Below are 109,348 nucleotides of genomic sequence, written 5' to 3'. Positions count from 1 at the left end.
CAAGTCTGTGAAGTCCGTGAAATCCATGAAGACACTCAAGACTAAAAGGAAAAACTTGAAGAACAAGTTAATCTCAAAATATTCTTAGCATATTTACATTAAGTGTTTAGGAAAGTTAGTGTTAACATTATGTTAATGTTACCACTATATATATGCATATTGTATTCTCTTATCAAAGACAACACAATAATATATCTATTCTATTATACTTTATATGGTATCAGAATAAAGCAGACGATTCTTTGAGATCGAAATTAAAACTTCTGCATTACAATTTTTTTCAAGCTTTTGATAATGCTTATCATCGGATGTGTTGACGATGAAGGAGACGATGGTGCCGAAGACGATCCAGATGATGATGACGTGAAGCAACCTACGCTTGAAGTAATGATTGACGTGATCTCTAATTAAATTTAGGGTTTGGCTTAATTAATGTTAGTGGGCCTTGTTTTGGGTATGTACAATACGTGCTTTAATTTCTTCTTTTCCTTTTTAGTTTGGTTTTGGTGAGTGCTAGAATTACAGAGAGAGTTAATGGTGGTTAAGGGTTTATGGTTTACATGTGGGTTAATTTTGTCTGAGATTTATTCTATCGTTTAGAATATCTCAAAGTGCACTTTGTTTTCCATAGTTTGGAATTTTTGTTTTTTTGTTAGAGATTATTCTATAGTTTAGAATTTCTCAAGATGATTTGTGTTATATTCCATAGTTTGGGATACGTTGGTTATAGTTTAACCATTACGGGGAGTTTTAGTTATGCTCATGTTTTTAGGTCAATCTGTTTAGTCCACGTTAGAGACTGTCTGAGATAGGACGATTATTTTTGGAGCTGCAGTTGCGCCCACGGGATGTATTCCCATTGTCAAGACCAAAGAAGAGCTGAATTTTTCATCCCTCCTTGTCTAAAGTTGAAGTTTATTCTCGGAGGAACCTACTGATTTGTTTTCCTCGACATAGTGTCCACGACATACGTGGTCTGCTTTGATTGCAGTTTTGTGTGCTGCATCCCACGTTTGTCGTGCGGGGGAATATTAGAGATATATTGGACCGGAAGATATGTATCTTACGGACCAAGTCTGTGAAGTCTGTGAAACCCATGAAGACCCTCAAGACTAAAAGGAAAAACTTGAAGAACAAATTAATCTCAAAATATTCTTAGCATATTTACATTAAGTGTTTAGAAAAGTTAGCATTATCTAGTGTTAACATTATGTTAATGTTATCACTATATATATACATATTGTATTCTCTTATCAAAGTCAACACAATAATATATCTATTCTATTATATTTTACACTTCCCCATTCTCTGGGTGAGTCACGTCTGCGCCAAATATAATTGTCGGTATATCGCTTACCAGCGGAACCCTACCGCTTACGGCATCTGTTTTCCTTCCTCCCATCTGAACACAACATACAGAGATCATATCTGAGATTCATAATCGTAACATTTTCAATTCAGCTATTCACTCACCTTGACATTGATTCTAAGGGATACATTTGCCAGATACTGTTTACTAATCTTGAACACATATTTTGTGAGACAACACTGAGATATCTCAAACTAAACTCAGTTTCGCAGATTCTCTTAAGATCTCCTGAGATTACAAAAGGCATTTCTTTTTTTTTTCATTTTGTCAACATATTCAAAAAGACAAAAAGTGTTAAGTTTTTCCAACTTGCGTAAAACTTCGCTTTTTTTTCCGTTTGAGTTGACAATTACAGGCTTATATGCTATTTGAGAATGATGAGGAATACTTGTAATTTTTCAAGAAGCTTATGTATCTGCAATGCTTGTACCCTTCACAAGGATCCTTGGTAAGCTTTCTGCACAGAAGATGGAAACTATACTGTTTTGTATTTTCGCTCTTGAAAGGTTTTAGCTGGTGTTAGTTACCTTACAGGCTTACACGTAACTAACTCTACATTAACTTCTTGATTTCACATTTAACTTAAAGGCCCTGTTCGTTTGTACATCTGGAAGATGCATCCAGATGGTCCATCTGAGTGTCTTATTCAGATGCTTCATCTGGGTTTTGTTCGTTTTTTCATTTCGTTTATGCATCCAGATGAATCATCTGAATGCAACTATGTTCGTTTGCTTTTCATTTTTAACTTGCATCTGCATTTGGGTGGATTTGTTAATAAAATGACTAAAATATATATTTTTACGTTTCGGCGGAAAAATAGCATTTATACGGTATTGGCGAAAATATTTTTGCGGTTTTTGAGGAAAAATGTGTTTTTGAGGAAAAATGTGTTTTTGACGAAAAAGTGCATTTTTGTGGTTTTTGTGGAAAAATACGTTTTTGCGGGTTTGGCGGAAAATACGTTATTGCGGTTTTGGCGGGAAAAATGTATTTTTGGGGTTTTGGAGGAAAATGTGTTTTTGACGAAAAAGTTCGTTTTGCGGGTTTGAAGGGAAAATGCGTTTTTGCGGGTTTGACGGGATGCATTTTTGCGGGTTTGACGGGAATATGCGTTATTGCGGGTTTGACGGAAAAATGCTTTTTTTTTTTGCGGTTTTGGCAGGGAAATGAGTTCTACGGTTTTGGCGGGAAATTGTTTTTTCGGTTTTGGCGGGAAAATAAAATTTTGGCGGTTTTGGCGGGAAAATGCGTTTTTGCGGTTTTGGCGGGAAAATGCATTTTTTTGCAGTTTTGGCGGGAAAATGCGTTTTTGCGGTTTTGGCAGGAAAATGCATATTTGAGATTTTGCGTTTTTGGCGGAAAATGCGTTTTTACGGTTTTGACGGGACAATGTGTTTTTACCGTTTTGGCCGAAAATTGCGGGTTTACTGGTTTGGCCGGAAAGTGGTTTTTATGAGAAAAATGCATTTTTACTTTTTTGTGGAAAAACGCATTTTTGCGGTTTTGACGGAAAAATTTGTTTTTAAGTTTTGGCGGGAAAATGTATTTTTCGGTCTGGCAGAAAAATGTATATGTAAAAAATAGAATTTTTGGTTTGAAAATAATATTTTGATTTTAAAAGGCTATTTTTGTCATTTATCATTTTGGACTGAACTAGATGCATCTGCATCCAGATGCACCATCAAAACTCATCTTCATTTGGATGAAAATTTGAGATGAGATTTTAAAAATTCAACTGGGTGATCCATCTGGATGTAGCATTATGATGTATAAAACGAACATCGATTTGCATCTTCACCCAGATGGATCACTTGGGTGAGCAAACGAACAGCACCAAACTCGGCATTTGAGTAATCTTGTTCATTTTGCCTCTACAGATAAATCATTAGCACTAAAGGGCACATATTACCATTTATACCACAAATATCTAGCTGGAGAACATTGCTAATACTTAAGCGGATTTTGTCCACTAAATGCCACAAAAACAGAACAAGAAGAAAGGAGTAATAACGATGACGTAAGTCCCTGGAACCGAGCCTGGGACTCACAGTAACACTTATCCATAGTGACCGGTTTGATAAAGAGGTAAGTATTTAAATGTAAAAGATTGTTTCTTTCTTTCGATTAGATTCCTAACAAAAAAGTCAGCTTTCTTTTGTTTGGGTTTTTGTAGGGGGTTATGTCCAGGACTAACTCATGCTCAGAAATACGGTTTTTGTAGGGGGTTATGTCCAGGACTAACTCATGCTCAGAAATACGGTTTACGTGTAGATGTTAACCGAGCTAAACCGATAATAACGAGCCGCTCGGTTGTATTGGTCTGATGAAAGGATTTGCTTCTCAGTCTGAACCAATTATAAATATTTAGCAGCGACCAAACCGGTCAAGTTAACCTTGTTAGAGTCAGAAATCTATAATTAAAGATTATACTATTCTGACCTTCCTCTCATATATTTAGATGTTCCGAAAATAAAGATTACGATTTTGCGTTATTAAGAAATATCAGATTACAATTTTGCTTTGGTTCTTGATGTTTCGTTAGTTCTTTTAAATGAAAATAATCATCTTGCATAAAAAAAAATAGGGCAAATCTCCAAAATAGCACATTTCTAAGTTTATATCACAAAAATAGCACTCAAAAACTAAAATGACCAAAATAGCACCTTTCTAAGTTTATCCTTTGAAAATTTTAATTTTTTTTATTTTTAAAATTTGAAATCTTATTCCCAAAACCTCATTTCTCAACTCTAAACCCTAAACCCTAAACTCTAAACCCTAAACCATAAACCATAAACCCTAAACCCTAAACCCTAAAATCTAAACCCTAAACCCTAAAATCTAAACCCTAAACTCTAAACCCTAAACCCTAAATCCTAAACTCCACCCTTTAACTCTAAACTCTAAGTTTGTGACTTTTGATAAAACATCAAGTGTTATTTTTGTGACTTTTGACCTTGAATGTTAGTTTGGGAACATAAACTTGATTTAGTGCTATTTTTATCTTTTTCTCAGAAAAAATATACTGCGGTATTAATTGCATTAAAAAAATATACTGCGGTATTTGAATGTAAAACTATAAATTGTTAGAGCACCAAGGAAAGTCTCCTCAAGAACTCGAAATTCAAAGTACCTATACCATCTTTCGAAAAAAAAGCTCTGATTCCAAGTTTTGATAAATATTATTAGTTCCTTATTCATAAGTTTTAGATTATTTTAAGTGATAGTGGAGACAAAGGAGCACAGTTGAGTAGATTTACTTGTTGATTGTGTGGGGGACCAAAGTATCAGTAGAAATCAAATTACATACAAAAGATAATATAAACATTTACAAAGTCCCAAAAATTATTCTCACTGCTCGATTAAGATTTCTGATATTTGTTTAATCTTGTTCTGCCTCTCTCATTTGTGATTAAATATGTATAAATCAAGTTAAAAAGAAACTAGAATCCAAGGGCACTTGCTTACAAGCTGGCTATTTTTATATAATTTCTTCTATATATTAGCTCTGGTTTATAACTTCCTCTTTGTTGTGCTCATCTGCAAGTTAGGTTATAGCTTGATCCAATCAAAACCCATTAACAAGCTGTGGATTCTTCTGATTAGGGCGTAATCCTAATATAAAATGTTGGTTTTATGATCAGTGACATTTACTATGTTTGATAATGCATTTTTTTCAAAAAGTTATACACAAATCTAGCAAAAAGAAGAGAACCATAACACAAAAATGGTTTCTGTTACATAAAAAAAAGAAGCAAACATAATGTTCAGATTCAGAACTTTCAAATAGCACACAATTATGCTTAACACCGTTTAAGCCTCTCACTGGTACATTTGTTACCATCAGAATCAAGAACACCACAAGAAAGTGAATATTTTAACCGACAAGGTAAAGATTCACAGTTATGTTTATATGACATATCTTCCCCCGAAAACCCAAGCAAATTAGAGAAAACAGAAAAAAACTCTGTTTTTGAATCTTCTAGGGTTTTCTTAAACACCACAACCGAGACCTTTAGCTTCTGATCCTTTCATGATCCTTAGCCTCTTACAAGACGAAACAAACATCCTGTAACACAAACAAAAAACACCATTAATACATAAACACACACAAAAAAACACAGAAAGAACAATCTAAATGAATAAAATGTTTACTTACTCCCAAGGAACATCTCCAACAAGCATCCAGTCACCATCTTTGTCTTCATAAGTAGGCACAAACTCTGAGTCTTTATATCCTTCTCTCTCACAATATTTTCCCACAGAGAATTTAAACATGTTTTCAAGCGATTTCATCAATTCTGGATATTGCTTATACACCGTTAGATCTATCTTCCTCAGATAGGGAGCACCATCCATACTTACTTTCACATACATTCCTTGACCTTCAGATTCATTCTTCTTCGTCTGAATATTGTTCTTCCTGTAAGATCTTACAGGTGGCCATCCAACAATCTGAGCCCTGAAATGCAACAAAAATTGTAATAGATTAGATCAGATCAGATCTACAATCAGCAATACACCTTTTTCAGACAAAGTTTTCTAGAACACTTACTTTGGAGGAGAGGCTGTTTCAGCTTTTCCGGTAGATTCAATATCTTTCTCAGTTTCAGGAAAGGCTCTTTTGTTGCTTTTACAGCAAGAAACCTTTTGTCTCTCCTCTTCACCTCCATCTTCTGTTCCTGGTAATCCTAGTCTCAGCTCTGTTGCCTTTAGGTTAACAAACTCATCACAAACACCAACGTTTTCCATGTCTTAACTGGATTGGTCTTGAAAGAAAGAAACTCTGTTCTTGTGTGGTGTATAGAGAGAGAAAGAGTTATTTTGTAATATAAGGCTTTGTGAAGAAAGAGTGTTTTATAGTACATTGCAAGTCTTTTTGTAAATTTAGAAAAATAAAAATTATTTTTGAAAAAAAATGAAGGAAAGAACTTAAGTTAAGGACAAAGGCAAAAGCTAAAGCTGTCGGGTAGCAAACAGTAGCATCAACTTTGATGCAAAAGGTGTCCCATCATTTTGGGGACATTCGTGGGACACTTTCATCTATAGCCAAAAGACACTTTCTTTGATCTTAATGGACGGTCTATATACATTACCTATTTGCCTTGTTAACCCTAATTCGAGGAAGTGGGGTTAAAGTATGGTACACTCATGTGTAGAATACAAAAACCCTTTTCTTTGGTTGAGGGTTTTGGGTTTGTAGGGTAAGCACTAGATGTTGCCTGCCACATGCATATGTCACCTCTCTATCTTAAAACCAAGAACTTACTCTTTCTTATATATGTGGTTCTTGATAAATCAAGATTAGATCATTCTAGTCAACCGAATTCAAACCCTAGCTGTCTTAAGTCAAAACAAATTTGTAGTTTTTGTTGTTGTGTTCATTGACTTGCTTTTTTAACATTAAAGTAACTTTTGAGTTAAAATTCTGGTGATTGTTCCAGTGTCTATCTCTTGTTAAAGGAACAACACATAGGTACTTATTAAAGACTCATTGATTTCTTTACAAGTCATTTAACCACCCCACCCCCTCTCTCCTCCCTCCCAACTTGGTCTCTCTGTCTCTATGAAACTTATATGATCTTTCATAAATATGAATCTTGAAACAAACTGACAAGAAATCTACTCAGAAGGTTTTGTCTTGTGACAGTTCATCATCTATGTGGCCTTATAGTTTTTGGGTTTTGATTCTCTCTGTTCTTTGTTCATGTTACAGCTGTACAGCAAGACAGTTGCTGTACTAGTTTTGATTTAGTGGACCATACCAAACCAATGTAATTTTGGCAGGACCTGATCAGGACATTTTTGCATGTGCAAATGGTGCACTCAAAAGTTATCTACCTCTAAATAGTTGGAGACCGCGTTGAATATGATTTATGAGTTACGATATTTTGGAGATTTTCGGTATATATCAGAAGTTATTTCAGAAAGGGGAAATTTCAACGTAGTGTACACGCTAAACAACAAAACTTTGGGTTTGGTGTGAAATTTGTGAATCTGTGGGTTTCTTGTGTGGTGTTTAAGCTTTTAAGTTTATCATCACTACCTAGAAATTAAATACCGAAAATGAGATATATCTAGATTACACCGGTTGATGACATTCCCCACCACCCACCCCCACCTCCCCCCGGTTCGATTTCGTGGTCACAGTCGCGAACAACAATGTATATGGAATCTATAATTTTTTCAAAGGTTAGCCTATCAATCTATGATTAATGTTTGGTTGATCCACCGTTCGATTTAATTAGTGATACAAAACATATAGACATGATCGTCCGTTTATCTCATCATTATATGTTAGGTAGGGTAGGCAGTACGAAAGTTCCATAATGAAACTAATTATATTCGAACTCCATCACATGTACAATGCTCAAATGCTGTAACCGAACCCAACACTGCAACCAATTTCCAATATATATATATGTATCTTTTTGTGAATGAACCTATAATTTATTTTAAATTTCTCAAGAATGATTTGTGCTTTGCCGGAGTGGATATGTTATAAATCTTATCTGGTCGACAAATAAGTAACAAAATGATTTTTATGAAACATTAAATTAATTAATCAGATAAAAAGATATGGTTATTTAGCCCCTGTTTTTATGTCAGCGGCTAGCGACCAACTTTATAGCTGTGTTTTGTCCATGCGTGTGAAGAGTGACACCAACCGCGGTAGTTTTGCCCATGAAAAGTAATCGCAGCGATCATTCTAACTCGCTACTTTTTATAGCGACCGAACAACACCGGCAAACTTTACGAAAGTAATCGCAGCGACTCCTAATTTATTTTCCACCATATTTCTGTCTGTCTTGATCGTTGGTTTAGGAAGGGTTATTGGTCAGTGAATTTTCGTGAAGTTTGAAAATTTTAAGAATCTTTATTGGTTCTTGGATTTCGTAAATCTTAGGAGAATTTATTGTTATTGGTTTAAGAATTTTCAAAATCCATTCAAATCTCTTATTATTCAAAATATTTAGTTATTATTGATTTTATAATTTTAACTAAATCAAGTGTTACTTGAGATAAATTTTATTCATTTTTACTCATAAGATTCAACTTTCAAAATATCATATGTATCCATGTGATTTTCAAAATCCTTGTGATAAAAAACTAGAAAACAAAATAATTATTCTTATTAAATATCTATTGCACCTTAAATCTAAATTATATGTTCAAAACTATAATTCATTACATTTATATATTTTTACATTTTTGAATATATAATTATTTTTAAAATATTATATTTTTAATATAAATATTAATAATTACATTTACAAATCTTAATAATTTTAAAATATTTTGTTAAATAGTTTCAAAAAAAAAATTCGAATTTCAAAAAGAAAATTTGGAAATTTTTTTTTTTTTTGAAATAGGAAAATTATAAAAATTATAAAAATGTTCGAATTTGATAACATATAATTCGAAATTATATAAAACAACTATTTATATTTTATTTCTTATACATTTATACAGAAATAGGTAAAATAGTCTTTTACCTTTTACATGAAACTTTTTTTGGTCATTTTCTTTTTTAAATGTTTTTTTTGTGACAAAATCTTTTAAAATGACTATTTAAGAAAATTGTTCAATTTTGTATGTATCAGTATTATTTTCTTTTTAATTTGAAAGCAATAAATAAATAATCATACTATATGATTTAGAAAATAAATAGATTCTATATTTATTTTACAAAAAATATGATTGAAAAGAGGTAATAGAAATTCATGAAAATCTATATCAATCTAAGAAAATTATGATCAAATTTCATAAGTCAATGTATATAAATTTTTGCAATCCACGTAACTTTTTAAAATCTATCAATTTTCAAAATTCACAAACTCTACACAAATTCAGCTCCCAATAACCCCCCCTTATTGTCGCTGGAAGTGATCGCTGTAACAGAGTACCAAATAGGGCCTAACTAATTGGTGTATATAGTATACAATAAAAATCCAAAGCATGAGCGAAATAATTGTATACTAGATTTTGATCCGCGTTTAAAAGCGCGGGATATTTTTACTATGAAAAATTTCATCAATTTTCAAATGTTTTGTTAATTTGTAATTTTTTTGTCTATTTAAAATATTTTTGCATTTAAATTATCGATTTTAAATCTGAACCAGACCACCGGTCTAATGGGTATATAACTCGGTTTGGATTTTAAGAAATATCCATTATTTAAAAACCCGATAAAACCCACAAAAAATCGCTAAATTCTTAGGTTAGCCGGTTGAACCAATGAGTAACCGATATGAACCCAATATTGTAATAATATGTTCATATGGATATAATTAAACAAAAATCAAAATAGAATAACCGGTTATGTTTATTTTAAAAAGATTTTAAATTGAAAGGAGGTATAATTAATCTTTTTAATTTGTCTCACATTGATTATTGCTTATTTTAATATGTTATAATAAAAATGATCAACTATTTTTGTTCAATTTATTTTGTATTTCATAATTATTTTGTATGTCTCATAGAATAACCTACAAAAATTTTAACCTTTAAAAACATCAAGCATAATTTGTAATAATATAATCACATATTATAAATATTAGTTAGCTTTTAGTATTTTACTTTTCGTTAAATATTTTTGTATCCGAATAAAATTATATTGATTTTATTTTTATTTTTTTAAGTAAAGACTAGGTGGACCGCCTGCACGCATGTGCAGGCATTAACATTAATATTAAATTAATAATTACATATTTACAACTATATAATATTTATGTTATATGTATGTGGTTAATATGAAAGATTCGATGTTACATATTGATATTTATACTATTTTCATATGAACAAAGAATACATTAGAACGTTTAGATTAAAAATTTAAGTGTTTCGTATAAACAATATGAGTTATGAAAAATACAAAGTACCTTAAGTCCATAAAGTAGAGAAACCAGACCTTAAGACCAAAGCTTCGAGTTCTGTCTAGATTAAGTTAAAACCCACACATCATATAAGATCATATTTCCCATGTCTTGAGCGCCAGATCATCATGAAGAGTGCACTCGATTTTCTTAGCACCAACATCTTTCCAGTCTATTGAAAGCACTGTCCCATTAGATTCCACCTGTTGATTATGCAAAACTACAAAAGAGTCAATCAAAATGCCAAAAACATTGTAATCTCCATGAGAGAAGAAAGACTAAATAGGAATATAGATAGATAGATACTCACAAATGATTTGCTCTAGCACTCCTCATATCCTCATCAGAATTCAAATATATCTCATGGAAGAACTTGTTCAAAGCAGCGTCTCCTTCAAGCTTATCATCCTTCTATTCTTCTTCACTTCATCTTCAAGCTTGTCATAGTCCTTTACTTTCTTGGAAGAACGATAAGCCGGTCTCATTGAAACCTCTGCACAATTACACAAACAAATAATAAATTTTAAAATGTCAAGAATCTGTGATTCTAACTTCTCATTAGGTGAAACTAAATAAAAGAAAAAAGAAAGTAGAAAACATGTTTAAGAAATTCGGGTCCGGCAAAACTGCTGGTTGTTTTCCATGTTCAAGAGAGGCCCATGTGATTATCTCTGCTTTTAAAATACTTTTCTTAATTTTGGTTGATATTACTTCATATCTTCACTTCACTACTGCTATCTGAATACACACCGCAAGGAAAAAAAAGGGTCAATACAATGTGTACAACTCAGAAGATGGCATTGTGTGAGTTTAAAAGGACTGCTTGGTACTATCTAATAAAATGAATCATTTATATCTAATAAAATGTATCCTTTAGATACATAACTCTTTGAACTGCTTGTAGGTTAAGCATAATTATTCTGTTAGTTCAAAAAGTTAGAGTTCAAAAGGTTTAAAAGGACTGCTTGGTACTATCGAATAAAATGTATCTTTTAGATGTCAATTATCCAATTACATCTATAAACCAATTACCTTTCCCAACAATCTCAGTTTGAGATGATACGCTTTCTCTCTTGGAACATCAGTCGCAATACTCAGATGCAAAATCACTAACATAATTGACACAATTTACATAGAAGTGTTTATCATGGAGGTGTGTTCTGAGAATGCATTATGCTTCAAACGATCACATTTAACACTAATCTTAAAACATCAGAAAAATATAATCGATAAAAACCAAATATTTCACGCATAAACCACATAAAAAAATCAGTCATGAAATATAAAAGAGAGATTTGAATTACCTGAGATTTATTATCATTGGTTTCATTGTAACATCATAGATGATTTACGGTTTCCTTCCCTAAGCCTTGAGTAAGAAAAGAGGTAATTCTAATAAAAATATTTAAAGATGTAAACAATCCCCAAAAGATAACAAATTATATAATTGATAGGACAATGTCAATGAGTTTCAAAGTTTTTAAAAAGCTTTGAGATTACATTTGGCTCTCAGACGTACCGAAGAGGATCACGCACAATAAATAAATTGCACTTGATTAGCATACACATCTTATATTATATTCTTGATAAGTGATTTAACTTTATAAAAAAAAAATTACCTTTTTCGAAAGGGATGATCAGTTCCTGGATAAACAGAGTCGTCTCTTTTTGTTAGTTGAATCACTACTGATGCAAAAATATAGATAGAGATACAACATGGAGAGGAAGAGAACTAAAATAAACGGAGAAGAAGAATCTCCCATAAAATTACCAGTAACGATGTTCCCGTCTATGAGTTACTTATTGATTATCATACACCTGCGCAAGATCACAAAAGTAAAATTTAAATTAGAACGATCAAAAACATATGAAAACTTAAAAGATAGATGCGTGAAACTAATGGGGGTGGCGTGATATTTATATAGCAAATTAGTTTAAGTTTCTAAATGACCTAGTTTTCAAGAGAAGCTATGAGATAGAATATCCTCTAATAAATTTTAATTCAACTATGAGATAGAATATCTTATAATAAATTTTTAAAGATATTCTGTTTATAATATATACATAATTTTGGTAACTCAAATCTTACTATATATATATTTAAATATTAAATGCATGATATTAGGAAAGAAGATATCTCGTTAGTTGATTGCAACTAATTTTTGATAAAACAAATCCCAAGATAAGGATAATAAGGAAAGAATAAATAATTTTAACGTTAAAACCCCTCAACTAAGTTTGCTTTGTTTAATTTTCTCAAACTAAGTATTTAACAAAAAAACACCTAAACTAACTTTATTTAATGAATTAAACTCTAACAGGTCATAATTACCATTACTACCAGTAAATTTTTAGTTTAGGGGTTTCTACACTAAGTAAACATTGTTGAGGAATTTTACCATTAAAAATGAAAACATGAAAAATATTGTAATAGGAGGATAAATTTTCAAAATACATTTTATAAATTAATGTATAAGCTTCTATAAATGACTTAGAACCTCTTATAATAATTTAAAACATATGATAAGCCAATATAAATAATTTTATAAATGTATTTATAATTTTATAAATGATTTATAAAGCATGCATTGAATTATTAGAAATTAATAGTTACTTTATATACAAATATAATTCTTTCTATATGAATATAAAATCATTATATCAATTCAAATAAACATTTTTGTTTATTATTTTATGTAATTTATAAATATATAAAAAATTGATCGCATTATTACTCTTTCATTGTTTCAACAATTAGTTACCATAAATAATTATTTCTAATATTATGTAGATTATTTGGAAAGTGGTAATTGAACTATCCTTTCCTTTTAGATATAATTATAATAAATAAAATTAAAATTATCGATCAATCAAATTATAACAATTTGAAGAGTTAATTTATGATCAACACGTAATAAAAAAATCACTTATATGACTTCTCAATCAATATATATTAGAATTTATAATCAATATATAGTAGAATTTATATTTTTATAAATAATTTATAACATTATATAAATAATTTTAAAATTCTGATAAATTTATTCTGTAAACAACGATAAATAATTTAAAAATTATATTATTAAACATGTTTGGATTTTGTAATATTTAAAATAGTTATTATATAATTATATTTGAATACAATTCATCAAGTAGAGTATAAAACTATTGTAATTATCTTATATAAAAATTTGTTCATTATATTTTATAGTTTATAACTATTAAAAGTAATAAATAAAATATTATTAATCTTTCTATAATTTCGAGAATTAGTTGCCATAAATTGTTATTTGTAATATTCTTTAGATTATATGGCAAGTGATGTTAAATGTTTTTAGATTTATCTTAAATTTTTAGATCTAATTTAAATAAATAAAAATTAAAAACAATTGACCAATCAAAATATAACAATTTTTTTGAAACTTCACCTATGAGCGACACGTCACCAGACCTCACTAAATTAACTTCTCTTTTAATATATAGGGGGATAAACATTATTTGATAATAATCGCAGCATATCTTTTTATAATTTTATACTTGCCATAATAATATTAACTTGAATAGTTTTAGTAATCTTACATATTTCGAATAGATTTCATTGTCAAGATATACTCCATAATTAAAAATCACGTTTTGTCATGTAGGTTAGATGAATTTATTGTGCTTTCAGAAAATTTCCACAATTAGAGTAAAAAATAATATTAATAATAAACTTAAATATATGAATGGTATGAAATTGTAAATAAATCAAAAATCAGATAGGATTCTGCTTTAATAGTATAGATTAGTAAAAATATCATTTTAACATTAAATATAATATTATTTAATAAAAATATAGTATAAAATATGTAGCCAATGATTAAAGAATTCCGAATAATCTTTTAAAACATGAAGACTAAGTAAGAAGCACCTTAGCCTATTGGTTAAGGTTTAAAGGCTTCTACACCCAGGTCTGGGGTTCAAATCCCAGACTATGCAATTTCTTGCAGATTATAGGATGCGAAGCTTTCGGAGGTTCCAGAGTACTGTAAGCAGAGCAGAGTACTGTAAGCAGAGCCGTTCGTTGTGGTCGCCTGTTGTGGTGAGAGCCTGTCCATCGAAGATGTCGTACATGCAGAACCGTTTGTGGTTTCAAGTGTTTCGGGGAGAGCTTCATCGTGGAATCATTATTCGTGGAGCTATTCATCATTATCGCATATGTTGCAGGTAGTTGATCATCATATCTAATAGATTTAGAGATTATATGATGATGTAATGTGTTACCCAGCGTAAAAAAAAAAAAAAAGTAAGAAGCACAAACTTATAAGTTAAAATTCAAATACTTCTAGAAATATGAGATCAACATCATCCACTGGAACTAAAACACGATAGGCACCCTGGGTTGGATGAAAGAATCTTATCCATCTTCCTCCTCATTTTATCCTCATCTAGTCCTTCTCCACGGACGATAAGTATGCAATTTTCTAATGATACATCCCTAACTCCTAAAAAGGAGAAATTCGTTAGTATATATTTGTTTGGCTCAAACATACTACTAAATTGTGTTAGTGTACCTTTACACTTATAGATATAAGCAAAGGCTTTCTTCTTGGCTTCTCCACCAGTAACTCCATATTGGAATCTCAAGTCTTCCTGCAAATAATGAAATTATATTAAAGTTTAGAAGAATTATATATAGAATCAATACATGTTTATGAAGGTGTACAACTTTTTCTTTTGTCAAAGGAATGTGTAAAACTATATGCATATGCTTTTTACACGTGCTTCCTCACAAATTAACTAACCATTTTTGAAAGCTTTAAGAGTTGGGAATCTGAATAGAGGTGATCAAGTCTAAGATATGAGTTTATATTTGTCTGTTTAATGAAGAGACTATATGCTATTTATATGGATAGGAGTTAATTGTTACCCAAAAATAATATTAATCAAAAAAGAAAATTTACTTGCTTATCCCACCATGAATCAGAAATAGTCCATAAATATTATGAGAAATATTCCATATTATTTAAATGGAATCTGTATATTTATACCAAATAATATAGGAAATATTCTATAATTATTTAGATACAACTTTAAGTTTTATTTTCTTTTTTTGAGCAAATAAGTTTTATTTTCTTTTCATAAAGTTTTAAAGTAAACTCAAATACCCATTGTTTATTTCAGTTCATACTGTTCATCATTTTAATCATCTCCTTGGATTAATAAAAATATTTTTTTTAACTCTGATTTAGTTTTTACTCAATTCCTTAAACTTAAAAAAAATTATCTCATAAAGAACAATGTTATTGTAATTTAGTAGTCGTCTTATAACATCTGTTTATATATCATTATTAAGCTAACAAATTTTGATATCAAATGCTTAATATATTTGAAATTACAAAATAAAACTTACATCTTGTTCACAAATTATTTATTATCTTAATTTTTAATAACTAAATAATAAATTTGTGAATAGCGCCGATGATCTTAAACACAAAAAAAAAAATAGCGCCGATGATAATCTACTTCTTTTAAAATGGAAACACAATACTTTTAAGTTTTATCATTTCGTCATATGAAAAGTTCCACGTAGCGAACTTATTCCATAACCTAGGTTTTCCTTAGTGCAAATGCTAGCAGATGAGTTCATTACTTCATTGCACACATATACTATCATTTATATATTACCAGAGTTTAGGTAACTGAACTATGTGTTTTCATCATAAATAAATATTTTAACAATACGTAATACAAAATAGTATATAACTAATATCATACTAGGTGTTTGGCCATAAATGTGGGCATAATGATTTTACAGATTTTTATTATTACATTCCTTATAAATTTTAAAAACTGACATAAAAACTATACAGTATGTTTTTATTCCTACTTTTCATTTTCTCTAACTTTTTTTTATTGTCTTATATTCATTTTTTTTAAACACCAGTTGAGTCTACAATACTATAATAATGTAATCACATATCAACATATCATATAATAAAATAAAATAAAAGGTAAATCTTTGTCTGTTTTTAATCGTCTTTACTTCTTTAAACCAACATGTATGAATTAGAAAAATAATTTTGAAAACACAAAACTAAAATAACAGAAGCAGTTGCTGCCTTCTCGGATCGTCAGTTCCAGAAATTTCTTGGGCTTGTTGCAGTAAAACCATTGATATTTGATAGGCCATGGATTTTATCCACTTTTAGCCATGGTTTATAAGTGTTTTAATATATATTTACTACGATATAAAGTCTATTTAGAGTATTTACAGGTTCAGGAACGATTTGGAGGAAAGTGATGATTTTGGAATCTCTTGGAGCTTTTTGATGCGCAAAATTGCACATACACGTCAGATGTTTAGCTATGGATGGAGACTTTCACATCATTAGATTGAGCCCATATTTTCACACAAGATATAGCTTTGAGTTAGCTTTCCAATGCCACCGGTTTGAGGTCAACCAGCATCCTGTAGCAGAAGTTATGTCCGTTTTACTGAAGAGTTGTCAATCTACCTCGCAAGAGGAAGCTGTCGAGTAGATGAAGGACTGTCGATCGACGGTGCACCCTTGGTGTCGATCGACGGTGATGCCATAATATGGTCCGAGCATATTTTATGACCGACTGAAGCCCAGAAGCAACCACAAATTACCAGAATACCCTTGGACGGCCTAAAACCCTATTTATGTGTTTTTTAAGCCATTGTTGACGGCTACGCTTTCTTTAATTCATAGTTCTACGTTAGGAGAGAAATGAGGAACTCCTTCAGAGTCCTCCTGGAACTCCTTTGGTTTTTATATTTTATTCTATTGCAATTTCATCTATGATTTATGTGACAAACATCATGCATGAGTAGATCCACCTGCTAGGTTTAAGAATTTCTAGGGTTTTGAATGAACTTCTGAATTATATGATTGTTAGGATATCTATAGATCTCTACACCAGGGTAGCTTGTAATACTAGGATCTAGAGTAGTTGGAAAACCACGAGAGTGTGACTAATTGCTTGAACCTAGAATCATAGGACAATTGAGAGGCAGGAGAGTGTAATCAATTAACGAAACCCGAATCCTGCTGGATTAGATACCTAGGCGCATACTAGCGTTGGTCTAGGAATCTAGTTGAACATAATCGATCAGATCGATAACGCTTGCCTAAGGCAGCATCGATCGACGCTCATACCGTAGCATCGATCGACGCTCATACCGTAGCATCGATCGACGCTCATACCGTAGCATCGATCGACGCTCATACCGTAGCATCGATCGACGCTCATACCGTAGCATCGATCGACGCTCATACCGTAGCATCGATCGACGCTCATACCGTAGCATCGATCGACGCTCATACCGTAGCATCGATCGACGCTCACACCATAGCATCGATCGACGCTCACACCATAGCATCGATCGACGCTCATACCATAGCATCGATCGATGCTCGATCCGTGTTGACATGCGAGTGCTGAAACACTGAACTTAGTCAATAGATTAGACTCACAGTGAGAGTTGGTTGTCTTTTGCATTAGATATCGAGTTCTAGAATCAATCCTTAGCATTTATAGATTAGAGTTCTAATAACCTGAATGGAACCTTAAGTCTAGTAGCCATCCTTCCATCAAACAAACTCTCAGTCTCATAAGAACAACTACCTTGTTCGCCCTGAAATTTATTCTATTTATTGCTTTAATACCTATTAGCCTAGCTTAATAATATAACTATTAGATTTTTTGTGTGCCATAGCTCTCTGTGGATTCAATCCCTAAGTACTACAACTCGACCTCTTATGTGATTATGTTCTTTGCGTTTCTTTAGAAGTTGTGACCACTAAAGATATTAGAATATCTTAGAGATACATTTGAATCTGAGCAATTTAAAAAATGTTGCATATATGAACGTGACTATGTTCTTTGCGTTTCTTTAGAAGTTGTGACCACTAAAGATATTAGAATATGTGGGGTTTTGTTCCATTGTATCACTTAGAAGGAAGAACGATATAGAAGTGAGAACAAATTGGTGAAGGCGGAACTTATATATGGCTGTCACTAATAAAACATGTCTTTTGTTCTTCTTTCATGTCATCGATGAAAAAAAATCAAAAACCGAATGCTGGTTCGGCATTATTCATGCAGTTCATTATTTGACATCAGTATGAAAAAGGGGTATTAAGGAAATGGATTACAACAGTTGCTTGAAAATCACCGCAAATCTCATCTGGTTTCGATCAAGAAACTGCTTCTTCAATTATAGCATTTCTTACAGTTAACTGAGCGAAAGAGTATTAAACTAGAGATGTTATTAGATGGTTATATGATGGTTTGATCCGGTTCACTTCATGGTTCAGATATATAACCAAGAAGATTCATCGTATTTTAGGTTGACTCCAAACTTCTCGCTTTACCCTCGGTTCATGTTCTATCTATGAAGATCACAATTTTTGATGTTTTTAAGAATTTTCCAGATTACACTAGTGTTTTCTGTTTAATGTTAAACCAAATCTTCTATGGTATTTAGCATGGGCATCCTGATATCCATTCGGCTTCAAATCAAGTTTTCGGATTTTCTGATTTCGTTTCTTAGGCCCCATTTAGATTTCATGTGTAAGGCCCATGCACACTAGCAGTCCAAAGTAGCCAGTGTTCTTCTTTCATCATGCAAGGCACTCATCCACTAATGTAATCTTCGAAATCTATTTTTGGCCTTTGAAGTCGTGTAATAGGCTATGTACTCAAATCGTTCTAGTGTATGATTGATGTAGCCTTTTGGCTTCGCTTTTGATTTACAAATATGGGTCACGTTTGACACTCTCAGTCACATAACTAACAGTCTCATAAATCAGAGATAACCCCATAACTTGGAGTGAAGGAAGACCTTTGTTCAAATACAATACAGACACGACGGCGTGTATGGATTCTCAATTAAGTTGGTTAAGCATAAATCCAACTGCTCAAGTTGGTAAAAAAAGTGTATTTCTACCATTGTCATTTACCTAAGTTTAGCGACTTGGTATAACGTAAATCTCTACACAAGAGCTTGTTGACCATAGCAGAGTCGTACTAGTAGGGCTATTACATAGTATGCATGAGCCATGACCTTCATATGAATCTCACTGAAACTTCAGTAGAACAGATTTGAAATCTCATGGTTTGTGGCATATGGTAGTGTATGTTTAAAGGTTTAAAATAGGATTGGGCACGAATACTCGTTACTTGCTTTATACCCGCTACTTGACCCGTATTCGCCTTGTTTTTTCAAGTACTCATTGTTGTCAAGTCAAGTATCAAGTCATTGAGTTTTGCTACTTGCAAGTACAAGGCAAGTAACAAGTATTACAAAAAAGTTACGACTCGCCTTGATATTACTTGTTACTTGTTTTACGACTAAAAAAATGATAACTAAACCATAAAAACCAAAGCTCTAAACAAATATTTCTTTGTTGTAAAAAGTAAACAATACTTTCTTATAGAATTTCATCTTCTTCTTTTTTTATATTAGGTGAAAATATTTTATTTAGAATAACTCTCGTGTTTTTACCAAGTCGAGTAAATGAAACAAACTTTCATAACCTTCTTTCGTTAAATATTATCTATCAAGTAATTTTTAGAAACTTGGAAATATATCCAAGTAATTAATAAATACTTGTAAGTATCAAGTAATCGAATAACGCAAGTAACTTACAAATAACATATTTTTGGACAAGTACTCGAAATAACAAGTATTCGTTGCCGATAAAGGCAAGCCAAGTATCAAGTATACGTAAAAAAACAAGTATCCGTCTTGCACCCACCCCTAGTTTAAAAGAGTTGATATGCGTATCATCCATCGCATTTGATTGGTAGAATGAGCGGATGTGGAAAATTCATTAACTGTGAACAGTTATGGTGTTACATGATTAATAATCTTTCCCTCTTTGTCCTAAACGATGTTAAGTGCCTGATTGACACCTGTTAGAAATAACACCAAACACATTTTAAGAAAGAGCAAAGACGGTCGGCAGTAGGGTTATTTTTTTTGGCTTTCTTATTGTTCTCAATTCAGTTTATTAGCACTTTCACACATCAACGGTAGCCAAAGCATTCCCAGCATTCCCCTTTTTGGTGGAACGCTGTTAGTAAGGATCATTAGCCATAAATATTCATTAGTAGAGGTAGGGTCCGAGACATATTTCTTTATTAGACAAGAAAAGGGTTCGCGTAAAGGGAATTGGAGAAAAGCATTCCAATACAATTTAGAGAGGAAAAAAAAACACTTTGTTACTTTCTTTGAATAAAAATAGAGAAATGATAGCTCCTCCTGAAATAAACGAATCGAATCGTAAAAACTCTCCACTCTCTCAGCTCTGTTCTCTCGTTCATATCCGACACAGATGAGAGAGAAAGCTATGGGTTTGGTTCGCCGGATTTTCTCCGGTAAAGTTGTTTCCCGGTCATCGGGCTCTGTCTATGGGAAGAAGAAGCTTCTCCAGTTCTTCTTCGCCGGCTTTTGTTTTTCCGAGAGATGGTTGTTTTTCGCTTTCTCCAGCTTATTCCGATTATGTCCGATCAAGACCTTCTGTACTTCTTTGGCTCAATTGACTCTTGAATCTCGCAGTTGTGATTCGATTGATGTCGATTTGATACCCTTGGTCCCAAGTGGTGAAGGAGGATGTGTTGGATGCGGTTCTTCGATTAGCGGTGGTTTCGATGGTTCTATAGGAGATCTCGAGTTAGTCTCGATGTAGCTCTCCGTTGAAGAGTCTAGGCGAAACAGATGGGTGAGATGGTCTCAGTTTCCGGCGTGCTCCGTCGAAACTATAGGTGGTTTCGTCTTCGCCGGCGATGTTTTCTCGGTGCCGGTCACGGTGGTGTGACCAGGTGACGCGTGTTCTCGAAAGGGGTGGGTTTCAACACGTGGGCTTCCAAACGCGTTTTCTGGACGCGTGGAGGGTTTGGCGCCGTTTCGTTAACGGGTTGGGCTTCGCCCATTGTTTTTCCTTTTTTAGGTTGGCCCTTTTCGTTTGGGCTTTTGTTTTGCTGTTGGGTCCGTTTGGGCTTAGTCCCTTAATAAATTACTAGATGGAAAAAAAAAAAAAAAACGAATCGAATTTTATAGTCAAGTCGTTCACACACGGGAACTTTCCTATCCTATTCAAACGTAAAGACACGTCAAAAGAAATATTGTTGCCAAGATACCTCACTTGACTTTCAATGGGCCTATGGCTATCTGTTTCTCTGTTTCCTACGTCGATTGACTTTGTCTAGAATTATCCTCATACGTCACCAATATAAACAAGAAAGTTGGAACGATGCATTGACCATGTGCTGAATATGGTTCTCCCATGTGTTAAATCAACAATGGCCCAACCCCACGTGTTTAAATAATAACATATATATAAACCACACACGAAACGCACAACATCAAACCACAACTCGAGATCCTTAAAGCAGTGAGAAAGTGAGAGAAAGATGGATAACTTCTTTCTAGATTCCATTTGCGAAGAAGAAGACATATTCTGGGATCTGATCGCCGGTGATGTCTCCGGCAACGCTGACAATACCGTAAGTGTACTAAACAGAAGCGCTTTTAGGTCATACGTGACGGACACGGAGCAGACGATGGTATCTTCTTCATCGTCGGTGAACGTGAACAAAAGAATGTTGAATCTTTTGAGAAAGATTTGGGAAGAGAAGAAAAATGCGTTAGCGCCGGAGAAGGAGAGATGCCGACAACATATGATGAAAGAGAGGACGAGAAGAATGAAACAAAAACAGAGTTACTTAGCTCTGCATTCTCTATTACCATTTGCCACTAAGGTACATCGCTTAATTTTGTATATTAAATTCAAATGAAGCTTATTTTTCTCAATGATTTTTTCTTATATTTTGATTCTTAACGACTTCGAGTAACTAATCATTATAGTTATTATTAATCTATATTATTAATTAATATATAACTGTGAAAAATTGTTTCAGAATGACAAAAATTCGATTGTTGAAAAAGCGGTCGATCAAATTGGGAAATTAGACGAATATAAGAAAGAACTGGAGAGAAGAATGAATGTGTTGGAGGCAAAATCAGCAACGGATCATGATAAAATGACTGGAACAAAGACTAGGTTTAGTCTACAAGAACCCTTGTCTGGGATCGATTCAATGGTAGAAATTCTTCAATGTCTTAAATCAATGGGGACAAAACTCAAAACGGTCCAAGCCAATTTCTCTCCTCACGAATTCTCTGCAACCATGAACATTGAGACTCAGGTATATGTCCATTTCATTTTTTTTCCAAGGTTTTTGGACTATTATATATTAAAACAGAAGTCACAACTTTGATTCATGTGTGATTTTTAAAAAAATGGATCTAATGGACTTATTCCTAGAAAATCATTTTACATTTAATCTCTAATCTTATCATTTAAATTTTGGGCCTACCAGAAATTTTTATTGGGTTATCAATAACTGGATTTAAACAATAGATGATTCATTGGATTTATTGGGCTATCAATAAAATGTTTAATTATTTACTCGATAATATAAATCTATGAAGCGAAAAGTTTAATTTTTAAAAAAAATTCTAAATTTGTGAAATGTTACAATATCTTTGAGTATGACAATAAAATAATATTTTACTAATCTTTATATATATAGTTACGATTTTAATAATGAAATAATAATCCGAAAATATATATATAGAAAAAGATACAAATACATGTGAAAGTTTAAAATAATTTATTCGATAAAAAAAATATACCGTAAACTTATTATGTTTTAAAAATTGATAGACACATATATTATAATATATACCAATTTAGAATTGAAAACAAAATATTTATATAAAAATAAATGAAAACAAAAATCTGCGCGGTTGTGCGGGTCGAGATCTAGTTATTATTATTATTGATATTGAGATTTTGGAGATCTCTACATTTTCCCTGTTATACTTTTCTAATTGAGCTAGTAGCCTTAAATAATATTTAGGTTTGTATGATTACAAAACATGTAGAAACCAAAAATATACTGCGATTAGGTATAATTCAGTTCACGTTTCTATCGCTATGATATACATGTACACCACCGTATATAGTGCTGGTATATCAATAGTTATGTGAAAATTTGCTTTGTAGGTTGAAGTGACGGTCGTCTAAGAAAATATCAGAAAAAGTATCTTCAATTAAATAGTAAGTTGCCTAGTTATAAATATTGTGAAGCCAATACTACTGAGAGTGTGATTGATTAATTTTGGAGCAACCCAGGGTAATTAAATTAGAGTAAATAGGTAGAAAGTTGCTGGAGAAACAAATATAAAATAAAATAAAAATCAAACATAATTTGTTTTCAACTACAAAAACAACGAGGAAAAAAAGTGACATATATACCTCTTGCCAAATAGTGACGTGAGTAAATGAGATAAAAATCACTTCCACCTGATTGGTAGAATATAAGTTAAACTGAGAGGAAAAAAATTATCGCTAACACATTCTCGCTCAAACTGCTTTTCAATCGTACCCTAAATTTATTAGTGGTTGATATTTTAGAACTACTAAATTCCTTCCTAAATTAAATCATATCCTACATTACTATCGACTCATCAGACTATACATACATAGATGAAATGAAATATATTTAGTACACTTCTAATTCAAAAAGTGAAAATTAATATTCATCAAATAACGCATAATGACTCCAAGAAAACCGTAAATTATTTAACCTTTATAGGTGAAGTTTCAGAAAATATTCATAACATATCGCTTTATGAGCTTGTCTTTTCTTCTTTTTGATAAAACATATTGTTTTCAATACTATCTATAATAACAATCCAACAAAAGAAGAAGAAAAGCTTATGCAACGCGGATTAATACCACTATTATATAAACACATATAATGGAAGGTGTTCAGAAAAAAAATATTTCATCTATTCCTAAAAGAACGATTAAAAAATCGGTTTCCACAAATATAGGTTTTCAAAAAAAAAAAATACTTTTAATAATTAATATTAATAAGTTGTACATTTTTAAGAAACATTAAATGAAAATATTAAATTAATTAGTAGCATGGTTGATAATTATAGGAAAATATATAGTGAATACACAATACATTTTAATTGTTATATTTTTAATATGCAGAAAGAAATTTATAACTAAACAAGATAAAATATTTTGGCAGATACGAGGAGAGGAGGTGGAAGAGAGAGTGGAGAGAAGACTCCAAGAAACTGAATGGAAGCTCCTCGTTCTCGCAGAAGCTTCGCGTATCGAAGACTACTGAGTTCCTTTTGTATTGACTTTCTGCTTTGTCGAAAAGAAAAGTAACAATATTCTTTTTTTTTTTTAATAAATTCTATCGGCTATCCAGTCGGCTCCAAAATAAATGTATTTAGTGCTGCAGAATAAATTAGTTTGAAAATATACCACAATATATGACCCAAATTTAAATACCTTTAAACTATTGTCAGGAGATGAACCGATCGTTACAAACGATCGGTTCTCTACTTTTAAGTTTTGTTTCTATGGTATGATTCAGTCTGAATCAGTGAGCCACCCATTTACAATATCAATATCTATTTAAAATGTTGTAACGTAAAATGGTAAATAATTTGGTATTACTACAAATACTATAACTATTATGTTCGTCTTCAACTTAATGATATATCTAATCATCTTTAACATTTACACCAAAAAAATGATATATCTAATCTATTAATTTATGATCTTATTTTTTATCTACTGTACAAAAATCTTTATTATACCATTAATTAGAAACTTAACTAAATATCCTAAATTTACTCATATATGATATTTTCCTAACATAAAAAATAAACAATATACATCTAAACAATAACATTCCTAAGAAAAGCCAAATATATTTTCATTATGATATTTTCTTATTGTTTATCATATTTAATCTACCAAATTTTATATATATTTCACTAATTAATTTTAAAATTAAATAGTACACCCCAATTATTTTTGAAATTATCATATTAACTTTTTTTAAACAAAATAAATAATAATTTATTGGTTGTAAGTTTTTATGTTTGGTTTTCATAATAAAACTAAAAACACCAAACTGAAATATAATACACTAAAATAAAATAATATTCTAAAATATAATATTAAATAATTTAATTTGGTCACATACAAAAATTTCGAGAATAAAAATTTTTAAACAAAAATTAATAAATTTGTAATAATTCATGTAAAACTAATGTTTACAATTAAGCTATTAATATGATGTTGCATTTTAAAATAAATTAACAAAATAAATGATTAATATATGATTAGTACAATTTCATCAAAAAAAAGAAATTCAACAAATATAAAATTTTCAAAATAATAATATATATTTAAAATTGATATGATATATTTCTTTATAACTTATTTTATAGTTTAAATATTATTTTATAAATAAACATATATCTGCACGTACGTGCGGGTTCAAATCTAGTCTATTCTATTAAAATAGAATTTATGACTTCTTTCATGTATGATTTTTTAATTTGGACTATTCTTTAAAATTTTTATTAAATGTATTTTACTGATTAAATTTTAAAAATATTTTGAAATTTAAAAGATTACTGATTAAAAGCTTTGTATGAAAATAAAATAGATTAGTCTAAAAGGATATGGTGGTGAATTCATGACATGCAAACATATATCCGCACGTATGTGCACATTCAAAATATTACTGATTAAATTTTAAAATTATTTTAAACATTATCTATATTTAAATTTTAGAGGATAATTTTTTTTTTTTGCCATAGAACCCCTAACCGTGTTGAACCGGCCCTACATGGGTGCGATTATTTCGGTAATCAGAAATTATAGGAAGTGTAATTTTTAAAAACAATATAAAAATTAAAATATCACATTTTACGTAGTTATCAATCAATCAAATATTATCCTATTACAAAATATTTTAATCATACAACAAAGTATATCGTGTATCATACTTTAGTTTTGAAGGCAAAACCCTATACCCTAAAAACTAAACCCTGCATGTTTTTCAATCTTAAACCCTAAATATAAAATATAATAGTAAATTATAGTATTAAGAAATTGTTATAAATGTTAATGTATGGTTTCAAAGTGATAATATAAAATTGAAAAAAAACAACTGAATTAGATCGAATTAAAACTGTATATCCAAACCATAAATGTAGCATAAACCCTAAATAATACCAAATACTATGAATATGTTTAGAATATACATCAAAATTAATAATATGATTTCAAACAAGAATTCGAAAGCATAATAATCTAGCAAGTTTTGATTAGGAGAACAACTTGATTTAAACTTGTGATAATTAAAACTAGTCTAGTTAAGCTAATGTTGTATAAGCCATGTAAGCAAGTTTCTATAGCCGGCTGTTATATGGAATTAAATCATATTTGACTCATCATATATGTCATCTTAGATATGTTACATTTTAGTTACTTAAGTTATAACGTTTTCACCTAATCTTGTTCTCGATTAATAATATGATTAGTTTTTTTTTAAAATTTTCCGTAGCAAAGAGTTTTATATCAAAAGACAAAAATCACTACGCTGGTATTTGTAGTATATAGTTCGATCATTTTGTTGTGGGATAGATCTGATCTTTTTCAGCGAAACTAATATTTGTGACATACAATTTAAAGATTAAAGATGTAATATATCTCAATGATTGATCACAAAACATGCATAATTAGATAACTCCCAAAAATATCTTACCTTGACATATAATGAACTCCTCATATGCTCCCTAGCTTACATATATATATCAACCCCGAAAACCATATAATAATCCAAAAAGGTATTACACAAATATTGATGTAGTGGTTGATGATCTCATAAGCCAAGACGTAGCTCCAAATCGATTTCATCTCCTTCAACGACCACGTTTTCTCTCCTTGTAACCATCGAGCCGATTCGTAAGCTCAAGTTCGTGGTCGCCCTCAACACGACGGATTCAACTTGCTTGTAGCCTCCACGATCAGATGATGCCACGTGGAAACATCTTCGAGCACTGGAGAGTGCTACGTCAGCGTCGTTTTGCTGCTTGGCCGCCTTGTTGAGACGGTCACGTCGATGGATGTTCATGTGACCACCCAAAGCTTGTGCGTTCGTGAAACCTCTTTTGCAGAAAGTGCACTCGTACATTCGCCTCGTCACGGTGGACGATGTAGTAAGATGATGAAGAACGGCCCCGCTTTCTGATGATGTGGACGACGATGATCTATCACACTCCATATTTTGCATATGTTGCTTCAGTCGGCAGAGAGATATTTCTGAAGAAATGTTGAAACCCTAAAGCTAGGATCTTGAGGCAAGTTTAAAGATGAAAGAGCAGTCAAATGTGTTGGGTACATATAAAGATGGTTATATATATATAGAGATAATTATACTTTTGGTGTTGTATTTTTATGTTTGGTAGACATGATTTGGCTTTTCCTATCATGGTATATTAATGTACAGTATCCAAAAATGTATATATCAGTTTTATGTCGATTTCTTTTCGTAACTAATACCGTATATGGTTGTTTTCCTCTCATGCAAATATTATTAGCAAGATTATATAACGTATCCTATGATAGATTATTGACTTGCCAATAATAGCAAGTTTATATAGCTAATTCCAAGAAGCAAAGCAGTGTGATAGCATTAGCAATGTGATTAGCCAGTATTTCATCATAATTTTAAAAAATATTGCTACGAAGCTAGCAAGGAGTTTACCGCTCGAACCTTCTTTGGAGAGATCGATGAAATATGCAGCCAAAACAGATCGGACTCATCTCGAGCGAGGGTGTGTAGCCAGTTAAAAGGCAACACATTATATTAGAACACCTGGACCACATCCCAAAATCAGTTGCCTAATACAATAGAAGTGACGGTATTCCTTGAAAATTCGAATTCAAGGGAAAACTGAGTTTATGCTTTGTTTCAAATCAAAATACCACTAGACGACCATTGCAACACTTCCAGGTGAATAAGACTATCAGTGTGCAATGAATTATGGTACTCCATATAATTCTCTAGTAAATCACTAATCACACAAAAAATATTTTGTTACTTGCGATTTAGCAATTAGCTTAAACTTGTTATCTTCTTGTTAGCAAACCAAATATTTACCTATTTACCACAAAAAAAACAACATTTACTTTCGCTTCTATTAGGTTTGTTTACAATACTCGTATAAAAAAATTACGAGCATGAAAGCATGGAAAGAGACATAACGAAAGATTTGATTAGAAATCACATAAAACCTAAATAAGTCAATCTTCAGATTAATCCAAATAGCTGGAATCCAAATAAACCTCAACTAAACTCTCCAATTAGTCCGCATAGTTACGAAAAGATGACAATTAAAAGGCAAGGGAGTGGTTTGAAATCAGTCGTATTTGTTTTTTTATTTATAAGCATTCCTTTTGTGTTTGTCTTGTAATAGCCCAACGTTTTATAGCAATTTGATCGGTACAAGACCAAATATGAATTTAAGACGGACTACTTTTTTTACTACAAAAAAAATCACTAGGATTGATAAACAAAAAGGAAAACGTGTATAGAGATTGAAACGCGTTATGATACTTCTAAAATATATCAAAGATAAAAAAATGTTACAGAATTATGGAATACATAGTAGTTTAATTAATTATATACATGTTGCCAAAAAAAATAATAATTATATACCATATTTCTTAATTGGACAGCTACGCAAAAGACAAGCTGGAGACGAGTCATTATTTGATAGCAACTCGGGTACTTTGATTCGCTTAATTACTACCCCAGACCCGGATTTAAATTCCGGCTGGTGGATACTGATTATATTTCTTTTTATCCTTTGATACCGTCATACTGAGATCTTAATTTTACGTTTTTACCAGGAGTACACACGTTAAAAACGATAGAACTTGCACTTTTTTATCCTAAAGGTGGCTTCATTTACATATATAGTTCTCGCTCATTCAGCCACTTATCATCCGTTTGAGGCTAGTGAGTTATACATTATCAACAAGATCAAAAGATAGGTGGAAATTTTGGCTAAAGGGTTCGGATATAAAGCACAAGGACAATATACGTACTTTGACTTTTCTCTAAGTTTTAAGTATGTCTCATCTGCCTGCCACAAGAGCTAAACCATTTTTTCTTGCCATACAACGATGTAATCATCTGTCTACTTCAACAGGTTTTAAAGGGACTACTCGTAGTTTGGATCACTGAATCTAGCAAGATAATTAGTGAAATTATCAAGAAGAGAAGGAAAATTCGGCTGCGTATAAAAACAAAGCCTGAGCTAGGGCGACTGGCCATAGGAAGGACCGGGTCCATTTAGCCTACTGGGCACAAAGCCTGAGCAGTAGTATAATCTGAATGGACATGTTGTCTAGTGATGGTGTTTAACTATATGGGCACATGGCTTTAAAGGAACATATAGCCTCAATGGATTTATTGTCTTGTGTGGTGTTGTTTTTTCTTTTCAGGTGAGTTTGAAGAAATTCAAGAATAGTTCTCAGTGTGGTGTTGTGTTTTTGGATTACTTGATTTTCATTATGTCATCTAAACTATTAAAACAGGAGTACATTTTGTATTTCCCCCTTAGTTTTCCTCAAATATTACCACAGAATGCCACTGACATTAAACTTAGAGTTTCATCCTCTACTAAACCGAGAAATACGTTTATTATTAAACCGAGAAACATGTTTCCTTACGTATCGTACCATTAAATTAAACCACATCCTACCACTTCCTAACATATCGTTCTATGCATTACATTAAACACAGACGTTTTATCTTACTACTAAACCATCTATTACAAACCATTACTAAACATCTACATCACAAAACAATAAAAATACAATTGCTGTTTACCTATTTCATACCGCTATTTCATACCGGTGTATATCATTGTCATACTCCCTTACGTCAGTGCATCAGATTAGTAGTTTTGGTCTGCAGAATCAAAACCAGTTTATTAGACAGATACAAATATATGTCATACCAAACGATCATAGTTTATATCAATAAACCCGTATAAATCATGTAATTCCGGTTCAATATTAACTTACAGAATAGAATATGATTTTTTCAATATATGTGAAAAGTGAAAATCAAAACTAATCATTTATTATTTGCCAAAACAACTTACCTTACAAAATATATCCATATATTTAAGCAAATTCGATATCAAAAAACTACCAGAAAATACTTTTTTAAGTTTCTAATCGTCCAAATCACGTCAAACATTTATTATTAACCTATAAATAATTTGTTTCCATAATATATTCCTATATTTAAGCAACTATCATAAAATTCGATATCAATTTTTGTAACAAATCTTGCCGTAAACAATCTAATATCTCAAAACCTATATTCTATAAGCAACTAACAAACGGATCAATCTTGGAATAAAATCATATAGACTTTGATCCGCTATTTAATACAAAAAAAATCACAACTAACAAAATCTTAGGTATTACTTACTATGCGTGAGTTTCAGCCCTTTACTTACTACGTATATATACCTCTTCCTCTATAGCTTCAACATCGTATCATTCAAAGCAAATCCTCCAAAAATGTCTGCAATTACAACTTTCCATCCTCTCACAAAACTCAGGCCTTTCAAGAATAACTGGCGAGGTCAAGTTAAGTGCTTACATTCGTGGAGGCAGAATACCCCTTTTGGAGATACCTTTGAGATGGTTTTAGCAGACCAATGGGTAAATAAATTCCTAGCCCTTATATTAAATGGCTGAAACTATTATTCTGCCCTTTCTAACCGTAAGCATGATCCCTTTAATATTTATCAAGTACTATATCCTGCATAATAACAACCAAGACATTCCGGGGTTCTCTAATCTAAACATGTTTTCTAGACAGTCCTACTTTTCTTTCACATTAGTAATTAGTTACAATAGAGAAGTGATTACTAACCGTGTAGTAAGTCTGTTGTCATGTCTTGGTTGTTGTCTTCTTTTTCATCTTCACTACTGGTACTTGATACTTTCCACTAAATGATCATTGTGCCTTCCCTTTGCTATGTCATTTTACAATTGATGATCATCTCTATCCGACACCATCACTCTCCCTGGGCTTTTCTATAAATCCTTCTCTCCCATGTCCTTCTGTTTCTATCCATAAACAGTAGTTGGTCTAAATTAGTAATCTAAAGTGCGAGATCATGAATTAAAACTCTCAAAATTAGCCAATTTATCAGAACTGAGACAGTCAACAGAAGCGGACATCTGTTATTAAACTTAAAATTATAGATTAGAATTACCTTTGAATAAACACGAACAAAGACGACCTTCTGTTAGTAATTACTCATCGTTTACTTCGACGAGGTTTGAAGACTTGATTATACACGCTACGGCCTCTATCTATCAGAGAGAAGGGTCTTCGTCTTCCAAACCTTAGATCGTGTTTACAAAATCATTACACATAATAGAAATTAGGACAAATAATCGAAACAAACAAAGTTCGAGGAATAGGAACACGATTAAACCTGTATGCCATGATCTGCCATAGTAATGAGTAGATCTATCTTCAGAAATCCTTTTTGTGAAACAATCATAGGCGTGTCTGTAGATCTCGCTAGAACAACAGATAGCACCGACGAAGAGATCGGTAGAAGTTCCCAAAGTTTCTACGGGAAAAAAACACATAGAAGGCAGATGGTTTCTGTTTTCTTCCCGGAAAAAAAATTCAATGGGCTTTCATTTGTTTTTTAGGTCCACTATTGTTTGAGTTACAAATGATACTAATTTAAATATCACAACCAAATGGCTCAAATCAATTCATCCAATTATGCTTTGTTAATATAATTACGAGAGATATATATATTTTTGTGGTTACTTTTCCAATTGGTTTATAGTTGCTATCATATTTATTTTTACTAAAACCTATATAAACAAAACTTAAAAATATGATATAAATCACAAAATTTAATTTTTCTTCTTTAATAAAACTATTAAACCTCAACTAAATCCTCTAATATTATACACTTTATGTTTAGTTTACCAAGCAAAACAAAATTATTACAACATAAGAAGAATAAAACCTCATACTTTATAAATGTACACTAAACAAAATAAACAAGATACACTAATGTCAAAACTCAATAACATATGAAACACTAACATGAATGATTTTAAAACTACGAAAAACATTTGATTACATCGGACATGCATCCGCGCGGGCGCGCGGATCAAAAGCTAGTTTCTTTTTAAGACTTGATAACGTTGTTTAAAGAGTTTTCTATTTGTTTTAATACGGTTTTATAAGATTTTTTATTGGATCCTTAGCAATTTATATTGATCTTTTAAATATTTTTCAGGTAAAGACAATATGATTAATATGTCATCTTTGTTAAGTAATAGACGGGTGTGACAGCTGTACTCAAAACTCACTATTATGAAAAACACAAAATAAAAAACTAATTCCGAATTAAGTAGACATAATATCCCAAAAAGACATTCTAAAGAGTTATATATAAACATTCTAAACAATACTACATGTTAAATTAACAATTATACATGTCTAATACCTATTTATCTAATCTATTAAGAACTAAAAATGTATATTCAACATAAATAATGAATTATCATAATAAATAAATAATATATATAAACAAATTGATAATTCACCATTATTGTTATATATCTACATCGATTCTAACCCATCAAGGTATATATATTTATAAACAACTAAAACAAATGACAATTTAAAACAATCACGAAACTGATTCATATTAACTATAAAATTATATTAAATATTGTTAGGTGGTTAAAATATATACAATCAACCATGTATGAAAATTTTGAACAATATAAAAAGTTAAATAAAACACTCGTGCGGGCACACGGATCAGAATCTAGTTACTACTTAAGCACGTATTATTAGCCCATATATGCTTTTATTAAGTCCATTTAACTTTATATTTTGTAATGATAAGCATACATGATACAAAACAAAAATTGAACTTTATTGAATCAACTCAAAAATGTATTAGGTGTTTCTGCTTATAGATGCAAAAAAGTAATTTTAAATATTAAATTCAAAGTAATTTCAAAACCTATATAAGTTCGTCAATAGCGCTCCCAGTAAAAAAAACAATTTGTAATAAAAAGAATTGGAGGGTCGGCCGAGCGAGCCAACCCTATAGTGGTTTCCAGAAATAATGTCGGCCATATGTCTTGATTGTGCCATACAGCACTCACCCTTTTAATCTTAGGCTGAGCGTGGCATAAATAGCCATCCAACCCTTTTTATTTTTTCATCGTCCAGGCCCATCTCATTTATATACGAGCATTTCTCTGCCTCGTCTCTCTCGTACTCACGATGTGGGACAAAACTAACATAACCAACGATATTCTAGTTCTTTTTTTAAGTTCACAATTTTTTTTTTAAACGTTCGAAATGTAAATAGTCTTACTTTGATCACATTATTAGCAAAGTAAATGTGTTCTTTTTATCACAAATGCATACACAACTTCCACATGATTTCCATTTTCACATTAGTAACTAACAATATTATAGTTCTTTTTATAAGTTCACATTTTTTGAAAACGTTCGAATTGGGAATTGTACTTTGATCACATCACTAACAAAGTAAAATGTGTTCTTTTTATCACAAATGCATACACAACTTCCACATGATTTCCATTTTCACATTGGTAACCAACAATATTCTAGTTCTTTTTATAAGTTCACATTTTTATAAAGCGCTCGAAATGGAAATTGTCTTACTTTGATCACATCATTAGCAAAGCAAATGTGTTCTTTTTACAACAAATGCTTACACAACTTCCACATGATTTCCATTTTCACATTAGTAACATACATTCTTGCCGATGTAAACGTTTGAAGAGAGCTGGATTCGATGCATAGGCTTTCAACATCATCTCAGCTTCTCCCGTTGGAATTCATACCGGTTTATAACGATTTATAATTCAACCTATGAATTTAGTTTGCCTAGATCTCATGCAAATACTGAAATAAATCTAGATCTTAGGGTTTCAAATATACCTGGAAATTTTACAGCGGAAGGATGAATAAACCAAATCGAGATTTCTAGCACTCCAAACGTCGTGTCTTTACTGGTATCCACACGCACACAAACTGGATCGATACGGGATGCTAATACCGTTGAGACTTCTCTCAAGAACTCACGAACACTTTGTCTATATAATTAAGTTGCAGCCGAGGGAAAAACCTGCACATATCATAATATGTGTTTGGTATATATACACGTAACCTAAAACAATTAGGTTTGCCTATGGGCTCAGCCCATAGTTAACTTTGCTCTTTTAATAATAATGACCATCATTATTATTTCAAAGTAATGTGACCCTCTTTTATACTCACATCACTTTATACTCACATCACGTATGTGAATATATATACATATATTATATCATATATAATATTTAGTATGAACCTAATCTATATTAATGATCCAGTTTGCTTAGTTGTGTGACCCTGTAGGATCATATAATATTAGTAATGAATTCTCAATTCATAGACTATAAGTGGTTTATAGCAAAACATTATAATCACCTAATATTATATGACGGTCGAATCTCGACGTTACGACTTTAACTAGAGCAAGTACAACAGATTTCAGGACATTCCCAACCATCTCCCACTTGTACTGGAATCATCTATTCTCATAATCCCTTTGTCTCTATATCTCGATCTTAGCATAAGGCAAGAACTAGTGTCATCCTTATTAAGCTAAATTATTTTTATCGAACTCTGATTTTTACTGATAAAACAAACAACTGACATTCACCTCGTTTGAGCACGGCCATGCATTTCTCAGTATCAAATCTTTGATAGGCCCAAAGATATTTATCTCCCGTTATATGGGAGGGACAAATCCCATCTTGCTCCATCCATGTTCCTTACAAACTTCATAGAACACCTAATCAATGCCTTTATAATCACCAGTTACGGCTGACGTTTGACAAGGTCAAAGTGAACTAATCCACAAGTAAAGAATCATGATGAACTCAGGTCTAAGGACTATACTCTATAGTCTTAATGAGAAACTCTTATGACACTCATATAACAATCTTGTAGAGTTCTCATAGCGGGTCAGTCCGATCATGTGTTCTCTAACACATATCCATGTGATTGACTTCAATACCACATATTGAATGACTCCATGAAACTTAGTCATCAATCACCTCACATACTAGTCAAACTCGGTTGTTAATGTTCCAAGTTAACAACCTTGACTAGAGACCTCAATAATTATAACATCTCTCACATAAAGGGTTTCATGATCAAGTCACGTACTTGATGACCTATAGGAATGATATAAATCATTTTGAGACTTTTATTTAATTATCCAATAATAAAATAAATCTGAAACAATTTCTTTAATTTTAAAACATAACCAAATGTATGTAAACCTGAACATCATATCATAAAAGAAAAATCTCCCACTAGAATCAAGATCACATCTTAAGAAACTTTATGCCTATAGCAGTAGTATGACTCTCATGCTTAGGTCGTGAAAGAGGTTTGGTCAATGGATCAGCAACATTTGCATCCGTTGAGACTCTACTAATCTTCACATCTCCTCTATCGACGATATCACAAATGATATGATATCTCCTTTGAATGTGTTTGGATTTTTGGTGGGATCTAGGTTTCTTCGCCTGTACGATGGCTCCATTGTTGTCACAATAGAGATCCACTGGGAAATACTCGGAACCACACCCAGTTCATCAATGAACTTCTGAATCCAAAAAGCTTCCTTTGCTGCTTCAGAAGCAGCGATGTATTCATCTTCAGTTGTTGAGTCTGCTACGGTGCTTTGCTTGGAACTCTTCCAACTCACTGCTCCTCCATTAAGACAAAAGATGAAACCAGATTTTGATCGGAAATCATCTTTGTCCGTCTGAAAGCTGGCATCAGTGTAACAACTCACAACAAGTTGATCACTTCCTCCATAGACCAAGAACTTATCCTTAGTATTTCTCAAATACTTGAGGATAGTCTTGAGTCTTGAATGCTGTCCAGTGACTTTCACCTGGATCAGATTGGTATCGACTCGTCATGCTCAAAGCACATGCAACATCTGGACGAGTACAGAGCATGGCATACATGATAGATCCTAGACCAGAAGCATATGGGATTCTACTTATGCGCTCTCGCTCATCATGTGTCGACGGACACTGAGTCTTGCTGAGAGTTATGCCATGGGACATCGGCAAGAAGCCTTTCTTGGAATCATGCATCTTGAATCTATGCAAAACCTTATCGATATAAGTATCTTGACATAATCCAATAGTCTTATTTAATCTATCTCTATAGATTCTTATTCCAAGAATATATGCAGCTTCTCCCATGTCTTTCATTGAGAAACAACCTCCAAGCCAAGTCTTTACAGAATTAAGCATAGAAACGTCATTTCCAATGAGAGGTATGTCGTCTACATGCAACACTAAGAAAACAACTGCGCTCCCACTAGTCTTCTTGTAAACACAAGGTTCTTCTTCATTTCTAATGAAATCAAACTCTTTGATAACCTCATTAAAACGAAGATTCCAGCTCCGAGATGCTTGCTTCAAACCATAAATGGAACGTTGAAGCTTGCATACTTTCCCATCACTTCAAGGGACTGTGAAACTTTCAGGTTGTGTCATGCACACATCCTCTTCGAGATTTCCATTAAGGAAAGTTGTTTTCACATCCATTTTCCAAATCTCATAGTCATAATGAGCGGCAATTGCTAGGAGAATCTGAATGGACTTAAGCATTGCAACTGGTGAATAGGTTTCATCAAAGTCAATACCATGAATTTGTTTGTAACCTTTAGCCACCAATCTAGCTTTGTATATCCGTATATTACCATCCATGTCAGTTTTCTTCTTGAAAATCCATTTACACTCAATGGTTTTAACACCATCAGGTAAATCAACCAAAGTCCACACTTTGTTTACTGACATGGAGTCCATTTCGGATTCTGCGGCTTCTCGCCATTTATCGGAGTCTCGGCCCATCATAGCTTCCTCAAAGGACGTATGTTCATAACTCTCTATTATCAATAGATCATGATGATCTGTCACCCAAACCCCATTCTAACAGGTTCGTGACGTGTCCTTTCGGACCTACGTACCTCAGGTTCCACAGGTGTAGATTCTACAACTCTTCGTAAATCTAATTGATCATCTTCCTGAGAGGATGAAACATTTTTCTGTGTTTCTCGAACTTCTTCGAGTTGTACTTTACTCTCATTCTTCTTCTTAGAAAGAAACTCTCTCTCAAAAAAAAAACGCTACTACGAGCAACAAACACTTTGTTCTCAGTGGAGTTGTAAAAGTAATAACCTTTGGTTTCTTTGGGATAACCAACGAAGAAGCATTTATCAGATTTATGTCCAAGCTTATCTGTAAACATACGTTTGACATAAGCATCAGAACCCCAAATTTTCAGAAACGACAAATTTGGAACCTTTCCAATCCACGTATCATATGGAGTCTTTTCAATTGATTTTGATGGACATCTGTTCAGCGTAAACGCAGACGTTTCTAGAGCGTATCCTCAAAAAAATGGTGGAAGATCTGCATGACTCATCATAGATCGAACCATACCTAATAAAGTTCGATTTATCCTTTCGGACACACCATTCCATTGTGGTGTTCCTGGAGGAGTGAGTTGTGAAACAATTCCACATTCTCTCAGATGATCATTAAATGCTTGACTCAAATATTCTCCACCTCGATCATATCGAAGAGCTTTTATTTTCTTGTCAAGCTGATTTTGTACTTCATTCTGAAATTCTTTGAACTTTTCAAAAAATTCAGAATTATGTTTCATTAGATAAACATAACCATATCTACTGAAGTCGTCAGTAAATGTAATGAAGTACTGATAGTTTCCTCTGGCATGTATACTCATTGGTCCACATACATCAGTATGTATAAGTTCCAACAAGTCTTTGGCTCTTTCACCGTGTCCAGTAAAAGGAGCCTTAGCCATTTTACCAAATAAACAAGATTCACATTTTTCATATGATTCATAATCAAATGAGCTCAAAAGTCCATCACTATGAATCTTTTGAATGCGTTCTCATTTATGTGGCCCAAACGACAATGCCAAAGGAAAGTCTGATTCGTGTCGTTAGACTTGAATCTTTTGGTACTGATATTATAGACAGGCACGCTTTGGTCTTGAATATAAAGTCCATTCTCTAATGACCGCTACCATAAAAGATATCATTACGATCAAAGGAACAACACTTGTTTTTGATCGAAAACTGAAATCCTTCCAAATCCAAACAAGGAATGAAAATAATATTCCTACTTATTGCAGGTACATAGTGGCAATTCTTAAGTTCTAAAACCAAGCCTAAAGGTAAAGACAAGTGAAATGTTCCCACGGCTAATGCATCAACTCTTGCTTCATTTTCCACTCGTAGGTTCACTTGACCTTTCTCCAAAATTCTACTGTTGCTTAAGCCATTCATATTCGTACAAATATGAGCACCACAGCCGGTATCAAATACCCATGAAGTAGAACCAAAAGTAGTAACATTTACTTCATAACATAAATACCTGTAGACGATGTTTGAAAAGTCTTTTCTTTTTCAGATCTTCCAAGTAGGGTTTAAACTCTTGTTTGAGAACAATTCTCAGGTTTGATACCATTGGAGGAAATTTGATCCATTCAATTTGTCCTTCTTAAGGGCATATTGGAATGAAAATGAGTTGTGAGGAGTTAACATTGCTGGAATAGAAGAATAGCGAATATTAATATGATGTTCAGGAATTACAGAAATCTCAACAATTAAGAAAACTCTTATTATATTCAAAAAATTTCCTCAAATGAATATAATAATCCAAGATCCATATTTCACTAAAATTCGAGTAAGCTTTGGCTCATCGCCCGAATGTTTAGCTATTTAGGTAAGCAACACTTTGCTAATTATATCAAATATAATTTTTGGTTGTCAGATGACATCTTATGTCTTATCCAACCTATGTCTCTAAGCCCAAAACCGTTTTGATAGTCTCGTCAAGTAAACCAATCTTATATTCATATGGTAACTGTTACCATCTACCTCACTCATGTAATTACATACATCTTGCTTTGGCAAGCCCATCTTACAACGAAATAAGCCTTGATAGTTGATAAGATTAGTAGACATCAAAAGTACTTGAAATTAGTTGAGGAACAAATTTTAATTCAATTTTAACTTATATTTTAAATTTATATCTAATATAAATATAAATATAACTAATACATATCCTATATGTATTTTAATTGAATTAAATAAGTAAATTAATTTAATCTAATTAAAATAATTAATTATTCATATTAGGATTTTCTATTCTATTAGATTAGTGTAGAATTTAAACTAATTAAAATCTGATCAAACGACCAAACCAATTGTATTAAACAACCTAAACCAATCGTTGGTTCAATTGATATATACACATCTCATATGTGTTTTAGGTTAATTTATAAACACGCATTCAAGTATTACAATAATACGATTGCCTCTTGAAATTATATGTATGCAACATGCAACTTCTATACAACATGAACAAGATCATCACATGACAACACATATATCTAGATATTCTTAATCGGTTAATTATAATAATTGGATTGATCACATCAAACAAAACTATTATGAATTAACAAATAACCATGCATCTTTCAATAAAGAGAAGCACTAACGCTTAATGGTTATTTTAACAACATATTGTTCTTACGCACGAATCAGATTACGCTTCTGCGAAATTGATAACTACGCTAATTTAATTATCGTTGAAACTATAAGATTATTTATCTATACCAAATTATAGACTAAATAAGATCTGATTTCAGTATTAAGCAACATGGTTCTGATACCACTGTTGGAATTCATACCGGTTTATAACGATTTATAAATCAACCTACGAATTTAGTTTGCCTAGATCTCATGCAAATACTAAATAAATCTAGATCTTAGAGTTTCAAATATACTTAGAAGTTTTACCGGGGAAGGATGAATAAACCGAATCGAGATTTCTAGCACTCCAAACGTCGTGTCTTTACTGGTATCCACACACATACAAATTGGATCGATGCGGGATGCTATTACCGTTGAGACTTCTCTCAAGAACTCACGAACACTTCGTCTATATAATTAAGTTGCGGCCGAGAGAAAAACATGCACATATCATGATATGTGTTTGGTATATATACACGTAACCTAAATCAATTAGGTTTGCCTATGGGCTCAGCCCATACTTAACTTTGCTCTTTTAATAATAATGACCATCATTATTATTTCAAAGTAATGTGACCCTCTTTTATACTCACATCACGTATGTGAATATATATACATATATTATATCACATATAATATTTAGTATGAACCTAATATATATTAATGATCCAGTTTGCTTAGGTGTGTGACCTGCAGGATCATATAATATTAGTAATGAATTCTCAATTCATAGACTATAAGCGTTTTCTAGCAAAACATTATAATCACCTAATATTATATGACTGTTGAATCTCGACGTTACGACTTTAACTAGAGTAAATATAACAGATTGACATTCCCAACATTCTCCACTCAACAGGAATATCTCTAACCAATCAAATCTACCAAGAGACTAATTCCCATGCTAGTTCTTTATATGCCATTACTCGAGCTACATTATTTGTTAATTTATATGCCTTTACTTTAGTTGATTTGAATTTGCAAGATCTTGAAATTGTTCTCCATTGCTGCATGCAGCATGGTTCAAGTTTTGGCAAATGAAAACTCCAAGAATTCCCAATAATCAAATCAAGTAAAAGATACTAATATGATATCATGAGCCAATCTAAGAATCACACAACAAAAAGAAAACCAAAGTGCTAAGAAGCGATTTTGTCCGAACAAAAGTTACATAAAAAAAAAAAGATACTAAGCAGCTTTGGGCTTAGGAGTCCTCTTCAGATTCCTCTTAGTGGGTGTTGAGTTCTTCATTCCAATAAAGAAGAGTAATGCTCCAAAGAGTGCAACGCTCTGCAATAACAAAAGGAGTGTTGAATTTATATCTTAATCATTTGTCCAGATTCTTGAAATTAAGACAACTGACAAAAACAATTCAGGACAGACCTGCAAGAACTCAGTCAACAATAGAGAGAAATGACGCTCCTCAGGTCCGTAGTTGTAGAAATCATACAGAATAGGACTGAAAACCGCAAGGTAGACAGCCTAACAGAAACAGAATAAATGAGAAACATAAAGGGTAGAAAGTCTTAAATCACTTATTTGTGAACATGTACGTGACGAAAGAGAGGAAACCTAACCAGAAGATAAGCACCGAAGATGTTTCCGATAACAAAGAGTAAGCCTCCAACTCCTTTTAATGCAATTATAGCAGCAACGACTTGTTTTACCTAAATACAAATCATTCTCCACGTCATACAAAACACACACATAGAGATAGATAGCCAGAGAGCAAAAAACATCATAAATACCTCTACGCTAGGCAAAGTTACACCTAACCTAGAAGATAGATGTGACTTGGCCAGATGAAGCTTTGGAGCCAGCTCTGTAGCTGCAGGACCACCATCAACTCCAAAGTCATTGAACCTAACAAAAGTACACAAAGAAAACATATCAAGAAGTCACCAAGACCTGAGATTCAACTAATATTTGATAAAATGTATTCAAGCTCCATGTACAAATCAATTATAGCATAAGATCCAGATCGAAACATAAGATGGTTTTATTCAGATAAGTATTCGATTTCGAAAGAGCATACAAAGCCTTTCAATTCCAGATTAGATCTATCCAACACAGAGCAACGCGAGAACAGAGGATAAATGATAAAACTTACATTTGCCAAGCGGAGAGGATGAAAAGAGAAGCGAAGAGAACTCTTCCAAGAAACGAGAAGAAACCCATCTCTCTCTGTTGCTCAAGGTCAAGCTCCCTCGTAGATTTATCGACGTAGGTTAGAGAGGGAATCTTCTTCTTCGGCGAAAAGTAATAGTTCCTGGTTTTTGAGTTTATTTATTTTATTTTATATTTAAAACTGTATTTTGGATTTTATTTACGTTAACTCCCAACCAAAAACTGCCTTCTCCAGATCTAATTAATCGGTGATTTTACTTTTTTCCGACAAACAAACCAATAGGGAGACTATAATATTAATTACATTATTACATGTACGATTTTGTCGGTATAGTAAATGTTTTTAAGAAACCAAAAAGTTTGGAGGTTGACCCAGTTTGATTTTCTTGAAAGTGTTTTAAATGTCAATTTGTCAGTACATAACAATTGGGGATGTAGCTCAGATGGTAGAGCGCTCGCTTAGCATGCGAGAGGTACGGGGATCGATACCCCGCATCTCCATTATTGTTTTTGAATCTTCTTCTTTCAAGGTACACAATACAACAACACATCACTCTCGAACCAGCTCGTTCAACATGTTACAGCTACGATGATATCTTCTGTTTCAACATGTTACCGTCACGACTTTTCAAACACATTAAACGGGTCCCTCAGAAACTCACCTTCACTTCTGTCTTGTCTTTAACTGATTTTCTTCTTCATCATCCCCTATCATCCATCCCCTCGGTCTCGGCTCTATTTCTCCATTAACATTTAAATCCGGAAAACAAAAACTCATGACATAAAAATCAGGAAAATTTGACCTCTTAACTTCTTTTTCGACGAATGTAGGAGTGAAACATAACTGAAGTTCCTCGGATCTTCCATTCCCCTTAGATACATTTGTATATAAAAGTAAACAGAAAAGTGCAAAAATAAAGCATGTGTACTATGTATGATAAGAACTTAGTTTTGTTTCTTCTTTTGTTTATACCTCAAGTCTGTTAGACACATCGTTATGTAATCCCAATGATTGTTAATTACTACTGGCATTTATTTTTGTTGATTTAACTGATTTCTTGTAATGCATTAAAATTGTCAGTTTGTGAGTCTTGTTTTATTTTCATGAGTTGATTTTGAACTTGACTTTGTCAAGCTTGCTAGCTAGGTCAGTTTCCTTTTAAATTTTATTTACTAACTGTAATTAAATTTTAATTTTATAGCCTTAATTATAGGGAAAATTTTACTTATACATTTTTTTTGGTACCACTATTCAACTTTACCACCGATCAAAGGACATTTTTATAAATACTACATTCATTAATGGGTAAATGACTAAAGTGACCCTAACTTATCTAGGTTTCTTCCAAATCATCATCTTTCTCTGGAGAAAGCATCCGCCGACGATACAAAGCATCTTCTCTCTCATGTAACCGTCGATAAGAGCAATCACACTCTGGATTACAGAGAATCAAGACTCAAAACTATCATTGCTTTACCTTCACCCTCGATTCTCTTTTGGCTCGTGACTCTCGATTCTCGAAGCTTCATCTTCGATTATGGATTATGGAGACAAGAGCAATCACATTCTCGATTCTCCAAGCTTCATCTTCGAGTTTTGAGTATGTTCCTCCTTCATCTTCATCTTTAAGTTTTGATTCTTCTAGTTTTGTTCTGTCAAGTTAAAAAATTTAGATCGAGATTCATAATCCAAAAAAAAAAATCTGCTTTTTCACAACTCGTATGTTTCTAATTTGTGATTTAAGTTTGTTTTTCTAAAGATTACAGTGGTTCTAGGTTATCTTTCTTTATGTTTTATAGTGGTAGTGATTTAAGATAGTGATTTACGAGTTTATGAGTTTACAGTGATGGTGATTTAAGATAGTGATTTAGGAGATTAAATTTAAGAGGGAAGAGTATCCAATAGTTAACTTACAGTAAAAAAATTATAACCACTTATAAATCTTGGTTTTATGATATTGTGATAGTACATCAAAACAATTTATGAGCTTTTATAAAGTAATATTTGAACAAGATATGTCTATAAAAAGGTTTATAAAACATAAAAGAATATATTCTCTTAGACCATTTATAAGGGTCTATAAGGTAAAAGAAAGATCATGTATTAGATTTTTAATAAGAATGCTAGTTGTAATTCATGAATATTTTTCTCCGTTAAAGGTTTTCAAATTGTGTAACTTATCATTTAGCTGATTTTGTTGATAAGGTTTTCATAGTCAATAATACTAAGTTCAAATCAGTATTTTATAGAGTATTATAAATTCGTTAGCTTAAGAAATTTATTTTGTCATGTTTTGCAGTCAAAGCAACGAATTTCGCACAACCTTGAAGTTACCTGCGAGGTATTGTGATACTTCAACAGAGCCATCAGACAAGCCAAAACTGATCATCCAATGTTCATAGCTGGATTATGTTGAAAATGTTGCTTGCATTTTAGGTACTGAGGAATTTGGTGAAATAGAGAATTCACACCTTGGAAGTGTTGTAAAACTGGCTAGAAAGAATAACATTCAATTTTCAGGAGAGCTTCTCTATTGTATTATAAGAGTTATATAGGGTTAGAAATCAATTAAAAGAGTCTATAACCATTTAAAAAGGCTTATAAACCAATTTATAATGGTTTGTATAATAATTTTAAGGGTATGTAAATAATTTATAAGGGTTTATAAAACCAATTTATAAAGTTCATACACCATTATAAAGGATTATAAAACAATTTATAAGGGTATGTAAAATTATTTGTAAGAGTCTATAAACCATAAAGGCTTATAAAACAAGTTATAAAATCTATAAACCATGTATAAATGTTTATAACAAAGTTATGAAAGTTTATAAATAATCTATAAGGGGTATGTATACTATTAATAAGGGTTTATATAGGTGTAGAAACCAATCATAAGGTCTCTATATTATTTATAATAATATATAACCATTTATAAAGGCTTGTAAAACAATTGATAAGAGTATGTAAAATAATTTATAAGAATTTATAACTGTATGTAAATAATTAATAATGATTTATAAATCATTTATAAAATTTTATTAAAAACAATTCATGAATTTTATAAACCTTTTATAAAGGTTTACAAATTATTTGTAAGAGTCTATAAACCATTATAAAATTTTATTAAAAACAATTCATGAATTTTGTTTTTCTGTGACCAAAGCTTTGAGTGCAAAGTCAGGAACTGGTAGCCACGACGGTCGACCAAGAACGCTTCCTAGCTGCTGACACATCTCCCCAAGCCTAACCGGGTTTGGCGCAGTGCCATTTATAACTCCTGCAACGACCAACAACACCAATAGCATTCCGCTTTAAATCTTTGATAAAAAAAACAACAGAGAAACAAGCAGGTATGTTTGTTATGTTGTTACCTTGGTAGGATGGTTTAGTGAGTGCCTCGTAGATTACATTCATCAAGTCATCCATGTGAATCCAGGAGAACCTACACAGTAAATTATGCAAAAAAAAAGGTCGTTAGATTCGCAGAGAGGCGGCAAGAAGAATTGTTGGACTTTACCATTGTTGTCCTGTACCGAGAGGACCTCCAGCAAACATTTGGAAAAAGGGGATCATCATGGCTAATACGAATAAAACATCATCAGCACACACAATCACGAACAAGTTTCATTAGAGAGAGAAAGACAGAGCACGCACCTAAAGCCCCACCATCTTTACCAAGAACAACACTAATGCGGATAAGGGCAACTCTTACATCCTTATTGGTTTTCAGAGTGGTTCCTTCCCATTCTCTGCAAACCTAAGCACACACATGTACATATTTAATCAAAGGAGCAAAAGTGTTTGCACGTAGAGTTAGATTGACAATCATGAACCAAAAGCGGAAGAAAGTGGTGTTCCATGATTAGTATTCAAACATCAGAACTTATAGAAATATTATGTATTTTCTATAATATGAAATTTATAAGGGATTATAAATATCACAGAGTATAATTTCAATTTCAATATCGACACCTTTGTCAACATCACATAAACAGATCATGTTTGAAATTTTTAACCAAAAATTAATTAAACAAATCATTTTCAGAAAAACAAAAGTAGAAGACAAAAATCACATTCCTCTTCATCGAGTGAACTCCATTTATTAGTTTCTATTCTCAACAAATAAAACATATTTCGATCATCATAACATGATTATAATAATATAGTGATCAACGGATGAAACATATATATACTCAACACAAAAATACTCATCGGAAAGAAGAATTAACAAAATATATCAAAACGTTAATGCATAAACACTATGTTCTTCATGGATAAATAGTTATAAGGTTTTATAAATTTGAGAATGTAAAATATCATCAAAAAACTGTCTCTTTTCCCAGAAACAGATCGATTTGAGAAATCAAGCTAAAATTAATGAAATATATAGAACGGAAATCTCCATCTATTATCTTGTTACTTTGTTAATGTTCTTATGCATTTGTGAACGAGCTTGTTCGGTTCGTCGGAGCTCTTCAAGTTTTTCAGGTTCGTCGGAGCTCGTCAAGTTTTTCAGGTTCGTCGTAGAGCTCGGCGGAGAGCTCGCCAGGTTCATCGGAGATCTGGTTGGAAAGCTCGTCAGGTTCGTAGAAAGCTTGTTTGGCCTCATCGGATTTGGCCGCCGTAAAACAATTGGAAGTTCATCGGATTTGGATCTGGAGAGTTTGTGAGAGAGAATAGATTAGGGGTACAATAGTATTTTCCCTGTTTAAATTTTAATGGTAAAGATGATTAAAGTAAAAATGAAATGTGGTATTAAGAAAGTGGTATTAGTGACAATTTCTCTTAATTATAAGTGGATTTTTGAGGATTGATGCTTTGAATCTTCTTGATTTTTTTTTTCAACCTTGTTGATTTTTCCTCTTAAAAGTTACAAATACATCTTTCTCGAAGACAACTCTTTGAAGTTAAAAATCAGAGTGAAGTATATATTAAAGATATTGAAATATATCGGATATGCCCAATTTATTTGTGATTATGATCTATACTATTATTTGAGAAGTGAATTTGCTTATTTGTGATGTTCTCCATGATTTTAGGTTAGTCATTAAACAATTTTAATTTTAATTTGACTAATTAAAGTTTTAATATCTAATAAATAAATTATATAATTCATTATTTAACTGATTACAAACTAATATTATAAAAATATCTCAAAATAAATAGAAAACATTTTTGAAAAAAGAAGAAGATAATTCCATGTATTTATTTTGTGTTTATCTATATCTTTATTTCTTATTTATTTTTATAATTAGTATTATATATACACATATCATAATTAGATTTATCATTATACTAAAATATTATAAATAGTTTTATACAAAATAAAAAAAAAGATTTATATTTTTTTTGTAAACATAATATGTCATGGCATATTTTTAAAAATTATTAAATTAGTATTAAAATACTAAAAAGAAATATATAAATAAATTTGATTTATATTTGTTTGTTAACATGATTTTCGTGATATTTTCATTTTTATTCTTATCATTCAGTTACAAGAATAACTTGTATTTGTTATTTAAGTTGAAAATTTAATATTTCTTTGTTTTTAATTTTAATAAATATTTATTGTTATCATCCAGTTGTTAGAATAACTTTAAAAAAAGAATATTTTCAAAATATTTTTTTTTACAACAAGTACCTTATATTTATGAAAATTTAAAATTTACTTTATTTACTTTTAATTTTTCAAGAGTTTTAAAGAATTATAAATTTGTTTAAATTAAAATTTCCTCAAATATACATTACATATTAATGTTTTATTTGTCAACATAGTTGGTCTTCTTGAGTGTTTATTCAATTATTATAGGAAGTATTTCACAATATAGGAGGTGATTGGTGTTGGCTGTGAGTGCTCTACACATCCATAATTTTCTCTAGAACAATAAAATCAAAGCAATCAAGCTTTATTAATAAAAACTATTGGTAGAGGCTGTGACTTTCTGTTTTTTGCTCTAAGATTTAGGCTCTAGATATTCAGCTTTAGCTTTAATTTATTTTCCTGTAGAAATTTTTCAGAGCACCGTCTAAAATCTCCAGAGAAAGTGATTTCTAAAGCTAACATATTTTTTTCTATAATGTTTTGGCTTTAGATTCAGTTTTTAAAATAAAAGCATGATTGGTTTAAAAAATGGACGTAGAAATTAAAAAGACTGTGCACAGCTCCTACAGCCTCATCCAATCACACCCTAAAGCTAGAGCCCAAAATCTTTATAAGGAAATATAATGGCTCTAGAAATTATTTTTTCTACGGCTTTAGGTTTAGTGCTTTTAAAACTTTGAAATAAACTTACAACAATAAAATTTAAAGCTAAAGCCACAAAATCTATGGCTTAAATCTTAAAGCATAAAATTCAAAGGTACAGTCTCTACCAATCAACCCCATAATTATACATATATCAATATTCTTACTTACTTTGACTAATATAACATGTAAAGCTGAGTTTGGTTTAACATTCTTGTGCTTTTGATTTATTTTGAGATTTTGTAGGTTATGCTAATTCCTAGAATTTGGTTTAATAACATCAATTTATATTAACAATTATATATTTGTTTATTTAATTATATCATTGCTTATAAATTAATATAATAAAAATTTGTTCAAGATAACAACATATTTACAAGATATTAGTGTTGTTATCCAAAAATAATGTTTTTAAATCAATAAAAATTAAGAAATTAAGAAATTGAAAGATTCATAAAATAATATAAATTTAATGTTTTTTTTTATCTTTAAATTAATAATATATTTATTAATAAATATTTATTAAATAACTATGCCCGCATGTGCGGGCAAAACTCCTAGTTTCAAAATATATTGTGAGATATTAACTAAATTTATCTCGGTAACAATATTATAAATTAGTATATTGTTTGTAAATGTTGAATTAAAAGAAGAAAAAAAAGAATAAGTGATTAAGTAATCACCTATGAATGTGTTTAGCCCAAATGGTTCTGTTTTTTTTTTCCTTTTTTGTCAGAGTGTTTTGATTCTGAATAAGTGAATCTAGTTTAAGGGATGCTGTAATGGAATACTCGAAGCATGTAATGGACTTTGGAGCTTTGCTCTTCCAACTTCTCCCAGAAGCTTTAGGTTTGAACTCTGAGATCCTTAAGAAGATAGATTGTCTTAAGGGCTTGTTTATGCTTTGCCATTACTTCCCACCTTGCCCACAACCTGACCTAACTTTGGGCATAAGTAAGCACACGGATAGCTCTTTTCTTACACTTCTTCTTCAAGACCAAATCGGTGGTCTTCAAGTTCTTCATAAAGATTATTGGGTCGATGTAACTCCTATCCATGGACCTCTTGTCGTTAACATCGGTGATTTCACGCAGGCAAGCAAGCCCTCAATTGATGCATTATTTTTAACTAAAAGATCTCTTTATTGAGAAAATATGAGACGTTTTGTTTTGCAGCTGATAACTAACGACAAGTTCTCGAGCGTGGAGCATAGGGTACGGGCAAACAGAGATGGTCCGAGGATTTCAGTTGCGTGCTTCTTTAGCTCGAACCTGTTTCCAAATTCCACTGTTTACGAACCGATCAAAGAGCTTCTGTCTGATGAAGACCCTGCTAAGTACAGAGATTTGACCATACTAGAGTACACTGCAGGATACCTTGCGGGTGGCTTCAATGGAAAATCACATTTGTCTAAATTTAGAATATGAAAGAAAGACTTGTCCGTCTTTGAGGAAAGATAATAGTAAGATATTTGCGTCATTTTGTGTACTTTACTACTTTTGCTCCTAAAACAGTGTAACAAAGACAATATGTTTTTTGATAAAAAAAAAGACAATATGTTTTTTGATAAAAAAAAGACAATATGTTTTAAACACTTGATGAAACAACAATGTTTCTAAACAAGAAAAATAAATGATAATATGTGTAGCAGATTGTAATAATGAAATATAAAGTAACTTTCTTCAAACTACTTGAGCTTTGTCTTTGAGATTATGTATCGTCAGCTAATCCACTAAAGAAACAATCTGTTTCTTCAGATTCCTCTTGGAGGGTGTCGAGTTATTCATTCAAAAAATAAATATACATTGCGCCAAAACTTGCGACGTTCTGCAATACATTATAACAAACGGAATGATATTTTATTATCAAATAATTCGTCCATTCTCATAGACTGCATGATCTAGGCTTTGTAAGACCGAAAGATCTGAAGCTGTAAAGCTGCGTTGTTTTCATCCTAATCAAAGCAAACCCACATTCCCTAGCTTGGAACTTGAGATAATGATAACTAAAAAAGTTCTGAACAAACCTTAAAGAGCTCTATCCAGAAAGGAGAGAAATAACGATCCTCAGGTCCGTTGTTGTAGATATCATACAGAATAGGACTGACAATCGTAAAGTAAACAGCCTAAAGAAAAAGTTGAGACTTTAAAGTTAAAACATGTGTCAAGCTTTGAATTCATTTCTTATAAACATGGGATGTCAAGAAGGAAGCCTAACCAGATAAGCACCAAAGATTTTTCTGATAACAAAGATTACGCCTCCGATAGCTATCAGGGAAACAATAGTAACACTGGCTTGTCTCACCTTTAAAGATTCAGTCCCAAGGTCAAAGAAAGATGCATATAGAATTATAGAGATATACCGAGAGCACAAGATAGAAGAGCACTATAACAAGGTCGTTTACCTCTATATTAGACAAAGTTACCCATAATCTAGAAGATAGATTTGCCTTGGCCAGATTAAGCTTTAGAGCCAACTCTTTAGCTGCAGGACCACCATCATCTCCAAAGCCACTGAACCTGTAATAATTCCACAAAGATGCCTAGTTTAAGTTCAGTGATATGGTCAAAACAGGTAGAGCATGATTATTGGAAAGTTCTTAAGGTGGGTTTATTATCAGAATATAAGAACCAATCTCTTAACTTTAAACTAAAAAAGCTAAGAAACGGCTCTTAAAACTCTTATTTAAGAGCCGGTTCTTAGTTTTTTTAGTTAAAAATTAAGAGACGGGTTCTTATATTCCGATAAGAATCCCACCTTAAGAACCCCGCAATAATCATCCTTTGCTTCATAACATATGGGGCTGCCAAGTCAGCGAAATAAAAACCACATTAATGAATAGTACGAAAATATTTCACTTTCATGTATAGTTACAGCTAATGGTGTTTCTCACTATAAAGCACTATATAAAACCACACATATTTTGTAGGATGGCCAACTCCATAAGCATATGAACAAAGAGCTATGACAAAAAAAAAAACACAAAACTGGAAGAAAAAAAAATCACATTGATTCTAGGAGACATCTGTAAAGGAAGTCTTCTTTCACCTCAAAATGTAGAACTAAGACACATTAGGATCAAGCATAATACTCAAATGCGAAATGCAACCAAATTAAATTAGCTTCAGACCAACTCGAAAGAGCCTACCAGGGGTTCTCAATTCCATATATTAGATCTAGTAGCACGAAGCAATTTCCTCTGAAGAAACAAGAAGAGCAATAAAACGTACATTTGCCAAGCAGAGACGATGATAAGAGAAGCGAAGAAAACTCTTCCAAGAAACAAGAAGAAACCCATCTCTCTCCTATCTTTTTGTTTCTCTTGATCAAGCTCGCTCGTAGATTTGCTAACGGAGAGGAGAGAATCTTCTTCGGTGAGAGGGAATGATGGGATGCAAGAAGACCGCGTAGTGTCAAGAGGAGACCGAGCAGGAAGTCATCAACTCGGAATAGATGACCAAACTGTGACCAAAACCCATAATATTTTATTACAACAAGTCAATTTTCTATGTTTTATTATTGTTAATAGAATGATAGTGTGATCTGTTCTTCGGTATTAATTTGCATTCGTTGGTTCAAGCTCATATCAGTATTGCAGTAATTAACATCAAAGCTGTTATAAAAAGAGTTCTTGCATCTGTCTATTCAAAGCTTTAATGCTAGTTTTCTTAGTGATTTGAGGATCCCATAAACTGTTCAAAATAAAAATATAGTTAACAGACGAAGAAATAATCCAATTAATTAGTCTATGCAATTATATATAAACATCAACACGATAGAGATCACGTAAGTGATGATAACACAATCATGAAAGTATGTACAACTAAAGTGATCACAGGGGATAAGTCTGTGCATGCAACCTTATCCATAACACAACCTAAACAAGAATGAGAGAACAAATTAACAAAGAAAATCATAAATGGAGATTAGAAACTAGAAACGGAACAATTTAACGTATGATCTGAAAACATTCAAGGGAATCACTTGTTACCTTCGATGAAAAGGTTTCTTGTGGCCAACCAAGCAAAGCTGCAACCATTTGTCATGTTTACTTGTAGTCATCATCCATTGCCGACGCGTTAAAAGGAAACAAATATGACATTAGAAAAAAATGAGCAGAAAAACTTGATCCGAACATCATGAAAATAACACTAAGAAAATCTGAAAATTCACCATTTGTAAAAGCATGTTTTAGAAATCAAATTTAACAAGATTGCCTTCCTTAGCAACACCGAATATAAAATAAACCCTACGAAAATTATATATTTTTGAAAGCATTTTGAGTAGGGTCTAAATTTTTTGACCTAATCATATATATAATGAGGGATTTTCCTCTCTTCCTAGAGGGTCCACGTCAGATTCCTTTTATTGTCTGTGGGTCCCGCGTGTTTTCCTGGTTTATTTGGAAGGATGATTCGTTGTTTGGTCTGATTGAAGTAGGTTTGGTTTGATTATATAGTTTTGGTTTGGGCTCATGCGTTATGTTTCTTATTGTTCTGTTTCTATATTGTATGGGCTGTTAGTTGGGGTTGGGCATGTGTTATTGAATAATCGATGGGAATAATTGAAAGAAAACGATGCGTTTTGTTCTAGGGCATCATCCTTTCCTTCTTCCATTGTTCAAGTCGCCGATTTTGTTTCTGTTGTTTTGTAAAGCCAACCATTCTCATCTCTTTGCCTTCCTCCACCTCCGATGTATTCTTTAAATGTTGTCTTAATTACACTAAACTCTGTAACGTTTTGGTATTCTTCGTCGGATGATTCTTTATTCTATAAATAGGAGATGGATGAGGCTGTGGGGATCGCTTGCAATCACTCTCAGTTAAAATTTCTTCCTTCAGCTTCCAAAGATTCTCTCAAAGATGGCTTCCTCCGCTCCCGCCGTTTTTTCCCCGACATCGTTCGACGATCTCCGCCTGGGTCGATCTGCTCAGTTCTTCGTGGCTCGCCTCCTGCGTTTTTGGGACTCCAGAAACATTAAGAAGCAAGGTGAATTCTCATTCGGTTCCTGATTGCTCCGTAAGTACTAAAATTAGACACATTAGTTTAAAAATTTCATCTGCTTACTTTATTCCCTTCACAATAATCTACAGAAACGTCGAAGGGTACTTGTCCTTACTGGACGAAACTGCTGCTAGGTTTAAGGGTCTTCTAAATTCAGGGGAGAGCACAAACTCTGTCATGGTGATCACAAGTTTAAACCCACAAAAAAGGAGGTAACTTAATAATATATTTTTGTAACTTAGATTCCATTAGTGAAGACACTATAATTATCCTTTCATCAGATCACCTGTACCTCCACTCCACCGCTGCCACCAAGTTTTATTTCGGAAACAATCTCACTGCAATCACAGGGTTCACGATGAGGTACAAGTATTTTAATATAACCAAATTATATAAAATTACGCTGTCTGCCCAATAAATTAATCACAGCATTGACTCCAGTCTTAGCGATGCAGTAGGCGAGGACGTACCAAGTCTCAACGCAGAAACATTGATCACTACCAAAGAACTTAGCCCAACGGGAGATCTCAGCAAGTTCCTCTCCAACTCTTCTAGCCAGGTTTGTAATACACTGTCACCAACGTCTTAAATTTCTGAACCTTTTCATATTTTAATAAATGGAGCTCCATATTCACAGTCTCTTATTACACAGGAAGGTTATTTTACTTGCATAGCTCAGACTGTTGAGGGTGTCGCACAAAAGGGCTGGTACTATGTCTCTTGCACTCACTGCGGTAAAGAAGTTGGAAACTCAGCCACATCTCACCCCTGCGACCAGTGTCATGATACCAATGCCACCACTGTTGTGAGGTTAGAAACTAACAATGCCTTTCCATAAAACAAACAGTCTTTTCTAGATTCTGATCATACATATGATCGTCTAATACAGGTACAATGTTGAATTATTGGTCGATGATGGTGAAAATTATGCCACTTTCTTGGTGCTCGACAAGGAGATGATTAAGCTCACTAAACAAGATGCAGCAACTTTATTTGATGATGAGGTTTGCATTTCTTACAATCCACTTTTTCTGCAAACTCTAATACTCACTAAAACCTATATTCACTACAAGAAAACAGCGGTATTCTGACGGACATTCCGACGGAAAATGAAATCCTCGGAATATCCCGAGGAATTTCCGAGGAAACAAAAAATTTAGTTTCCTCGGAATTTCTTCGGAATATACCGACGGAACTCCGAGGAAATATCAATCCGTCGGAATATCCCGAGGAAATTCCGAGGAAAAATGTGTTCCTCGGAAAAAACCGATGAATTCCGAGGAAATATTATAGCCGTTGGAGTGCCGTTGGGGGATTTTACAAAATTCCGAAGAAATTCCGACGAACTAGCCGTTGGCGTCGAAATTCCGTCGGAATTTCCTCGGTCTGTCGGCAGGATTTAAACTATAAATACGAGCACTCCTCTTCCTCTTCATTCACTCCATATCTTCATCCTCCCTCTTACTCTATTTACACACGAATTTAATTCATAAAAAATATGTCTTCTTCAAATTATTTTCGTTCTTGGATCGATCGACCTCATTTGGATCCGAACACGAGATTGCTTACGGAAGAATACCAACGAGGTATAACCGAATTCATGGGGTTAGTTCACCGACAACCGGAAGCAAAAATAGGTATGTTAAGATGTCCTTGCTCTAATTGTAAAAATAGAAAGGCTATTAAAGAATGGGATGTTTGGACTCATCTATATTTGAGTGGGTTTACACGAAGTTACAAAATTTGGTATCATCATGGGGAAACTGATTATGAACATGGTAGTACTAGCGAACCTCAGCCAGCGGTTAGATTAGAAGAACCAATTAGAACGGATGTAGATTATGGTGTAGGTACTGAGCAGATGGTAAATGATCATTTTAGAGGGGAAGATTTACCCAATGCACAAGCTAGGAGATTTTATGATATGTTGGATGCTGGAAAGCAACCATTGTACGAAGGTTGCAGAGATGGTCATTCAGCTTTATCATCTGCTACAAGATTGATTGGCATTAAAACAGATTATAATTTGGCTGAAGACTGTGTGGATGCGATTGCTGATTTTGTAAAAGGTATTCTACCCGAGGATAATGTAGCTCCTGGTTCATACTACGAGGTTCAGAAACTCGTAGCTGGTCTTGGTTTATCGTATCAGGTAATAGATGTATGCAGCGACAACTGCATGATTTATTGGAGGGCGGATGAACAGCGGGTTACATGCAAATTTTGTGGAAAGCCTCGTTATAAAGATACGAGTGGAAGAGTTCCAGTGCCATATAAAAGAATGTGGTATTTACCTTTGACGGAAAGGTTGCAGAGGTTGTGTCTGTCTGAACGCACAGCGCAACCAATGAGATGGCATGCGGAGCACTCAACAGATGGTGAGATCAGACATCCTTCAGATGCAAAAGCGTGGAAGCATTTCCAATCAAAGTATCCCGACTTTGCGTATGAGAGAAGAAATGTCTACTTTGGATTATGTACTGATGGTTTCAGTCCGTTTGGCAAGAGTGGAAGACAGTATTCTCTATGGCCCGTCATTCTTACACCATACAACCTACCCCCAAACTTGTGCTTGCGACGAGAGTTTTTGTTTCTCTCGATTCTCGTTCCCGGACCAGAGCATCCTAAGAGATCACTTGATGTGTTTCTTCAGCCACTTATATATGAGTTGCAACAACTATGGGCTCAAGGTGCTGAAACATACGATGTTTCGTGTAAAGAAAACTTTCAAATGCGGGCAGTACTAATGTGGACAATAAGTGATTTTCCAGCATATGGTATGTTGTCTGGATGGACAACGCATGGAAGGCTATCATGTCCATATTGTCAAGATAACACTGATGCTTTCCAACTAAAACACGGAAGGAAAACGTGTTGGTTTGACTGTCACAGGAGATTCCTACCACCTGATCATCCATATCGTAGGAGTAGAAATTTGTTTACGAAGAACAAGAGGGTGTTTGACAGTCCACCTCCATAAATTTGTGGGAAAGATTTGAAGATACAACTAAGATATTTTGGTGCAGAAAGGACGCCAGACGTCGGTGGACATGAGCATTTTCCAGTAGATGCTGTTGGAGAACTACATAACTGGCACAAAAAAAGTATTTTCTGGGATCTGCCATACTGGGAGGATCATCTGCTAAGGCATAATTTAGATGTCATGCATATTGAGAAAAACGTTTTTGACAATCTCATGAACACGATCCTTAATGTTCAAGGTAAAACAAAGGATAATTTGAAGTCAAGACTGGATTTAGTCGATATATGTGCTCGTTCAGAACTTCATGTTGATGAGAATGGTAGGGCTCCTTTTCCCATATACCGACTTGATGCAGAGGGAAAAGATGCGTTCTTTGATTGGATTTCAAACGATGTGGAATTTCCAGACGGTTACTCATCAAATTTGCGTAACTGTATCGACAGAAAGGAAGGAAAGTTTACTGGCTTGAAAAGCCACGATTGCCATGTAATGATGCAGCGCCTCCTTCCGTTCGCCTTCAAGGAACTATTACCACGAAATGTTCATGAAGCAATTGCAGGGATAAGTGGTTTCTTCCGCGATTTATGCACGAGATCAGTGACTCTTGAAGGTATTGAAAATTTGAAGAATAACATAGCCGTGATTCAGTGCAACCTTGAGAAGATATTTCCTCCCTCATTTTTTGATGTTATGGAGCATCTTGTTATTCACCTGGCAAAAGAATTGGAACTTGGTGGTCCTGTGCAGTATAGATGGATGTATCTGTATGAGCGATATATGTTCCATTTGAAGAAGATGGTGAAAAATTTAAGTAGGGTGGAAGGTTCTATAGTCGCACAGATGATCAATGAAAAAACTTCAAACTTTGCCGAGTACTACTTTCCAGCAGAAGTTCAGACCAAAAACAGAAGACCTGCTCGGCATGATGATAGAGGCGAATGGGCAACATATCATGTTACGGTTCCAGACATTTTCACAGACGTTGGACGACTTAGCGGAAAACCAAAGGACCGTCGACTTACTGAGCAGGAGCGCAGTCATTTGCAAACATATTTGCTCACCAACTGCGAAGATGTTCTTCAATATGAGAGGTAAATAAATTAGCTTACAAATTTTTATTTTAACAAGTTGAAATTTAAATCTTAATTAATTACATTATTGTCATCATATACAGGATTTTCATGGCAGAAAAGCGGTTCGAGTATAGATACGCCACAGATGACGAACTAGAAGAAATGAAGCAGAGAGAATTTACTGGATGAATGTTTACTTATGTGAGTGCTTTAAACAAATTAAAATATATTTTTATCACATATTTATACTAATTCACATTTATTGATATAACATATATATATGTGCTATTAATAGGTGTCTGCTGGTTTGGCCAGAGGTGAAACATTTGATGATTAGATACGTGAGATGGTCGTTGGACCAAACTTTGTTGTGAAGTCATATCCGAGATTTTGTACTCGAGGATATGCATTCACAACTCAGAAGAGGAGACGTTCGAGTACGACTTATGATGCTGGCGTTTGTTCTGCATCAGGAGATGATGTATACTACGGACACATACATGAGATTTTGGAAATCAAGTATTTGGGCATGGTTGGAATGCGCTGTACTGTTTTCTATTGTGATTGGCACGACAACACTCCAGATCGAGGTGTGAGAACAGATGCATTTGGTGTTACATCAGTAAATTTGAGGCGAAAGCTGCAATATTATAATCCTTTCATTCTTGCTTCTCAGGCCAATCAGGTAATTAAATGTTAATTATTCAGAATGATTCATCATCATGTGTATTAATTTATAATTTTACTAATAATTTTCTAAATGTTACAGGTTTGTTATATCAAGTACCTCCGGGTAAGGAACAGAGATGATCCATGGGTTACTGTTACAAGACTCAACCCGAGAGGCCGAGTTCAGGGAAGTTCTGAGCTGGAAGACCCACTACAACCAAGCACATCCGGCAACTTAAGTGCAGCAGAAGATTTAGCTGGAGTTGGCCTTGTAGTCGATTTAACCGACTTCGGAGAGGAAGCTGTCGTTCACGTAGAGGATGAACCAGTGATTGGAGAGTTTCACCAAGATCCAGATTCAGATTCATCTGGTGATGATGACTCGGAAACAGACTACCATTGATTTTTTTTTTTTTAAAGAAATACCGAGGAAATTCCGAGGAACACTTGATATACCCTCTTTCCTCGGAAACGCCTCGGAATATTCTGAGGAAATTCCGAGGAACACTTAATATTCTCGATCGATCGATGGGATGATCTAATCGATCGATCACATTGTTACGCTTTGGTCCATCTTAGTGATCGATCGATGCGTTTTTGGACATTTATCCATCGATCGATCCGTTTATAAAAAACCGTTCGAGATTTTCCGAGGACATTCCGAGGAACACTTGAGATTCTTGACTGATCGATGGAATAATCTAATCGATCGATCACATTGTTACGCTTTGGTCCATCTTAGTGATCGATCGATGCGTTTTTGGACATTTATCCATCGATCGATCCATTTATAAAAAACCGTTCGAGATTTTCCGAGGACATTCCGAGGAACACTTGAGATTGTCGACCGATCGATGGAATAATCTAATCGATCGATCACATTGTTACGCTTTTGTCCATCTTAGTGATCGATCGATGCGTTTTTGGACATATATCCATCGATCGATCCGTTTATAAAAAAACGTTTGAGATTTTGTTACCCCAAACTCTGTTTCCTCGGAAAAGTCTCGGAATATTCCGAGGAAATTCTGAGGAACACCTGATATACTCTATCGATCGATGCGTTTTTCTATATATATCCATCGATCGATCTGTTAATCCAAACACTAGTTCCTCGAAATTTCCTGGGAATATTCCGACGGAATTTCGAGGAAGCAAAGGGTTTCCTCGGAACGTCCTCGGAATATTCCGAGGAAATTCCGAGGAAATAGGGTTTTTAAACCGAAAACAACGTTTTGCGGTTTGAATAACACCTATATAACCCTTATTAAGTGTCTTACGTTCATTATGAAGTCAAAAATTCATTCAGCTTACCGTATAATTAACACTTTTCCGATTGTATGAACGAAATCCCACAACATAAGAGAAACACTTATACCTTTTAATGAACGGTAAAGTGAATACTTTCAATTAGTTTTGAAATTTGTTATTTCATGGTTTATGCTCATCTATACAAAGAATCCTCAATGGTATGCATTACAATTGTATAAGAAATGAAATACGGCAAAAAAAATTGATGTTTTGAAACCCCAAACACTAGTTCCTCGGTATTTCCTCGGAATTTCCTCGGAATATTTTCATTTTACCGGGCAAATATTTAGCGAAAATTAAAATTAGAATTCCGACGGATAATGTCCGTCGGACCCTAGGTTTTATAACCACGAGCCGCTTCTTCTTCCCCATTTCTCTCTTCTTCCTCTGCGCGACTCCTCTCTTCTCTCCGGCGATTTCCCCCTGAAATCCGACGATATCTCCGGCGATCTCCCCCTTCTCTTATACAAATCATGTAAGGACCTTATCCCACTCTCTTAGGTTCTATTTGTTAGGTTTTTGTATAGTTTTGATAGATTTTTGTTAGGGTGATTCGTAAGGATTGTGATTTGGTTGTATAATAGGTTTAGAATTGTGATTTGGTTGAATAATTTGTTTTGTTGAATTGATTTAGAATTTTTTTATAATTTTTTTATTTTTTTCGTATTTATAAAATCAATTTTTGAATATAAAATCGATTTTTGTATATAAAATCGATTTTTGTATTTTACAAAACGATTTTTGTATATAAATTTGATTTTTTGGATTTTACAAAATCTTTTTTGTAAATAAATTCGATTTATTGGATTTTACAAAACATTTTTAATATCTATAAAACTTTTTTTGTGATTAAAAACTATTATTTGGGATTTTAAAAAAAAAAAAATATATATATATATATATATTATTAAAACTATTTTTTGTAATTATTAAACTATTTTGTATTTATTAAAACTATTTTTTGTTTATTAGAACTATTTTTATATATTTATTAAATATTTTTAATATCTATAAATCTTTTTTGTGATTAAAAACTATTATTTGTGATTTTTTTTTAAAAAAATTAGTTTATATATTTCTGTATTTATTAAATATATATTTTTAATTTACAGGTCTCATGATGATCAGACCCGGCCTCGACAGCGTCGTGGTCGTGGTGGTACGGGGAGTCAGTCTCGGGATTCCAGCCATTTTCAGGATTCCCCCTCGCCCCACAGCTCCAACCATACATCTCCCTCTGCTGCACCCGCTCCTGCTCCTCTCGCTTCCGCTGCTGCATCTGCTCCCGTTCCTCCGGGTCCTCCGGGAGTGATGAGTGTTGCGGAGTTGGTTCAACAGCCCGGTCGTGACCATCTTCCGTATCTCACTCCGTATCCACATGGAAGAGGTCAAACATGGTAATTAAACATTTTTTTTCTTTAAACTTGTATTCATTATTAACCGTTTGTTCTTTTTATTAGGTTCAACCGATCCGGGAATGGGATCCGCGCATGGATCAACCGTATGATGTACTCGGCCCTCGACAGGGGACATCCGACTTTCACTCACTTCCCTACCGACAAGCAGGTTCTGTGGTTTCGTCAGTTTGCGGTAAGTATTCTAATTTTTTACTTATATTTTAAATCTTTAATATAATTTTTCTACTAATTGTGTTTTTTTTTCAGCAAGAGTTCAACTGGAATTCCGATGAGACGCTCTTTATCTATCACCATTACGTCCATAAAGTTATGGACAACTATGGGAAGCAGATCCACGAGTGGAAGAAGAAGTGGGAAAACAATAAGGTTCGATTTAAGTTATTAAACAATTTTTTAATTTATTAAACTATTTTTTTATTTATTAAACTATTTTTTTTTTTTTTATTAAAAGGTCTCAAAGTCGATGAACGACACGGTCTGGAAGGAGTTGTGTGCGCATTGGGATAAGGAAGAGACGAAAGAAACTTCTTCCACCAACTCCACCAACCGCAGGAGCGACCGTAAAGGGAAGGACATCTACAAGCATAACTTGGGTGCTCAATCTATTGCCACTCTGGGAGATCGCATGGTAAGTTCAACTGCTTTTTCTTCAATTATTTGAGTTTCAGAATTTTAATTTATTGTGCATTTCTTCTAATTTCTAATGTTTCTTTAATTTATGTTTTTTTTCAAGGCGGAAGAAAATGATGGCGAGCCGGCTGATGATCTCGCCCTAATAAGGAGGGCGTATACCAACAAGAAGACCGGCCAGATTGATGACGGTCTTGTGAGGGACGTGGTCGACCTGGTCCAAACTCAGGTGGTAGACGAAGTGTCTCAGCTTCAAACCGAGGATGACGCTTCGACGGCTTCGACCAACTTGTCCCGGTTTCGAATCAACGAAATCGTTGAATCCGTAAGTTCTTTTTTTTTAAAATTCAATTCATTTATTTCTTGGTTTAAATTTGTAAATTTGGCTATTTTCTATTCAGTCGGTTCCAAAGAAGAAGGGACGTTTGGTCGGTTTGGGTCGTCGCACCCGGTCGGTTCCTCCTTCTTCTGCACCACCGCCCTTTGTTGATCCAGAAGTACTTACGGCTCAGTTGAAGGACAAGGATGATCGCATATCTTTGTTGGAGACCCAGATGGTGGCTCAGCAGGTGGGCTATGAGGCACAAAGGAGGCTGAACCAACAAATGATGGAGATGATGCAGAGGATGTACCCGAACGAGGTGTTCCTGGACGTGCCAGACCCGTAGTTTTTTTTTTCCAAAAACTTGGAATGTTTTATTTTTATTTGTGAAACTTTGTATATTAATTAATATGATTTCAATTTTAATTTTAATTTTATATTTTCGAATTTAAATTTCAAAAATTTTATTTTTTTTAAAAAATTAATATTTTTTACATTCCGAGGAAATTAATTATATTTTTTACTCGATCGATCGATGCGTTTTTGGACATATATCCATCGATCGATCTGTTTATAAAAAAATGTTCGGAATATACCGAGGGACATCTTCCTCGGAATATACCGAGGGACACATTTCCTCGGAATATACCGAGGGACACGTTCCTTGGAATATACCGAGGGACATCTTCCTTGGAATATTCCGAGGAAGATGTCCCTCGGTATATTCCGAACGTTTTTTTATAAACGGATCGATCGATGGATATATGTCCAAAAACGCATCGATCGATGAAGTTCCGAGGAAATATCCCGACGAAGTTCTCCCTCGGTATATTCCGAGGAGATTTCCGACAAATTAGTGATCCTCGGAATTTCCTCGGAAATTTGTTTCCTCAGAATTCCGTCGGAAAATTCCGAGGGATTTCCGAGGAAAGAAAAAATTCCGAGGAATTATTTTCGAGGACTTGTTTTCTTGTAGTGATTGTACTTCAGGTGAATCGTCTTCTACCCAATAGACTCCCAAAATGTATTGCAGAACTTGAAGGCCAAAAATTTATTTATCATGTAAATGTGACGACAGACAATTTAACAGACAACGGCCCTACCTTCACCTTCTCTGAAATGAGCGCCATTCCTAACAAGGAGGTATTATAGTATTAACTAATCTAAACGTTTACATATGTCTTATATTTTTTACACTAACTTATACACCACTCTACATATTTTAACCATCAATGCAACAAAAAAAAAAGAAAAATGGAATATGGGGAATCATCAACTTCCGCTGCTGCCACCTATACGTCAACAAATGAAGCGGACAAAGATGGTCCCAAATACTCAATTGAGTAATGTCTCCAAATGAAAACAATGTGAACCGAACTCTGCTTCCGTTTCTTTATATTTCTCATTTGCTATGCATTGCTTCTTCAAGACATTTCAAGATTCTCTATTTCATGTTTTTTAAAACCGCATTACTCCAATGTACTCCATCCGCTTATAACTGTTTCTCATGTTTAATAGTTACAAAAAGTTCACCTAATGTCAATGCTACGTTTTCTTCTAAATCAATAATTTTCCCCCATCGAATATTACACACTTTCCACATCTGCACTAAGCATAATAATAGAAAATACATCAATCCTCTTCTCTTAAAACAACTCCTAACACTTCTACAACCTTTACATCTATACTCAAACTCTACAAACCATCACCATCAACACTTTGTAATTCCACAATCTAGGTTATGCTAACGTCCCTGCGCTTGCCCGGAGCTCCACCCCTTGTAACTCTAAAGCCCGACCCTAAAACGTGACGCAGAAGAAAAAAATCCTAAACATAGTTTGCTGAAGAAGAAAACCACCACTTGCAATTTGCAAAATGTACCAAACTCTTAATCATTCCGTAATACCTTGATACAAGCACAAGACTGTCATAAAGCTTGTATGGTCTTGGATACAATGATTGGTTTATGAAGCAAAGATGTGGTTCAAAGCGTTGAGATTTTCTAGCACTTTATCAAACAGAAGAAAAAATGTAATAAAAGTGAAGATTTTTTCAAGTAACTTACCAAATAAACTGTTTTACACGTCCTTTATTTATTTACTTTCTACTTCATTCCTGAAATAGCAATGTATCTAAAGAAGAAAGAAAAATGACAAGTGTGCGTGTAGCAGATCATGATGAAGACATATAAGGTTTGTTTCTTCAAACTACATGAGCTTCATTTTTGAGCTTATATATCAACTCATCCACTGAAGAAACGATAACTCCAGATTTCCTCTTTGGAGGCTCCGTGACTTCCACAATCTCTATGTCAGATTTAATGTCTACTTTCAGATCCTCCAACGTCATTTTCTTTATCGGCTTCGATTTTGCCTTCATTATGTTGGGGAGTGTTGCATATCTTGGTTGGTTCAACCTCAAGTCAGTTCTGCATTACAACATCAAAGTTGTTACAATAAGAGTTCTTGCATCTAATCTAATCAAACCTCAACCCCAAAGACATAATCATGTAAATAAAGTAGAACTTACGTGATCACAGCGGGTAAATCTACACTAAGGGTTTCAAGACCTTCATCAACTTCTCTATCCACAGTTGCAGACTGCTTATCCTTATCCAACACAACCTACTAAACAAAAAGACGAAATGAACAAAATAACTATAACAACTTAAAATGTAATGTATAAATCACTTGTTACCACCTTAGATGCAAAAGTTGCTTGTGGCCAACCAAGCAAAGCTGCAACCATTTGTCCTGTTTGATTGCAGTCATCATCTATTGCCTAAACGTTAAAAAAGACAATAAAAATTGCATAATAGCACATTCTTATAAGCATTTTAAATCCCTAACTCAACAAGATTGCCTCTTCAAAGATCCTAAAGTTCGAATCTTTCTGCAACTGAAGACTGAACAATATGAACTTTACATCGTGAAACGAACCTGTTTCCCGAGGAAAATCAATCCAGGATTCTCGACATCAGCGAGACTCTTCAAGATCTTAGCGATCGTCAAAGGGAGGAAGCTATAACTGGCCTCGACATGGATTCCACGATCAGCGCCCATGGCTAGACCAGTGCGAAGCGTGTCAACGCACTGTGAAGGCCCGATGCTCACTGCGACGACCTCTTTGGCGAACCCAGCTTCTTTGATTCGAAGGGCTTCCTCGAGCGCGATCTCGCAGAATGGGTTCATCGACATCTTGACATTCTGGGTATCTACGCCGGTCTATAAAGGGATCGAATTTTAACGGTGACTCAGTGGATGGACTACGGAGATGTTTAGAGATGGGTTTTTTGATTTTGTACCTTGTCGGGTTTGACACGGATCTTGACGGCGTAGTCGACGACACGCTTAACGGCAACGAGAATCTTCATCGGCCGGAGATACTACGAGGAGCACTTTTGTGTGTTTGGTGGATCTAATAAGGATGATGATGACTCATCAAAAGATGGCATGATCTCCGGTTTAACATTTTTCGGTTCATTCCGGTTTAGCATTTTCGGTTTAATTGTATTGTTTTGTGTCGCCTTCAAGATTTCACACAACCCATCTTGGAAATTGCACTAGGCGAGTAGCATAAAAATCAGAGATTAATAACTATTTAATCAGAAGTATAAATTTGAATTAACCCTGAGTTTTTTTAAATAATTACGCTTCAATGCCACTGCTTTTAATACTCGGTTACCAGCGAAATTATAGTTCCATAATTAACCAAATTTAAACGTGATTCAAAACCAGTTATATCTCACTTTTGAAACTTTTATATATCTGTTGGTTTTGAAACACGTACACAATTGGTTTAGGTTATTTTTCGGCTAGTGCTGTCAACAGAATAAAATCCAACCTTTCCAAAATTCAATTGACTACTTTTGTTTGTATACCAAATTTGTAAGACTTTCCACACACAAAAAAAAAAATTGATCCATTAGTATCTAATCAATTCTACTCATTTGTTTTTATTATATCCAAAATATATTGAAAATGCTAAAATTGGTTACTTAATATAAAAAATATTTTCTGTCCACCAAATCTAAACTAATAAATTCGTAGCGCAATTAAATCATGTAACATTTTAAAAACCCTTCCTATTTTTAAGCAGTCATTATACTAAAAAGATTGCAATCTTACTTACAATAACTTCATATTCTATTATAAAAAATGCAAATCAAGTCTAATTTAGAGAAAGGAAACAAGTATACTGTTACCTCAAGATTCAAATCCGATTAAGGTATCCCACATTAGTCCTTTCAAATCACGTTTGACTTACCCAAATAACAAATATACTGTTTTTATACAATATACAAGTTATATTGTATGTTGTATAAAGAAAATATTTATAATGAAAATATAAAATTACCCGTTGAAATTAGTTGAATGATTAGGTGGGTTTATGACAATGGTACATGTAAAACCCAAAAAAATTATAAATTCTATTATAAACAATAAAGTCAATTAACATATTTTATCTCATATAAGTTAAAATATAACATATCATCTAATATTTATTTATTTATTATTAAGCCCCAAAAAAATAAATTCGGCATAAATGATGAATAATTATAATAAATAATATATAAAAAAAACAAATAAATAATAACTCAACATTAAGAGATTAGATATCTTATTTTATTTCCAACACATTATATACATAATAAACAACTAAAACAAATAACAATTAAAAAAAAAAAAAATTGATGCATTTAAACTATAAAATCATATTAAACATTTGTAAATAGTAAAAATATATAAAATGAAGAAAGTTTGAACTATAAAAGTTTAAATTCGCGCGGGCGCGCGGATCAAGATCTAGTTGTAGATTAATCGGAGTTTAGTTTTTGTTGTTTTAACAAATATATAGTGATACATACATATGTTTTTGTAAGAGAAAACAATAAGTAGCAAAGTGGTCTAGTGGTTTTAGTCTGTCTCTCTTTGTTGAAAAGGTCATGGGTTTGATACTGTAAGTGTGTTGGCGTTTTTTTCAACCTTTTTTGTCATTAATGCTGGCGAATTGACGATAATATCCCCGTCTTCTTCCCTTTAATTTTATTTCTGCAACCCTAGATCCGCCCTCAACATGTACTCTTCGCACTTCTCATCATTTTTCTTGTTTTATATACAGTTAATAACCGAAATATAGCAATTCTATCAAGAAAACGTTGATTTCTATCCCGAAAAGTAAAAAAAACTGTTTTTTCAGAGGACCGAGTTTTTAGCCGAATAACACCAAATCGACGTGGTTGCTTGTCGCCGAGCGTGTATCCGCCGTAAACTCGACCGAGTTGTCCGCGTTTTCGAACATGGCGTACAACAAGTAATGTTTTCATCTATTTTTTTTGGAAAAGATGTATATTTTTATCTTCATATATCTATCCACCTAAGGGGGGAATTTGGAAAAATACTCTGCAAATAGATTTTATTTTGAAATAACACTGTGGTTTATTTCTTTTGAAAACTACACTTTTTGTTAAGTTAAATGATTAAATTATCCTAATTAAAAATATAATTACATTAAAAACAAATTTTTGTCAGCTTTTCTTTCATTTCGGTGAAAAAAAATTCAAAGAGAAGAATACAAGTAAAATAAAAGTCCAACTCCAACTCATTACAAACTCAGTAAATGAGAACTCAACATAAAAACTAATCCTATGTTTATGGGATTTTTGACATGCAAGGCCACGCGTCGTACATGCAGTGTTTCTAGACGCGCGTCCTCCCTCCTTCATTTCACTCGAGTTTCTGGAGACACGAGTGCACACACCACCGCAAGGGATGGAAGACTCAACTGCTGCTTCTTTTGCTACCACCTATCGGACAAACCTTCGGCGTAGCTCCTTCCATGGTCGTACTGTCTCGCGCTTTAAACCTTTTATCTTGCTCTCTCCACGTTTGCCTCCCACTTCAACCGCTGAAACTTGAACAGAAAATCCTTCACCCACCGGAGTTTACACATGAGGAATCTCAAGTCAAGATGAAGAAAGACCCTTTACAGGACCGTAATTATAACGCCTGCTCTTCTAATTCCTCTCCAATTAACGACTTGGGGAATCCTTCTTACCCAACCTTCTTCCATCAGAGAAGTTTCACACAACGCCATATATGGCTTAAACAAATAGTGAAGTCTGATTCTCCCAGAAAGCCGTTGAAGTGAACGGTGGAAAAGGGATCTGAATCAGAATCAAAATGGGATGTGAATAAAGCTCAAAGTGAAAAGCAGATTTATTCAATCCAAAATCAAAGATAAAGAAACCATTGAAGAACGATTCAGATTTTGGGTTGAAACACAAAACAAAAAAATCCCCAAAGCGAAGTAGTTATCTGCTACCGGAAAAACAAAAAGTCGATCTTAATAGATCGAAGTATTTAACATTAAAAACGATTTCTCATAATTACATTAAGAATTTAAGTTTAATATTTTGAAATTGTTTTAATTTAAATGACAAATAGTAAGAAAAAAGTGAAAACAATCATAGTTGAAGTCTTTAACTTTAAACACACAATTTTTTTGTGTGAACCAAAAAAATTTCAAGTAGTTTGGAACTTACCTAATTTTGATCTAGTGCTATTGTGCTTTATAAGTTTTGAATATTTCCAATGTTGAAATTTTGAACATACTAATGACTAATGCAACAATTTATGACCTCGTGAATTTTATCAATCGGTATAACCACATCGGTTGCGGTTGATAGAGTTTGCGGATACGGGTGGTCGCGGTTTTTATCGGTTTTAAGAAATTTGTACGATTGGTACTGCAGTTATAAATTGGTGTGTTTGCGGGATACTTATGACTGGTTAACCACCAAATACAACAGCGATTAAATAATAAATTAATATATTTTATATAATGATAAAAATATTAAGCATCATAATATTATAATAAATATAAAAATTATATTTTTAAAATTATATTTTTAAATTTTTTAAAATTACAGAAAATATTTTTATTTTTAAAATTTATAATATAATATATATATTTTAATATATATATTATTTCAATTTAAATTTTTTATTTTTTTTTCATTTTTGTATTTATATTGTTTTTCAAAAAAGAGAAAAAAATTGTTACCCTTCCGCAGCCGCCCGCAACCGCAAACGATAGATGAGATCAGCTTTTGAATTAAAGAGATTGTAAATGGTTTGAAACAGTTTAAAGCGGCAACAACTGTTACCAACCACAAAAACTGCGTTTGCGGATGGTAACAGAAAAACCAGTCATGCCCTTAGTGAGTAAATGTTTTTTTTATTATTGTGACAACTGACAAGTTCAGTGTGATGATAAATTTTAATATGTAAAATCTTACATAATGTATTAGGAAAGTGATAACTTTTTTTCCACAATAATTTACGTTATAAAAGATTAATAGTTTTAAATGATAAACATTGAATTTTTAAATTATTTGTCCAACTCTATATTTAAAATAAATAATTAATATATTTTACCTCAATAATTTTGAATTTTTTTTATAAGATCATATTTAACTGAAATCTGATCAAAATGTCTTTTTATATAAAGGACAAGTGTAATTTTCAAAAACAAAATGCATTTTTCAAATTTGATAACATAAATAGAGTATTTTCCTAATTATCTCATCTATCTATACTATTATTTATAAAGTGATTTTGTTGATATGTCATGTTTTCCATAATTATAGGTAGTTTGCTTGTTTTTTATATATTTTCATATTTTTCATAATTTTAGATAATTTATTTATTTGTTATGTAGAGAAATTCTCTATGATACCATTTTTTAGTTTATTTTTTTACAAAATAGACATTAGGAATGTTAATTAGGGCTTGTCCGGCCCGTTTATTTCCAGACCCGTTAACGTCCGGTCCGTTTACTATATACCTGCTAAAAGCCCTATTTAACATCCCTATTTAAAATAATTTAAACGGGTTAAACGGGCTGTCCGTTTATTTTCATTGAAACCCGTTTATTAAACGGACACAGACGGACAAACCCGACTAAGCCCGTTTACGATTTTTAAGTAAACGGGCTGTTAACGGACACAAAAATTACACTAGGCCCGTTTATGTCAATTTACAAAAAGCCCTATTTAACATCCCTAATATACATCAACGAAAAAATGACCAAAAAAGGTTTATTAACGGGAAAATATACAATTATGCCATAAGATTAATTAATCTAGACTTATCGTAGAGTTAAGGGGTGGAGTTTTGAGGGTGGAGTTTCAAATTTTTTAAAAATAAAAATAAATATAAACAAATTCAAAATAAAAGAGGTTGTTTTGGTCATTTTTCTTTTTTTTAGAGTTATTATGGTGATAAAAATTTTTAAAGGGCTATTTGAGAGAATTGCTCTGGTTAATAATTCAAATTCAAATTTTGCTTATTTGTAATATTCTTCATAATTTTAGATAGTTAATTTGTTTGTCATATTTTAAATAATTTTAATTTGTAATTTTACTTATCTGTCATATTTTAAAATAATTTTAGTTGGTAATTAAAAATCATTATTAATATAAACATGCTATAAGAAATCTGTTAGACAAAAAAAACATCTATATCCATGAATTGTTAATATAAATATTCATTGAATAATGTTTTAGTTGGCTCCTTCAAATACACACTTGAAAAGTATACAATGAAAACCATGTAGGACTATATATATAATAATTGAAACTATCATCTTATTATTGTAATAATAATATATGATAATAATATATAACTGCTTAGCACATGAAAACCAAATACGCTACAGACTTTATATTAATATACTAGGTGTTTTCTTCCACTATGTACACTAAAAAATTTTAAAATATTTTTTAACAGATTACATTTTAAAATAAAATTTTATTAATATTGTAAATTTTCTTTTTAGTATCAATATTTTAATATAAATTTGATTTAATTAAACATAAAAATTATATATAAGAATATGCATGTATATATTTGAAATTATAAACTTAGATAGATTTTTCTAGCGATTTATTTTAATTAAATATATTAAATAAATTTGTAAAAGTTGCATAATTACCAAAAATTAAAATTAAACATTATTTATAAAATTTGTAGATATATATAAAAAATAATGATTTTACGATTAAGTTTTTATAATTTTCTAAAAAAAATTGTATACATTATTGAAAATTTTATTAATAAAATTTTATAATTTAAAAATATATAATTAAATTATATTTTAAAATTTATAATGTCATATTTGAATATAGTTATTTTAATGATGATTTATGGGTTATTCTCATATTCTAAAAAAAAATTCAAAACTATAAATTGACATTAAATGTAATATATGATTTATTACCATATTTTAAAAAGTTCACAAAAAATATAAATTAACATTAAATGCAATTGTCTATGTAATATTAAGCTATAAGACATATCATCAATTTCAATAGTCATGTCATATTTGTTTTGTGAAATTGATCGTAGAAAAGACACGTGGCAAAATCATTTCGCAGATATAATCCAGGGAATACCGACTCTGACTATGTATCTTTAAGATTATACCGAATCAATCAAGGGCGAAACCACCTTATGGGAGTGGTGGCATGTGCACCCATAATTATATTGATATTCACAATTTTATCGGTGGCTGATATGGTTAAACTCTGCCTATACCCATAATATGTTGAGTTCAAATCCTTTTCATTCACTTTTTAGTTCTTATTGCCAATAATGCGCCCACTAAAATTGTCCTCTAGATTCGCCCCTGGAATCAATGTAACTATATACTATTCAGATTTCGTTTACATCACCTCAAATCAAAAGTTACACACAACACTTATAAGACTTCACACCAACAAAAATAATAACTTGCAAAAATGTTTTTTTTGAGAAGTGATTTTATTTATTTTCCACAATTTTACATAATTTTGTTTATTTACCATGTTCTTATGATTTACAATGAGGAGTCATCAGTTTAAATTTATCACATAGTTTTAACTTAAATAAATAAGTAGAAATAAGACGTTGCAGAAAAAGTAGAAATAAAGATTAGGAGAGAAATCTAAATATTTAGCTCGACCTAATCTTTAAGAACACATTTGTTATAGGATAATATACATCAATCAATTTGTAAGGCTTTAATTAGTGGAAACTTTATCATATGTAAAATACTATAAAGTGTTCTATTTTAATTTTTGTGTTTCAGTTTTCTCAAAGAAAAAATATATATACATAATAAATTGGACATCACCGTATTGATCATAACTTTATAATCTTCATAATTCTCAAACAAATAATACCAATGAACTAAGTTTCATCTGTATGTGTTGTTAGGTTAATTTCATATATTATAATTATAACATGTAATGTATCCTCAGTACATTTTTTTGTCAACGTATCCTTAGTACATATATAAATAATTAAACAAGTTTTTTCAAAAAAAAAATAATAATTAAACAAGTAGAAGTAAGATTGGAACATAATTCTAAAAATATATTTTCAAAAAAAAGATTATTTATTATGGTGTATAAAATATTCTCCTTGAATCCTTCTTTAAAATAATATTTTTATAGAATATGTGGCTTAATGTTTTATATCTATTAGTTTTTTTTTGTCGTAGTCTGACTCTGTGAACCAAGTCGGGAGATCTTGATCCATGTGAACGACGAAAAACGGTTGCTTCCTGACACTGCGTGCTAGGATATATGCTTTTGAATTTTGCGTCCTTGGTACATAGATGATCTCTGATCGGAGAAAACTTTCTTTCAAGATCTTAATATATTCCAAATAATTTGCCAAAACTGGTCATTCTTCTGGTTCCGAAACTATCTTCACCAATTGAGAATAATCTGTTGCAAACGTAACCTGAAATTGACGTAAGTTTCTCATACATTCCATTGCCCAGAGTAGCGCTTTCATCTCCGCATGAAGAGGAGAGAGACTAGTCCGAACATTCCTCGCCCCCATCAGCCCATCAAATCCTTCTAAAGTACTGAGCCAACCCTGTCCGGAGAAAATATCACTCTTTCCAGGAACCATCTGTAAAACACCATCTTCGTGGAATTGACGGTAGAGTAGTAACCTCTACGTGTGGTATTATCCTCCGTTTGTTCCATATATGTGCCTCAACCCAGAGTGTTGATTCTGTTTCTGACAATTTAAGTGTTTCCCTAGGATTAATGTCCAGATTACTAAAATTTTTATTATTCCTCCCTTTCCAAATGTACCGTAATATCCATGCAAACTGATGATCATTCATCTGTGGGAAAACTCTCCAGAAGAGATGATCCATGTTTGTGAAGAGAGAGCTTGTTGGGAAAATAGCTGGATTTGATGGTATCTTTGAGAGAGCACAAACCTGTAATGCTGGAAGACATTAAAAAAAACACGTGGTTTATCGATTCCTCATCGGCTCCGCATCTTGCACAACATACATCCCCTTGTATCCCTCGCTAATAGCTAATATATAGTTTGTTATAATAAAATAATATTATATTTAATTGCAGTTTACATGATTTTCATCTTTATCTGAATATGAATATGAAGTTCTAAGACAAAAATAATAATATATATATCCTAAAGTTTCTTCAAATAATCTGAATTTAAAGATATATTTTGATTAGAATCCTAATTTTATTATTTATTATGTATTATATTATATTTAATGTAAAAGTAAATAAACATACAAATTTCTTGAGAATATTTATGGGATCTTTTATATATTTCAGAACATTTTGAAATTAATTTACTATTGTTAATTGTGTACACAACTAAATTAGAGATATTTTTTCAAATATGATTCAAAATTTGAAGTTAAACACAAAAATGACTCATGTGTTTTTTGAAACTTTCGTTTACCATATTCACCCTAGAAGTTTGATTTATTCACGAAAATATCATTTTTTTCCGATGAGTGTTTTACTTATTCATCTTCATCTTCCTCATTTATTTACAACATTTTCATTGTCATCAAAATATCAACAATCACGAACAACTAATTTTAAGCTCTAAATGCACCTAAAGTCAAAATATACATCTTCGTATCTTCATTTTTTACAGACGTAAGCCATTTCCCTTTCACTTTATCTCTTATTTCATCCAAAAGTCTTAACTTTTTTATTTCAAAAACTATAAGCTTATTAGAGTTCCTCAAGTTTATGATTCTTCGTCAAGAACGAGTGAGTAACTTCTATTAAGAAATTATGTGTGCTTGTAAAAGCTAATCATGAATTTCACCGGATCTAAAAATGATATTTGGCTTTTTTTAGATCTGTTCCACGAAGAAGTAAGATTTATAGAGAAGACTTATAGAGAAATCTTCTGGTCAATGCATATATTATTTTTGCAATTGATTTTTTTTTTATGTTTTTAGAGAAGACTTCTCTAGAAGTCCTCTAATTTTTCTTTGTCAACAAAAAAACGAGAAGACTTCTTTTGCAATTGACCGAATTTTGTCAGAGATTTGACTTCTTTGTAAGTCTTATCATGCAGAGGGTTATAATGGTAAAACTCAATACATGTTTTTTGTTTGGTCATAGGAAGGTTGTTGTAATTTTACTAGTCTTTTGGGTTACTTTTGCATTTGATTGAATTTGAATTACATTTTTTTATTCAAAATCAAGTTTTTAGTCATTTTTGGCAATTTCCCCACTAAATTTTACCTAATAATTAATATTTGTTGATGACAGAAAATTAATATTTTTTAAAATCCCAAAATAAATTTATACTACATCTAAGTAATATAATATAAGCTTTCAAAACTTCCCATTTCTGAATTTAATATAAATATTAGATACATATCACAACTCATATATAGTTTTTTCTCTTTAAAGTTTTAATTTTAAAATTTTCAGATTTATAAGATGCATGTGTTAAGATGATTAATATAATATTATAAAATTTAATGTTATTTTTACATTACTAATCAATCAAAACTTATTTATTGATTTTTATCAACAAATTTAATTTATCGAAACTATTATAAATTTATATATAAAATTTACTTACGAAAAATAATATTTAAATGGTATTATCCCGCGATATCATTGGAAATCATCTGGTTTATATTTTTTCTTGCTATTGCTATCACACCCACACTCAAAAGAACAAAACCTATCAACTATTTCTATTTATCCAATAATGTATATTAGAAAATATCAAAATTTATAACCAGTGGCAGAGGCAGAATAAAATTTTACATGGTCATAATTAAATTATTACAGATAAAAAAATGTGCATAAGACTTGAACTCAGAGCATAGAGGTCAATAAAGAGAATTTAAACATCTCACCACAACAATTACATAGAAACTAAGCCTAAAATTTATAACTTATATATTTCACATGGGTGAACTGACCATGACTAAACAATATCTAAAAAAACAGATGTGCTGGTTTGGGATGAAGTAGAAGTGTTAAAGAGCAATACTATTAAAAAAACCACAACTTGTACATAACTTTGGTCTAATGTATAATATTATCAAATTTATACCCTTATATTAGCTTTATATTCTAATATATCGCTTAATATTTTTATTTATGTTAATTATTATCAACAAAAAAAAATCTATCACTCTATCTTTGAAAGTATTATATATTTTTAAAAGATACAAAATAACATGCATAACTATTTTAGATTTTATTTATGTTTTGTTTTAAAATAAAATACAATTAATTAAAATATAAAACATCAATTTTCAAATACAGAATAAAATCTAAAATGTCACTTTTAAAAATCTAGAGGAAATAAGAAGGGGTTCTTTCAAAAATGACTCAAAATTTCAAACCAAACACAAAAATAACTTATGTTTTTTTTTTTGAAACTTTGTTTTGTCCTACTCACACTAAAAGTTCTAGTTATTCAAGAAAATGCTATTACTTTTTTTTTTTTTTTTTCTGGAAATAAGGCTTTTACATTACCATCCTCATCTTCACCAAATATTTACAACTTTGCCATTGGCATCAATACTTCAACCACCATGAACTACCAAATTAAGAGTATTAATGCCATAAAGTTCCGATTTTTTCTCATCCTTTCTCATTTCCTTTCAACACAAACCACATATCTTACACTTTCTCTCAAAATTCATCAAAAAAACTGAAGATTTTGATTACAAATTATGTAAGGTTCATAAGCTCACGATTGTTGGTGATTAACGAGTAGGTAGCCGTTGTGGTGAAGTTCTGGGTGATTGGAGAAACCACGCAAATCATCTCACGAGTTCAAGGTATGAAATCGCGAACTACATTTTATTTTTAGAAGTCTTCTGGTCAATGCATGAGTTAGTTTTACAATTGACTTTTTGTGTGTTTTTCAATAGAATACTTCCCTAGAAGTCTTCTAACTTTCCTTTGCAAACAAAAAATTTCGAAATTCTCAGAGAAGACTTCTCGGATAAACATGATACTTTTAAATTTGACCGAGGTTGGTCAAAATTTTGACTTTTTGTAGAAGACTTCTAAGGAAGTCTCCCTGGAGAAAACTTCTACAGGAGTCTTCTGAAAGTCTTCCCTAAGTCTTCTCAATGCCGGAAGATGTTTGCGTGGATTACTTTTGCAATTGAAAAATAATAGTAAAACATTTAATATCAATGAGAAGTCTTCTCGAGTTTAATTATGGGTTTTGGTCAAACCTTTGCCTGCGAGAGATGACTTCTAGAGAAATCATCCGACGGAAGACTTCTAAAGAAGTATTCTCTCGAAAAGTCAAATATATTCAATTGGAGAAGTAACCCAGCAGACTTCTTGCGACGTTGAAAAGACTTCCGGGAGACTTAGAGAAGACTTCTTTTGAAGTATTCTCCAGGTAGACTTCCCTAGAAATCTTCTACAAAAGTCAAAATTCTGACTAACTTCGGTCAAATTCAAAAGTAACATGTTTATCCGAGAAGATTTCTAAATAAGCCTTCTCTGGGAATTTCGAAAAAATTCAATTTCAAAAGTAAGCCAATATTTACAAAGGAAGACTTTCGAAGATGTCTTCTGTAGAGTAGACTTCTTAAGAAGTTTTCCTTCGTAAATTTGTAATTGCAAAAATGACCTAAATTGAAGACTTCTTTTGAAGTCTACACAGAGTAGACTTCTTTTGAAGTCTTTCGTGGATGACTTCAAAAGAAGTCTTCTACGTAAATTTTTATTAAACTTCAAATTTATCCAAAATTAAAATAAAATTTTAATATCTTCTTGCTAATTCATGTTTATTATTCAATATTGGGACTACTGAGTCGAATTTATAACTTAATTGGTGATAATTATGAAGTTACAAACATTGATGTTTAATAATGTTTCTAGCTAAACGGAGAAGTCTTCTATAAGTCTTCCTCATAGAAGACTTGTAGAAGACTTCATATGAAGTATTCTCTGATGATTTTATTTTATTAAGTTGATGTTCTGTGTTTGTGTTGTCTTCCTCTTAAGATACAATTTTTAACTTCCATGAGATTTAAAATTTCAACTTTCACTTAAAATTCAATTTTGATCTTTTGTGAATTTGACTAAGGTTTCTTGAGAAGTCTTCTCTCTTAATTTTAGCAAATTTTAATAAGTTTTTGTGTTGTTGTGTTTTGTTATGTGTGGATAGAATGATTAAAATATTTTTTGCTATGTTGCATCAATAACTTTAATGAAGTCAAGTAATTTTGGCAAAACATGAACATATTTACCATTCTTTTGATTAACATCTCTTAAGGTTTACAAAATAATTTACAACTAAAATATTACACATACAAATCATAAAAAGACCATAAACAAAATTATTACACAGCTAGATATTATTCCTCAACATAGATAAGTTTGGACTCCATTACACATCATCTCTTTGTATCACTTTGGGCAGAAGACTTTGGAAGACTTTCTGAAGACTTCGTGGGAAGTCTTCTAGCAGAAAAACATTAGAAGATTTCCCAAGAAGTCTTCCGAGAGTTTTCCAAGAGTCTTCCAAGAATTATCCCAGAAGTCTTCCAAAATCAGTCTCAGATCTGAAAAACCTGCATATTCAAAAGCATTCAAATGACTTCAAAATAGAGAATACTTCAAAAATAAATTTTAAGATAACAATCACATTGGGTTGGATCTATAATTTTTTAGAATCTAATATATAAAACACACAAAATACATATCCAAAATTTAGACCACTTTAGGCAGAAGATTTCAGAAGACTTCCTGAAGACTTCGTGAGAAGTCTTCTAGCATAAAATGCACTAGAAGACTTTCTAAGAAGGCTTCTAAGAAGTCTTCCGAGAGTTTTCTGAGAAGTCTTTCAAAGTCTCTTAGATCTGGAAAAACCTGCAAATTCAAAAACATTCAAATGGCTTCAAAAGAGAGAAAAACTTCAAAAATGAAAATTGTATTCTTACAAAATAAACAAAACAGTCACACTATGTTGAATCTATAGCTTTTTAGAATCTAACATATAAACACACACACATAAATTCATATCTAAAATTTAGAGATCTACCTTTGAAATAGTAAAAGATGAGAATCATGTAATGAAAAACCTGCAAAATGAAGATAAATTAGTGAGAAGACATAAGAAAAAGTGAGAAATGAATATAAAATTTGGTGTTTTGATGTTCAAAGAGATTAGAGAGAGGTTGGAGAGTTTTAGAGTGGGAAAGATTACATTTTTGTTACAGTCATTTGAGTGGAAGATGGAAAATGTGTAAATTTTCTTTATATATGGAGACAAAAATTCCAATTAGGTTAAATATTTTTGACCCAGAAGACTTCTGGAAGACTCATGGAAGACTTATGTAAGACTCATTGAAGACTTATGGAAGACTTTGATTTATGCGGGAAACCTAAATTATTCCAAAATTTAGGCGGGAACCCTAAATTTTTCTTAAATTTAGGCGGAATGTGACAGAAGACTTCTTTTTAAGTTTTCTGTGAGTCTTCTAGACTCTAAAATCAAATAAATATGCAAAAAACCTTTTTAAACTTAAAAAAAACTTAGAAAGTCTTTAAATCAAATTATTAGATAGTTACTAAAAATATATAGGTCAATTTGAAAAAGGAAAAAAATGAAGATAAAATTTCAAATCCGTCCCTAAAGATACCATCAATACTATAACATATGTTACCAAACTCTAAACCAATGACTCATGAACCAATCTACATTCACTCATCTATGTTGAAAATAATTCAATTTCAGATAAACTAAATTTACATCATTGAAAAATGTTTATTATTACATGATTTCAAATATTAACCCATGAAAATATTTTTAAGATCTAATTCATGAGAAGATTTTCTCTGGAAGACTTCTGGAAGACTTATGGACGACTTTGATTTAGGCGGAAAACCTAAATTATTCCAAAATTTAGGCGGAGACCATAAATTCTACTAAAATTTAGGCGGGATGTGTCTGAAAACTTCTTTTTAAGTCTTTTGTGAGTTTTCGAGACCCTTAAATCAATTAACGATGCAAAAAAAAACACTTTTTTAAACTTAAAAAAAAAACTTAGAAAGTGTTTAAATCAAGTTATTAGATAGTTACTAAACATATATGAGTCAATTTGAAAAAGAAAAAAAATGAAGGTAAGATTTCAGAATCTAACCCTAAAGATACATACAATACGATAACATATGTTACCAAACTCTAAACCAATGACTCATGAGCTAATATACATTCACTCATCTATGTTGAAAATAATTCAATTTCAGATGAACTAAATTTACATAATTGAGAAATGTTTATTATTACATGATTTCAATTTTTTACCCATCAAAATATTATTTATAAAATTATTTTTAAGATCTACTGAACGAGAAAACTTACAAAGAAGTAATCGTTGAGAAGACTTATAAAGAAGTCTTCTCTAACGGAAGGTTATAATGGTAAAATTGAATACATATTTTTTGTTTGTTCATAAGTGGGCTGTTGTATTTTCACTAGACTTTTGGGTTACTTTTGCATTTGATTGAATTTTGTGTACACTTTTGTATTCAAAATCAAGTTTTGAGTCATTTTTGGTAAATCCTTCGGATAAGAATTATGTATATGCAACTAGATATATGTCATTTTGATATTACCATATTTATCAATGATAATAAAACTATAAATAATATATGTATATATATTACTTTTATAAATAAATTGGTCTAAACTTATTTTATTAGAAAAAATAAAGAAATGGAAAAGATTAAACCATATTTTAAAAAGATTTGTATTTTGTTTAGAAATGAATTCTTATTTTTTAGCTATATGTAATTAATAAAGAGAAGAAGAACTCATAGGAGTGATGGGTTAAAGCTATGAGTGATGTACACAGTCTTATTTCTTTCTAGTGCACTAAAATCAAATCAATCAAGCTAGGTATGGTCTATGCTCGTTACTTGGTATGTACTCGTTACTTGGTTCGTATATTTGACTCGTAAAATCGAGTACTTATCTTGACCAAGTCGAATATTAAATCCTTTATTTCAATTAATTTTAAGTACAAGTTAAGTATCAAGTATTAAAATAAAAGTAACTACTTAATGTTGTCCGTTTGTTACCCGTGGCTTGCTACCCATTTTTACTTTTGTACAAAAAAAAATTAAACTGTAACAAAATAACTCGTATAATGAATATGGTATATTTATAGAAACATTTTATAGTTTATTTTATATTCGATGTGGATGAAATTGTTTTCTCATTTTCTCTTAATGTCATTTGATAGTGACTTAAGAAATATTAAAAGTAAATATTAATACATCTCAATCTACATTATATATATAGAAAGTATATGTATAGATATAAATTTGAAATTTAAAATAAAAGTAGCTACTGCTTAGAATGTTTTAAATTTCAATATATTTCTAATATATATAGAATAGATATTAAATTTTATTAAAATGAATATGAAATGGTATCAACTTAGAATGTTTTAAGCAATTTCTCATTATCAAATATTGATTTGTATACATATTAATACATCTCAATCTACATTATTAAATAGAGTAATTGAGTGAGAAATAGAATATAGTCCTATTGAATGTAAATTATAGGGTAAAATACAATTCAAATTACATAGTTAGACCATCTTCAATAGGACTATATTTTACCCTATAATTTACACTAAAATAGAATAATTCTATTATATTGTAACTTTGGTTTCAATAGTGTTACTTTATAATAGTGTTACTTTATTACAGAGTGAAATATAGATAAATGTCATATTTTACTCTATATTTGGAGGGAAAAATGATATTGTTCTATATTTCACTCTAAAGGCATCTCCAATGTGATTCTATTTTTTTCTCTATAATTTACATTAAAATAGAGTAATTCTATTATAGTGTAATTTTTGCTCCAATGGCGTTACCCTATAATAGAGTTACTCTATTTTAGTGTAAATTATAGAGAAAAAGATAGAATCACATTGGAGATGCTTTTAGAGTGAAATATAGAGGAATGTAGAAAAGTGACATTCATCTATATTTCACTCTATAATATATTAACTCTATAATATATTAACTCTATTATAGAGTAACACTATAATATAATTATTCTATTTTAATGTAAATTATGGAAAAAAATATAGAGTCGCATTGGGGATGGCCTGCTCTTAGTAAACTGTATTTAATTTGCATTTGTTTTGTGATTCCATTCAAAGCTTTAGGAGGTCGGCTATATACGTTTACCGAAAAAGACATAAATTTCCTCAAATTTTAAATAATTTAATTTTTAACTCGCCAATTGGAGTAAGCGGGACCAACGTCGGCTAGATTCTCGTTGTGATTATTAAAGATCCTTTAATAAATTTGGTTCGTGAATGAAGACTGCAAAAGAGTTGCACGGTCTATGTTGGTAACCCCAATCTCAACATATCACTCCACATTAACCAAAAGAGATTCTGATTCTTGTTCATTATCATCCACACAATGTTTATTTATTATTTTTTTGTACTATTAATTTACAAACAAAATGTTTTTTTTGTTTCTTCTGGTTTTTAGATTCATCTCCCCTTATCATGCTCGAGAAACGGCATTCTGTCATTTCACTACACCATTGCCTTATGCATTTTTTTTGTAAGAATTATGTGTGTTATATGGTAGTCTTCCCGTTTATAAAATACTCCTATATTTTTTGAAATTTTAAACATATTAAGAGAACAATTAATGATCAATCATAAATGTACAATTTTAAAACAATTAAACAATTGCATATGTCTCTTAACCGATAACAATTCAAAAATATAAGTTTTACCAATAACCTTTTGATATCTGAAATTTTAATTATTACTCTCTCCGTTTTTTTTTATATAAGTCGTTTTAGAACTGTGCACATAGATTGAGAATTCATTAATTTTATATATTTTCTGAACAAATACATCATTAGTTATTTATCTAACCACAAATCAACCAATAATAAAATAGAAGGTATATTATATCATTGTTTATATAATATTAAGTGTTAATAAATTTTAAATAGAAAATCAAAATATTATATAATTTAAAACATAAAAATTTCTTTAAAACGACTTATATTAAAAACAGATGGAATGATTAGTAAAGTACTATACATCAGAAACCTAAACAAATATCTTTAAAAAGTAAGAAAATTCATCATATGGAAATGGAGGAAGTATAGCACCAGAAACTTTAAACACAAAACGAAATGAAAATTAAATAATTATTTCAGTAGAAATTCTTATAAAATAATATGTTAAATAATTAAAATACTTTAGCATGCATCATTTGCATTGGTCTCGATTATCTGAAGCAATCTTTAAATTTGGTTGTAGCATATAATTTCTAATCGATTATCCGAAGTAATTTTCAAATTTGGTTGTAGCATATAATTTCTAAATTAAGTGCCAATGTTACTCGGATCAATTTTTTGTTTAACTTTTAAATTTCAAACCAAATTTTAGTTTTTGACAGAAAATTATAAGAAAACAAGAAAACAGAAAATCGAAATCTACACAAGAAAAACTATAACAATAACTAGCGAGATAAAAATATCACTAAAAATTAGTGGTGGGTTTGCGGGTCAACAAAACCGTCAAAACCATAATCATTGTATCTTTATTAATTATGAAATTGTATACTGTCATAGTAGCGTTTTAAATGATTAGAAGTCATTTTGTAAATGATAATAAATCGCTTTTTTGTATACAAATTTTGGAAGTTAGTTTTTATAAATCGCTTTTTTTGTATACAAATTTTGGAAGTTAGTTTTGATTTTGGCATGAGTGTTTTTTAATTTAAAACTCAAAGTTTCTAGAAGATTTTAGTTTTCTTGTTGCAAAGGACATGAAATCTCAATCCACGTCTCGGACGCCGAAGCAGCCGAGCAATATGCGCCTTTCCATTTACTTTTTTTGTTATATGGGTAATTGTGTTTGTTTTAGAAAATAAAACCAGCTTTAATTTGTTAAAAGTTCGATTTAGAAACCCTTTTACAAAAATTTTAGTATTCTGGTCCATATATGAAACTTTTAAATCCAGCTTTTGCTTAGTCAACACACGTGCGGACAATCAAAGTCAAACATATTCTCCAACCTTGCGTTGCCTGTGAGCCCACCACGACCTATAGTTTCTCTTTATTTTTTCTTTATTCACTTGGAAGTTGAAACATATATTTTTTTTGTAAGAAAATGCATGTTATCACCCAAGGAAGCACATATTTTACAAACATATGCTGTGTTTTACCGTTCCACATGACTATAAATCCATCTTTTCAAAAAAAAAAACATGACTATAAATCCAGAAGCTTAGAAATTCTTTATACTTTAAATAATAGTATTTAAAAGATGAAATTTCAATGCCTAAGAAAATTCTTAGTATATATGTAGAAGCCCGAATATTAGGTCTTAGTTAGGACCCACATTTGTTTCCCCGCCTATAAATTTCTCAAATCAAATCCCGTCAAACACATGCAGCAGAAAAAAAATACACAACCACGTATTCGAGTTAACACATACGCAAGAAAAAAAATCCTTGTTTATTGTTCAATATTATAAACTCTCTACACAGACACACACACATATTTATGGAACAAGGAGGTCGTGGTAGCGGTGCAGGTGAGCAAGGAAAGTACCGGGGAGTTCGAAGACGGCCTTGGGGAAAATACGCGGCGGAGATACGCGACTCGAGGAAGCATGGTGAACGTGTATGGCTCGGAACGTTTGATACTGCGGAGGAAGCAGCCAGAGCTTATGATCAAGCAGCCTACTCCATGAGAGGCCAAGCCGCGATTTTAAATTTCCCTCATGAGTATAACATGGGTAGTGGTGGTTCGGCCACGGTGGCTGGATCTTCGTCCTCCTCCGCTTCTTCTTCTAGGCAAGTTTTTGAATTTGAGTATTTGGATGACAGTGTTTTGGAGGAACTTCTCGAGGATCGAGAGAATCCCAGCAAGAACAACATTAACAAGGGAAAGAAGAAGTGACAAGTGAAATGTTATTGTTCATCACTTATCACAAAATCAACAAAGTTTATGAGATAATTAGTATATACAAATAAACTACATGCAATATATGACCATGTTTGGAGCATTAGGAACCACTATGTTTTTCGAATGAAAGCGACCGATTGGTGGTGTCCTATTTTACTTTTCTGGAATATGTGAAATGATTTGAAAAGCATGTCAAACTATACAAAGACATCTTCTGATGATTGTTCAGAATGCAAACTTTATGATCTTATATCGCTCAGATCGTGATCGTGATGATAAATAAAGTAGTATAGCAATTACTATTGTTTTTTTTTTGGAGAATAAGTCTTTTTTTTGTCGACAACATTACAGATTCATATTGACTCTGTAAACCATACCGGGAGATATAGATCCATGTGAACGACGAAAGACGTTTGTTTCCTGACACTGCGTGCTAGGTTATCCGCTTTTGTATTTTGCGTTCTTGGTACATGTATAATCTCTGATCGTGTGAAGCACTTTTTTCAGACTCTTGATATCTTCCAAATAACTTGCAAAAGCTGGCCACTCTTCTGGTTCCGAAACCATCATCACCAATAAGTCTTCATCTGATTGTTTATGTATGAAATTTAAATAAATATTGATATATGAATTTGCACATGTTCTAAATACAGTATAACCTCTTTAAATTAATATTCTATAAATTAATATACACTAAAAATCTCTATAAAATAATATAATTTTATAGTCCCAAAGAGTTTTTGGTTCAACTAGTATATCGATAAATTAATATCTCTATAAATTAATAAAAAAATTATAGTTTTGGTGTAGTCTCAACATTATTAATTTATAGAAGTTTCATTATATGTGTACTGATCGGGACCAAAGACCTGTGTTGATGTATGAATTGGCCGATTTCCCTAGAATTTGCTATTGTTATTCCTTTTAGTAACATACTAGGTTCTGGTCCGCGCTATACGAGATTAAATTTTAAAATTTTGGTATTTTTTTGGAAACTATTTCAATATTTTTTTTTGGAAATGGAGATTAAATTTTAAAATTTTGGTGTTTCAATCGATTAGAGGTGGAAACTATTATAATTTAATATTAAAATTATTTTTAAGTTGATAAATAAAAAAAAAATTATGAAAGAGTGATGTTTTAATTAAGAATTTTTTTAGTTTTCTACTTTTCTTTGTTATTAGTTTCTATTTACAACAATCTTTAAAAATTGTTACATTGTTTTCATATATTATGTTTTCTAAAAACATCACATTAGTAGTAGTATATTTTAAAAGTGTAACAGATGAACTGTACCATTTTTTGATTCAAAGTTGTTCATTTATATATATTGAAATAATATAAAGTTTAATTGTATATTTGTATGTCATATTTGCCATTTAGTGTAGCCATAGTGATTTTTTATTGTTTTATTTTTATTATGCGCTTTAACTTTTCTTAAAATATTTTAATATTTTCTAATTGAGAGTTGTTAATGATAGACCATATTGATTTGAAATATTTCTATAAAAACTGATTATATATATAATATTTAATATTTTAGTAATGTGTACATATAAAAGAAGTTATCGTATGTATTTTAACTAACTTAATTTTTTTTGAACAGAATGATTAGTACTCTTAACTATATATTTCTTTCTGTAGCATATTTGTAGTTTCTATTAGTGATTTTTTTTATTTGGTTTCCATAACATGTACTCTTTGATAGAATTCATTGAGTTAGTAGAACTTAGTTTTTTGGTTGGTATTTGTAGATTTTTATGAAACTAATCAGTGCTCTTACTGTTTTTTTCGTTTAATAGTTTTTAGTTGTATACTCCAGTATATTTCTATATGTAGTAACTATTTTTTAAATAATGAGGATACATAACGATTAAAAGGTTATATCAGCTAATCACCTATTCAAAAGAATGATTAAAAGTTAAAAACTTGACATAGCTTTTTGAAGGTAATGGATATTTGTGTTTCTGATTTGTTTCTATAGAAGTTGTTTTTACTTGGTTGATGTTAACTTTCTAATGAGTTAGTATTGATATCGATTTAATTTTAACAAAGCTTATTTTGAACTAAAATATGTAGCTATATTTTCTTATTTGGTGTATTTGAAGCGTATGATTTTATAAATAAAAATGAGTATGCTTAATATAATGATTACTCGAGTCATTTACAATGTAAATTTTAAATTGTAGTTTTAAAATTACCTTTTTACTTTAAAATTGGCATATAATAAAAATTTAGAGCATATGAATTTTCTCTTAAGATACAAAAAATTGTAAAATGAATTATTTCATTTTATTAAATTAAAAGGTAATTTGATCTTCTGTGTGTTATTCTTATTTGCCTATTAAAAAAACAATTATAATTTGATGGAAAACAATACAATTTAGAAATACATAAGTAGTTATATAAACAGATTATAGATACAAATATAAGAGAATTATAGATATTAACTTTATTTATTTGAGAAGCTAACAACTGAAACATTAGATTTTTTTTTTTTTGGATATTTTTTAAAGTATATCTCATATATTTACCACATTCAGAGTGTTGCAAACATAAATAACAAAATATTTGAAAACGAAAGCTTAAATTTGTATATTGTTGCAATCAAAATCTCTGAATGTTTTTCTTTCTCCTCCGCCAGCAAAGAAAACAAAAATACAAAAACAGAGTTCAGTCTTTATGACACCTCAAATGTCCAAGCACAACTTTCCACTAAGAAAATATTCTTCCACATGTTATTACAAACCGGTGGTGCTCTTGATGGATTACTAACCCTTGAAGATTTTTTCTTACATTTTTGTGCCTCTAATCCTTTACCCAGCCACTTGGTTTGTCATTAATCTCCACGTTCCTCAGTCTTCTTGCTTTCTTTTTCTTCTTACCATCACTCGTCTTTTCCAACCACTGCCTCTGCCGCAGCCACAACCAATTCTGCTTAAACAGATAATTTTTTTTTTTAAATAATCACTCAGCAAAGATGAATCTGATACAAACAAATACTTGTGACATGAACAAAATTGTCTAACAATACACCCACTTTGCATTTCAAAATGCACCTTCAAAGATAGATTAGTCATAGGAATAATGCTAATGAGAAGACCAAATAGATAAACACTCAATTAAAAGTCGTAAAACTTCCACAAATAAATGATCAAACATAGAAATTAAAAATTAACCTACGAGCAAGGAAGATGCATTCTTTACCTCAAAATTTCTGAAGAGAATTAATTTAGATGACACCCTTGTGTTCAAGCTCTCGGTTCACTCAGCTGTGGCCAATACTCCAGCCATAGTGGTTTCTGAGATGTCACTCAGTTCTCTGACTAAGAGCATCGCCCGAGCTCCTGGTGTACACTAGATGAATCTGATTTAATATTACTATATATACTCATAAGACTTATCGAACATATGTAGAATAGCATAAGCAGTTACCTTATAGACTTCTCAAGCAGTGGGTCACCTTCAACAATATTATGGTAAGACTTTGTCAAGACATGTTATGGTAAGACTTTGTCAAGACTGTGTACTTAAAATAAGGATTCGAGTTAAGGATAACTCAAGTTTGAATCCTTTAGGCTCTTCAGTCATGCACCATCTAAGTGATTTGAGAGCCTAATCAGTAATCACGCTCTGTGGCGTGACATCAAGGACATTACGCTAGAGTTATTGTCCTCGGAAGTGATATCATTGTTGTTCAAGGCCATCAGCCAAAAACGTGGAACTCCTTTCTCTGCAATGTGTAACACATGGAAACATGTTAGATCATTTTTTTTCTTCTATATATTCAAGGGAAAAAAGACACAGTATTCCTCAAGTTACCATCTTGAGTATCTTCCTCTCCTTGGTCCATCATCCATCTTCGTATCATCTGGAGTTGGTTTGACATCAGTAGTTCCATTCACTGTCTCGTAAGGCTGCGCATACCGAGACAGAATTCAAGAGAAAGTTTAAGATTATATATATACAACACTGCTGCTGATAAGTAAGATAAGGAAAATAAAAAATAGAATATACAGAGATGCTCATGGTTTTCCATTGCTTAGATACATTGGTTTTGAATTTAACAGATGAAAATAACACGGTCCCACATAAAACTTTGAATTTCTCACTAACAATTACCTTGATATACAAAGCTTGATATATCTTTTCATACTTGGCTTCAAGAACAACACAATCGGGAGATATATCCATGTGTTAATGCAATTAGTTTGGGGTTTTGATTCTTGAATAGGGATAATATAGGAATAGAAAATAGAATCACTACCTGTTCGTAGATGAGCCGCATATCTACAGCAATCAGACACTTCCGCCTGCCGTGTGCAATCTCCCGAAAAATGGATGTGGTTGAAGATGATTCTGGTCTCTCCCTACCCGTAGCAACGTCGTTAAAGACCACAATGGAGGGTTCTATCGTCGTTGATTTTGATGTCTTGTTAGCCATGGATGCGATAGCTGATACTTATTCTTGTATGCGGAGTGAATTTTATTGTGGGAAGCTCAAGAAGGTGAAGAGGGCACCTGTTTGGTACTGGAAAATTAATGAAGGAAGATTGATGATTATTGTGGGAGAAAGCGTTTCGCCAGAGATCGCTAAAACTGTTGTCGTTAGGCTTCTTTTGGGAAGGCAGAGAAAAAAGAGAATTTGGGTCACTTAATGGGTACAGTGAGTCTAAGCTGGGCATCGACATATTTTTTAGGAAATTCACATCTAGTAAAAATTATGGATTTAGTTAATTGACATTCTGATTTTGAACATTGATTGGCTCTAAATATTTTAGGTGACGTGGTATAGCTTAGGAACCTCCAATTTAGTTTCTTTTATATAGTAGAGATTGATGGCATAAAAGGGTAAAAGTTATTAACGGAATAATAAACCACTGTGAAAATAAATAGGAGCAATGATAAATAATAACAAATAATAATGATAAAAATAAAATGATCAGTACCAAAATTTTTTAACTTTTCTATTACAATAATATAAGAACTCTAACTTAATAGTAATACATAATCTAAACTTAAAGTTCTATGTAAATAACATATATATATATATATATAAAGTAGATTTTTTTCTCTTCTTATGACATGTGGAAGGATGATTTGTTGACATGTGTCCTTTTTTTTTATCTTTTTACATTTTAGATCTCTCTTCTTTTAGATTATTGCAATTTGGTTCACTATTTTCTAATTATGCACTATCTAATCATTCTCACGCTAACTAGCTATCATCATTTGAAGTTTGATAATCTATTTTATTGTTTAAAACAATGCAAAACGAATAAAGAAATAAGTAAAAAAATATAAATGTATTTTAAGTATTTAATTTATTCACAGCTAAAAATAACATAAACTTTCGCTATTTTATTATTTTTTACTATTTTCTATTATTTCAGTTACAACTATATATTTATCTCAATATTAACCAAACTAAAGCAGAACACATAATCTAAACATAAAACCTCCACAATCACAGAGAAAAAAATGCCAAAGTAACACTAACTCAATAAAGGTCCAGAGCTCAAAGGCGATCAAGAACGAAAACTAACTTACCCCAGTTTATCATAGAGTGTCTTGGCCAGAACAATCAGAAGTCAGAAAAATGTAGAAAGATAATCTTGAGATAAAGCAATCCCTCGAACACAAAGGAGTGTGATCAAGGACCAATGCAAAGAACCAAGAAAGCGGGTTAGAGGAAAAGTAATCTACAGAAGGCAAAAATCACCACGGAGCAGGAAGAAACATACATAACGAACGATAAGCACAACCACCAGCCAAGAGGTAAGAATCACCTCACAAAATAAACAAGCACAAACAAGACACATATACCAGTGAAGAACCACAAAGCTCTGGATAGAAGGGACCAAAGCTCCAAGACACTAATACCGCACACTTATACTAAGGGAAGCAATGGAAAAAGAGAACAACCAGAGTGAGAGAGAACAGAAGCCAACCACCGAGAAACAAGAGCCTAGACATGAGACCATAAACAATCTTCCAAATCTACAGAGTATACTCGGAGGAAAACACTATCCAAACCTTAAGTGGCAAATATGGCGAAAGGGAGAGTCACAGAGACGCAAGCAGCGATGAAAGCTGCAACGAGATGATGGAACATAGATGGAAGGGTAGACAAAACGAAATCATCCAATCGTGGAGCCGTCCTCGAGCTATAGAAGCCAGATCACCAAAAATCATATCTTGAAAAATATGATGAGAAGGGACTGTTGATGGTAAGCCAACGACGGAGAAAACAACTTCAAAGACGACTAAACTCTGACCCAACCCAAGGAGATGCAGTTCCTAACATGAGCCAAAATCTAAGGAAGAAGAGGAGAAAAATGTGAGGAAGAACAAAAGCACATATGTGAGTCTTTTTCGGTGATGGTGAAAATCAAAACATACCAGAAAGGTAAACGAAATGCATAGATGGTGACGACTCAATGTAAAAATATAGGGAGAGAGCACAAGACATCTTTAAAAAGTAATGTTCAAATAATTGGAAAAAATATTAATTTACCCTGAAATTATTAGCCTTACAATAAACAAATGTCTAAATGTAAAATTATTGAAATTCAATATGGATTACATCACAAACTCACTCCACCATTAATAAGTACTATTATATCCACAATAACACACTATTAAATAAACAAACACATAATATGTTAGTATATCACCTATTACTACATAATAACATAATAAAAATACCAAATAATGCTCTTAGCAAATAAAGACGATCACAAAATTAGTTTACTATACCAAATAATACACGCCACTAGTATTATTGAATTCTTACATTATGTGAAAGTTTGTCAGCCACTGAATTTGTTGAGCGGGAGATATGTGAAATTGTGAAAGTTGAAAACCTCTCAGCATCTCTGTAACTCTTCCAAATGAACTGAGCAGACATGCCATTTTTCTGGTGTTGACACTATTTCACAAACTCTGAACATTATTTCTCAAAACTATCTTAGTTTATCTGAAAGTTACCAAAACATTACGTTCTTAGATTAACGCCTCAAATTCCGTATGTAAAAGCGCGCTCCTGTGAATATTCTAGTTCCCATTTAACTTTAAAAATCTTCATGTTTATTAACCAATATTTTCCAGAAACGATATAGGCTTCCTTCCATGATGCATCAATCTGCATGGGCATAAAAGTGACGACTATACATAGTTGGTTCCTTTAAATTGAACCTTTTCCTATTATATTGATTATGTTTCTGCAAGTTTGATTATATCTCTCAGATCCCTATCCATATTACTATTTATTGTATCATTCATACCTGTTTATATGTACCCTAATATCCATGAAAACTAAAATCATGGTTTAGATGATGATACCCTTCAGAAGAAAAACAATTAATATTTGTAGATATGGAGTCGGAAAATGCTTAGGTGGAGGAAATTTAGAAAAAGGCGCAATTTTTTCCGACGCGGACACTTGAATGAAGCATGGTTAATTCATAATTGACTCTTGTCCCCCACAACATCACATTGGCAGTCACAGTTAAAGCTATCGTGCCCAAAAGTTTGTAACTAACTACCGAAAAGTAGCACAATTTTTTTTGCCAGATTGTTTCTGTAACCCTGTCTCCTCCTCTTTTGAGAACGACGTGTTACTAACCGAAAAATACTAAATTAAACCATTTTATAAAACCAAATAAAATATCAAACCTTTTAATTTAATAATTTCCGAACAAAACAAGCTTATAATTTAAAACCAAATACATTAAATCGAAAAGTTAATTAAAACCGAAATAAAATACAACGATCCCAAGACACCAATTCGTCCACAGATCCAACTACTCGTCATGTTCACCTGCAAGGGGAAGAAAGAGGGGTGAGTAACAGGAGAGTTACTCCGTGAGGTATGGGATGCTAAACCACAAACCACTGACTCAGTACATAGCACAACGACCATGTAGGCCTAGCTTTAGCATGAAACAAACACAGTGTCTAGTACACCACATAAAACATCCAATGCGCTGATAGTACATGCTACTCTATGCACCCCACATTTCCTCATAAGGATATATGTATATCTCCAGGCGTACAGTAGTCCATCTTGTACTCCCAGAATCTGCGCGTCGGCGATAGATACAAACGTCTTTGTACCCCCGCAATCTCACTGCTCGTCGGCGGCTTACACAAACGTCTTTGTGCACACGCAATCACACTACTCGTCGGCGGGTTACACAAACGTCTTTGTGCACCCGCAATCACACTGCTCGTCGGCGGCTTACACAAACGTCTTTGTGCACCCGCAATCACCACAATATACATATTTATATATACATATATAGCAGTTTTTAACATCACTCAATTCATTCAACCGTTGAATCCTTTATTATCCTATTTCCGATTTAACAATCAATAACAATAATAAACAAACAAGACTCTCAAACAGACTCGATTCACTGAGACGGATCATCTTTCGAAACTAGACTTTCCATAATAATAGTACTAAACTAGCACGGGATTAGACGGAATAGCCCTCACCTTAGTCACTGGCTGGAATGTTTGACGGGAGATGGTCAACTGCATCACGAGATTAACGACTTAGGCTCAAACACTCAGGAAATAATGTTTCCAAAAATGGAAACTTTCCTAAAATAGCAATTTTTCTAAAATAGAAACTTCCCTAATATTATTTATTTCCTAAATTAGAAACTTTCCTAAAATAACAACTTCCCTAAAATAGATTCCTAAAACTAGAAATATGGAAGCAACAAACTTACTAGAAAAACCAGCTGGAAGCTCGTCCAGAAATTGCGCCGGAAGCTCGCCCATAAATCTCGCAGGAAGCTCACCCGGAAATCCCACCGGAATAATTCACTAGTGACTGGTCGTCAGATAATTCAACAACAACTCACACATGCAAAGAAATACTTTGACTTGATGAGAATAAAGAGAAGGGTTGAGTTTCTTATATAGAGGGAGGAAAATGAGGTAGGTTTTCTAAACTTCCAATCTGAGACAAAATAAAAAGAAAGAATTGGGCTTTAATTTTAATAAAACCAAAAAGGCTCCACCAAAACAAGATCAGGGTCGTTACAGTTTCATTTTCGGAGGACATTTATGTTTCCATGAAAAATCGTGTATAGAATTTCCATGAAAATGGTTGGATGTGTTCTATCTTGATATTCCCTTGCAACATAGTATATAGATTTTTCTGTAAATTTCCACGTTTTTTTTATGTGCCATACTAATGAATCTGATCTACATAACAGATTAATAGGCATACTTGCAATGATAGCTCCATCATCAGGATCTCTCATAGATAGTCCACAATCTATCAACTTCGAAGAATTGCAGTTTGGCCCTAAAGTTTCTGATATTTACAAAGAAGTCTGAAGTCTCTGACGTATTTTTGACCTATATTATATTTGTTAAACCATTCTTGACGGCTATGCTTATTATTATTTTAGAGGAGAGAGCTTAGGATTGTGGAGAATAGAGATCTGAACTCTTTCAGAGAAGCTTGTGAACTCCTTTTTTTCTCTACTCTTTCTATTTATTCTAGGTCTCGGCATAATATCCGTAACCCGAAATCTGAACCGAACCCGAACCGAAAAACCCGATCCGTATCCGGTCCGAAATGTTAAAAATATCCGAATGGGTCTTGTAAGGTGGTACAAAACATATCCGAACCCGAAGTGTTATTTACCGAATCCGAACGGGTAACCCGAAAAACAAAAAAAATCTAAAAATCCAAAAAAAAAAAATCCGAAGAAACCGATCCGAATGTCCAAAATAATATACAATATAATTATATGAAACATGAATATATACTTCAAATATTCAATTTCATATTTATTTTGATATGTTATCTAACAATAATTATTTGAAATTTAAATAACTACCTTAAATACTTAATTATATATAAATAAATATATATTTCTTATGTTTACTTTTAAATTTTAGATTTTATTTCTGGTATATCCGAACCAATCCGATATAACCCGAATCCGAATGATATATGATTACTTTATGGGTTCTATGATGTGATATAAAACCGACCCGAACCCGATGTGTTATATCCGAACCCGACCCGTACTTGCAAATTTACTAGAATAGGGCTTAGGAGGTATTATAAAAGAGAACCGAAATCCAAAAAACCTGAACCAAACACCAACGGGTACCCGAACGCCAATGCCTAATTTATTCTATGCAATTTATTAACACTATCATTATGCTTTCTATGATTATGTCTGAATAAATTTATTGTTAGATTTAGGGTTCTTCAAAAGTTACTCAATGGTCTGCTAAATCTATATTGTTGTTAGGGAAATCAATTGGTTCTTCGTCTAGTTTCTTATTGCTAAGTTTAGGGCTGATCATTTTAAACCTAGATCTTAGGATAATTGGCGCATGCGAGAGCCTAGTTATTACCTGAATTAAAACTAGATGAACTAAGAAACTAGGCGCATACAAGAGTTGGTCTAGGTGGTTAGAGAACATATCAAACTTGTATGCTAAAGCTTGTTAAAAGTTTATCGATTGACACTTTCCTCGGATTAGCGTACTGAGTCCTAGGTTTAGACATTAGATAATGAGTGTTTTACATTCAGGGTCACTTTCTTTCTTTTTATTACATTGCAGGACACATATATTGCTACTGAGGTACTTTACTATGACTATAACTAAACTATTTCTACCAAAGTTGATTCTTATAACCAAAATGATCCTACACTTTTATATTGGCCCCACCTAATTATATGGCCATGTTTTTCTTTCTGCTCGAGAAATATGTTCAACTCCTTTGTAGAGTTCTAAGATCAATTTCTAGGTTTATATCTTGCTTAAGTGAGTGATTGATTCGACTGGTTTCGTTTTCAGATTTGCGATCGAAGTAACAAATCAAAGAACACAAGCCAATTTGTTGATCCGGTGTTCGCTGATCTACTCACCGGGGAGGGAACGACATCCCTCAACTGCTTCACTATCAGAGGTCAAGGTTACAAATAGGCATGGGCGTTCGGGTACCCGTTGGCATTTGGGTACCCGTTGGCGTTCGGGTCAGGTTTTTCAGATTTCGGTTCTCTTTTTTAATACCTCCTAGGTCCCATTATAGTAAATTTGCAAGTACGGGTCGGGTTCGGATATAACACATCGGGTTCGGATCGGTTTTGTATCACATCATAGAACCCATAAAGTAATCATATATCATTCGGATTTGGGTTATATCGGATCGGTTCGGATATACCCGAAATAAAATCTAAAATTTAAAAGTAAAACATAAGAAATATATATTTATTTATATATAATTAAGTATTTAAGGTAGATATTTAAATTTTAAATACTCATTGTTAGATAACATATAAAAATAAATATGAAATTGAATATTTGAAGTATATATTCATGTTTCATATAATTATATTGTATATTATTTTGGACATTCGGATCGGTTTCTTCGGATTTTTTTTGGATTTTTTGGTTCTTTCGTTTTTTTTGGGTTACCCGTTCTGGTTCGGTTAATAACTCTTCGGGTTCGGATATGTTTTGTACCACCTTACAAGACCCATTCGGATATTTTTCACATTTCAGACCGGATACGGATCAGATTTTTCGGTTTGGGTTCGGTTCGGATTTCGGGTTATGAATATTATGCCCACGCCTAGTTACAAACAACAGTGAATCGCTGAACCAAAAATTGATCAACAAGAGAGTATTAGCGAGCTTATCACTTCCTCTTTGAAGCCGGAAAGTAACCGCCGGGATGATCCAACCTGATCGTATACCGCTTTCGTGACTCTGTCGAGCTTCAACCTTGTGACCTCAAGCTAAGTCTTCTTCTCTCTCTCTCTCTCTCGATCTGATCTCTTGATCATCTCTCTCTCATCTCAATTCTTCGTGATAGTGATGATGCCAGCTCAGGAGTTTGTTATAACAAACTGATCCACTTTCCTCTTACGAAACACAACGTTTCATTTAGTGAACAATCCGCAAAGCTTCAGGCTGAGACTTGGGGTTGAATCTTTTATGCAGGTTTCGTGTGAGCTGGGCCATGGAACGCGAAGCCCACTCGGAGTTGTTGGCTGAACGTAGGTCCACAATCTCCACCTTTCAGACAAAACACACCGAAGTGCTGTCTCTCTCTCTGCGAAAACCTAGCCCCCTTTTCTCTCTCCCTTCTCTCTAAGGCGATTTGACACCTACGTCGCTTAGCGTCTGTAGCCGACGACTTCTGGAGCTTCTACTATACTCCTCCGACTCATGAGAGCAAGCGTAACATCACGGTACTCTCTTGACTAATCTCTTCATTTTGTTTTACTTCCACTTTGAAGTAAACCATCACCGGATCTTCCACCGACTGATGTTTCTCTGTTTTCTCTGCAGATCTCGAAGAAATCAAATTCAACCTCAGATCATAACACTTTGCATGACCCAAAAACTGAACCGACGAATCTTCAACGATTCTGCATGTAACGATCTGAACCGGAATGCTTCATAATCAACCATCTGACACCAAAATCTTCAATCTTTCCTTATCACCGAACTCAGATAAGCCATCTCTTACCTTTCTCTTTTTTGACGAAACCATGAAACTCTTCTGATGAACTGATGTTGACTGTAGAAACCCTTTCTGACTCTGATCGTTACTCTGTTTCAGGAAGCTTGAAAAGATTCCACCTGAAACTGAAATCCTCCAGAGAAACTCCACCTCGCTTCCAATACTCGGGTAACGAATTCAACTTTTGTTCTTCCAGTTGGTTCAGAAACACTAAGAGTAGATAACACCTAATGTTTTAGGTTGATGTTATCTAACCTCAGTGTCTTTCTTGTTTTGCGAGGTAACCAACAACGGAGACACATCGTTACCCAAAGCCACTTCGTCTTCAGAACAAGTTCGCCAGCTCAGAACACAACCTGAACTTCGGACCAGGTGACACTTTATTTAGGAAATCAGCTGGATTCTTGCTTGTGTGAATATTGTGTAGAATAATGCCACCCTGAGCAACAATATCACAAATGAAGTGATATTTGTTAGCAACATGTTTAGTCCTTTCGTGAAATACTCTGTTCTTTGCTAGAGGTAGGGCACTCTGTGAATCACAATGCATCTTAACACTGCATGTCTATAGACCTAGTTCTTCACATATAGCTTTTAACCAAACTGCCTCTTTGGTTGCTATGGAGAATGCCATATACTCCGCCTCAGTAGTCGATAGAGCTACTACTGACTGTAAATTTGATCTCCACGAAACTGTATTAACCCAAAAATTAAACACATAACCAGTAAATGATCGCCGTCTGTCCAAACCATCTGAATAATCTGAATCTAAAAATCTTTCAATTGAACATACTGAACTCTTAACAAACGTAAAACTGGTTTTAGATTCACCCCTCAAGTATTTAAGAATCCACTTAACTGTCTGCTAGTGATCCATTCCTGGTTTGGACATGAATCTGCTCACAACTCCCACTGGGTGAGCTAAGTCTGGCCGGGAGCCTATCATGGCATACATTAGGCTCCCCACTGCACTCGTGTAAGGAACTCCTTCCATCTTCGCAGCTTGTTCTAATGCTTCTTGATACCACTCAAATTACCCTAAGGAGTGATTTATACTCTCTCAAATAAGAGGTCGAGTTATAGTACTTAGGGATCGAAATCACAGGGAGCTAGAGAACCTAAGAAATCTAATATGATTTGTTAAGCTAGATGGTTTTAGAGATTTAAATGTAAATTACAGTTTTATATTGAACAAGTGTTTGTTTAATTGATTGGTTAAGGTTTTGGTGCTTAAAAAGGAAATAGTTAGACTTATGGTTTTTATTCAGGAAACTTGGGATAAAAATCCTACAGATGCCTAATGAGTTGCATGCATGATAATGTAAAGCTCAACTACTTAGTCAATAAGTCTATCAGCTTCCGGATGTTTAGACTTGTCTATTAACAAGATCTAATTATCTCAACTATCATATGTCGATCAATTAGAAAGTGTCGATCGATGATCCTATAGGGCTATCAATCGATACACCTTTCGCTCCGTCGATCGATTATTCAATAATGATATCGATCGACGCGCTTCTAGTTAAGCTTTATGCGCGGGTTGAATGATAGCTTACTAAGCTCACTAGATCAGCTCTCGCCTTACTTATAGCATGAAACTTAGCTTTAGTTAGAATGTTTTCAGGATGAGAATGAAGCTCTCGCTTTTATCTATCAATCCTAGGGCATGTTCTAGGTAGCTAATCTAGGGACAGACATTAATGAACAGTCCTAATGACAATTACCACAACTCAGCAATCTATAGTTGGGGCTAATCCCTCCTAACCTATTTAAACCCTAAAATCTAACAATGAAATTACTCAGACATGGCTAAGCAATTCTTAACAACATTAAAATAGTAAATAGATATTAATGGAGTTCCAATCACAAATTATAACTTTGGATCTTCTCTCCAATCTATCAAAATCCTATAAAACCTTGCTGTGGAAATAATAAAACAAGAAAATCACACTTTGCCTTTAACATGGTGGCAAAGCTTATATAATTAGGTTAAAACTCGTCATGGGCAATCTTGTAAATTGGTGAAGACTTGGACTTCAAGTCGGTTGTGACCAAACGGGCATTCTGCGCGCTTCGCTGTCGATCGATGTCAAGATATGAACATCGATCGATTATTCCTCTCCAATATCGACCGATGGTCGAGTTCGATGGTCATCTCGGGTGCTTGCTCCAAATATCTCCAAAATGCTCTAAAATCATCACTTATCTCCAAATCACTCCTGATCTTATAAATATAATAAATAGACTCTATAATATAATAATAATTATTAAAAACACCTATAAACCATAGATGAAAATGGATCAAATCCATGGTCTATCAACTCCCCTAGACTTACCCTTTTGCTTGTCCTCAAGCAAAACAAACAGACAGACTCTCTGAAAGAGGTTTTAAAACAGCAGGGACTCACATGATTTAAAACTTAGAATCTTAACCTCTGCAATATTGCAATCCACATCTAAGAAGTCCTAATCACAAAAACACATTATACCATATCCTAGCTTAGCAACCAAATTCATCTAGCCAACAACTTAGCAAATCTTGTCTGACATTCTCCTCTACCAACCTCATTTCTTAGCATAAATAAAAGTGTAGGCTTTACCTTGGGGGTATCTATCACATGATGCAAGGACTTTCAAACAAGTATCTGGACATGCAGGTAAACATTAGTTCCTATCCTCTATCTCTACTAATTTTCTCTCTTAGTCAAAGTCTGCTTATATTAGCAAGATCATTGACCAAGATTGGACAGGCTTCCATGAATCAAGCCTTAATGGTTGTTGTCACCAAATCATGTTCACTTCTTTTTGACCTATATCCTAAGATTATTTGTGAAAAAGCCTTAATGGTTGTAGCCACCAAGTCCTGTTCTAATCCTTTACTAAGAATTCTTATGAAGCAAGCCTTAATGGTTGTAGCCACCAAGTCCTGTTCGAATTCCTTCCTAATAAATATCTAATAGATATACATAATAATAATTGTGGGAACCAAAATTCGCACTGTCGATTTACGTTTAAATTAGGAAACTAGGAAAATCCTAATTTCCCAGAGGTCCCGGATCTCTGCGAGAGCCAACGACAAGTGACAAGTAGATGCAGAAATCATAACGAGATAACAAATGAGTTTAGAGAAAACAGTAGATCTTATTTTGAATCCGCGTAAGAGCGTTGCGATCATTACAAGAGATCATAAAAGCTTTGGCCACAAAGGTTTCTAGTTCTAGCAGCCTAAAAGCTCAAACCTAGTTGAGCCGCGTTCGTGCCATACCGAGCTTGGCTTGTCCGTAGTCCGATTGCCATACTCAAGCTTGCCCGTGGTCGGTTCAGATACTTGTCCGTTCCCCTGGAAAATCGGTATTTTGTTCGATCTGAGATTTGAACAAGATTTTACCGCGAGGCTCTTCGTAAAGAATCTTTTTACGAAGTATAACTTTCGTGCAAAATGTTCATGCTGATATTTACGGAGATTTGGATGTTAACTTCGTCGTGACCGTTTTTGACCCCAACAGTTAGCCCCCAGCCCGTTAGAATCGTGGATCATTGATGAGATTCTAGCGTGCGGTTGGGCGAGTTAGGCAAGATAGGCATGTTGGACAAAGTTCGTATCCGAAGATTCGTAGACAAACATTGACGAAGAAAAACTTATGCATATAAAGAGAAGTTTTTTTTATTGAGGCTGCGCCTTATGAAAGCTGCCTACGTACCCTTGTCGAAGGGATCAAGCCTTTCGTAGTTCGTCTTGGAGTTAAGATGCTTACGATCTGTTTTCCAATGAGACATTTACGGTTTAGTTATGTGTCATGTAGAGATTATCAGGCATGTTGCTGTTGATGGCATTTTATATCGGACCTTTGTCGGCCTTGAAACTACCTTTGTTGGTTGTTTGCTTTGGCCAAGTGTGGCCGTGTTAATGCTTTCGGGACTGAAAGCGTGCGGCTTCGAATCCCAGCCGGTTTGCGACTTTTTTTTTATAATAAATTGTGTTTTGCGTTTTAAGAACATGTTTGTATTCTTTCGATTGTAGAGGGACGAGTATGAGTTGTCATGAACATTGGAATACAAGCGAAGAGACATATTTTGGGATCTCGTATCTTTTGATATCATGCCTAGAGATGTTAGAGACCAGTGCGCTGGGTTTAGGGCAAGACCTAGGCTTACTTCTGGTTTTAGGGGGTGTGATGACTAATTCGGCTTACGTATCCCGTTACAGTTTCAATCTGATTCCATACCGATTTAAAGTCCGCGATAGGTTCTCGGCTTATACGACTTGTATGGTTGGAACCGAGCATATTTCCAAGGACAATTTCTAAGTCTCCTGGAAGTGCTGACCAAAATTTTGGATTTCTTTTATAGCGCTATTACCCTTGTGTCGGGTGTATGAGAGCTACCTCTACGAGATGGCTAAGTCTGTTTAGGACTGTTAAGAGTTTGTTGTGATCAGCAACAAACTTATTGGTAGATATTACCGTTTTTGAATTTTCGCGAAGAATACGTGTTTTAAGAGGGTGTTAGTGCGTATGATTGTTTGGTCCTCCAAGATGGTGTTTTTATCGAGGAAGGTATTTTTGTCGAAAAATGTTTCTTCAAGCGTCTGCGACGTCTTGCAATGCTGAAGATTGATTTCTCTTTCCTATGCCGCGTTTTGTTCTCGAAATGTTCGTGGGCTTGAAGAAGTTATGTGGTATTGCAAGGGTTTAGTCTTAACCCTGCGTTTGAGAAACATTTTGGTTTGCCTATGGATGTTCGCAGTCAAAATTGGTGTTCCTGTTTTGCGATAGAGGAGTTAGGACCGAGGGGTCGCGTAAATTTGTCCCCGGAAAGAGGTACCCTCCTATACTGAGCTTTGTGAGGTGTTGGCCTTCCGAGATTTGTTTCGTGTATATTTGAGGATGTTTCGTATAGCTTTAGGAGCTCTGTTACGAGTATTCCTTACATGCCGCATTTTACGAGTAAAACACAGCGGGCTTAAAGTGAATCGTAGTATATGGAACTTGGTCGATTTTTGACAAGTTCAACCTTTCCGTTAACTGTTTTTTTGTTAGGACTGAGTTTTGTTATGATGAATTTACCGTATGATTCCCGTTTCTGGGTCATACGATAATTGTTTGTGTAATCGTTATTTGGATTTTCAAGACAAATTGCGGATCACCTTTTAGCAGTCAGGTTATTGGAGCGGTGGTCGCTCAATTGTTTTTGCATGAAGGCTGTTCTTAGCTTTATAGCTAAGGACGTTGTTGGTAAATGATTAAACCATGGACTTTTGTGTTAACACCAAAGCCGTGTTAGTTTACGATTTTTCCTTAAAGGGATGCCGAATTCTAGTTCTGGCTTTACGGGAGGGCGTAGTTAGCCGAGGGCTAAAGGGCGCCTGTCGAGATTGATAGGCCAAGTAAACCGGAGCTTTTATGTTTTAAGATGGCCCATGGGTGTAGAAAACGATCTTTGCTTTAGGTCTCAGTGATATGACGAATATTTCGTATAACGTTTCATTTAGTGGTACGAAAATTGTTTCCTTTTTATCCGAGGGAGACGAAGCCTAAGTGTCTCGACCCAGAACCCGTGCAGAGTCTGTTTTGAGGTTATCTCCGGCTCGGATATATCCGAGGGAAGTGAAATGTAGAAGCCAGCGCTATACGTAGTAAATCGGATATGTCAAAGTAGCAATGTTTCCCCAGATTTTACGGGACGCGTTTCTGGTTTGATTTCGACCTTTGGTGAGATTTCCTTGGAATAACTCATGGAGTTTTACCAAGGGTCTTCCAGACTTTGGCTAATCGACGAGTTTTAGTTTGATATTGGTACAGGTTTTCTATACGCATGATTGCGACAAGAAATGTTGAATAGTCTTTCAGATTATGTTCATGATTGTCAAGATATGTTGCTAGCGTTTATACAAATTTTTGATTGTCGTTTGCCTACTTGGGACGATTTGCTTTGACGAAAGCATTTTCCGGACGATTTGCAAAAGTTTTGAAGTTTGGGAGTATACGAGTATTGTATACATACCTACTCCCTTTTTTACGAAAGAAAACAGTTGAACCGATACTTTGAAGGGTTGTGTATGTTTCTTCTTCCGAGGTTTGGAATGATCCATTATCCGGGACGATTTAAAGACGATATTGGGACTGTGATTTGGTTGTTTCCAGGTTGACTTCTTGGAACATGTCGGTTTTAAGAAAATCGCTAGAAACGAATCGGTTTTAAGACGACGTTCGTGTCTCTAGTTTTTTTCTCTCTTTAGGAAGCGAGCTCGATATGCGTGGAGATCGTTTCTTGATTTTTGGAGAGTTTAGATCGATTTGCAAGATCTGGCTGAACAGTTATGGAACAATATATGTAGACAGAAAAAATCGCCTAAGACTTAGTTCGCTAGACTATCCACCTAGGTTTTCAGTTCCCTAAAATTCTATGGCAGTTTCAAAAGCGTTTTATTGCTTAGTCCCTTCCTACGAAAATTCCAAGTTTGATCTTGAAAAAAGTCGGACATACCTTAGTGTTCTCGGAGATGCAATTTTGTATCTTCTCAGTTTTGCTTGCTTATTTCCCCTTCCTCTTCTCGTGTATTTTTGCCATTTTCGACATTGGTGTTTATCCTTTGAAACTTGACATTTATCTTCCGAACTTGACTGTTATCTTCTCCTTAGATACAACGTCAATTTTTATTAAAAGGTTCAACGTAGTCGTATAGTTGAGGTGGCTAAGGTGCTAAGTTAATTGTTGCAGTTTTATACGATTAATCTGAATCCATGCGAGAAAACAAGTCTTTGTGGGTTTTTTTTTATCGTAAAGTTTCAATGGTAACTCCAATCGAGAAACAAGACACGTTTCGACCGAGATATGAAGGAGAACACAAAGATGGAAGTAAGGGCGAGTGGGAGCAAGCGAAGGAGTTTAGACGAGTCTTACTTGTTTTCGTCGTAAAATCTCAATGGAAACTCCGATTGAGACGAAACGAAAAGCGTTTTAATCGGGATTCAAAAGAGAACACAAAGGAGGAGCTTATTTACTCCTGACAGGCGCTATGTAGCGAGGTGGAGGCCTGACAGGTCGCTACGTAGCGAGTAGAAGTAAGCCAAGAAGAGTCCTACTTGTTTTCGTCGTAAAATCTCAACGGAAACTCCGATTGAGACGAAACAAAAAGGGTTTCGATGAGGATTCAAAAGAGAACGCAAAGGAGGACCTTTCTGAGGCCTGACAGGTTGCTATGTAGCGAGTGGAGGTCTGACAGGTCGCTACGGAGCAAGTAGAAGTAAACCGAGAAGAGTCCTACTTGTTTTCGTCGTAAAATCTCAACGGAAACTCCGATTGAGACGAAACGAAAAATCGTTTCGATGACGATCCAAAAGAGAACGAAAAGGAGGACCATTCTGAGGCCTGACAGGTCGCTATGTAGCGAGTGGAGGTCTGATAGGTTGCTACGTAGCTAGTAGAAGCAAACCACGAAGAGTCCTACTTGTTTTCGTCGTAAAATCTCAACGAAAACTCCGATTGAGAAGAAACAAAAAGCGTTTCGATGAGGATTCAAAAGACAAAGCAAAGGACGACCTTTCTGAGGCCTTACAGGTCGCTACATAGCGAGTGGAGAGTTGTCTTGAGCTCGGTCGCTACGTAGCGACCGAGCTGTGTAATCGATTTGCTGCGCTTCCTTTTTGCGCGATTAAACTAGAGGTTTTCTGCGGTTTTTGGGAGAACAAGTTTTACTTTTCCAAAAAGTTTTCAGAAAACGCATTTTGGTAAAACCCTTACGCATTGTGACTTCTCTAGCTCGGTAATGAGCCAAACTTACGGGGTTTGATAAAATTTATCGTTTCCCTTTATGTTTAGACAGAGAAATCGCGAGCTCGCTTCATAGCACTTCCTGTGGCGAAAATTCACGGCTAGGTTTTCAATTTTTTTTTCATGCACTGTGGCATTTGCGTAAGCGTTGGCCTTAGGCGCAGTGGCGGCTGGGGTTGTCTTACCAGCATTGTTGTGAACTGCGATTTTGTCTTTCATATTTACGGACATTGTTTTGATCAAGCGTTTTGCGGCTATGAGTTAGAGTAATCCGCACCCCCCCTCCTTCTAGCGTCAAACTGTGGGAACCGAAATTCGCACTGTCGATTTACGTTTAAATTAGGAAACTAGGAAAACCCTAATTTCCCAGAGGTCCCGGATCTCTGCGAGAGCCAACGACAAGTGACCATGTAGATGTGGAAATCATGAAGAGATAACAAACGAGTTTAGAGAAAACAGTAGATCTTATTTCGAATACGCGTAAGAGCGTTGCGATCATTACAAGAGAACATAAAAGCTTTGGCCGCAAACGCTGTCAGCGAGTTACCTAGTTCTAGGGCGCAAAAGCTTAAACCTAGTTGAGTCGCAGCTCGATAACAAAAGACGAAAAAGATACAGAAAAGGTTTTTGATTGATTTCGGACTGAAACTTGTTAAAGGCTGCCTACGTACCCCTTTCGAGGATCAAGCCGAACGTAGTTCAATTGATAGAGTTGGACAAGAGATCGAACTGCCTGGGTGAGTTCGTCTAGTAATTGAGTGCCAGTCATAGAAACCAAACTTGTCGAGAATAAAGCCAAGTTTCTAAGTGCAGAGAATTCTGAGTCTAAAAAGTTCTCTCTGGTGCCTCTGCCTAGGACTCCTTATATACTTTATCCTAGGGCGGTTTATGCTTTTCCCCTTCTGCCCTTAAGCCTTCATAGCTTAAAAATGGAGATATTCTGTTTTTCCCGATCTTCGTGATTATCTTCGGAAACTTCACATTTATCCGCAGAAACTTGATATTTATCTTGCCTTACGAACAAAGCATAAACCGTCATACGGCTTATGGGCTTTTGGTTAACAAATCGTAAGTGGGCTTCGAGCTTCGTCTTAGGTCTCTTTGGGTCGTCTTTGGCTCGAAACGTTTATTACGGTTTCTTCGATAAAAGAAAACTTCCCGCAGTTTTTATCGTAAAGTTTGACTGATGACTTGGCGTGACGAGAAACATAGAATAACTTAGCCACGGTCTACGGGAGATAGCATTTAAATAATAGACGAGAATGCATGGATTCGTGTCGTATCGACGTTTTGGGAGAGCCCGATCGCTACGTAACGACCAAACATGTGCGTGCTCGGTCGATACGTAGCGACCGAGTTTGGCTCGAGCTCGATCGCTACGTAGAGACCGAGCCGCGTTAGTTCTCAGTCGCTATGTAGAGACCGAGCTGCGTTCGTGCTCGGTCGCTGCGTAGCGACTGAGCCGTTTGCCTGCTCGGTCGCTACGTAGTGGCCGAGCCTTGGCTCGATCTCGGTCGCTACGAGCTTGGCTTGTCTGTAGTCCGATTCCCATACTCGTGGTCGGTTTGGATACGTGTCCGTTCCCTTGGACAATCGATATTTGGTTCGATTTGAGATTTGAACAAGATTTTACTGCGAGGCTCTTCGTAAAGAATCTTTTTACGAAGTATAACTTTCGTGCAAAATGTTCATGCTGATTTTTACGGAGATTTGGATGTTAACTTCGTCGTGACCATTTTTGACCCCAAAAATAATAATAATATATATTTTTTTATCTATATTTCGAAAATAGTGAGAGAAAGGGTGATTAATCTATCTACACAAGGTTTTACCTTCCAGACTTGTTTGAAGAATCCGATCCCATGCATACCAAGCCCCAAGACAAGCAATTGTGTCTAGTTTAGTGTTGGAGGTCAGCTTTGGTTCATTCAAACAATCTCAGCATGTGTGAATAGTTGACAGGTTGATCCACTTTAGTATCTTTAGTACTATCTGTAATCAGTAAGTCTAGAATGGTGCTAAAGAGTGGTTAGATAACACGCAAAACTCTATTAGTTCATTATCCCTTTCTTGACTCAATTTTTTTTTAAAAACGTTTTAATAAGACTCATAAATAAATTACTATCAGTAAACCTCTCCCCAGACTTAAACTACATTGTCCCTAGTGTAAATTTGGTCGGAGTAATGGTGAGAACTAAATCATAAGGACTCAATGTAACAAGTTAGAACGATATACCAGACCGGAATGGATGTATAAGGATGTTGATATCGGTTGCGGCAGGTTAGAAAATGTCGATACGTCGACAGCTTCTCGTCGGTCGATACTCAGGGCAATCGCCTACTCGGATCTCTTTTTGTGTTTTTTATTTTTATGACCTGCAATAATTAAAAACCAACATAAATAGTATATCAATAAAAATTAGATCAATATTACCTAGTAGTGGGTTGCCTCCCACTCAGCGCTTTGTTATACTCATTTAGCTTGACTTTGGAGGTGATTGGGCTAGTAATTTTGAGCGCTGGGACTTGTTAGAAAACAAGTATCCATCTCTTCTTTGCGCTTGTTGAACCATGTACCACTGAATTCTCTCATAGCCTCATCCCCTCGACGTCATTTTTCTTTCATTGTTGCAGTTGTGTTTTCCATCCTCTGCAATCTTTCTTCAAGACTCTCAATGTTGAACTGATGTCTTCTAAGTGTGGCGTAAGTGTCAGCTGAGATCTCCTAATGTGTGTCGGACATGTCTGATGTCATCTTTGGTACTAGCAGGCCTCGGTTTGTAGCGGCATCGACTGATGACGATGCTACTGGTCGACGGGCAATGTAACTCTGAATCTGTACCAATTCCCCTTGCATAGCTTCGATATTGGAAGTCAAAGCACTAATGTTTAGATCTATTGGGAAATATATGTCATCACATCTCTTATCAAGCCTCTCTTCTGTAGTTTCCAGAGCTTTATAGATCCCTTTTACCAACTGATCTATCTCTTCACTGGTGTGAAAATTTTCTTGAGACTTCATCATATGCGGGCGTGGTGGATTGTCATCGACCGATGTTGGCATCTGATTGTTGATCGATGTGCGTTGACGAACTTTGATCGATGTATGTTAATCTCTGTCGATCGATGACGATCGAGCAACGTCGGTAGCATGTTGAATTCTGGTTATGTCTTGCTTCATCTCCTCTATGAAAGTAGTTAGCCAACTGATACTATCATTCAATGGATAGTAGACACCATCAAGCTTCATCTGGAAAGCTTCTTTGTTCTTCTCTCATTCGCCATAGAATTCATAGAACATCTCATTGATCTCGTCCTTGGTGTAGATCTCTGGTGCCAACTTGGTCTGTGTGAATAAGTTAGCATGTTCAGGAAGATATATGTAGCTTGTCTCATCTCTCAAAGCTCTTTCCAGAACTCTTCTGATATCCATGTTGTGAAGACGAATGGTGTTTCCATCTAGATCTCTGGCGTATCTATGTTCATCTCTATAGACGTCATACTCATCTTTCTCCTCCCAGTAGAATTTTCTGGTACCGTGGGAGTCAAAGGCTCTTCTGCTGAATTCTGGCTGTCTGTCAACCGATGTTGGGACGTCAACATCGATCGATGGTCGAGTGGGATTGCGAGACCTTAGTTTGAAGCCTTTGTCTATGCCACCAGATGCGTCGTAGAACTCTTTTGAATCCTTCTGTTGGTATTCTGGAATGTGGCATTGATGTATGAACAAATTTTCTGCTCCATTGGCTGTCTGAAAGATGTTTGCAATATCTTTTCGAGATACATTCAATATACGTCCATCTATTGCTCTTGCGTGGCCATCTGGGTCCTTGAAAATACCAACTTCGTCTGGAGTTAGATACTCATTATTAAATTTATCTTTTTCGCTTACAGTGGTTTTTGGTTTAGAGCGGATGTCGATCGATGTTGTATGTGCAAGGTCGATCGATGTTGAAGGAGTTATGTCGATCGATGGACGGCGTGCTCTGTCGATGGGATGCCTGTATTGTGTTCTTCCCCATGCAGTTTCTGATCGATGTTGAGCTGTTTCATCTCATCTCTGAATGTTGAGAAGTTCCTCATATGTGAAACCTTCATGTAGTTCATCTGCTCCTGGCTCATATATTGATGTTTCTACTGCATAGCTTTCGTGATGCTGATCATCTGCCCAACTACCAATCGAGTAGTCTCCCTCTCGCACTCGGTTGACTTCTGCGTCGATCAATGAGTAGTTAGCGATGTCGGTCGATGCTCGTTTCAGGTTTCTCTGATGAGGTTTATTATCGATCAATGGTGAGCCAGATATGTCGTTCGATGGTGCATTCCTTTTCCAAGAGGAATGATGAAGAAGTGTATCTTTGTCATCAAGGATGGCTTTGTACTCAGTATTCATCCTCTTAGTCTTCATCATACTCTTCTATAAGCATGTTTTGTCTGGTGTATGCTGCAATAGTGGGGTTGTAGTAGTTGTTTTCCCAATCATCTGGATGACTCTCTACCGATTCTACATGTGTTGTGTCTGTCGATTTCTGTTGGGCACTGTCGATCGATGTTGTTGTGTGAGTCTCGATCGACGCTGAGTATTCCGTCTCGTACTCGGCTCTATAATGGAAAGCTGCAATGATTCCTGGATCATTGATTCTTCTGGAGGACAACTGTGGCTTCTTGACTGGAATGGGGTCGTAGTGGACATTAGTATCTATGAGTGTTAGACACAACTGGTTGGTTTGCAAGTTGCACACTGCTCTCACTGTTGACAAGAAAGGTCTCCCGAGTAGTAGAGAAGAGTTCCAGTTTAGCTTGATGTCCAGGACATGTAAATCAACTGGAACTAGGGCATTACCAATCTGCACCTCTAGGTCTCTCACAATTCCTCCTGAGTTCCTCTGGGAACAATCCACAAAAGTGAACAATTCCTGCGAAGGCTCCGCCTGCAGACCCAGATGGTCTGCCATAACCCTAGGTAGGATGCTGACTGATGCTTCTGTGTCGCACAAGGAATGTGGAAATTCAATGCCCTTCACCGTGCATGGTATTGTAAATTGCCCAGGATTACTCT

At 33.3% G+C, this 109,348-nt stretch overlaps 8 protein-coding genes and 2 non-coding genes across 12 annotated transcripts; 4 read left to right on the top strand and 6 right to left on the bottom strand.

Moving 5' to 3' along the window:
• Positions 1 to 5,083: 5,083 nt before the first annotated feature.
• On the bottom strand, positions 5,084 to 6,215 carry LOC106366639 (auxin-responsive protein IAA4). Its single transcript, XM_013806290.3, has 3 exons — positions 5,922 to 6,215; positions 5,526 to 5,828; positions 5,084 to 5,435 (listed from the first exon to the last, which is right to left on the bottom strand). The coding sequence occupies exons 1-3, from the start codon at positions 6,116 to 6,118 to the stop codon at positions 5,360 to 5,362; spliced, it is 576 nt and encodes a 191-aa protein (XP_013661744.1). The 5' UTR covers positions 6,119 to 6,215; the 3' UTR covers positions 5,084 to 5,359.
• A 15,395-nt stretch (positions 6,216 to 21,610) lies between these two features.
• Positions 21,611 to 24,634, top strand: LOC106364335 (transcription factor bHLH92). 3 transcript variants are annotated; one of them, XM_013803939.3, is made up of 4 exons: positions 21,611 to 22,014; positions 22,174 to 22,461; positions 23,325 to 23,378; positions 24,364 to 24,634. In XM_013803939.3, the coding sequence occupies exons 1-3, from the start codon at positions 21,667 to 21,669 to the stop codon at positions 23,343 to 23,345; spliced, it is 657 nt and encodes a 218-aa protein (XP_013659393.1). In that variant the 5' UTR covers positions 21,611 to 21,666; the 3' UTR covers positions 23,346 to 23,378; positions 24,364 to 24,634. The 3 variants fall into 3 exon arrangements, 2 of the variants coding, with proteins under 2 accessions (XP_013659393.1, XP_013659392.1); XR_007328393.1 differs by having other exon boundaries at positions 22,174 to 23,378; positions 24,364 to 24,547; XM_013803938.3 differs by lacking the exon at positions 23,325 to 23,378.
• A 2,240-nt stretch (positions 24,635 to 26,874) lies between these two features.
• Positions 26,875 to 28,817, bottom strand: LOC106364334 (transcriptional regulator TAC1-like). The gene has a single exon (XM_013803937.3). The coding sequence runs from the start codon at positions 27,436 to 27,438 to the stop codon at positions 27,028 to 27,030; it is 411 nt and encodes a 136-aa protein (XP_013659391.1). The 5' UTR covers positions 27,439 to 28,817; the 3' UTR covers positions 26,875 to 27,027.
• Positions 28,818 to 33,305: 4,488 nt separating this feature from the next.
• LOC125593746 lies at positions 33,306 to 33,442 on the bottom strand. Its single transcript, XR_007329640.1, has one exon. It is a non-coding gene; the product is annotated as a U11 spliceosomal RNA (small nuclear RNA).
• Positions 33,443 to 40,972: 7,530 nt separating this feature from the next.
• Positions 40,973 to 42,282, bottom strand: LOC106439139. The gene is made up of 5 exons (XM_048767544.1): positions 42,015 to 42,282; positions 41,653 to 41,767; positions 41,482 to 41,571; positions 41,288 to 41,386; positions 40,973 to 41,194 (listed from the first exon to the last, which is right to left on the bottom strand). Exons 1-5 carry the CDS (start codon positions 42,080 to 42,082, stop codon positions 41,093 to 41,095), a joined length of 474 nt encoding a protein of 157 aa, XP_048623501.1. The 5' UTR covers positions 42,083 to 42,282; the 3' UTR covers positions 40,973 to 41,092.
• A 177-nt stretch (positions 42,283 to 42,459) lies between these two features.
• On the top strand, positions 42,460 to 42,532 carry TRNAA-AGC. Its single transcript has one exon. It is a non-coding gene; the product is annotated as a tRNA-Ala (tRNA).
• Positions 42,533 to 49,064: 6,532 nt separating this feature from the next.
• On the top strand, positions 49,065 to 49,709 carry LOC106364332 (1-aminocyclopropane-1-carboxylate oxidase homolog 9-like). The gene is made up of 2 exons (XM_013803934.3): positions 49,065 to 49,376; positions 49,458 to 49,709. The coding sequence occupies exons 1-2, from the start codon at positions 49,065 to 49,067 to the stop codon at positions 49,707 to 49,709; spliced, it is 564 nt and encodes a 187-aa protein (XP_013659388.1).
• Positions 49,710 to 49,934: 225 nt separating this feature from the next.
• On the bottom strand, positions 49,935 to 53,866 carry LOC106364331. The gene is made up of 5 exons (XM_022709826.2): positions 51,513 to 53,866; positions 50,687 to 50,801; positions 50,500 to 50,586; positions 50,309 to 50,407; positions 49,935 to 50,109 (listed from the first exon to the last, which is right to left on the bottom strand). Exons 1-5 carry the CDS (start codon positions 51,578 to 51,580, stop codon positions 50,062 to 50,064), a joined length of 417 nt encoding a protein of 138 aa, XP_022565547.2. The 5' UTR covers positions 51,581 to 53,866; the 3' UTR covers positions 49,935 to 50,061.
• A 9,856-nt stretch (positions 53,867 to 63,722) lies between these two features.
• On the bottom strand, positions 63,723 to 65,826 carry LOC106366637 (electron transfer flavoprotein subunit beta, mitochondrial-like). The gene is made up of 5 exons (XM_013806288.3): positions 64,997 to 65,826; positions 64,632 to 64,916; positions 64,393 to 64,473; positions 64,222 to 64,316; positions 63,723 to 64,120 (listed from the first exon to the last, which is right to left on the bottom strand). The coding sequence occupies exons 1-5, from the start codon at positions 65,063 to 65,065 to the stop codon at positions 63,895 to 63,897; spliced, it is 756 nt and encodes a 251-aa protein (XP_013661742.1). The 5' UTR covers positions 65,066 to 65,826; the 3' UTR covers positions 63,723 to 63,894.
• A 16,377-nt stretch (positions 65,827 to 82,203) lies between these two features.
• On the top strand, positions 82,204 to 84,289 carry LOC106364330 (ethylene-responsive transcription factor ERF096). Its single transcript, XM_013803933.3, has one exon. It carries the CDS (start codon positions 83,595 to 83,597, stop codon positions 83,991 to 83,993), a length of 399 nt encoding a protein of 132 aa, XP_013659387.1. The 5' UTR covers positions 82,204 to 83,594; the 3' UTR covers positions 83,994 to 84,289.
• Positions 84,290 to 109,348: the final 25,059 nt, after the last annotated feature.

The sequence above is a fragment of the Brassica napus genome, chromosome C9 (assembly GCF_020379485.1).
Source record: "Brassica napus cultivar Da-Ae chromosome C9, Da-Ae, whole genome shotgun sequence".
Lineage (NCBI taxonomy): Eukaryota > Viridiplantae > Streptophyta > Magnoliopsida > Brassicales > Brassicaceae > Brassica > Brassica napus.
Note: the sequence above shows the minus strand (reverse complement) of the source record. Positions and strands in the feature narration are given on the sequence as shown.

Coding starts and splice junctions, on each gene's coding strand:
- LOC106366639 (XM_013806290.3), bottom strand. CDS start 6,118: ATGGAAAACGTTGGTGTTTGTGATGAGTTTGTTAACCTAAAGGCAACA. Junction 5,829..5,921: donor GAAACAGCCTCTCCTCCAAA/GTAAGTGTTCTA, acceptor GTTGCATTTCAG/GGCTCAGATTGTTGGATGGC. Junction 5,436..5,525: donor GTTGGAGATGTTCCTTGGGA/GTAAGTAAACAT, acceptor TTTGTGTTACAG/GATGTTTGTTTCGTCTTGTA.
- LOC106364335 (XM_013803938.3), top strand. CDS start 21,667: ATGGATAACTTCTTTCTAGATTCCATTTGCGAAGAAGAAGACATATTC. Junction 22,015..22,173: donor TATTACCATTTGCCACTAAG/GTACATCGCTTA, acceptor AAATTGTTTCAG/AATGACAAAAATTCGATTGT. Junction 22,462..24,363: donor CCATGAACATTGAGACTCAG/GTATATGTCCAT, acceptor ATATTTTGGCAG/ATACGAGGAGAGGAGGTGGA.
- LOC106364334 (XM_013803937.3), bottom strand. CDS start 27,438: ATGCAAAATATGGAGTGTGATAGATCATCGTCGTCCACATCATCAGAA.
- LOC106439139 (XM_048767544.1), bottom strand. CDS start 42,082: ATGGGTTTCTTCTCGTTTCTTGGAAGAGTTCTCTTCGCTTCTCTTTTC. Junction 41,387..41,481: donor TCTTCGGTGCTTATCTTCTG/GTTAGGTTTCCT, acceptor TGTTTCTGTTAG/GCTGTCTACCTTGCGGTTTT. Junction 41,195..41,287: donor TGTTGACTGAGTTCTTGCAG/GTCTGTCCTGAA, acceptor TTGTTATTGCAG/AGCGTTGCACTCTTTGGAGC.
- LOC106364332 (XM_013803934.3), top strand. CDS start 49,065: ATGGAATACTCGAAGCATGTAATGGACTTTGGAGCTTTGCTCTTCCAA. Junction 49,377..49,457: donor ACATCGGTGATTTCACGCAG/GCAAGCAAGCCC, acceptor TTTGTTTTGCAG/CTGATAACTAACGACAAGTT.
- LOC106364331 (XM_022709826.2), bottom strand. CDS start 51,580: ATGGGTTTCTTCTTGTTTCTTGGAAGAGTTTTCTTCGCTTCTCTTATC. Junction 50,408..50,499: donor AAATCTTTGGTGCTTATCTG/GTTAGGCTTCCT, acceptor CTTTTTCTTTAG/GCTGTTTACTTTACGATTGT. Junction 50,110..50,308: donor TCTGGATAGAGCTCTTTAAG/GTTTGTTCAGAA, acceptor AATGTATTGCAG/AACGTCGCAAGTTTTGGCGC.
- LOC106366637 (XM_013806288.3), bottom strand. CDS start 65,065: ATGAAGATTCTCGTTGCCGTTAAGCGTGTCGTCGACTACGCCGTCAAG. Junction 64,917..64,996: donor TCCGTGTCAAACCCGACAAG/GTACAAAATCAA, acceptor ATCCCTTTATAG/ACCGGCGTAGATACCCAGAA. Junction 64,474..64,631: donor TGATTTTCCTCGGGAAACAG/GTTCGTTTCACG, acceptor TTTAACGTTTAG/GCAATAGATGATGACTGCAA.
- LOC106364330 (XM_013803933.3), top strand. CDS start 83,595: ATGGAACAAGGAGGTCGTGGTAGCGGTGCAGGTGAGCAAGGAAAGTAC.